Source organism: Thalia democratica, chromosome 1, assembly GCF_965202585.1.
Source record: "Thalia democratica chromosome 1, ktThaDemo2.hap1.1, whole genome shotgun sequence".
Classification (NCBI taxonomy): domain Eukaryota; kingdom Metazoa; phylum Chordata; class Thaliacea; order Salpida; family Salpidae; genus Thalia; species Thalia democratica.
This window is the reverse complement of record NC_139165.1, coordinates 2,423,142-2,554,029: the sequence shown is the minus strand read 5'-3', so window position 1 is coordinate 2,554,029 and position 130,888 is coordinate 2,423,142. Positions and strand designations below refer to the sequence as shown.

Sequence of the window (130,888 nt, the reverse complement as noted above, 5' to 3'; positions counted from 1 at the left end):
TAAACGAAAACCAAAACATTAATTATTAAATATTAACAGTTATTAATTGAACTAAACAAAAGTAGCTACAAAAGAGGTACCAAGTAGTGTTGCAACAACTAATTTGTTGGCATTGCATACAATTGTACACTTAATAAGCAGTAACAACACATAACCACAAAATTACCGCAAAAGATTAAATAGATTTGTTACAAAAGATAAGTCTTACATCTATGTGAGTGTATGTTTCTACTTAGCAACTTGTAAAAATAAATTTGTGTGTTTATACACGAAATAGAAAATAGACAAATTTTGACTGCCTCATTTATTTTACTACCACAGAATATCAAGTAGATTTGTCAGAAGTTTGTAAGAAGATTTATTGCTTGAACGTGATTTGGTGAAAGCTCAAGATAAATTGTTACAAGTAAAATTTTGCATTAAACAATAATCTTCTTTTAATTGCTTTACTGATTATAAATTTACATGTTCAATCCTTAGTGATTTAGCTTTTTAATATAACAGATTAGTGATGTACCAAAGATTAATTGCTAGATCCATGTTCTTGTACTTTGATTTTAACTCTATAATTTTTTGGCACCAAAACTTGTGTATGCTTAAATAGGAACAACACATAACCACAACTACCACAAAAGATTAAATAGATTTGTGATGTAGAAAAGTTTGTATGAAGATTTATTATGTGTACGTGCTTAAATATTTGTTTAAACTTGTTACAAGTTAAAAAGTTTCGTGTCCTTAATAATCTTATTTAAATGCTTGATTGAAGTAACTTAATATGCTTAATATGTTACCATTTAAGATACATAAAGCTTGTATAAATTTCTTACATTATATATTTGTAATGTACTTGGATAATTACATCATTTTATACACTTTGTAATTATTTGCATTTAAATAATTGTTTAAACTCTGTATTTTATGTGAAACAGAAAATAGATAAATTTTTGAAACGTGAACTAGTTTACTACCACAAAAGGTTCAAGAGATTTGTTTAAAAGATTTATATTAAATGTAAACAAAATTAAATATATTTACTGTATAGTTCATGTGCTAGAATGTCTTACTTAATAACAAGTTAAACTGCTAAAATCACTAATTGCTAAGTTGTTTGGAAATGGAAAGTGTTTAAATCTAATTTACAAATATAAATTATATCAAATCGTAGTATGATTTAAAACGTAGTTAATAAACCTACTACATGGATTACTTTGTTTAGAAAAACTAAAAAAATTTACTAGTAAAAAAAGTTGGATTTTATACTAATCTTCCTTTAATTGCTTAATTGATTGAAAATTGTTAGATTTAATCTTTTGCGTTAGATAAAGTTTGTATAAGATTAATTGCTTGTTATCAGTTTTCCTGTTCAGTGTGTTGTGCCAAATTAAAATTTTCTTTATTCGCCTTCCAACTCAAGAAGCAATTATAATTCAATTAAATGTGTTACCAAATTTTTACCACAGTAGTAATTAGTGGTGGATTAATGGTTTTTAAGTGCGTAGTTTAAAACCAAATAATTACCAACCTTATTTTGTTATATATGGAGTTTTATTAACATTAAATTTTGTGTTTTCATGGGCTTAAAATTAATGAGTTTAGATTATTTTATGAGTTTTTTCTAACCTCTAACCTAAATAAAACCTTTATTCCAGTATTAAAGCTGTTATTTCTTTATTTAATGAATTATTAATGTGATAATTTAAAGCAAACGCTTCTAAACTGTACAACTAAATAAAGTTGTATAAAACAATTAAACACGTACAAATGTTTTATATTACATGTAGTGATTGAAAAACTTTTTTTTTCTGAGACTTTAAAAGATTGATTAAGAAAATAATCTACAAAAATACAACTTAATAATTGAAATAAATAGGATTACATCAAAAAGATTATAATAATCGTGAGTAATTGGTGATAACGACCGCGATAAAATGTTTTTAATTGATTATACTCTTATTAGAGGTGCGACCTAATTATTTGCAAAGATTTCAATATTTTGTTTGATATACAAACTTAATTAGGTGTGCGATTGCATAAATATGCTCTGTAGTGAATTATTCTCATTAAAATTTGTCAGATTTTTTGTATTGATAACTTAGTTTTAATTGATGGAGGATTTAAACGTTGATATCTGTTGATATCAAAATAATTCTAATAAAAATATTATTTTGTATGTACACATGTGTGAAATTAGTAATTAGCTAAGTAGTTTTTTTTATTATAAATGATCATGATTTTCGCACTTTTAATTTGGATTTCTTGGTAATCTGTAATTTATTTTTAATTGATTGAGGATTTAACGTGTAAAATTTGTTTGTGTCAAAATAATTCAGTTTATTAATTTTTATTCTGTCTTTGCGAAAATGTGTGAAATCAGTAATTTTTAATCAAATGTTTTTAATTTGATGAAGATAAAATACTTTTTAATGTCACAATTCAAGCCATTAAAAGTTAGTAATTACCTGCTTAAAACTTCATAAAGATTTGCACCGCAGATATAAATCTGTATATAATTTTTATGTTGATGAAAATAATTTTGTTACAATTTATTTTTCATTTGAAAGTTGAGCATGTGTTTATGATAAACTGTAAAGTAAGGTAAGAAACTATTTTTTATTTTATTCTTAAACAAATAATTAGTAATTACTTTATTAAAACCTTATAAAGATTTTTGCCACAAATACAAAGATATTTCTATTGTTCATGATATTTTTATTTATTTGTTATTATTTATTTTTAATTTAAATTATTGTGTTTATGCCAATTTTCAAAGTCAAGTGGTATTTTGTTTCCGCTCTAAAAAATCAACTAATTAAATACAGTGAATTTTATTTTATTTCATAATTAAATACATATCACCTTTCATACTGTGTTGTTTTGAACTGTTCGTTAAAGAGTTAAATAATTTTATATGCGGTGTTTCAATTTTTCTTTACTAGTAATTTCAAAAATACTAACTTATAATTCAGGTTAATCAACAATTTATTACTCTTGTTATTTTACCATGTTAATCTTTGTAAGTAATGTACCAAAAGTTTGTTTAAGTGACAATTAACAAAACATTTAAACTAATTTGTTTGGTTATTAAAAGTTTGCAAACAGCTTTATTAATATTACATGTGATTTTTCAATATTTTCAGTTGCTATTTACTGATATTATAACAAAAACCACAGAACTTATTTACTTACGTTAGTACATCTACTATCGCTATTTACAGTAATCTTCATGTTTACTTTATATATTGGCAAACATCACATATCAAGAGCTTTTACAAAAATCATGTTTCAAATTACTATAATTCTAAATACACATTTAACTTTACATACAAGTTTGTTTTGCAAATGATAAAAATTAAACCAAAAATATTTCATCTTTTAAATTATGGGTAAAACAACAAACTTATTGCTAAAATCAAATCAATAGTTTGAACAGTTTTTTTATTTCATGTATATTTCAATGAAATTTTTCTTATTTATAAACAATATCTAAACTCTTATTTTGTACAAGCAATAAAAATCGCTTCTCAAATCAGATGTATTTAAAAACAACTTAAATACAAAGAAATTAAACAATCCATCAGAAAATAAAATAAAATCACCAAATATCAATTCGTATCACCCATTTAAACAGCCAACAAACCACACAAAAGTCAACATCTTTATAGAAAAATTTTTGTAAGAGCTAAAAAAAATTTTTTTTTTTTGAAATTGATCAGTTAAGTAATTGGCAATGATAAATAAAACATGTTAGGTATCAGTCTGTATAAGCCTTTTATTAATTTTCATAAATAACCCTATTATAAATCTCCTCAACCACATAAAAGAAAAAATGTGAATAAAAAACGATAAGCATTTCTTAGAAGTATAAAATAATATATATCAGATTTAAAGGCATATATAATTGTTTCAACTATTAAGCAAATTAATTTGTACCGCTTTTAAAGCTTAAAAGTTAATCAAAATTCAATCTTAAAACTATCAAATAGCGTTTAGCTAACAAAGTGGTTTCAATAAAAATCAAACATGAGACCACAAAAAACAATATTTTAAATTTACTTAATAAAGTCAACTAAGATGTTTGTACAAAATTGTATGAGGTGATTTAATACGCCTCTTTGAGCAAATACATGTTTGCAAATATGAAATTTGGTATTTGTTTGCTGTTCACCACAATATTTGAACATTTACACTCAATTTCATATTGAATGTATAGTACATGTAGGTTTATATACAACTTTAAAAATTGGAAAAACACTTTTATTTTAAATAAAGGTTTTTAAGTTTTCTGTCACAACTATTTTGTGTTAATACAACTGGTCTAAGCTTTTTTTTTTTAATACTTGTACTACATTTAAGTTTATATATATTTTAACAATTCACGTTTTTTTAAATGATTAAAAGTTTTCTAATATAACTGAATTAAAATCTTTTAGATTTAGACCATTAGAACGTGTTATTTACTATAACTTAAAAAGAATATTTTACAGATATTATTTGGTCAATACTACACGTTTCAAAATTGATTGAAAACATTATAATAAATCTAAATATTAAGAAACAGCTTATGTTCTATTTCAAATTTTTATACAATAATTCTACAGTTGGTAGATAGAATTTATTTTTAATTCTTATTTTCTTGTATTTAGTACAATAGTGGTAAAACACCTAACATGTTAATACAACACGTTTTCATTCATATCATTAAAAAATATATATTTTATACTGTTTTATATATTTGATAATTAAAATCTTTATTTTTATTCGTACAAACGTGTTGTTTAGTATTAAATAAAGAGAACATTTCTCATAATATTTGATTACCACTATACGTTTTTAATTTGATTGAAATTATATCTTATAAACCTTAATACTAACCACTTTTATAATTTTTGAAAATTTTATTTACTACTTAAATAGTTTATGTTTTTTTAAATAACTAAATGATTATTTACACTTGAAAATTTAAATAGCACACTCGTTTTTGTTTTTGTTGAATACTTATTATCTTTTAGAGTTCTACTATAAATTTCAAACTTCTTACTACTAAAATGATTTTTCACATTATTTTGGTCAGATCAAAATATTTGAACAACACTTATATATCATTGACATTTTTTTACAAAAAAATTGTATATTAAACAAGCATGTGGTTTTAACAATACTCTATCAGCTCAAACCGACATTGTTATCATGTAATGTTTACAACATAATTAAAATCAGATAAAAAGATTTTGTATTAGCTGACTGGTTAGTGATAAAAATAAATATATTTTATATTATTACAAAACAAGAGCACATGTGAAAACAGCACGTTTTTAACATGTGCAGATCTTATCTACAACAATATTGTTTTGAATACTGAACTTTTGTGAACGTTTTCATGATAAGCTGATTACAATAAAGTTGATATATTTTTCAGTAATTGCAAAGTGGCACGTATTCTTCGGTTATGTGTGAAAATTATATTTGATTTGTTATCAGTACATTGTTGTCAACGACACTTCATAAGTATTGAAATGAAATCTCGTTAAAGTAATAAATTTATATTGTATTTTTCATAATATCTACTTTTAAAAATGTTTTTAATTCTGAATGATGAAGCTTTACAAAAAATTTAAACTTCTTCATAACTAAAACAGCTGGAAATTAAAAAAAACATAATAACACACAACTTAAATAGCATATTAAACAAAAATAATTATACATTGTTAATATTGTCAATATTTTTATAAGTCGTTTAATTTCTTATTAGAGATTTTTTTGTTAACTAACATATTAAATGATACATTAATATTTGACATTAATATACCTTTCTTGCTCGTTTATTTTCTTGTTAGGGGCTTTTTGTTGGTCGTCTTCAACGTCAACTATTACGTCATTCGCGTCACTGTGGTCACTCACCGACTGTTAAAAATATGCTAAATTATAAAAAAAAAACATTAAATTTAAAAATTGTAAAAATAACTGTCAAAATCTGAAATACATTTTGACATACATGCAGTGTTAACTTGTGGCTTAAAAATACAAATAAATAAATAGATAGGGTAAAACAAAACAATCTTTAATTATGGAACTAATTAGTTTAATGACCAAAAATACGATCATTAAAAACTGATTAAGACTTAATTCAAGGTAATAATTGATGAGATAGTGAATAAAGTTTATTTTTGTAAACAGTAATTAATTGTGTTTTTGTTGTTTTTATCTTTATTAGTCTACAAAGGAAGTTATACAAACTAATTAAGAAGTATTATTTACAGTATTTGGACTTAAAACACGGGTTGGACTTGCTGACCTACTATTTATGTATTACAACAAAAGTTAAACTTATAACCTTATTCCTGAAGCAATTTAAGTAGTATTAGAAATACTCGTTGTACAGTTGCAAATAATTGAACTGATTACTTTTTGATACATTTTATTTATTGCTGTTTGTATTAGTCTGCAGAGGAAGTTGAATTTACTGAATTTAGTTACAGAGATTACATATTGTCAAGATTAAACAAGTTTAAATTTAAAGGTCAAACATTAAAAGTAAATTGTCTTATCATCTTTAAATAAAAACATTGTTTTAGGTTTTCAGGTTTAAAATATCGAACAGATAAATTATAAGAAAAAAATCACTTTTATATAAAACTTTGAACACTTTAAACAACGTAAGCACCTCTATCAATTCTTTTCTTTGTTTAATAAATCAGTTTTTCAAATCAAAAATGCATTTATACTGTTTATAACCATACTAACACTCTACAACTTAAACCAATAACAAGTTGTCAATTAAAACTTTGGTACGGTGGGATTATGAAATTAATCTCGTTATAATGGATTGTTTGTAGTCTGGAGTGACCAACCATTAGTACCACAACATATTATAATATTTATTATTGGAATTCCCATGAGGATTTGTTTGATTGTTGGCAGTTGATATTAACAGCTAGTAAACTTTATTGCACTTTATTATAGTTTTTTTTTTAATTTATTGTAAACTGTAATTTTTTTTTTGATACTTGAACCTTTACAAAAAAGTCACAATTTTCTTTATTTTAGTTTTCATTGAAAACTATTTTTGACAACCCCAAACCGAATGAATCACTTTTAATTGTAAAAATTTAATTCTAGTGTTATTTTTAAACTTAATTAAATAAACTGCAACACTTTTTTAAGTTGGAACTTTAAGTTTTACAAATAAGGCTTTTTATTGTTTATAGTTTTTTTCTGAAAACTGTTTTTTGACAACCTCAAAACAGATGAACCACTTTTAATTGTGATAATTTAATTTAATGCTATTTTTAAACTTTTTCATCCAATTTGATGATTAATACTGCCTGAATTTTCTCAAGCTTTTAAATAGTTCTTACTGTCAAACCGGTTTTACATTACTTAAATAAATACTTTCTTTATGACTAATAAATAAATGTTTTAAACTTGTTATAGTTTAAGGATGGTCTTTTATCTATGATTGAGTTTTCAATTTTTTTATATGACCTTCATTTCCCATATTTAAAAATAAGCAAGTTAAACTGTTGAAAGTTATGAAAACTATAGTTAAAACAAGTTTATAAAGTTTAAAATAAAATTCATGGACAGTTATTGATACTTTTAATACTACTATCACACTTATACAAATCAACATTATAAAAATCACATTAATACAAAAATTATATACTTGTGTCTGCCATAGTTGTAATAAGCTTTCAAAAAATTACTTTTATGTTTGTTTTACATTAATTTCTATCTCTAAAAACTTATGTTTTTTTTAAGATCAATTATTTTTTGAGATATTATCAGCAGCGATTTCAAAATAATAGTAATACTTTTGAAAGTTTTAAATTTTATTTAAAAAATATAAAGAAGGTTGACGCCAAAAAATTATTAATTGTATATACTTTTACACAAGCAAAATTTACAAATATATTTTCACAAAATACTTATGTAAATCTAGTTGTACAGTTATATAATATAAATATAATACTTATAAGAAATAATTTATCATTTAATAACTCACTTTAGCATCGTCAGTTTTCAAACGTTTATTATTTGGTGGATTCAGTGAAGCTTTCTTTTTATCATTTAAACTTGTTGTTGATATGTGTGGAGATGCCGAACTCTAAAAAAAATATGTTTTACTTAATTAAAAATACATTAAGTTGAACTCTATAAAAAAATATTAAGTTTGTTATTGTTTTTATCTAAAATAAAAAAACATCAAGATAAAAATAAGTAAATGATAAAAATAAAGTTGGTTTAATAAAACCAAATATAGAACTTTTTAAAGCTAAACATAAGTTTGTTAAAGGTTTAGTCGACCAAAATAAAATTAAACTAATAAAATTAGTGGCTAAAATAATTTATAAGTTCAGTCATTTAGGTTTAGTTGGATAACACTAGTGTAAGTTACAAAACTTTTTTATTTTCAGACAGTAATACATCAAGTTTACTTTATTTTTAAAACAGGGAATTTATTTCTTAATTTAATACTAAAAATTTGATTGAGACAACTAACATAAAAAATTCTTAAAAACTTTAACAAATTTGTGCAAAATATTTGAAATAAAAAAATTTAATCATGTTATAAAGTTATTAAATAATTCTTAATAAAAGATAAAAGCTAGCAAATGTTTAAGCAACTAAAATTATTACTTGTTTTAAGTATTAAATTGGTAAGTTTAGATTTCGAAAACATGTAACCAAAATAATATTTTTCTATTATTTAGATTTTTTATTATACTAAATCTACAGTGTAAAAATTAAAACTTTCTTCAATCAGAAAAAATAAACGACAATAAAACAGTTTGAAGAGTTAATTGATAAACAGATACAAGCCTTTGATACAATTAGAAACTTTCAATTAAAGTACTCAAATAAAAAATGACAATAGAAACTTATCAAGTACATACTTAAAGTATAAAACAGCCAAGCTTTAAAAAAAACACATTAAATAAATTAATACAGTTATAAAAACAGTGTTCAAACTATATTTTGATATTTTTTTTCTAAATAAAGTTTATATATTGTTAATTTACGACAAAATGCTTTAATAAAATAAATTTCATACATATGAAGTTTAGCTAAGTACATTACACAAATAAATATAGCTTTTTTATATATTAACTTTATATCTTGTACTTTACTTTAACTAAGCTTGCATATTTTTAATTTTATGTATTTTAATTAAATGAATGTTTGATCAAACAAAATTCGTCAACAAATTTCAAGTGTACTTATATTAAGCACTACTAGAATGACTCAACTGTTTAAGTCATTCAATTCAAAAGAATGTTACCCTTTAGTATTTATATAACCATTATAGTATTTTGATTTATAAGTTTTGGTTTTATGCCTTAAAATAGAAATTTATTTTATTAACAAATTAGTTACAATTGATTAAAACTATTATATCTTATAATTATTTATAGTAACAAAAAAAATATCCTAAATTTATGTACTAAATTAATCAAACACTAAAAACGAGCATCAATTAAACTAAAATAAGGGCATTTCTTAATATCATTGTTAATATACTTGAGTGAAAAGTAATAAACATCTACATACACTTTAGTAAAAAGAACTTCACAGTAAACAGAAGTTTAAATCAATTCCACTAGTTTAGTAAACATTTAAAAAGAAATGATTATGTTTATGCAAAAAAAAGTTGTGAAAAATGTAGTTTGAAAAAAAACATTTACAGCAAAATATCCGCCTCAGAAAGTGTCGAAAAACCACACCACAGAGAAAAATTGCAACATATAGCTTCAAAATACAAGAGACCGCAACACTCACAGCGAAATACGCGACTCAGAAACCACCGTGTCAAAATGTTCACCGCAGAGAGAAAATTGAATCGTTTCAGGCGCATATTTGAAAAACAAATTCATATGAGGCACATATGAGACTCTCAGTGGTAATTAGATTAGAGCTCGCATGCGAAGCTTTCTAATATGTGAGCGTTTGTGTGATTCTTATTTTTATTGATCCAATTACATATAGCGTGCTGACGTGCTTATTTATTATGAATGATTTTTGAAAATTTTCAGTTTCTTCAACAATATGTTTAACCTTTTCTTTTTGCATGGTAAATGCTTATCGATCGGTTTTCCTTTTATTTTGAAAATTTTACGGTTTTTTTGCGAGTATTAAAAAACATTCTTCTATTTGTAAGTTGAAATTATTTAATAAAATAAATCCTATCCAACAAATAAAAAAAATCAAAGTTTATACACCTAGCATCTAGAAAGTTATTGATTATAATATTGTTTTTATTGATTTAAACATGTCATGTTAAAGTTTGCGACGATTTTAATTTATTTAAACAACTTCTTTTAAATTCGTCGAAACAGTTCGACTTGTTTTGAAAAGTTGTTTAAAACAACTTCGATGTAAAACAAATATTTGCCAAATGAATGTAATATTTGACTTTTACTAACGTGAACAATATTTATTTTATTCAATGTTCTTTACTCATTTAAAACTGAATAATTTTGATTTAATTTTAATGAATTAGTCGTAATGCATTATAAATGATTAGTTTATGTATCTGATTTTAATTTTTTTTGCAAGATTTCTATTGAAAGCAGTTTTAGATTTATAATAAAAAACAAGTTTTTATAATTTTAAAAATATATAAACATTTGATAAATAAGTTTTCAATATTTAAGCATTTCTAATAAAATATTGATAAAACTTGAACAAAATAATAAACTACTATACTTGAGCGACATATTTTTTAAATTTAATACAAATTAGTAAACATGTATAAACTCATATGTTATGTCAAATGTTTTCTATTCATTTATTTACATACTAACAACTAAGCTGTACTAACAGAAAACACCCCTTTAATAAACAACATTCTATGAAGTAATTTCCTCTATTAATAACCTGATTTACAATCTGTATTGAGAAATCAAACTTTCAATATTAGTCATATATTGACCCAATTACTAATTTGTTCGCTAACATTTGTTTACTTAGAATTGATAAGTTTTGTACGTTTTATAACCTACAGGTAGAAAAAAATTAAAAATAAAAAACAATTTTAAAACATTTCAACTAGCATTGTTTTAAATTAATTTTTTATAACTTTTATAAAAAATAAATTTTAAAGTGTTTTAATAAGTAAGTACAATTTATTTATTTATTACAGTCCGGAATTATATATAAAACTTGAAATAAAATTTCATTAACTGTTTTACTTATACAAGTAAACTCACTTTAAAGATTACAGAATATCACATACGTATTGATTTATATTGATCAAATTCTTCAGTCGTAATTACTTTACAATTATGACGTTAGTTTAAATTATGAATGATTTTCGTCAAATATATGCGTGTTTTTATTAAATACATTATATGTGCTTGGTTATATATACAAGTTTTTATTAAATACATTATATGTGCTTGGTTATATATATACAAGTTTTGTGTTTTTTAAACAACAATTTCCATCACTGTTTTTAATCACCTGTTGTGAACAAAAGGTTCTAAAATCGAATAATTAAAAATTATTCAAGAAATTAATATAAAACAACATTTAATATGATTAAGTTAATATATAAAGTTTTACTTATTTTCAACCTAAGATTTGAAAAAAAACAATAGAGCAAAAAATAATGATAGACCGTGTTTAAAGCCAATAGCAGAATTTTTTGTCTGAACCAAACGATTAGTCAATTGACCGAAATCAAGTTATATTAAATGAGAAACTTTTATAATCATCTTGTGTTAGTGGTTAGCATTACTAAACGTTTTTATACACATCACATAATATACTGGCTAGAATTCAAATATAACTGATGTTAATTTGCATATTAAAATGAGGAAACTATATGATTAATACTCGTGTTTGTGTAGAGGTAAGGAAATACATATCATGTTTAAAAAAATTAATCATAACTAAATTTTGTTTTATCAAGACTATACATGTTTTAATAGAAAAAAATATTTAACAGTTTTTATTAAAAAAAAAAGTATAGATACTGTATTCAAAAAATATTACTGTTTGTTTACATTTGAAAACATACAATGAATTACTATTATCATGAAAATACATAAACAAATAAATGATTTAATTTTAAATAAAAGCATGTGTTAAAGTTAGTGTTTAAAAAATATATATAAAGTCAGTATAAACACTTGAAAAAATTTAATTAAACAACTTTTGTTGTTATAAAGTATAAGAAGCATAAAAGGTTTACTGATAAGGTATCCTGTTGTTTATTTGCATATTATAACAAGGATATAGTTTGATTAATCAACCCTCGTGGGTAGAATATTTAAATACAGTAGTGTTATATTAAACATAACCTAACTTTTTATTTTTACCATGAAGCATCACAATATTTATTTTTGCAGGTTTATGTTACCATATTAAAATGTATTTATAAAACATAAGAAACATGATTTAATGTTATATTTGAAACATTATAATAAAGTTCGAACTTGTTTATGATAACCTCAAGTCTTTCAATCCAAAAAATCATTAGGTTAGTATTAAGCAGTAAAGTAAAGTTTTGATTGTCAGTCTATTTCAAACATACAAATACTATTAACATTGATATATTTATGAAATAAATTTTCAGAATATTTAAAAATAATGATTTTGTTAACATACCCTAAAGTAAAATTATAAATTCAAATTCATTCAATGAAAAAATTTATTTAAACAAAAAAGTATTTCGAACAAATAAACGATGAGTTATTTTATAAACAATAATATTTTTACTAAAGGCTGTTTTCAATAATAAGTCGTGTAAAATTTTGAGTGAAAACAAATTTGGTCGATTTCGCAACAATATTGACGTTAAAAACAACCATCGACACATAACAAACCATAAATACCACCCAAACATATGTCACACACAGCTTTTACTAATAACCTTTTAAATTATCCAGTTTACATCTAGCACACAGGTTTCAGTTCAACCTTGAAAATTCTGTTCGAGATAGCCATCTTTTTTATGAAGAGTATAAACAAACTGTTGAGTTTACAATACAAACAGATAGCAACCACACATATAACAGAGTAGTTTGAATAACACACTTTGTGAAGAGATAGTAGTAATTTAAAATGCACGCCAATATACAATACAAACATTGAAATGTGGCTTTCACTACAGTGGCTCTAAATACTAAAGTTTTACACAAAACATTTTGAAACTATTTTTTTATCATGTTTTTAGTTGAAGAACTTTTTGGATTGAAATTATTATATTGACAGTTAAATTGAGTTTTAAAATAAGTAGTTTTGATTCAACACATTATTGATATGTATGAGTGGTTTTATAAAACATTCGGTTTTAAAACAATATTAATAAATGTTCCAGTCATTAACAAGGTATTTCGATGTTCAAGATGATTTACAAATAGTTCATTAAATGATGACTAAAAGTATTGAAATTTATTAATAAACAATTTTTAATTAATTTCAAAATTAAGTGATTAACATCAGAAAACTCAGGCAAAACTATAATTCAATCATTTCATTTGAAGAAGGAAACTTTTAGATGTGCATCTCAAGAACAAAAACAATTTAAACAGTAATTTCACTTTCGCACTATGAAGCAACACAGGTGGTATAAATAAAATAAATTGATCAAAAACATTAAATTGCTATTGAAACAATACCAACAAATAACTTCAAGTCATTATCAAAGCAGCAAGGTATTTTTAGATATTTATCTCTGGTTGATGTTCACAGTAGAACCCATGCATTATAAATAAATTTATTTTTTAAAGCTGCTTCAGATGTTTATCTTGACAGCAGAGGGAAGATAACAACATGAAACAGTTATCTATTTTACAAGAAATGTGGTTACACTGCAAGGCGGTAGACCAGGAACAAAAGTTAATTTAATGAAAATGTGTTCTGCTCATTAGAGGGTATTATGAGATCAATTATCCAGTTTCAACTATCTAGTTTCAACTATCTTGCTGGTGAAATAGATTATCCCCGATGTCGGTAAATTAAGAAACTTGCTTTTAAGGTTAAAATTTAAACTTAAAAATTAACTTCAAATCTTAATTACTTCAAGGACATCATACAAATAAATGTAGATTGTTGCATCATTCTTTACTGAAAATGAGTACAAAAATAAATTTCAATTATTTTCATCTAGTTTATATATTTGTATAATAAGTATAGTATAAGAAGATTAACATCTTTAACAAAAACGTTGTATTTTTTGTTAGACAGGGTTGCCACTCGTTTTTTCAAAAAGTTTTCCAGGAGTTCCAAATTTCTCAAGGGTTTTTAAAAGTATACATTTTTGGTCTATTTTTAGTTTAAAGTTATGTTTAAGGTAGGAAACTGTGTTAAATAGTATAAAAACATTGAAAAGATAAAGCTACTTTAAATATATTTTAAATAAAAAAAAAATGATGACAAAAGTTTTTTATTTATATGATTGATTTTTTGAGACAAATCAAAATTTTACTACTGAACATGTGAAAATTGTTAAAATTCCAGGTTTTTCCATGTTTTTTTGCCTATATTGTCAAATTCCAGGTTTTTCCAGGTTTGTCCAGGATTACAGGTAAAGTGGCAACCCTGGTTAGAACAAACATAAAATCAACCGCTGAAACCTTACACACATGTTTAGAAGCTCTATTTTACCAATTAGTGTCCAAAAATCATAAATCAACCCTTAATTATGATTATCACTATTATTTTCAAAAACAAATTCGCAAATAATAATAGTATAACAAAGTAACTCAAATTAACATTCAGTCAGTTTTACAGGTTAACTCAGAGAAATAAACAATTTGAAAACACCTATTTGAAAATATAAATTGAAACACTACAGTTCTAGTTTCGAATAGAGCGCAAGAACATGAATAATAAATGAACCAACAATCACTAGCGTACAACCGACAATCAATAATGAAACCAAACTGTAGAAGTTGCATCACACTAGGAAACTGGATAATTTCACAAATGGCAAAGTTTGATAGTCTCAATCAACACTGCAAGTTTTAATATTTTACAGTTTACAACCAATCCAACCAACATTGTAAGTTTCTAACTTTTTGATCTAAGTTGATAATCAACATGTCACAGCCATATATCAATAAAAACTGTAGAAACTTCAGTATGTTGCATTTCAAATAGGAAAATAGCACAAAAGAACTTATAAGTGTACTTTTTGATATTTTATTTTTAATCAATATTGTAAGTTTATATTGTTTTGGTTTAAGTAGACGTTCAACAAATTCTATTGCAACCGTAAAAGTTGACAATCAATAAAAAATATTAAACTGCAACGCAACATTTTGTTATGTTTTACACAGGAAAATTGAGTACTGAAAAAATTATAAGTGAAGTTTTTATTATTTCGAAAACTTATTATCAACAAACTGTAAATCAGTTTATATTATTTGGGTATAAGTTGACACTCAATCAACACTTAAATCAACTTACAAACGAGAATCAATAAAAAATACCTAAAAATCAATAGAGTGTAGAAATTCAGTATGCTGTATTATAAAGTTGAATGCAAGTCTGTTTCTGTTCTGCTTGTTTTCTAGTGACTTTTACTAATTGCTCGTGGCAAATTTACGAAATTTTATGTGTATATTTTGGGCTGCATATTTACCAAATACTATCAGTCTATCATTACCAGAAATCGATAATAATTACATTCTACGAAACTGATGAGATTTTTAATATTTGATAATGTTAATCAATACCAAATATATACTGATTTAATACATATTATTACTACCTACTTCAAACAGCACTTGAGCAAACACAGGTTAAACAGATAATTAATAAAACCAACATTTTATACATTGATGTTCTGTTATCGAGTGATAGAGTGGTTAAAAGTAAAGTTATTAGTGACGATTATTAGCCAGTTCTAACAAATATGTACAAGATTACTACTTAGTTTTTGTGTGAGACAGGAATGTAGTTTCGATTTAATATAATCAATATACGATTACAAGTATTGCAAATTCTTCGTATATTATCAAGCAAAGGGAGTTTGTTGTTGTTTTTAACGTTCAAAAAATTGTGATTTTTGTTATTTTAATTTAAAATAATCAATTGCAAAGCATTGAATGTATTTTTTTACAATCGAAACGCAATAAACATTCAAAGATACTGCAAATAACATATTCTGGCAAGTAAGTAGTCGAGAATGTAGTTTCAGACAAATTAAATCTATCTTCAGTTTTGATCTGCAGCTATGTATATTACAAAAAATTAAAATAATGTTGTGTATTTAGATGTTAAATTTGAACACGTAAGTCAATACAACAACCATAGGTAAGTCTTAATCTTGTAATATTTGAAAAAGACACAATCGTTGAAAATAATAATAAGTTAACTACTAGTAAACATATAAGATTTTCGATATAACATTGAAGTTGTGAAATAAGTTGATAAATTGAAAATTAAATCGTTCTTATTCTGTGCTATAAACAAAACTTCTACCTGTAGGTAAATTGATGTTTTGTTTTTTTAAACTTTAAAAAAGTAATGTTTATTTATGATTTATTTTGATTTATTTTTGTTAGTTTATTTTTTATTTACAAGATAAGAAACTTAAAAAAGCATCTTGAATATGCAATTATTTCAAATTTTAAATGAGTTTATAGCATAACTGTTACTACAGGAATAAAGTGTTTTACAAACCAACACACAGTAATTATGTTGTTTTTACAAGTCAAAAATTTGAAGAGGATTTTGATTAATTGCTGTTTTTTATAAATTGTTTTTAGAAACCAATATACTGTCGTTTGTGAAGTTAACTTTTGATAAACTAAATTCAGTAGCTGGTTAATTTGATCAATTGTTTTGCTCAAAAATTTTTTTTTATTAATATTTTATTAATTTAAGACAATGAAAGTTAAACTTTTTTTTTTAACATGTTGTCCTATAATCAGTAAAATATAAATCATGTAAATAGATAGTTAAACTTTTGTATGTTAAATAAATTACTAATTTAATTATCTACACCACATAGATCTTCAATCACGCATCTTTAAAAATCTCTTCCTAGTAGAGCTATATTAGATTACTTGGCAGACATATACAACCTAAAAATTTAAAAATATTTTTATTTTGATTTATTACTGTTTACCGGTTTCAAATTAACCAAAGCACGTTCATAATTTACTTCACAGACATATTTGCATATACATGTGTATTTATGAAGTGCTATGTTATGTTGATTAATTGCTACTGGTATCGGTATATAGACAATTCATAATTCCTACAGGTAAATTGTTAAAAACAACAATCTTAAAATAATTTAAATGTGAACTGAAATTAAACTTTAAAATATAGTTTTGATTTATGTTGATCGTTTATCACTTTTTTATGGTTCTGGGTTTCATTTGTATATACAGCTTACTTCTTATTAATTGGTATGATTGATAAAATCACTAAACAAATATGGCAACTAGAGATAAATCAAGTCGTTTATAGTTACAAATGCTGTTAATAAAATCTTAAAACATTTACTTCGAGAAAAATATATAAATAAACATAGTGATCCAACAGTAAACGAAAATAAGTTTTTAAAAACAATTATGAAATTGTTTATGTACAAATAACTTTGAACAGCTTTTTAAAACACTTTTAGAAACGCATTAAAGTAACCTTTCTTTACTTATATATATAAATTAATAACTTAATTTATTTTATTGCGTCGTAGTAATTAATTTCAAAACATTTATCAATTTGGAAAATAAAACACAAATGTGAATGAGACATGTTAAAATTTAAAGATGTTTATATTTCCTTGTAATTTAATAATAAATTCAAGCTGCATGTAATAAACATTAATTGGACAATTGGATATTCCAAAATCAATACAAATAATACCAAAACAAACAGCATAATATCTAGTTGTATTATTTTTCACAATTTCTATTTAATATTTTGTTACAAGAGTATATTTTTCTTATAATTTAATACCAGTTCACAATAGTTTAAGACTTTATAGATCAAAAACAATAACTTTACAAAAGTGTTAAGTTTTGAATTTAACTTTATAATTATAATTTGTGTTTATTTCAAAAATTAAAATAAATACATACTAAAAATTTTAACAACTGTTTTTTTTATTAAAAAACCTTTGATTCAGTTCTTTTTTAACAGTTTAAACTGTAAATTATATAAAACAAACCCCACATAGCCGCTTAAGAGATTAACATATTTTGATTGATAATATTTGAAAGGTAAGTATTAATTGATGCTAATTAGTTATGAAGATAAGAAGTCTATGAGGCAATTTAATTAAGTCAACTAAGTTTAATTCGCTTTTCATATTCAAACTATTATACTAGAAAGCTAAATTCGAAAAAAAATAGAGATAAAATAAGCCAACTGTAAAATATAACTTTGAAACAAAATAACTTAGACGTTTTTTTTTTATCATTTTAAATATTTTATAAAGGTTTATACTATATAAAACACTGTGGGCCAGAGGTAAAATTGAAAACAAGTTTTAAATATATTATTTTCTATAACCCTTAAAGTAGATATTTTCAATAAAAAATCAGCAAAATTTCAAGTAAAAACTTAAAGCATTTTTAAGACACATTTAAACCTAATTAAAATCTAGTTTCAAGTAACAAAACACAGTGGTGAAAACTGACAAGTATTATTAATCATTTGTGAAACTTTTCAGAAAAGAAACCCACACACACACATGTGTTATTGAAAAGTGATTAATAATCAATAATATCGATTCCACCAACAACTGTTGCTCTCTGTGGGGAAACTTTTACAATAATTTCATCTTTACTGTGAGTTTATTTGACAAATTTGAAGTTTTTAACTGAATCTTATCTGAGAACAGATAACTTTTAACTGTTAAATAGTATGGTTTTACAACTCTATCTCTACAGTGAGTTTATTTGACAGTCAACTTTGAAATTTTTAAACTGGATCTTATCTGAGAAGTTACTTAAATAGATAAGTGCTTAAGTGTTAAATAGTATGGTTTTACAACTTTTACAACAATTCTATCTCAATATGGTAAGTTTATTTGATAGTCAATTTCGAAAGTTTATAGTGCCAACTTATTCAAGTCTTATGACTTATTTAACAATTAATAACTTAAGACTATGGTTTTACTAGGTAAAAATCAATGATTAAAGATTTTTTCCTTAACAATCTACAATATCTAACTGGAGAAATTCTATAAGAAATGTAATTGTCTGTAGTTAAACTAAAGATTTACCGCCAACTTTTATCCTGATCTCATATAAGAACTGTTTAATAAAACAATTAATTATTTAAAGATTTCAGTTCTGCTGAGTGATTAAGCTCTTACGTTAGTTTAAATTCAATTTAAAATGCTATTTTTTACAAACAAACTCTTGCATTATTACAAGTTTTACTTTTCATATATTTGTGCCAACAACTTAATTAAGTAGAATCTAGTGTATAAGATATTTATGAAATTTATTAAGTAATTTATAGAACTTAGTTACGCTATCTCAGACTAAACTACTTTTCTAAAACTAAAATTTTCTTAAACAACAAGTCTTGAAGCTAATAAGATATAAGTTTAAAAATTAATAAATCAAAATTTTTATTGTGTTTACAGTTATAGGATAATATTTTTCATTTTTTAAACTCTAACAAAAATAAAGATCTCTAACAACTTATAATGTTACAAATTTTTTATTGGCAAACTTTAGTTTCACCAGTCTAGTTTGCCTTGTAGTCGTATTTAATCTTAAATAAAAATCACAGGACTGTGTAACACTGTAGATGGAAAATTACACTCGAGTTTTATAAATTTTTGACAAGCTTTTTAAACTTTGTAGTTGTATGCATAAAGGTACTTAATTGCTAACTAATTCAATCAATGAAAAAAAAACTTTAACCATTGATTATTTTATAGTTTCACATATCATATTAGATTTTATATATCTATTTTATAAAAAAATTGATGTGTTTACCCGTTACACTTTTATATAAAGATTTACTTAGTCAACTTAAACTGGTAAAGACATAATTATTTGACAAATTATAAGATTTTTTTGCGTTTAGATTGCTCTGTAATAATTGATCTTTGAAAGATTAAGCATTAATTGTTATATAGTTTAATACTTTGATTTAATTGAGCTTATTAGTTTGTGCCAACTTTTCAATTTATGGAGATTTAGTGCAATTGGTCTTTTAATCAAACTAAAACTTTTAAACTGTTTTGCCAATTTTTTAATTCAGTAAATCATAAAAGCTAGTTTCAAAAAAATTATAAAGTTTGCTTTTTTTTAATGACAGTAGAATCTTATCAAGATACTAAATATTTCTAAACAGTAATCTATATATATATAAACCTAAACATTTAACACATGGACACTAGAATATAGAAATGTTGCTGCAAACTTATTGAAGCTGGACCTTTTACACATTGTGCCAAATTTTAAATGTTCAATGGAATATATATATATTTGTTTTAGTGGTTTCGCCAACTCAGCAGGCCTTTGTAGTTTTTATATATTTAAAATTCATTTTTAACACATTTTGGCTGAAGTGTTGTAACACAATAATGTACAACTTTAATTGTTTTACGTTAACTTTTTACCTACATTTAGTTTGTGCCAAATTTTGAATTAAAACGCGTCTACAATACACAATCAGTATTCAAATTTGTTTTCGTCCATTTGCCAAAATGAAAACTTTTAATTAATTAGCTTATTAACTTTGTTCATTTAATAATAGCACACTTGTATAACTGTTCATTATTATTTTAAATTATTTAAAACAATCATATTGTCAATAAAAAGTAAAAATTGGAAAACAATGTTTGATTAGAAAAAAGATTCTCGTTCATGAAACCTTTATTTTTTATTTTTTCATCCAAATGTTTCACCTTTAAAATGTTAGTTTAATGCAAAATACAATTAAAAGTTGCATAAAAAATTACAAATAATTTTGCTGGCACAAAATTTTAGTCAATTTTTTATGTGCAACTTAAACAGACTTAAGTTTGTTCAAGTAACAAAACTCTGGATAGAAGCTTTAACTTGAATTTTAAGGAAATACAATTTGGCACAAGTTCTTTACTTTCTACTTTCCAGAAAAAAAGTGATTTACGAGGTAAGAGTGTTTTCTAATCCGCTTAGAAAGTAGCAAAAGTTCACAGTAAATTTACAGATTAGTCTGCACAATTATTTTTAATCTGTTACATTTGTTTGATGATTACTTTTTGTAACTAAAACAATTTTTTATTCTATTTGGAAACTACTTAATTTTCTCAAAATTTTGTTTAGAATTTGTTCTTATAATTGTGTAACTGAGCAAAATAAGATTTAATTTTTGAAAAAAACTTACAAAAACTTTTATTTTTAAAATTAAAAAAAATGCTACTTTATCAAAGCCGTAAAAAGTCAAAGTTTCAATTCTCAGAAGCATTGTAATTTGATACAAGTGAAATATAATCGCATTAAATTTCACAAGCTAGACTTCCGAATTATAAGTTACTTATGGTTTAAGTATGGTAAAATTATCCTCTAAATTATAAAATATTCATTATTTAGTCTCATAAGTACGTTTCAGACTTAACTTTAATTCATCAACTGTGTTGAAAGATTATGCTTTTCTAAAGCCTTTTTAAATTAAATCAAAAATACTAAATTAAGTGACATGCAAACTAATTTATTTAGTCTTCAAAACAACCACCTAATTAGTACTAACAATAACGAACACAACAATATAGTTGAAATATTATCAATGAAATCTGAGTAACAGCCTAATCTAAAAACTTATTAGTAAAATTTAGTAATTTTTTAGCCATTGTTGAAAACAAAAATGTTAGTTTACGTTAGGACAAAAAGTTAATTCGAATTTTTTGCGCCAAATCTTATAAGCCGTCTTTTGTAGTCCGTGGTGTTAGCAGTTATTTAATCTGATTATTATTTCTCAAAACTCTTTCTTGTTAAATCTCATTACAATGTTGATCTTTGAAATGTTTCTAAGCTTTCTGACTGAAAGTATTTTTTTTATGAAGTACTGGGTTTATAAAATTTGTATTTGTTTGTGTAATAGTACTAATAAAAAGTGCATTCGGTTTTTTAACAGATTTTTAAATAACTTGTTTGTTGTTTTTTAAATATTAAGTTCTTATTTTTTCAACAATTTTTAAAACAAATTGTTGACTTTATAATTACAAAACATATAGTATTTATTACCTTCAAATTTCTAAACTAATATTATTCCATAAATAAACTAAATAGAAAATACTAAAAGTCCAATATAAAACCACAAACAAACAAAAAATTGGGAATAAATGTTTCAAAACAATCCCATTATAAACACGACATGCCTCTCATTTTGAAAAGTAGTTTCAAAATGATTTATTGATTAAATAAATAATTCACCCGTTTCACTATAGCACACTGAACAAATTTCAATTATTTATTTTTAAAACAAAGTAAAAGTATAACAATTAATTTGACACCCAGTTTTTGCATGTTTATAACAGTTTTATAAACACAATAATAAAAAGTTATTTGGGTATATGATATGTAAAAGCAATAAAGAAGATCAATACCCAATTAAGTAAAATCTTTTGAGTTTTGTCTAGCAAATTTATAACATTTGTACAATCTTTATTAGTTTAACTAAAACTTTTACTTGTACTTAACATCTAAACAATTTAAGGAATATGTTCAAGACTCATAAATAAAACATACAATATAATATTTAACTATTTAATAACAACTATTATGACTACAATAAAGTGGCTATTTTAGAGATATTAATTAAATTTTTACCTAAACAGTAAAAAATAATCCAAATACAGGATATAATAAACTTACTGAAGTTACAAACAAAAATTCAAATTTACTTTTTTATACAATCAAATACTAACCTGTCTATTAAACGACTGTCTTCTTATGTTTCTGTTGTCTTTCAAAGAGTTGTGCTTATCTCCAGCTGCTAAATACAAGTTTGTTTTCGTAAAAACGTCAAAATATGTCAATACAAGCACTTGTATGAACTAAATATGTCATCTCATTTATACCAGTTAAATATGTCACCGCATTTATATGAACTAAATATGTCATCTCATTTATACCAGTTAAATATGTCACCGTATTTGTAAGAACTAAATATGTCATCTCATTTATACCAGTTAAATATGTCACCGCATTTATATGACTTAAATATGTCACTAAAAAGTTTACATCAAGTTTTGTACCGCAAAAGTCACTAAATGCTTGTAATTTGAACACGTTTTTTTGAAATGAAGATATTTTTAATACATGTCATTTAAATTAATTTAAAGTTTTTTTATGTTTTTGAAAATGTGTTTTAGTGTTTTCAATATTGTAAGTTTAACGTCAAAACGTTTTTATTTAAACTGTATTTTATTTTTATTTAGAACTATATCCAACACATGGAATGAAGTCTGGAATTACAATACATTTTGAAATAATAGTATACATATTGTCTATTATATTTGTCTCCCCAAACTTTAAAATTCAAAATATAATTGTACAGTTTAAAGCAAAAAGTACAAAAAAATTAAGTTTTAATAAAGAAGTCTATATGTCAATAAGTTCTGCTTTCGACAAGTCTTGTTAAGTATGTAAAAAATATTTTGCTTTGTATGAAAACGTGATTTTTTATCAATTTGTTCTATTTCGTGCACTACATAAATACTGAAAAAAAAATAACAAAGCAGTTTTAAATAAGCCATAAATTCTGTTTTAATTTAGCTTAAATTCACATTTACAACTAGTAAAAAACTTAAAACAAAATTTCACATTAAAACATTTCCCATCAAATTTAAAAACTTCAACACGTCAACATGAGAGTTTATAAAAACAATTTGGTCGATTATATAAACATTAAATTTTGTTGAAATAACAACATTTAGTATGAGTTGACATTAATAACCGCAACACATCGGTTGAAATGTTGTAATTTGTTTTAAATTTGCTGTAACTTGTTAATTAAGTGACAACCAACTTTAGTGTGTGAAATTTTTTATTTTTATTTTTTAACTCAGAGTTTTATTTTTGTTAAACTTAAAAATTTTCTAGTTTATTTGAACATTAACAAAAAAAATTAAAAAACTAAAACACTTTTTTTGCTGTAACTTGTTAATAAAGTGACAACCACTTATGTGTGAAAATTTTGAAAGTATTTAGTTTTTAAAGTTTACAGTTATTATTTTTATCAAACCTTTTGTTGCAATTTACAAGAAACTTAGTCATAAAAATTGGGTTACATTTTCAACTAACTAGAAATTTTTAAAGTCTTTTTTTCCTTAATTTTTAAAAAGTTGTAAATTTTCAAAGTTTATTTATTATTATTATTATCAAGTTTATTGTCCAACAAAGGACCTAGGCATTAAAACCTAGGCCACTTAAACTGAAAGACACTAAAAAGAAAAAACAAATTACAGTGATTAAATAAACATAAACATAAATCTTATACAAAGTACAAACTGAATAAATTAAAACTTTCACAATTCAACGATTCCAATTTGAAATTTGAAATTTGAAAAGTCAGTAATAGGTTTACAGTAACTTAAAAGTCTGTATATATTTCTGTGGTTGGTTTTTATTTTGCTTTTTAATTAAGTTTAAGCTACTTTTGGAAACTCTTGAATTGTATTTTTCTATGCTCAATTTTGTAAACATCCTAAATTTTTTCAGGTAATAAGATTGTTTAAATGTAAAAACTTAGATTTAAAATAAACCTCAAATAATGTGTTATAAAAATTAAAACAGTTAAAACTATAAGGTGTTGATGTTTTTACATCAACATTAGAACATAACCATGTAAAAAAGTTGATTGACATTTTTATTGAAAAGCATTGTCAGTTTAAAACATGAAACTTAATTCATTATTTATTATGGTTTAATCTGTTTTAAATTTTGGAAAGTACGTAAATCTTTCATGCGCTAATTTTTTGTTTAGTAAAAAAAATAAAAATTGGGAATTATAAGTTTTATATACCTTTATAACAGTTTTAGAATACAACTATGTAAATGTTTAAAAGGTACAACTTTATATTATTTGTGAGGTTTGAAATTGTGTGGTTACTTGTCAGTTAAGCAATTGCTACTTGTAAAACTTTTCAAGTTTATTTGAAGTGTTCATTAAAAGGGTTGAGTTGCAACTGTTCGCTTGGAACTTTATTTAGATATTTTTGTGGTTATTGCAAGTCTACTGTGGTGAATGATTTATCACAATATTTGAAATAAACTACAAAAGAATTGTGGTGTTTCACAATTTAGTGATGTGATTGTTAAGTACTCTGAGTCTAATTTAGATATTTTTGTGGTTTTTACAATCGCACAGATTTATTGTTAAAACTTTATGGCAACTTTTTAATAAAACGACAATAAGTTAATTTTAAATATTAGTATTCACATGTAGCCTTACTTAATTATAATAGATTTGTAAAAGCTTGTATATATTAAGTAGTTAACAGTCAAGTTAAAAGTCTTTCAACAATTCAAGTGAACATTTGCGGTAAAAAATGTGGTTTCTGTTAATTAAGAGGCAATTCTTGTTGAGTTTCAAGTTTATTTGAACAAATCATTAGCGGCTTTCAAAGAATTGTTTAGTCTTTTTTAATTTAAAATAGAAAAAACACAAACTGTTTTACTTGAAAACCTCATACTTAAATCCTTTTTAACTTTTTCAGAACAAAGTTTTAATTTTAAGGTAAAGTTGTGCTTCGTTCGTCTAAGTTAAGTTTTTAATTAGTTCAGTTTTGTTTTCAACACCATAGAAAGTTTATAAAGAACCATATGCTTCTACAACTAATAAAATTAACCATAAAAAGTTGAGTTGATAATTAAATGATTGCTACTTGTGAAATTTCAACTTGAAACTGTTGTAACTAGTTAAATACTAAAATTGTTTTAAGTTAAGACTTAGACAGATCTAGTTTGCTACAACTTAAACTTTTCATAAACCATAGAAAACTTGTGGTATTTTCTTAATTGAGTGTTAGTTAGTTGTAACATTTCAGGTTTATTGAGATGTATAGTCAGTTTTCAGTAACTTTGAACTTTCTTAGCGGCAAAAAGTTACTGTAACTTGTAATTAAACGATTGCTTCTTGTAAAGTGTTTAAGCATTTACTAGAATAAATACTTGTTTACGTTTTATTTTTATAAATTATGTTACAGCTCATTTTAACCTGATTCGCTATCTTTGTGTGATAATATTACTTAATTGACATCTTAAGTGTATTGGAAGATTATTTTAAATGTTTATATTTTTTTTTGACAGATATCATTATATATATGATTAGTTTACTTAATTGATCAGTTAATTAGTTTGTAAAAAAAATATTATGTTGTATATATACTAGTTGTGTTTTATTTTATTGTTTCAATTGTAGTTTCCCTGAAGAGAATTTGACGAAATATATTGGAATGAAAAAAATTGAGTGTTCTTTTATTCATTAAAAAATTATAAAATAAAGTCTGATGCTTAAATTATTAAAAATTATTTTGAAGGTGATCATTTATGTGCTTCTACAACTTTTGGGTTATGTTATTATAAGTGGTTGCTTGTTTAAATAAATAAAAAATGAAAAATATTATTGATGTAGAAAATAAATACCCCAATAATATGTGATAATTCATTTGTAGTAACTTGTTTTGCTCTTTCCAAAGCTGGCCCGGCCTGTTGTTGTAGTTGTGAAAAAAAATATATATATATATAAAATTTTTTGTTTCTAAGTATGTAAATCAGTTTGTACTTTTATGTACCTTTAGAAACTTACTTTGAAAAAGTTAAAATTAAACAACAATTTTCAACGAAGCTGTGTAGAGCTGTCTTTATACACAGAACAAAATATCAGCGAAAGTCTATAAAGCAAAAGCTTGGACTTTTGTATGCCATGAGACAAGCTCAAGTTAAATTAGGTTTGACCATGTCAATCCGACCATAAGACCACAAGCTTTCGGTAGACTAAGACCATGGTTTCAAACCTTTTTGGTAAAATATGATAAACTGTTTGTAGATTGACGGTTTTTCGGTTTTGACTGACTGATGATAAAAACAAAACTTGGGTCTCAGTCTACCGAAGGCTTGTGGTCTGATTATCGAACTGATATGATCAAACCTTTTATTTATAAATAAAAGTCACACACTTTATTTTTAGTTATGTTGATAAAAAAAAAACTATGAGATCTATGGATACAGATTCAAAAATTCTATAATTAATAAAGTAATACAGTTAAGTAAATTAATATTAATAATGAAAAATAAAAATATTTGTATTAAACTAACTTCAGGTGGTAGAAGTGGAATTATTTCTGAACAAAGTTGACTCAATCTTTTTACTACTTCAAACTGTGAAATAAAATAATTATTAAAACAAGTTTATTATTAATGTGTGTTTGTTTTTGTTTATTTTTATTATTTGTAAACAGAGTTCATTTGATCTTTCCACTACTTCAGACTGTAGTATCAAAAGCTATTATTTAAAATACATTTTGTAATGAGATCAGTTTTATTAGTTGTAAAAAAACTCGAACATTTTACTATTTACGACTTAAATATGTTTTTTTTTACAAAACAAGTTTAAAGAATATTTTACTGTCTACTTATTTTTGTGTTTTGTGAAATAATTAATAGAAGATTATTAAGATAAGTATTATTGTTGTATACAGGATGTTATAAATATTTCTTAATTAACAAAAAATGTAATAATACGAACTAAATGTTCTTAAGATAAAAGGATCTTTTCCATTTTTGAAAAAGAAACAACTAGGATATCCTGCATATTGTATTCACATGAATTCCAAGCGTGTTATAAACACTATGTAATATTTTTTCATCTAATATTTAAAAATTATTTCCCGTATATTTATTACTGTACCATATATTTGAAACATCATCTTTATTTTTAATTTTTTTATAATCAAAAAGTACATCCTGTGTTTTATATATTTTATATAAGAGTTCCTGACATTTAATAAACACAATATTTACTTACATATACATTTACACTTCAAAGGATTAATTTTATGTACATAAAATACTGAATTTGCTGTATTAACTGTAACTAAGGCATTTTTGTTTTTAATACTGTTTGTATATAAGCTTAAATAAATAAATCAAATATCTGAAACTAAATATTTTAATTGTTTTTCACACATAATAACAACTTTCGAAGGTAATACAGGTTTAGTTTATTAAGTTACACTTAAGAAATAAATTTCAATAAAAAAAATACTCATTAATACTTTTATGTATAACACAAAATTTTTAATTTCAAATAATAGACCTCTATATTTAAAACAGAATAAATATGTAATGTTTATAAAATTTTAGTAATTTAATTGTAAATAAAAACATATAAAAAAATCTGTTTGATTTAGCTATCAGGTTTATCTTTTTTTTCAAATATCCTGGAATTTTTTTGAAACCATATGGCAAAGGCAATTTTATTTTTAAATATTACATTAGGAATTTTACTTTCCACCTGATTTATCACAAACGTCGTTGATTTTTACAAAAAATATAATTCAATTTTGACTTAAATAAATTTCGAAGCAAAGTGTAATGTTCAAGCATATTGCAAATTTAATTATAATTTGGAATCACTTCAACTCAAAAGCTGACTCCCCACCAAACATATAACTTTTAAATTGCTGATATAAAGAAAAAATAATGTTACTTTGAATATTGTTATTTACAACGTTAAAGTACATGAACATGCTATTCCGGTTTTGATTTAAACTAAAGAGTTCCCAAAAAGTGCTTCCAAGCTTAAAAGTTTATTATTTACTTGTTTTGAATGATAGGTTTTTTAATACTTTAAAGATTAAAATAAAAATTAAGTTTATAACTTGAAAATCAACAATCTTAAAGCTATTCAAAAATATGCAAATATATTATCTTAATTTTTGATATGAAGAAAACTGTTTAAATTTTTATTTGGGATAGTTTAAGTGAAATTTTTATTACAATTTTAATCTGTTGTCTTAGTTATATTTTTCATTTTATAATATTATAAGCGCACACATATTTATAAACTTTTTCTTTTTTACCTCTGTTTAAATGTTTCTATGTTTAAATACTTGTACTAATCATGTAATAACCTAACCGAGTCTTACAAAATATGATTGTGAAAAAGAATATTGTAGCAGGAAAAATTATGTTGTTGCCAAAGTTTATATGAGATTGTTTTATTTTTATCTAACATTAAACAATTAGTATTATATAAAAGACAACATTTTTAAACAAATTTCTTTCAAACAAATAATGAAGCCAACATATAGAATAAGTACATCAACGAAAAGACATTCATTTGTTCTTTATATAAAAGAAAAAAACATGAGAAAAAAGTATCAATTTCAATTTAAACAGTTGGTTTATTAACGTAATACTTTTAGAAAGTTTAAATACAATTGTTTCAATACAACTTTTAGGTTTAAAATTTATAAATTTTAGTTATGAACAAGAAAAACTTATAAGTTTTTTAAACTTTAAACGTTAAACGGTGCTTTATAAAACAAAACTTTCAAATTGTAAACACAACATAATAAAGTACAATAAAAACATTTGTCAGTCTTGAAATTTAAACATTAAAATGAATGAAACACAACTAGAAGCTCTACTAAAAATATAAGGGACTAAAAAAAGTACCAAAAAAGTTTTAATTTTTGGGCAGCAGATTTAACTAATAATATTTGTTTTATTATAATTAATGTTTATGAAAAGTTTTAAATCGACTTGTTTTATACTTTTATAAATTTTATGTTTATCGACAAAGTTATCAACAATTTAAATGACAATATCTACAAAGTTCGATTTATAACAGGAATATTAGAAGTTTAAAAGTCGTAATCTACAAAAAAAGCATAATAAAAAAGGTGTACACATTTTAAAATAAATAATTAACTTAATACTAAAGGAGTTGTTATTTTATTAAGTTCGAAAATATTAATATTATTTACACACAGTGAAATAAAGTGAAGACTGCAATTAAAAAAAACATCTTATTTATTTAAATTATAAAAAAAATAGTTCAAAGCATAGCTTGCATTTTACAGGTTTTGTTCAAATAAAAAAATAAGAAAAAAATAAAACAGATAATTACGTCTACACATGCATTACAATAATAAACAATTAAAATTCAATATACAAGATTGATAAATTAAACTTAACGTAAATAACATGAAGTGATTATATTAATGTGCAATGTATAATAAATATACAGATTTTAAAACAGATGCTTCAATCAAATGACACAATATTAAAATGACACAAAATAATTTAAAATAAATGACACAATTGAAAAAAACAAGTAAGTAAGAACCGTTAACATAATTCAAACAATTTAAAAAGAAATATAAAACAGCAAACACTTTATTATCACAAAAGGTTTTGATTATTTACAAAATTTCATACAATTTAGTGATTAAAACAAAACACTAAATTTAAAAAATGTTTTAAAAGTTTGTTTATAAATGTTCAATAATTAATGACATTTTTTTCATTGGAAACACAAGTCATTGAGACATACTCAAACATTTAAATAGCAAAAAAAAGGTTTTTTAACGTTTTCCAGCAAAAAATTTAAAGTTTGGAATAACAACCAACTTTTCTTTTGTCGGATCAAAGTTTTTTATAAGAATTTATATGGGAAAATGTTAAAAAAAATACTTTAGAAGTTTTATAAGCAAAGAAAAATGAGTAATGTGAATGATAACCATAAACACATATAGTCAGAATTATTTGAAACCTTTTTATTAATTATTTTAATCAAAAGTAAATTTTCTGACAGAATTAAAGAGGTTTGTACAAAGTATTGTCATTTAATTTCTAAATAAAAAAATTCACATAAATTTGCACCATTAATGAAAGTGTTTTGTAGTTCAAAAACAACTTTCATCTATTCATAAGTTACATGAGAAATCAATTTTATTTAAGTTCTATAAAAATAATGTGTTTTTCTAAATAGTTATGAAACTAAGTAAGTGTATAATTGAACAGTTTTTCTTATAAAGTAGCTTTTTTTCTCATAAATTCTCACAAACAGCACCTTTTTCTTTACAGAAGTTCATATAGAGTTGTTTCTTTACATAATTTCATATAAAGTTATAATATTTCTCAAACTTAATAAACTTTTTTTCACATAATTTCATACAAAGTAGCTTTTTTATCGCCTGAACCAGTTACTACATATTTGTCATCTGGAGAAATGTCACAACTAAGTACTGATGACGTTTCTTTTGTCTGTTTAAATACATAAAAATTATTACTAAATATTAGGTGAAATGTCACAACTAAATACTGATGACGTTTCTTTTGTCTGTTTAAATATATACAAATGAATATAGTTTTATAAACACTCACTATTTAATACACAATGTTGCTTTTATTAAACGTAAAAAATCTCAGTAATGTTAATAATAAGAATACAATTGTGATTATAAAGTAATAAAAGATATTCTAGAACATTTCTGTTACAAGGAAGCAAAAACAATAAAGTTAAAGGTATTTGCTAAGGTTGACTGTTTGTTACAATACAATAGGATGTTTGTTACAAACCATAATATTTGATTCAACTATGCAGGAGTTCTCTGAAACATTTTTAGTCGTTTTATTAATTTCCTTGAAACCCTTTAATATTTTAATTTTATTTCGACATTAAACTAATATTTTTTATAATTTCTCTTACAGTCAAAGTTAATAGCTTCAAATCTTTAATTCTTATATATTTATAAACCTAAACTTTATAAAAACGATATATAACATGTTAATATTGATAATAACAATCAAACCAAATTGAAACAATGAACCACCATATTTTTTACCAACATTTAATATAGTAAATTATTTTAATGTAAATAATAAAACAAACTTGAAAAAGACTTGCACCATAAGGAGTCTTCCAACTTTGTAGCATATTGTCTTTTCCTGTACTACAGAACCATTTACCTGAATAAATAATATTATTATTATTGTTATTCGTCCTTGCCTTGTTTTTTATAAAACAATTTACCTGTTTATATATTTCTTATTACTTAATTAATCTTATTTGGTAAACTCACCACTATTAGCGAATTTTAGTGATAAAACGCAAGATTGGTGCAAATTCATTCGATAATTCTCCACAAGGTGGGGTTGTTGTGTGTCATTCAACACTTCTATTGTGCTGTTCTCCATACTGTTATGATGTAATAATGATTCAAAAACTGCTATGACGTAATAATTATTTTTTTACACACATTAGATTTTGACACCTTAATATTTTATTGCATTAGTTGAACTAACACGCTTTAAGAGATGGTTTTATATTTCAAAGAGGTTTAAATTTATTTGGTTTTGTCTGATAAAAAAATAAAACAGTGGACCAATCAACAAGATATAAATTTAGTAGTTTATAGCAGAAAACAACTTTTCAATATAAATCTTCAAAACAACAACAAACCCAAAAGCATACTATGTATATAAATAAGCAGAAATGTTATTTTGTATTCAATTTTTATTCAAGACAAAATACAAACCCAATAGCAAGCCAGTCTTGTGTGGGGCAGCAACCCAAACTGAATATCTGACTTGTGAAATCGTTTAATATAAATAAAATACAAACCCAATAGCGAGCCAGTCTTGTGTTGGGCAGCAACCCAAACTGAATATCTGACTTGTGAAATCGTTTAATATAAATAAAATACAAACCCAATAGCGAGCCAGTCTTGTGTGGGGCAGCAACCCAAACTGAATATCTGACTTGTGAAATCGTTTAATATAAATAAAATACAAACCCAATAGCGAGCCAGTCTTGTGTGGGGCAGCAAACTGAATATCTGACTTGTGAAATCGTTTAATATAAATAAAATACAAACCCAATAGCGAGCCAGTCTTGTGTGGGGCAGCAACCCAAACTGAATATCTGACTTGTGAAATCGTTTAATATAAATAAAATACAAACCCAATAGCGAGCCAGTCTTGTGTGGGGCAGCAACCCAAACTGAATATCTGACTTGTGAAATCGTTTAATATAAATAAAATACAAACCCAATAGCGAGCCAGTCTTGTGTGGGGCAGCAACCCAAACTGAATATCTGACTTGTGAAATCGTTTAATATAAATAAAATACAAACCCAATAGCGAGCCAGTCTTGTGTGGGGCAGCAAACTGAATATCTGACTTGTGAAATCATTTAATTTAAATAAAATACAAACCCAATAGCGAGCCAGTCCTGTGTGGGGCAGCAACCCAAACTGAATATCTGACTTGTGAAATCGTTTAATATAAATAAAATACAAACCCAATAGCGAGCCAGTCTTGTGTGGGGCAGCAACCCAAACTGAATATCTGACTTGTGCAATCGTTTAATATAAATAAAATACAAACCCAATAGCGAGCCAGTCTTGTGTGGGGAAGCAACCCAAACTGAATATCTGACTTGTGAAATCGTTTAATATAAATAAAATACAAACCCAATAGCGAGCCAGTCTTGTGTGGGGCAGCAACCCAAACTGAATATCTGACTTGTGCAATCGTTTAATATAAATAAAATACAAACCCAATAGCGAGCCAGTCTTGTGTGGGGCAGCAAACTGAATATCTGACTTGTGAAATCGTTTAATATAAATAAAATACAAACCCAATAGCGAGCCAGTCTTGTGTGGGGCAGCAACCCAAACTGAATATCTGACTTGTGAAATCGTTTAATATAAATAAAATACAAACCCAATAGCGAGCCAGTCTTGTGTGGGGCAGCAACCCAAACTGAATATCTGACTTGTGCAATCGTTTAATATAAATAAAATACAAACCCAATAGCGAGCCAGTCTTGTGTGGGGCAGCAACCCAAACTGAATATCTGACTTGTGAAATCGTTTAATATAAATAAAATACAAACCCAATAGCGAGCCAGTCTTGTGTGGGGCAGCAAACTGAATATCTGACTTGTGAAATCGTTTAATATAAATAAAATACAAACCCAATAGCGAGCCAGTCTTGTGTGGGGCAGCAACCCAAACTGAATATCTGACTTGTGAAATCGTTTAATATAAATAAAATACAAACCCAATAGCGAGCCAGTCTTGTGTGGGGCAGCAACCCAAACTGAATATCTGACTTGTGAAATCGTTTAATATAAATAAAATACAAACCCAATAGCGAGCCAGTCTTGTGTGGGGAAGCAACCCAAACTGAATATCTGACTTGTGAAATCGTTTAATATAAATAAAATACAAACCCAATAGCGAGCCAGTCCTGTGTGGGGCAGCAAACTGAATATCTGACTTGTGAAATCGTTTAATATAAATAAAATACAAACCCAATAGCGAGCCAGTCTTGTGTGGGGCAGCAACCCAAACTGAATATCTGACTTGTGAAATCGTGCTGACATATTTGCTTGTCGTCACCTTGAACGTTCCAACACCTGACCGTGTTGTCCAGACCTCCAGTCCACAATTTGCTTCCATCGTTCGATATGTCGATGCATGAAGCTCCGTCTGTATGACCTCTGAATTGTCTGTTGAATAAGTGGTGGTTTTATTTATACTGTTTTATGCTTAGTCATTTGATTTCACATTTGATATTTGTAATAATTAATGTTTTTATTTATAGCATTTATACTTAATCGTTCGATTTAATTATTGTTTTTATTTATACTATTTTATACTTAACTGTTTAATATAGTTAACGCTTTTCTAAAAAAATAAGTTTGGTCGTTTGATATGTCTTTGTATGGTTTTGTGTGACCTATAAATTTTTTGTTTAAAGAATAAATCTTAATTTATTAGAGATTGTACGAGAAATTAGCTGTTAAAACTATCAAGTTTGCATAAACTTTTGAACATACCATTTCGATCATCACACCACAACCTTTCAATAGACCGAGACCCGGGTTTCGTTCTTTATGTAGAATGTTCTTTATGAAAAAACATAAAGAGCGAAACTCAGGTATAACTTTATTGAAAGGTTGTGGTGTGATGATTGAATTATGATCAAACATTTATGTGAACTTTAGCTTGCCACAAGGGATACCAAAATATCGTCGCCAATGTTTTCTTTCAAACTATGAAATACAAATAAACTATGATATCTTACTACACACACTTGTGATAAATTCATAAAACTAATACAGTAATCAGTAAGCTCTCTAAATCACTAAATTATTTTACCAGCAGGATATTGTACATGTTTATTATTAAAATAATACCCTCAAAATCTAGTAAAAATAATGAGTAACAGCTTTATATTTTTTATTAGATTATTACACTGATAGGACCATATATTTTATATATGTCATTTGTAGCAAAACAAATAACAGGACTATATGAAAATAAAACGGGTTTTAGCATTATTAATGGTTTTGTTTTGTTAAATTGTTAAAGTTAAATCTTCTTTATGACAAATAATACTTTACACTAAAAATTTATTCTATTATAGTACTTAAAAGATAAAAAGTTTTACAAGTTTTTGTCAAGCTAATTACAGGGTTCGTGCGCAAAATTTTTTTCATTTAGCCTGACTGAGACCAATTTAGCCTGACATTTTTTCAAAATGAGGAAAATCCTCATTGAAAGTCATTTTAGGTATTGGTGGGTCTTGATTAATACTATTGTAGTCTTCAACTTCAACCAGCTTTATCTCCAAAGTTTTTTAAGCTTTAAAAATCTGCAAAAAGCAACTCAAAGCTTAGAGTTACAACTCATTAAAATAAGACTAAATTGTGAAAAAGGTGATTGACCCCCCTTCTATACCCTTAACATAACAAATTCAGTGATAAGTTTTAAAATAAGTTTTATATCTAATATAGTTCTAGTTTAAAAATTAAAAATGTATTACTAAACACAATTGTTCATTTTAATTACAGTAAGTAAAAACATTATAACCAGAAGATTTGAAAAAAAAGATGAGCATTGTTGTGTTTTATTAAAATGTAAAATGAAACGCTAAAATAACACGCGTATTAAAATAAGTAAACATTGTTTACTATCGTATTTTGACTAGTACTTAAAATTGATACATAATTATAAACTCTAAATAAATACAGTGATTGTTGTTGTTGTATTAGATTAAAAAAGCTGACACTTAAATTTAAAAAACAACCCTTAATATTTTGTTCTTGTAAAGAAAAATGAATTGTACCTAAAATTTATACTCCTACAAAACTTAGTACTTATATCTTAAAGCTAAGTTTTAGTGTTGAGAATATCTTTAATAACTTTAAAGAATCAGTAAAACATATGAATAAGCAGCTAACAGTTTTAATCTAAAAAGTATTTGGTATAAAGCCTTCAAATTAGAAAGTAATACAGTTCAACCATTTAAGCTCTGAAAAACATAGCTGATGTAAACAAATTCAAACAAACATCCAAGTTGTTGAACTAAACTGTAATGTTTAAACTGTATTTTTTTTTATGATTTGTCATAACCATGACGTATATAATCTACTCAAAACATATTAATGAAGATTCTTAAAATTCTTTTAGAGATTCAACAAAAGGTTTTAAGCATTATTATTATTTTTACAAATACTGACTGATTTGTCTTTAATAAGTAAATCTTTATTTAGAAATAAATTGACATCTCAACTTGATCTTAAAAGGATTTCTCAATTTTTTTAAATCAAAAGTATTCAAGCATTTGAATTGATAAAAACTGAGATTATCAAACTTTTAAATAAAAAACTGATTTAGCCTGACGTTTTTCAACTTTTTTCAAAAAACTGATTTAGCCTGACTTAGCCTGATTTAGCCTGACGCGCACGAACCCTGTAATTATATATTTATTGAACTAAGGTAAGTGTTTATTTTTTCCTCATCCAATTGAAAAACACATATCAAACCATTAATAAAATGAAAAACAAACAAATTAAACTACAGACGTTTAATATCCCAAATAAAATTTAGGGAAATTTAAATAATAATAATTAAATCAAATTTGTAAATTGTTGCACCAGACAAATATTAATGTTTAGTATCTACATATGTTAGTGGTATTTAATTTAATTCGTCTGTTAGTCATTAGTGTGTCTAATAAAATAAAAAACTTTCAAATTATGTAAATAAATCGATATCAGTATCTTGTTACATTAAAACTGAGTTTTACTTTAAATACTTAATAAATTTATTAGTCAACAGTTAACAACTTTTAAGTTTTTTATATGGAAAATATTTTTTTTAATGTCTTGCATAAAATTAACTTATAAAACATTATCATTATATGAAACTTGTCTTTAGTAGAAATTTATTGTTTATAAAAAATTAGTTTATTATTCTTTCTGCTTTTTTATTAAATTTTTAACAAACATTAAGAAAAATATAAATAAAAAATATTTTATACATAAGCAACTTAAAAGTTTTTAACTCAATAAAAACTTAACGACAATAAAAAAAAAAAAAAAAATCAATTTAGAAACAAAAGTGTAAACTCGTAATGAATTATTTCGAAAGAAGTTTTGTCACAAGTATATTGATCTATCGACTTAAAATTGACGAGAAATTAGAAAAAACCGCAACCCTCCAAAGAGAGCTTTAGAATAAGATCAATAAACTTCGACGATAAAATAATCGGTGTGCTTTAAAAAGTTTATAAAACTAAAATAGTAATGAATTGTGTAAGAAACTGAAATTATTTGGTTAATTTTATAAATTTCCTGTTGAAATATTCAAAGTGTGGCAAGGTTTATGATTAGTGTTTTATGTTAATAGATTAATATTTAATGATTGTTCTGAAACGAGAATAAATTATTCAAACTCTAGTTTGGTGAATGTATTTTGAAAAAAAAAAGTTTATTTAAATATTTAAATATAACAAATAGGTGAAGTCGTGTTATGTGCGGACCTAAAAAAAGTTTTTACTGGTTTAAAATAGAAAAAAAATCAAATATCAGGTCTATTACAACATTTAAAAATTGTTTGTATTGTGTAACATTTTTAATTACTGTATAATTGACTAGCATAAATATATTTGTAAAGTATACAATATACATTATACAAAACGTTATATCATATATTTATTTAAGTAATAAAATTTTTATGTTAAAAAGTATACCGTTTGTAAAAAACCAATATTATAGAAAATGAATGTAAAGTTATATTGTTAAAACAGCAAACATACAAAACTAATTTAAGGTAGATAACAATAAATTTTACTTGGCTTGTTTAAAACTAATCAATATATCATTATCAGCCATATTAAAACAATCAATATATAAGTTCAAAACCAATAGTTTTATTTTCATTTTAATCATAATTTTTTCATTACTGATTATCATGACTAAAAACATTACTTAACACAATAAAATATTTGATACCAGATAAATTAAATGATTATTAATTTTAATTATCTTACCTTTTACATTTCCTTCTAAGATAGTAGTATAAATGTTATTAATACAAATATATTTATCAGATATTATTAGTACAAATATATTTATCAGATATTATTAATACAAATATATTTATCAGATATTATTAATACAAATATGTTTATATGCATACATTATTTGACATAAATACGAGAAAAATCAATACAAAATCTTCCTACTGATGTTTAGTGGTAAACAAAAACAAGGTAATATATTTTCATTTGTTTATTTACATAAAAAAAATTTCAACGGATACTTATTTTAAGAAACGCATAAAAATATTTGGAGTTTAAATAACTACTTTTTTCGCTCTAATTACTATTTTAGTAAATCTTTTAAATATCTTTAAAATTCCTGACCTGACAAAATATTTTTTCTGTAATTAAACCAAATAATAATAATTTTTTCATTTAAAATGTTTATTTATACATAAACTTTGCCTAAGATAATTAGTTTTTTTAAACTTTTGTATAAAAACAAACACATTTAGTTGAAATTTATTGTGTGAATTTACCTTTTTTTTCTTATGTTACCTCTTTCTAAACTTTACACTATCATATATATTAATTTCAGTAGCTTTTAAAGTTTTTTTATCAATTTAAAGTTTATATATTCTTTTTTTTAAATTTTGGTCTGTGAACTTTTTCTAATTTTACTATTGTATGTATTTATGTATCGAAACTTTAAAATAACTTAATTTAACTTTCTATTCTATTTAGTTATTATAAAACCAAAAGATAAAAACTTAATTTTGTTTGATACTATTAAAAATCTAGTTATGCTAAGTTTATTTTTAGTTAATTTAATAATTTAAAAAACTAACTCACAATTTCTATGCAGAACTTAATATATTTAAAATATTTAAAAACAACAAAAATGTTGTAATGTAAAACTTTAAAAAATTTAGCCTGTCATCTGTTTATTTTTTAACCGAAAACAAAACTTAACAAATATTTAGGTGAATTTTTAGTAATAAATTTTAAACATAAATATTTGTTCAGCTAACAAAAGACCTTTTAACAACAAATTACGCTTTAAATTGTGATTTTAGCTAAAAATTTTTAATAACTTTTTATAGCTTGTACATTTTAATTAATAAATTAAATTGAAATAAATTTTTCCAAAGCTTAAACTACATTTAAAAATCAATACTTTTAACTTTTTTTTTTATTTTAGATAACAATATATACCGTGAAATTTATTCAAGTTAACAAATTATCTGACGTAACTAAAAATAAATAAACAAGTTTACAAACTTTTAAAGCTAAAAAGTTTAAAGAGTATTTTTGGTAATATTGTATGTTTACTATGTGTAAACATAAAAATTTGTTTAAAAGCTAGAAACTTAAAACAATTTTTATATAAAAAAATTGCTGAGATAATTACACAACAATTAAAAGTAAATATAAACAAGTTACTTACAGAAAAGATTTTAAAGCCTTGCAAAATAAACTAAATTTAAAAAGAACTTTAGTGTTAGACTTGATGATTTTCTACAAATTTTTAAATATAAATTGTCAATTTTTTACATAAACTTTAAAAAAATCATACATTTTAATTAGTAAATAATTACCTTTTACGGTCGAGGTTTAGAAAATTATTTGAGATTATAGTTAATCCTGTTTGGTAGTAATTAACTCGATTGTTAATAATAATTAGTGGTTCACCAATAAATATTTATATATACACTTGTGGCAGATTTTCGGTTTAAATTATGGGTACCTCTTAGAACATTTTAGCCACAAAAATAACTAGCAATTAACTGATACATGTCTGTGGTTATAATTAAATTAACTATTTACCTTCGATAAGACAGCAAATTTTGATAATCTTAATTCTTTTTTGTATTTTTAAATGACAAGTTACTGTGACAATTTAAATACTAATCGCTTTCGACACTGGTAACAAATAAGCACCACAAAACCAGTTTAAGAAATATACACATTTATACAATAATAAAATATGATAAGCAATTTAATCTTTGTTTAATGAACTACAATGATAGCTGGATTAAAATATTCAACCAAGTTGGTTAACACCGGTCGATATACAGGGTTTCAAAACTTTATTAGATAAAACAACAAATATAATTACACAACCCTTATAATATAAAGTTGTTTAATCTATTACTGATGAACTATAATGTAATTTAAAATCAAATTTTTTCTGAATATAAAATATTAAACCCAATTGCTTGACACCGATGGAAACTAACCACATAATGACACTTTATAAGTAAAAACAAATAATTAGTGTTAGTTTAGCTATAAAAACACAAACTTTCAATTTTAATATCTATTTTTTCATTTCCATCAGTAAAGACAATTTATGCATAGTTTTATAATATGTAACAAGTTCAAACTCTTACATATAAATAATTTCTAAAATGTGGACAGTAATACGTTTAAATCTTGTGATTGTTTATAACACTAAAAAAAAAGTTATACATCGAATGATATACCTCTCAATCTTATAGCGCTATCTTTAAAGATTATACTCATTCAATATAAATTATCGTTTTTTTGTTACTCACCTTACAATTTTATGATTGTGCAAATCCCATACGGCAATGTTGCCATCTGAACAGCAACTGAAACACAATTTTGAATCTTTTGAAATCGCTAGAGCGTAACAAGCTTGTGCAGTACATGTAAGTTCAGCCTGGAAATAATAAATAATAATTAATAAATGTAAGTTCAGCCTGGAAATAATAAATAATAATTAATAAATGTAAGTTCAGCCTGGAAATAATAAATAATAATTAATAAATGTGAGTTCAGCCTGGAAATAATAAATAATAATTAATAAATGTAAGTTCGGCCTGTAAATAATAAATAATAATTAATAAATGTAAGTTCAGCCTGGAAATAATAAATAATAATTAATAAATGTAAGTTCGGCCTGGAAATAATAAATAATAATTAATAAATGTGAGTTCAGCCTGGAAATAATAAATAATAATTAATAAATGTAAGTTCGGCCTGGAAATAATAAATAATAATTAATAAATGTAAGTTCAGCCTGGAAATAATAAATAATAATTAATAAAAGTGAGTTCAGCCTGGAAATAATAAATAATAATTAATAAATGTAAGTTCAGCCTGGAAATAATAAATAATAATTAATAAATGTTAGTTCAGCCTGGAAATATTAAATAATAATTAATAAATGTGAGTTCAGCCAGGAAATAATAAATAATAATTAATAAATGTGAGTTCAGCCTGGAATTAATAAATAATAATTAATAAATGTAAGTTCAGCCTGGAAATAATAAATAATAATTAATAAATGTAAGTTCAGCCTGGAAATAATAAATAATAATTAACAAATGTAAGTTCAGCCTGGAAATAATAAATAATAATTAATAAATGTAAGTTCGGCCTGGAAATAATAAATAATAATTAATAAATGTAAGTTCAGCCTGGAAATAATAAATAATAATTAATAAAAGTGAGTTCAGCCTGGAAATAATGAATAATAATTAATAAATGTAAGTTCAGCCTGGAAATAATAAATAATAATTAATAAATGTAAGTTCAGCCTGAAAATAATAAATAATAATTAATACATGTAAGTTCAGCCTGGAAATAATAAATAATAATTAATAAATGTAAGTTCAACCTGGAAATAATAAATAACAATTAATAAATAAAAGTTCAGCCTGGAAATAATAAATAATAATTATTAAATGTGAGTTCAGCCTGGAATTAATAAATAATAATTAACAAATGTAAGTTCAGCCTGGAAATAATAAATAATAATTAATAAATGTAAGTTCGGCCTGGAAATAATAAATAATAATTAATAAATGTAAGTTCAGCCTGGAAATAATAAATAATAATTAATAAATGTGAGTTTAGCCTGGAAATATTAAATAATAATTAATAAATGTGAGTTCAGCCTGGAAATAATAAATAATAATTAATAAATGTGAGTTCAGCCTGGAATTAATAAATAATAATTAATAAATGTAAGTTCAGCCTGGAAATAATAAATAATAATTAATAAATGTAAGTTCAGCCTGAAAATAATAATTAATAAGTTTGAGTTCAGCTTGGAAATAATAAATAATAATTAATAAATGTAAGTTCAGCCTGGAGATAATAAATAATAATTAATAAATGTAAGTTCAGCCTGGAAATAATGAATAATAATTAATAAATGTAAGTTCAGCCTGAAAATAATAAATAATAATTAATAAATGTAAGTTCAGCCTGGAAATAATAAATAATAATTAATAAATGTAAGTTCAGCCTGGAAATAATAAATAATAATTAATAAATGTTAGTTCAGCCTGGAAATAATAAATAATAATTAATAAATGTAAGTTCAACCTGGAAATAACAAATAATAATTAATAAATGTAAGTTCAGCCTAGAAATAATAATTAATAAATGTGAGTTCAGCCTGGAAATAATAAATAATAATTAATAAGTTTGAGTTCAGCCTGAAAATAATAAATAATAATTAATAAATGTAAGTTAAGCCAGGAAATAATAAATAATAATTAATAAATAAAAGTTCAGCCTGGAAATAATAAATAATAATTAATAAATGTAAGTTCAGCCTGGAAATAATAAATAATAATTAATAAATGTAAGTTCAGCCAGGAAATAATAAATAATAATTAATAAATAAAAGTTCAGCCTGGAAATAATAAATAATAATTAATAAATGTAAGTTCAGCCTGAAAATAATAAATAATAATTAATAAATGTTAGTTCAGCCTGGAAATATTAAATAATAATTAATAAATGTGAGTTCAGCCTGGAAATAATAATTAATAATTAATAAATGTGAGTTCAGCCTGGAAATAATAAATAATAATTAATAAATAAAAGTTCAGCCTGGAAATAATGAATAATAATTAATAAATGTAAGTTCAGCCTGGATAATAATAAATAATAATTAATACATGTAAGTTCAGCCTGGAAATAATAAATAATAATTAATAAATGTGAGTTTAGCCTGGAAATAATAAATAATAATTAATAAATGTGAGTTCAGCCTGGGAAATAATGAATAATAATTAATAAATGTAAGTTCAGCCTGGATAATAATAAATAATAATTAATACATGTAAGTTCAGCCTGGAAATAATAAATAATAATTAATAAATGTGAGTTTAGCCTGGAAATAATAAATAATAATTAATAAATGTGAGTTCAGCCTGGGAAATAATGAATAATAATTAATAAATGTAAGTTCAGCCTGGATAATAATAAATAATAATTAATAAATGTAAGTTCAGCCTGGATAATAATAAATAATAATTAATACATGTAAGTTCAGCCTGGAAATAATAAATAATAATTAATAAATGTGAGTTTAGCCTGGAAATAATAAATAATAATTAATAAATGTAAGTTCAGCCTGAAAACAATAAATAATAATTAACAAATGTAAGTTCAGCCTGGAAATAATAAATAATAATTATTAAATGTGAGTTCAGCCTGGAAATAATAAATAATAATTAAATAATGTGAGTTCAGCATGGAAATAATAAATAATATTTAATAAATGTGAGTTCAGCCTGGAAATCATAAATAATAATTAATAAATGTGAGTTCAGTCTGGAAATAATAAATAATAATTAATAAATGTAAGTTCAGCCTGGAAATAATAAATAATAATAAATAAATGTGAGTTTAGCCTGGAAATAATAAATAATAATTAACAAATGTAAGTTCAGCCTGGAAATAATAAATAATAATTAAATAATGTGAGTTCAGCATGGAAATAATAAATAATATTTAATAAATGTGAGTTCAGCCTGGAAATAATAAATAATAATTAATAAATGTGAGTTCAGTCTGGAAATAATAAATAATAATTAATAAATGTAAGTTCAGCCTGGAAATAATAAATAATAATTAATAAATGTAAGTTCAGCCTGGAAATAATAAATAATAATTAATAAATGTGAGTTCAGCCTGGAAATAATAAATAATAATTAATAAATGTAAGATCAACCTGGAAATAATTAATAATAATTAATAAATGTAAGTTCAGCCTGGATAATAATAAATAATAATTAATACATGTAAGTTCAGCCTGGAAATAATGAATAATAATTAATAATTGTAAGTTCAGCCTGGAAATAATAAATAATAATTAATAAATGTAAGTTCAGCCTGGAAATAATAATTAATAATTAATAAATGTGAGTTTAGCCTGGAAATAATAAATAATAATTAACAAATGTAAGTTCAGCCTGGAAATAATAAATAATAATTAATAATTGTAAGTTCAGCCTGGAAATAATAAATAATAATTAATAAATGTGAGTTCAGCCTGGAAATAATAAATAATAATTAAATAATGTGAGTTCAGCATGGAAATAATAAATAATATTTAATAAATGTGAGTTCAGCCTGGAAATAATAATTAATAATTAATAAATGTGAGTTCAGCCTGGAAATAATAAATAATAATTAATAAATAAAAGTTCAGCCTGGAAATAATGAATAATAATTAATAAATGTAAGTTCAGCCTGGATAATAATAAATAATAATTAATACATGTAAGTTCAGCCTGGAAATAATGAATAATAATTAATAAATGTAAGTTCAGCCTGGAAATAATAAATAATAATTAATAAATGTGAGTTCAGCCTGGAAATAATAAATAATAACTAATAAATGTAAGTTCAGCCTGGAAATAATAAATAATAATTAATAAAAGTGAGTTCAGCCTGGAAATAATAAATAATAATTAATAAATGTAAGTTCAGCCTGGAAATAATAAATAATAATTAATAAATGTTAGTTCAGCCTGGAAATATTAAATAATAATTAATAAATGTGAGTTCAGCCTGGAAATAATAATTAATAATTAATAAATGTGAGTTCAGCCTGGAAATAATAAATAATAATTAATAAATAAAAGTTCAGCCTGGAAATAATGAATAATAATTAATAAATGTAAGTTCAGCCTGGATAATAATAAATAATAATTAATACATGTAAGTTCAGCCTGGAAATAATAAATAATAATTAATAAATGTGAGTTTAGCCTGGAAATAATAAATAATAATTAATAAATGTGAGTTCAGCCTGGGAAATAATGAATAATAATTAATAAATGTAAGTTCAGCCTGGATAATAATAAATAATAATTAATACATGTAAGTTCAGCCTGGAAATAATAAATAATAATTAATAAATGTAAGTTCAGCCTGGAAATAAAAAATAATAATTAATAAATGTAAGTTCAACCTGGAAATAATGAATGTAATAAAGTTTTTCTGTTAATATAAAAATTAAATTTTAGTTCTTCCTTTTAGAATAAATGACAATAAATAAATGTTATTTCCTCCTTAAATTAATCATGATGTCATAAAATAAACAAAAAAAAAAACAACTAAAAATTGAAATTAGGACAACACTAAAGTTAAATATACATACGACTGTAATTTGATAAATATAAATACAAGTCAGAAATACATTTAACTTACTTTTTTTTTGAATATTGAGGCATATCGTTATAGTGAAAAAGTTTAAGACCGTTTTGTTACTTTTTAAATTTAACTTACCTAATAACTTTATTAATAGTCATAATTAATAAGAACTGTAATGCAAAGGTTGGTAATAGGAAAACATAAAAAATTTAAATATTAAATGTTTATTATTACTTAATTTGATACAGTTGTTTGGTGTATCTTTCAGTGAGAATTTTAGAATCAAAATTTAATTAAATATAAACTGCGACCTCTTCAAGGTTTTACTGGTAGCCTTTAGAAGTTTAAATAGTTTTCTATATAACGTAATAAAAGCTGATTAACCTACAAATGCGCTAGTAGCCGATAATCTGGAACTTTTTACATCACTCATCAACTAATTTAAGTTTAAAAACTTTACTTTTTACCTCAGCGAACCTTATCATTTTAAATTGAGTGAAACAGTTACTCAACTTTCAATATTACAAATTGTACTTTATACAACTAATGGCCAAGCTAAATAATGAACCAAAGAGTTATGCTGAATTTTGTACTTATTCAACATAGAATGTGATTTAAACAAAAATATTGTTTTTAAAAATCAGTAAAAGGTGTGATTCAAAAGCAAGTTTTAAAAAACAAAAACTGTTTAGTTAATTGAACAAACAAATAACCTTCAATTTAGGACCAGCTTGATTAAGATCCCACACACTCAACTTGGAAGCCTCATACATTTAATTATTATATAAAATAAATAAAACAAACAATCAACCTTCAATCTAGGGCCAGCCTGATTCAGATCCCACACACTCAACTTGGAAGCCTCATACATTTAATTATTATATAAAATAAATAAAACAAACAATCAACCTTCAATCTAGGGCCAGCTTGATTAAGATCCCACACACTCAACTTGGAAGCTTCACCGCCGACCAAAAGCGTCTGATTGTCGTGAAGTAGTTTGCAGCTTCTTATGTACGAGTCGTGGTGCAAGCAATCGAGCGTTGTGATTGGCTTGCTGACGACAGATGCCGGCTGCTGATTGGTTGTTGGAATGTTCCACATTTTGACCGAACCTTTACCTCCGGTGTAGATGTGCTTGTCTGTAACTGTTACTGCGCATACAACCTATAAAAAATATTATTAAAATATATATAATAAATAAACAGTTGTCTGTTACTGCGTATACAACCTATAAGAAATAAAAAAATATTATTTAAATAAATAAAATATGTATAAAAAATAAACAGTTGTCTGTTACTGATCATACTACCCATATAAAATAGAAAATATGAATAAAATAAATAAAATTTTATTAAAATAAATAAAATATTATTAAATAAATAAAATTAGTATAATAATAAGCAGTTGTCTTTTACTGCGCATACAACCTGTTACAAGATAGAAAAAAATATTAATATTAAAATTATTTATAGCATAAAAGTAATAACTAGATAGGTGATCGGGAGCCGAGACAGTATGATAAAGTAGTAAAAATTGTGTGAATTGATTCTAAGCCATTAAAATTGCATATCTATTGTAAATTACAATTTTAGTTCGGGCTACTTTTATTCTTGTAACTGTGCTTTTCAGTAATAGAAAATAAAACAACTTATCAGTAAATTAACTGTTGATTTTTTAACCACTAGCTGGATTAATACCAGTTTGAAGAAGGAAAAATAAACATCTTGAGTATTGACAATTGAATTATGTGTATTCACAATTGAATTATAAACTAATTTATGTGTATTTACAATTATTTGTTTGTAATTGTTTTTGAGGTAAGTGAAACTAACTAGCTATACCAACTTTTACAATATTTTTATCAAAACATAGATGTAGTTTATAGTAACCATACAAGATTTGTATAAGCAATCAAACTGGTTTAAATTGAGTTCAAGTACTGGTTAACCCTTTATTTTTCCATTTAATAAGCTACAATTATTACAAAAAGGAAACAATAATATTAATAATGAGGTTAATTGTTAGTTTATTGATTATTACACTAAATAGTAGCTAGTACAATTATTTATTAGGAAGTTTATTTTTTTATTCATGGGTTCAAATACTAATAAAAACCACATTTTTCTTTGAACTTAACAATTTAATTTAAAGTTTACCTAAGCAAACTAGATTTTTAACTTTTGTATCGGATATTTGACCCAATTGGGAAACGATTTAAAAAAAGAAAACTAATTCAATTATTATTTGTATGAAAAACTAACTAGAAATGTACAAACTAATGTTAAATACTAACTTATTTTTATTTCTTTCATATAATTTATTGACTTTATTTTTCCCAGACTACTATTATTGATTCACACGTCACAACGAAATAAAGTAGAAATTAAAAATATTAAATTTAAAAACGGTATAAAAATAATAGACCTTTGAGAAAACATAAGGAAATAAAAGCTATAGTTTCATTTGATGACAGTTCAAAATAACTTAATAATAAATACTTTTACAACTTTTTTATTTTAAAAGTTGTTTACTAGTAAAAACCATTTAAAAACAAAATTTTCACTTTCTTCAATTTAAAAACAATGTTATTTAGAATTTACATTAAAAACTGATATATAATATACGTTAAAATCAATTTAGCACGGCGAATTATGCATAACATATTATTTTCTAATAATGTTTTTAAATAAACATTTACATAATATTTCTTATTAAAGAGGTTTGCAAATTACAAAACGAACTGTTTAAATATACATATTTATCAAGAACTTTGTCTAAAAAATGAGTTGTAGAACATTTTTTGTTACCTAGGTTTATTTTATTAATACTTAGAGAAAAATAATAATAAAATAGGCAAGTGAAATTATAATAAAACTAATATTAAAAGTTTTAATTTACAATTTATATATTTACAACAATTCGAATGTAAATTGCCAAAAAAGCTTTGAACTTTTTATTTTTATTTAAAAACTATTAATTCCTATACATTAAAACAGATTTTTTTTTATTTTTAAAATTTCAAATTTTACAAAAGAATAAAACTTCAATATACGAGAAGGTAATAGTTGTTTATAACTACTCTTGATATAATTTGAAAAAGTTTAATTAAATGAATTGTTTCAACAAGTACCTATTAAGTACCCACCTCAATAACCAACTATTTATTGAAATTGTTGTTGAAACTGGAACAATATTGTTTTTGTGGTACACTATCTAGTTTTGAACAAAACTGTTTTTTGTTTTAAAAAGCTCGTGAAATTAAAATATTAAAAGTTTTTTGATAATAAATTGTTCAATTAAACTAAGCCATCTTAAAATTCTCCTATATATTTCTATTTTTTTATTTTTTTAAACAAAACTGAACATCAATAAAATGCAGAACAAATTTGTGATTTTAAAACTGTTGAATTAGTTAGAAATCTTAGTATAGAATATATATCGCCTTATTTATGCCTAGACTTCCGAAGACAATACTAAACTGCTTTGAAAGAAGTTCAGTAACTTATGAATTTTTAAAACTATAATTTATTCATTAAATATTTAATATAAGCATCTTAGTGATAAAATGACTAAACAAGTGGAAAAGTTTGAATAAAAAACAAAAACTTATACATAATCCTAATCTGATTTTTTTGCCTTTAAAAAAGTAGTGCTATAATTTTATAATGCTATTAAATGCACATTAATTATTGAAATTGTTCTCTAAAGGGCAATTTAATTATAACGTTGTAACTGGAAGCCAATAAGTTATAAGTTTATTACAATACTGTTATCTAAAAAGATTTTTTGTGATAACCTTATTGCTTAAACTTAATGTGCTTTAATTGTTTTCTTTTGTGAGCTAACTTCGTAATAGAAATTTAAATAAACTAGATAGTTACTTAAATTTTTTAATGAAATTTGAAACGCATTTTAGTTTTGAGTAACCAAGAAGTTTAGGATATATGTCTTACAAACTTTAATAATTTTAAGTGAGTAAATTTTTTATCAACTCAATCATGGCATAGTATTTTAAATTTTTAAATGTACTTTTTTTGAAAAAGTGGCTGTAAAACAGAAATTACCAATAACGTTGTATACTACCGTTAGTTGTAGCAAAGTATTCGATTTATTATTATTATATTATGAAATTACAACTTGTATAAACAGTAATTTCATTACAGGTTTACTTGAGTAGAATATCAATACTAATAAATACTTATAAAATAAAATGTTATATGGCAGTTTTTATGTAGCAAGCTGTTTATTCTTCTTTACCAAATACATTTATGACTACAAATTTTGTATAAACTAAATAACTAAATAATAAAACACACACTAACCTCGCCATGCAAAAGTGTCATTACTGGTTTGCAGCCAGTTGGAATGTCACCACCAGACATGTAATCTGGAGGGAATTGAAACGGTTTGAATTCGCCGTTGAAACCGCTCTTGTGAAATGAGTACGGAGTTCTGTTAGAAATAAAGATTGGAATTTGTAGAAATAAAGTAGTTGTTGTTAATCATAATATCATACATTTATATTTGTACGGCGTTCTGTTGGTAGACAAGTGTGCTACAAGTACTAATAAATTTTGTAGTTGTTAAAGCAATTTGCACAGACGTATTAAGGGATTTGTAAAAATAAGCAAAACAAGTAGTTTGTCATGCAAACATGATCCAATAAACAGTATCGTCTTATAAATGGTCTCCCAAAGTGGGTCATATGAGACCCTAGATGCAAATACAGAAATTTAGGGGGTCATAAGCAGCAAAAAGGGCATGAGTAGTAAAGGATCCAAATAAGAGGCCATGATTTGAAACTTACACTAGATATTTTGGAGTTGATAGTGAAGAGCAAAAAAAGGTCTAAGGTTTATTTAAAGTAAGTTTTCTGAGAAGTCTTGACGGAGGGGGCCGTATAACTTTTTATTTGTTCATAGGGGACCTTATGAAAAAAATTTGGGAAAGCCTTGTCTAAGACGTCAAGAAAAATAAGTACTAAAACTTATCAATGTATAACTTTAACAAACAAAAATTTAGTTTGTTTTCCATCATTTAAAAAGCAAATACTATCCAAACAGAAAAAGTCAAGACACTGAATCGTACACAACACTTAATTGATAAACAAACATACATGTAGTTTTATTATTTAAATACTATGCATAGCAAAGTGTTACCAAAATAATTCATTTTTAGGTCCTCTTATGTGTAGATCAAAACTATTATATTCCATAATAAACATAAATAAATAATAAATCATTCAAACTAACTCATTCTGAGGGCTTCTCATATGAAGATGGTGTTGTAAGTCAACATTATTATATTTCATTCCACTATTTTGCTGATGTGGATAATTGTAATGGTTTGTCATGTATGGAGAAATTCGATGTCTCAATTTACTGTTAAGCGCAGTTGGTTGCATTATACCTGAAAATATTTATTTTTTAATAATATAAAAAATGTATGGTGAAATTCGATGTCTCAATTTAGTTTTAAGCGCGGTAGGTTGCATTATTCCTGAAAATATTTATTTTTAATAGTATAAAAAACATAAGGTCAATCCTGTTAATATTTAATTAATAATAATATAAAATAATAAATGGTTAAACGCGATGTCTTAATAAACTGTTAAGTGCAGTTAGCTGAACTAGTACCTGTGCATTTACTAGCGCTAGTAACTTTAGAAATTATTATAACCAAAACATCAGTTTATATGAATAAAATAATAATTTTTTTAAAAAATACATGTTAAAATTTGTAGGTTTTTAAAAAATATAAACATTGAATTTGTAATAGAAAGATTATAAAACAGTTTACAAAAATATTTCAACAAACTAATCTTACCAGAATTATGATCAGGGTTGATTGTTGGATTGTGTACAGAACTGGGTCTTGATACAATTGAGTTATTTGCTCTCGGTTTCGGTGAAATTCCCTAAAACAGAACAATATTTTGTGGTTCAAATGCTTTTTAAATTAAAAATGTGCAGTCTATTTTTGGAAAAAAAGTACTAATAGCAGTTTTTAAAGAAAGTTCTTTCAACTTGATAATCATAAAGTTTTTTATAAATACAATTAATGTATTGATTTTGCTATAAATTTAAAAGCCATAATCCAAGCTTAACTTTAAAATACATTGTATTACCTTTTTTAATATACTAGATAAAACAAAATTATTTTCAAAAACTTTTATAATTTAAAAATAAACTAAAAACAAAAAATATTTAGAACTTTATAATAACTGTCTACCTATTTTACAAAAACAACTATTTTTAGTTACAAATGTACTATTCTACAAACCTCATTAATTTTATTGTTCAATACTTCCTTCTTGGGGCTTACAGGTGAGTTTCTGGTTGTGGTTGGAACATTTTGGGTACTCGAAGTAACTCTGTTGTCACGAGGCGATTGCCTATATAAATTGAACAAAATTTCCAAAATAATAATAATTTATTATATAAATTGAACAAAATTTCCAAAATAATAATAATTTCTTATATAAATTGAACAAAATTTTCAAAATAATAATAATTTATTATATAAATTGAACAAAATTTCCAACATAATAATAATTTCTTATATAAGTTGAACAAAATTTCCAATATAATAATAATTTCTTATATAAATTGAACGAAATTTTCAAAATAATAATAATTTCTTATATAAATTTAACAAAATTTCCAACATAATAATAATTTCTTATATAAATTGAACAAAATTTCCAAAATAATAATAATTTATTATATAAATTGAACGAAATTTTCAAAATAATAATAATTTCTTATATAAATTGAACAAAATTTCCAAAATAATAATATTTTCTTATATAAATTGAACAAAATTTCCAAAATTAAAATTATTTCTTATATAAATTGAACAAAATTTCCAAAATAATAATAATTTCTTATATAAATTGAACAAAATTTCCAAAATAATAACAATTTCTTATATAAATTTAACAAAATTTCCAACCTAATAATAATTTCTTATATAAATTGAACAAAATTTCCAAAATAATAATAATTTATTATATAAATTGAACGAAATTTTCAAAATAATAATAATTTCTTATATAAATTGAACAAAATTTCCAAAATAATAGTATTTTCTTATATAAATTGAACAAAATTTCAAAAATAATTATAATTTCTTAATAAATTGAACAAAATTTCCAACATAATAATAATTTCTTATATAAATTGAACAAAATTTCCAAAATAATAACAATTTCTTATATAAATTGAACATAATTTCCAAAATAATAATAATTTCTTATATAAATTGAACAAAATTTCCAACATAATAATAATTTCTTATAAAAATTGAACAAAACTTCCAAAATAATAATAATTTCTTATAAAAATTGAACAAAACTTCCAAAATAATAATAATTTCTTATATAAATTGAACAAAATTTCCAAAATAATAATAATTTCTTATATAAATTGAAAAAAATTTCCAAAATAATAATAATTTCTTATATAAATTGTACAAAATTTCCAAAATAATAATAATTTCTTATATAAGTTGAACAAAATTTCCAAAATAATAATAATTTCTTATATAAATTGAACAAAATTTCCAAAATAATAATAGTTTTATATTTAAGTTGAACAAAATTTCCAAAATAATAATAATTTCTTTTATAAATTGAACGAAATTTCCAACATAATAATAATTTCTTACATAAATTGAACAAAATTTCCAAAATAATAATAATTTCTTTTATAAATTGAACAAAATTTTCAACATTATAATAATTTCTCATATAAATTGAACAAAATTCCAAAATAATAACAATTTCTTATATAAATTGAACAAACATTTTCAACTTAATAATAATTTCTTATATAGTTTGAGATATAGCCGGTCAAAGTCGGAGGTAACAACAGGTTCCTTATGGGAGGCAAAACGGCAAATAACTAGAAATCACTAAAAATCTAACTCTCCTACGTTTTTTGAGATAACTAACTCAAGTTTTCAGGAAATGTTCCTTGGTATATTTAGAAAATTCTGCTGGAACAAAATGTAAAAATATTTAAAAATAAAATTTTATAATAAATACAATAAAAAAAACAGTTTTTTTTGTTTATTTTTTATATAAAGTTTTAATATTTTTGTTTTTTAAAATTCCATCCGACGGAATTTTCTAATTATATCAAGCAACATTTCCTGAAATTTTGAGGTATTTATCTCAAAAAACGTAGGAGAAGATAGATTTTTGGTTAAATAGTCTATTTTTACTCGCCTCACATAAGGAACCTATTGTTGCCTCCGACTTTGACCGGCTATATCTCAAAAATTATTTTGAATTTTTTGAATCTGTAAAAAGCATTTTGTAGAAAAGTAAAAACTATGTAAAATAAAATTAAAAACTAAAAAAGGGTGTTAAATCCCTATGCCCTTAAAATAAATTAAACGAAATTTCCAAAATAATAACAATTTCTAATATAAATTGAACAAAATTTCCAAAATAACAATAACTTCTTATATAAATTGAACAAAATTTACAATATAAAAGTAACTTCTTATATAAAATTAACAAAATTTCCATTATAAAACAAATTTTGATATAAGTTGAATATATTTTCATACACTTTATCAAGTCAAATCAAATCTTGGTCAGAAAAAAAAATACATAGAAAGCTTTCAATTGTGTTTGTTTTATTTGGGTAAATAGTAACTTAATTTTTATTTAGAAAACATTATTCAAAGCTAACACAGTAAAGTGTTTCTTATTGTTAAAATTATTCACAGAAGTAACAGTTATAATACTATGAAAATATTTTATTAAAATATATTTACAATATAACAGTCATATACAGTATAAACTATGTTAGCAATATTTTACTGTAAAAATATCCACAGAAATACAATAGATTTTTAAATGGCAATATTCAAACAGGAAACATTTTACTACCTACTCAATAAATACAACAAAACCTTTTCAATATATGAAACTATGTTCCACGTTTTATTAAACCATAAAATTAGTTTCATAATTTAAGTTTTTATTTTATTTTTATGTTTTAAAAAACTATGAGTTTGATTAACTTTGTTAATTTTTGTTTTAATTATTTATACATCCAAACATTATTTATTTTCTTAAAATTTAATGTAATCTAGTTTGAAATGTTTATTAAAGTCATTATGTTTTCTTTAAGAAAACTTTTACAAAAACTTTTTTTAACAACTTTTTAGCTTAAGACAACAACATGTAATATGAAAACACAACTCAAAATTTCCATAAACAACTTAAGCAAAAACCAAAACATAAATTATTAATTATTAACATTAATTAATTGAACTAAATAAAAGTAACTACAAAAGAGCAACAAGTAGTGTTGCAACAACTAATTTGTTGGCATTGCATACGATTGTACACTTAATAAGCAGTAACAACACATAACCACAAAATTACCGCAAAAGATTAAATAGATTTGTTACAAAAGATAAGTGCTACATCTACGTGAGTGTATGTTTCAACTTAACAACTTGTAAGAATAAATTTGTGTTTTTATACACGAAATAGAAAATAGACAAATTTTGACTGCCTCATTTATCTTACTACCACAGAATATCAAGCAGATTTGTCAGAAGTTTGTAAGAAGATTTATTACTTGTACGTGATTTGTTGAAAGCTCAACATAAAATGTTACAAGTAAAATGATGCATCAAACAATAATCTCCTTTTAATTGCTTTGTTGATTATAAATTTAAATGTTCAATCACTAGTGATTTAGCTTTTTAATATAACAGATTAGTGATGTACTAAAGATTAATTGCTAGATCCATGTTCTTGTGTTTTGATTTAAACTCGATAATTTTTTGGCACCAAAACTTGTGTATGCTTAAATAGGAACAACGCATAACCACAGTTACCACAAAAGATTAAATAGATTTGTGACGTACAAAAGTTTGTATGAAGATTTATTAGGTGTACGTGCTTAAATATTTGTTAAACTTGTTACAAGTTGAAAGGTTTTGTATCCTTTATAATCTTATTTAATTGCTCGATTAAAGTAACTTAATATGCTTAATGTGTTACCTTTTAAGATGCATAGAGTTTGTATAAGTTATTAACATTATAGATTTGTTAAGTAAAAAAGACAAATGTAATATTTTAATGTAATTTTTGTCAGAAAATACTTGTTTGAAGTCTGTATTTATAAATGAAACAGAAAATAGACAAATTTTAGACACGTGAGTTAGTTTAATACCGCAAAAGACTGAAGAGGTTTGTTTAAAAGATGATGACATATTAGATGTATGTGTCTAAATATTTGATTTCATGTCTTAAAATGTCTTAACTGGTAACAAGTTAAAACTTCAAGATAACTAGTTTTTAACTTGTTTGTAAGGAGAAAGTATTTAAAATTAATTTATAAATACAAATAATATCAAGTTTTAGCTTCACAAGTTGTAACTAGTAAAAATGTTTGATTTTATACTAACCTTACTAAAATTGCTTAATTGATTGAAACTTGTTAGATTTAATCTTTCGTGTTAGATAAAGTTTGTGTATGATTAATTGTTTGTTATTACTTTTCCTGTTTAGTGTGTTGTGCCAAATTAAAATTATCTTTATTCGCCTTCCAACTCAAGAAGCAATTATAATTCAATTAAACGTGTTACCAAATTTTTACCACAGTAGTAATTAGTGGTGGATTAATGGTTTTTAAGTGCGTAGTTTAAAAACCAAATAATTACCAAGCTGTTTTGTTAAATATTGAGTTTTATTAACATTAAATTTTGTGTTTTCATGGGCTTAAAATTAATTGATTTTAGATTATTTTTGAGTTTTTTTAACCTCTAACCTAAATAAAACCTTTATTCCAGTATTAAAGCTGTTATTTCTTTATTTTATGTATTGTTACTGTGATAATTTATAGCAAATGCTCCTAAAATGTACAACTAGATAAAGTTGTATCAAACGATTTTACACGTACAAATATTTTATATTAAATGTAGTGATTAATTAACTAAATTTATTTCCAAAACTTTAATAGATTTGTTAAGAAAATAAATTACAAAAATGCAACTTAATAATTGAAATAAATTGGATTACATCAAAAATGTTACAATTATCGTGAATAATTGGTGATAACGACCTAGATAAAAGTTTTTAATTGATTATACACTTATTAGAGGTGCGACCTAATTATTTATAAAGATTTAAAACTTTGTTTTATATACAAACTTAATTAGGTGTGCGATTGCATAAATATGCTCTGTAGTGGATTATTCTCATCAAATTTGTCGGATTTTTTTTAATTGATAATTTAATTGATGGAGGATTTGAACGTGTAAATTCTGTTGATAACAAAATAATTTTAATAAAAATGTTTTTTTGTATGCACATATATGTGTGAAATAAGTAATTAGCTAAGTAGTGATTTTTTATTATTTTTAAGATCATGATTTTTGCACTTTTGATTTGGATTTCTCGATAATCTGTAATTTATTTTAATTTATATAGGATTTAACGTGTAAAATTTTTTTGTGTCAAAATAATTCAGTTCATTAATTTTTATTCTGTCTTTGCGAAAATGTGTGAAATCAGTAATTTTTAATCAAATGTTTTTTTATTTGATGTTGAAGATAAAATACTTTTTAATGTCACAATTCAAGCCATTAAAAGTTAATAATTACCTGCTTAAAACTTCGTAAAGATTTGCACCGCAGATATTAATCTGTATTTATGTTACATGTTGGTGATAACAATTTTGTTACAATTCATTTTTAATTTCAAAGTTATACCTGTACTGATGACAAACTATAAAGTTATTTATTAATACAATTTTTAATGTAATTATTTTTTAAACAAATAGTTAGTAATTAAAACTCAATAAATATTTTTGCCACAGATACAAATATATTTCTTTTTTATTGTTGGTGAATTATATTTTTATAATTTATTTTTATTTAAAAGTTTTGCTTGTATTTATGCCAATTATCAAAGTCAAGTATTAATATTTATTCTAATTGTTTACGTTCTAAACTATCAATTATTGAATTCAGTGAGTTCAATTTTATTTTATGATTAAATACATTTCACCTTTCAGACTGTGTAACTTTGAACTTTTTGTTAAAAAGTTTAATCATTTTATATGCAATGTTTCAAATGTTTTTTTAGAAGTATTTTCAGAATAATTAACTTATAATTGTAAGTTAATTGATAATTTATTTATCTTGTTATTTTATCATGTTTTTGTTTAAAAGTGATCTGCCAAAAGTTTGTTTAAGTGACAATTAACAAAACATTTAAACTAATTTGCTTGAGTATTAAAAGTTTGTAAACAGTTTTATTAACATTACATGTGATTTTTAAACTTTTTTAGTTGCTATTTACTGATATTATAAGAGAAACCACAAAATTTATTTACTTACGTTAGTACTATCGCTATTTACAGTAATCTTCATGTTTACTTTATATATTGGCAAACATCACATTTCAAGAGCTTTTACAAAAATCATGTTTCAAATTACTATAATTCTAAATACACATTTAACTTTACATACAAGTTTGTTTTGCAAATGATAAAAATGAAACCAAAAACATTTTATATTTTTAACTAAGAAAACAATGAATGACAAAACAATAATTTAGTGATAAAATTAAGTAAGTAGTATGAAGAGTTTTTTATTTAATATAAATTTCATTTAAATTTTTCTTATTTATAAACAATCTCTAAATTCTTATTTTGTACTAACAATATGGTTCGAACTAAATGCATTTAAAAATGATTTAAACAAAAGTTATTGCTTATCAAACAATCTACCAGAAAAATAAAATAATCAAACGTCAATTTGTATCACCCATTTGAATAGCCAACCAACGACATAAAAGTTATAATATTACCAACATTTTTATTAAAGTTTGTTTGTTATGGATTAAAAAAAAGTTATAACTCAGCAAAATTGTATGAAAAACCTAAATAATTGACAATGATAAATAAAAGCTGTAAGATATCAATCTGTATAAGCCTTTTATTTATTTTTATAAATTACCCTTTTAAGCATTCCCCGACCAAAAAAAAAAAAAGTAATAAAAAACAAAAAGCAAATTAATCAAAAACAATTTTTTAAGTAAAAATGTTATAAATTAGATTCAAAGGCATAAAAAGTTGTTTCAATTATAAAACAAATTAAGTTGTAACGCATCTAAAGCCCAAAAATTAATCAAAATTCAATCTTAAAACTATTAAATAACATTTAGCTAACAAAGTGGTTTCAATAAAAATCAAACATGAGACCACAAAAATAATATTTTAAATTTACTTAATAAAGTCAACTAAAATGTTTGTACAAAATTGTGTGAGGTGATTTAATACGCCTCTTTGAGCAAATACATGTTTGCAAATAAAAAATTTTGTGTTTGTTTGCTGTTCACCACAATATTTGAACATTTACACTTAATTTTATGTTGAATGTATACTACAAGTAAGTTTATATACACCTTTACATGTTGAAAAAACTAAAAAAAATTCTACTTCACTTTAAGAGCTTTTCATTTATTACCATAACAAGTTTTTGGCTTTACAGTTAATAAAAATAATCTTAATGTTTTTTAACTTAATATACTCATGTATAGTACATGTATACAAAAGAAGTTTATAAACACATTTAAATGTTAAAACAAACATTTTTACTTTAAATCAAGGTTTTTTATATTTACTATCACAACAGAAGTTTTCGTTTTTACAATTGATATTTCAATACTTACACCATGTAAATTTATATTTCACGATTTTTAATATTTTTACATATATTGTATGGGTACATATACACTTTCAAAACTGATTGAAAATATTATAATAAACCTAAATATTAAGAAAAACCTTTTGTTCTATTTCAAAGTTTTATACAATAATTCTACAGTTGGTAACTGAAAATTTATTTTTAATTCTAACTTTCTTGTATGTACTACAATAGTGGTAAAACACCTAACATGTTAATACAACACGTTTTTTGTTCATATCATTATAAATTAATACATTTAATTGTGCTTTATACTCTTAATAATTAAAAACTTTATATTTTTTTTTGTACAAACGTGTTGTTTAGTATAAAATAAAGAGAACATTTCTCATAATATTTGATTACCACTACACGTTTTTAATTTGATTGAAATTATATAAACCTTGATATCAACATAACCACTTTTATAATGTTTGAAAATTTGTTTTACTACTTAAATAGTTTATGTTTTTTTAAATAACTAAATGATTATTTACACTTGAAAATTTATATAGCACATTTGTTTATGTTTTTGTTGAATACTTATTATCTTTTAGAGTTCTACTATAAAATTCAAACTTCTTATTACTAAAATGATCTTTAACATTATTTTAATCAGATCAAAATATTTGAACACTTATATATCATTGACATTTTTTTACAAAAAAATTAAAATTGTTTATAAAACAAGCATGTGGTTTTAACAATACTCTATGAGCTAAAACCGACATTGTTATCATTTAATGTTTATAACATAATTAAAATCAGATAAAAAGATCTTGTACTAGCTGACTGGTTAGTGATAAAAATAAATATATTTTATATTATTACAAAACAAGAACACATGTGAAAACAGCACGTTTTTAACATGTGCAGATCTTATCTACAACAATATTGTTTTGAATACTGAACTTTTGTGTTCATGATAAGCTGATTACAATAAAGTTGATATATTTTTCAGTAATTGCAAAGTGGCACGTATACTTCAGTTATGTGTGAAAATTATTTTTGATTTGTTATCAGTACATTGTTGTCAACGACACTTCATAATATTGAAATCTCGTTAAAGTAATACTTTTATATGTATTTCTGAATACTATCTACTTTTTGGAAAATGTTTTTAGATCTGAATGATGAAGCTTTACAAAAAAAAAATTCAAACTTCTTTATAATTAAAAAAAAAACTGGAAAGCTAATTATTAAATACACACAATAACACACAATTTAGCAACAACATTAAATAAAAATAATTATACACTATTAATATACATCAATATATGTTTATAAGTTGTTGATTTTCTTATTAGTGATTTTTTTATAACTAACATACTAATACATTAATATTTGACATCAATATACCTTTCTTGCTCGTTTATTTTCTTGTTAGGGGCTTTTTGCTGGTCGTCTTCAACGTCAACTATTACGTCATTCGCGTCACTGTGGTCACTCACCGACTGTGAAAAATATGCTAAATTAATAAAGAAAACATTAAATTGAAAAATTGTAAAATGAAAATAGATATATTTGTCAAAATCTGAAATACATTTTGACATACATGCAGTGTTAACTTGTGGCTTAAAAACGAAAAATTAAAAATAAATAAATAAACATACAATTAAATAAATAAATAGGGTAAAACAAAACAAACTTTAATTACGGAACTAATTAGTTTGATGACCAAGGATAAGACCATTAAAAACTGATTAAGACTTAATTCAAGGTAATAATTGATGAAATAGTGAATAAAGTTTACATTTGTAAACAGTAACTAACTGTTTTTTTGTTGTTTTTATCTTTATTAGTCTACAAAGGAAGTTATACAAACTAATTAAGAAGTATTATTTACAGTATTTGGACTTAAAACACGGGTTGGACTTGATGTCCTACTATTTATATATAAAAAAAAAGGTAAAAGTTAAACCTATAACCTAATTCCTAAAGCAATTTAAGAAGTATTAAAAATACTCGGAATAAAGACGCAAATAATTGAACTGATTTTTTTTTGATTTATTGATGTTTGTATTAGTCTGGAAAGGAAGTTGATTTTACTGAAGTTGGCAACAGAGGTTAAAATAATGCAAAAATTAAACAAGTTTGAACTTTGAAATTCAATTAAATACTTATTATTTTTAATTAATAAAAACATTATTTTAGGTTTGGACATTTAAAATATTAAATGAGTTAATTATGAATATGAATTCATTTTTATATACAACTTAAAACATTTTGAATATCGAAACACCTTTAACAATTTTTTTAATATAAAATCAGTTTTAAAATTAATTATGTTTTTCTAACTTTTGTAATCATACTAACTTTATTCAAATTGAACCAATAACAAGTTGTCAATTAAAACTTAGGTACGGTGGGATTATGAAATTAATCTCGTTATAATGGATTGTTTGTAGTCTAGAGTGACCAACCATTAGTACCGCAACATATTATAATATTTATTATTGGAATTCCCATGAGGATTTGTTTGATTGTTGGCAGTTGGAATTATTAGTTAGTAAATTTTATTGCACTTTATTATAGTTTTTTCAATTTTAAATAAACTGCAATTCCTTTTTTTTTTTAAAGTTGAAGCTTTAAAAAAAATCACATTTTTTTTTTAATTGAAAACTATTTTTGACAACCCGAAGCCAAATGAATCACTTTTAATTAAATTTATTCAATTTAAGGCTATTTTTAAACTTACTTAAGTAAACAGCAGTTGTTTTTATTTTTGAAACTTAAATTTTTACAAATTAGGCCTAACTTTTTAGATTTTTTTTTCTGGAAAATGTTTTTTGACAACCTCAAAACAGATGAATCACTTTTAATTGTGATAATTTAATCTAATGCTATTTTTAAACTTATTCGTCTTATTTGATGATTAATACTGCCTGATTTTTCTCAAGCTTTTAAATAGTTCTTACTGTCAACCGGTTTTACATTACTTAAATAAATACTTTTATTATGACTAATAAATAAATGTTTTAAACTTGTTATACTTTAAGTATAGTCTTTTATCTATGATTGAGTTTTTAATATTTTATATGACCTTCATTTCCCATACTTAAAAATAAGCGAGTTAAACTGTTGAAAGTTATGAAAACTATAGTTAAAACAAGTTTATAAAGTTTAAAATAAAATCCATGGACATTTGTTGATACTTTTAATTCTATTATCACATTAATACAAAAATTATATACTTGTGTCTGCCATAGTTGTAATAAGTTTTCAAAAAAAATTACTTTTATATTTGTTTTACATTAATTTATATCTCTAAGAATTTATGTTTTCTTTTTAAAGTTCAATTATTTTTCAGAATATTATCAGCAGTGGTTTCTTATCTGTAAACTTTCCAACAGAAATTTGTCATTTTAAACTGATTGATTTTATATTTGGAACAACTTGTTATCTTATCTGTTTAATTGACACAATGTAATTCGCCGAAATTTGTCCAAAACAGCTTTTAATAAGTCTCACACAAAAAATCAGTTTTATCAACGTTTTTCGTGTTTTTGTTGTTTCCCATAAAAAAAGTTTAATTTCAGTAAGATAACTGTTTTATGTTTATTAGAAGCATTTAAAAGGTTAAAATAATTTTTTTGCCAGTATATGTAAGCTGTGTTAAAATAAATTATAATATTTGTGAAATCTACAAAATACTTTTGAGATACACAAACTTTCCAAGTCTTTGAAGTTATTTGAAGTGAAAAAAAAAAAGATTATCATCAATAATTTAGCATTTTCTATACGATCTTTGCTTTAACAGCTGTATACGTTTGCAAGAAAAAAAAAATTGTTTTGATAGTTTTGGTTTCAAAAATCTAAGTTTTTAAAGACTTCTTAAAAAACTAAGTGAGATATAATTAAACAATTTTATGCAAAGTGTATCAATTTTTTTTTTGTCCAAAATTAGCTGGTTATAAAAAAAGTAATTAATTATAAATAATTATCATATGTTAAATTTACAAAGATATTTTCACAATATATTCGTGTAAATGTTGTTCTTTAAGTAATTGAAAGTTACTTGTAATCTAATTAAAATAATTCATAAAAAAATAATACTTTCACAAAACAGCTATAAAAATATGCAAATATTGTTGTATAGTTATACAAAGTAATAGAACAAAAAAATTTTTAGGTAAATGTAAAAATAAACTTACTTTAGCATCATCAGTTTTCAAACGTTTATTATTTGGCGGATTTAGTGAAGTTTTCTTTTTGTCATTTAAACTTGTTGTTGATATGTGTGGAGATGCCGAACTCTGTTTAAGAAATAAATATATTAAACTTGATGTTATTGTTTTATAAAATTTAAATTGTAAAAGCTGAACTCAATCTAAAAATATCAGTTTTGTTATATATTCTGCTTTAAAAGATATATATATACTTTGGACTTAAAAACCAAGTAAAGAAATTTTAAAAGCTAAAAATAGCTTGTTGTAAGTTTTAGCCGGAAAAAATAAAATCAAACTTGTATAGTATAAAATTAGTGGCTGAAATAATATAAAAGTTCAGTAATTAAGGTTTAGTATAATACATTAGTGCAAGTTACAAAAGTTTTTCATTTTTTCAAACAGTCAACTTTAGTTTTTTTGAAACTTGAAATTTATTTCTTTACTTAAATTAAAAGTAGGACAAATAATATTTAAAAAAAATATTTTAAAATTTTAATAAACTTGTGTACATTGTTTATAAAAAAAAAATCATGTTATAAAGTTATTAAATAATTCTTAGATATGAAAGATAAAAGTAAGCAAATGTTAAAGCAACTAGATTTTTTAGTTGTTTTAAGTCTAAAACTTTAAAGTTTAAATTCGGAAAACATTAAACCAAAATAATATTTTTCTATATTTAGATTTTTTATTTACTCAATTAACAGTTTTAAAAATACCAATTTTTCAATACGAAAAAATAAATGACAATAAAATAGTTTGAAGAGTTAATTAATAAACAGATACAAGTCTTTGATACAATTAGAAACTTTCAATTAAAGTACTCAAATAAAAAATGACAATAGAAACTTTTCAAGTACATACTTAATATATAAAACAGCCAAGCTTTTAAATAACTACATTACACAAACTAATAAAACTTTTTTCAAATGTTATATTTTGTACTTTACTTCAATTAAGCTTGCATATTTTTAAATTTAATGGAGTTTAATTAAACGAATGTTTGATCAAACAAAATTCGTCAACAAATTTCAAGTGTACTTATATTAAGCACTACTAGAATGACTCAACTGTTTAAGTGATTCAATTCACAAGAATGTTACCTTTAATAAATATATTTTATTACTGGTACATTAATTTATATATTCTAGTTTATAACTTAAAAATTGGAAATTATTTCATCATTAAATTAGTTATAATTGATTAAAACTACTATATTTTATAAAGATTTATAGTTACAAAATTAAATAGTAAACTGATTATACTAAATTAATTAAACACTAAAAACGAGCATCAATCAAATTAAAATAAGGGCATTTCTTAATATCCTCCATAAAAGACTGAAGTGATAATTAAAGTACATCTACACTTTAGTAGAATAAGAAAATCACAGTAAATAAAAGTTTAAACCAAATGCACTACTTTAATAAACGCTTTATACAGAAATGAAAATGTTTATGCAAAAAAAGATTGTGAAAAATATAGTTTGAAAAACAACATTTACAGCAAAATATCCGCCTCAGAAAGTGTCGACAAACCACACTACAGAGAAAAATTGCAACATACAGCTTCAAAATACAAGAGACCGCAACACTCACAGCGAAATACGCGACTCAGAAACCACCGTGTCAAAATGTTCACCGCAGAGAGAAAATTGAATCGTTTCAGGCGCATATTTGAAAAACAAATTCATATAAGGCACATATGAGACTCTCAGTGGTAATTAGATTAGAGCTCGCATGTGAAGCTTTCTAATATGTGAGCGTTTGTGTGATTCTTATTTTTATTGATCCAATTACATATAGCGCGCTGACGTGCTTATTTATTATGAATGATTTTTGAAAATTTTTCAGTTTCTTTCAACAATATGTTTAACCTTTCTTGTTACATGGTAAATGCTTATCGATCGGTTTTCCTTTTATTTTGCAAATTTTACGGTTTTTCGCAAGTTTAAAAATGAAAAAAATTAAAATTTCATTTTGCAAGTTGCAATTATTTGATTAAATAAATCCTTGCCTACACATAAATTAAAGTTTAGAAACCTAACATTTAGAGATTTTTTAATTTTAATATTGATTTTATTGATTTAAACATGTCATGTTAAAGTTTGCGACGATTTAAATTTATTTGAACAACTTGTTTTAAATTCGTCAAAACAGCTTGACTTGTTTTAAAAAGTTGTTTAAAACAACTTCGATGTAAAACAAATATTTGCCAAATGAATGTAATATTTGACTTTTACTAACGTGAACAATATTTACTTTAATTAATGTTCTTTACTCATTTATAACTGAATCATTTGATTTTATTTTTAATAAATTAGTGGTAATGTATTAAAAGTGTTTTTTCATGTACCTATATAAAAGTTTAATTTTGTAAGATTTTAATTGAACGCAATTTCAGATTTAAAATATAGAACAAGTTTTAATCATTTCAAAAATATATAAACATTTGATGAATAAGGTTTCAGTATTTAAACATTTCTGAAAAGAAATTTAATAAAACTAAAACTAAACAATAAATTACTTTATTTTAGTGACACACATTTTAAATTTAATACAAATTTGTAAACATGTATAAACTCATATGTTATGCCAAATGTTTTTTATTCATTTATTTACATACTAACAATTAAGCTGAACTAACAGAAAACAGCGCTTTAATAAACAACATTCTATTAAGTAATTTCCTCTATTAATAACCTTATTTACAATTTGTATTGAGAACTTTAACTTTCAATATTACTCATATATTGACCCAATTACTAATTTGTGCTAACATTTGTTTACTTAAATTTTTTAAATGTTGTACTTTTTATAACCTACAGGTAAAAATAAATTAAATTAAAAAAAAAAACAACTTTAAATCATTACAACTAACATTGGTTTAATTGATTTTTTTATAATTTTCATTAGAAAATATTCGAAATATTGCAATAAGTAAGTACAATTTATCTATCTATTACAGTTCGAAATTGTATATAAAACTTGAAATAAAATCATTTCATAAACTGTTTTACTTATACCAGTGAATTCACTTTAAAAATTAGATAATCTCATATACGTATTGATTTATATTGATCCAATTTTTCAGTCATAATTACTTTACAGTTATGACGTTTGTTTAAATTATGAATGATTTTCGTCAAATATGTGCGTGTTTTTATAAAATATATTATATGTGTTTGGTTATATATATACAAGTTTTGTGTTTTTTAAACAACAACCTACATCATTGTTTTTAATCACCTGTTTGTGAACAAAAGGTTATAAAATCGAATAGATAAAAATTATTTAACATATTAATATAAAACAATATTTAATACGATGAAGTTTACTAATCAAGTTTTAGTTATTTTCAACTTAAGATTTGCAAAAAAAAAAATACAGCAAAAAACAGTTAAAAGCCTTAATTTAAAGTCCTACAATTGCAACATTTTGAATCTGAACCAACCAATTAAATCAATTGACCGAAATCAAGTTATATTAAATTATAAAATTTTATAATCATCTTATGTCAGTGGTTAGTATTAAAAATTACTAAACATTTTTTATACACCGCATAGCATTATACTGGCTAGTATTCAAATACAACTGATGTTAGTTTGCATATTGAAATGAGGAAACTATATGATTAATACTCGTGTGTTTGTAGATGTAAGGAAATACATATCATGTTTTAAAAGATTTAACAAAATTGAATTCTGTTTTATCAAGAGTATACATATTTTAGTACAAAGAAGAAACTTTTTAACAGTTTTATCAAACTAAAAAGTATAGATACTGATTTAAAAGTATTATTGTTTTATTACATCTTAAAACATACAATGACTTACTTTTATCTTGAGCATACATACACAAATAAATGATTTAATTTTAAAAGAAGGCATGTGTTAAAGTTAGTGTTTAAAAAGTTTGTATAAAGTCAGTATAAACACTTGAAAGAACTAAATTAAACAACTTTTGTTATTATAAAATATAGGCATAATATGTTTACTGACAAGGTACACTGTTTTTTAGGATATAGTTTAATGAATCAACCCTTGTGGTTAGAATATTTTAACACATTAATATAATATTTAAGATAACCTAAGTTTATATTTTTGCCATGAAGCATCATAACTGTGATTTTTGCAGGTTTTTATGTTACCATATTAACCTGTATATATCAACATAAAAAAACATTATGTCTAATATATTTAAAAGAAGTTTATACTTGTTTTATGATAACCACAAACCTTTCAATGTAGAAAAAATTTCATTAGCTTAATAAAAGGAGGAAAGTAAAGTTTTGATTTTCAGTCTATTTCAGACATTTGACTTTCAGACTATACTATAAACATTAAAATATTTATGAATTAGACCTTTAGATTTTATATAATAAATAAAACCAAAGATTCTGTCAACAAACTTTAAAGTAAATATATATTCAAACTCATTCAATTAAAAGGTTGAACTAAACAAATAAGTATTTCGAACAAATAAACGATGATTTATTCTATAAATAATAATATTTTCACTAAAAGCTGTAATAATAAATCGTGTAAAATTTTGAGTGAAAACAAATTTGGTCGATTTCGTAACAATATTGACGTTAAAAACAACCGTCGACACATAATAAACCATAAATACCACACAAACATATGTCACACACAGCTTTTACTAATAACCTTTCAAATTATCCAGTTTACATCTAACACACAGGTTTCAGTTCAACCTTGAAATTTTTTTCAAGATAGCCATCTTTTTTATGAAGAGTATAAACAAACTGTTGAGTTTATAATACAAACAGATAGGAACCACACATATAACAGAGTAGTTTGAATAACACACTTTGTGAAGAGATGGTAGTAATTTAAAATGCACGCCAATATACAATACAAACATTGAAATGTGGCTTTCACTACAGAGACTCTAAATCAGGGTTTCCCAAACTCATTTACTAAATCGCCCCCTTTTCAGAAATTTTAAAAAATAATCGCCCCCCTACGATTTTACAAAGTAGTTTTTCTCTTGAGTACAAACTTTTGAGCCAAAAAAGTTGTGTTTGAAATGTAATTTAGTCTGGTATTTCTTATGCACGCACTTTTGGGATGTGTTCAAAGTAGTTTACAGGGCTTGAGAAAATAAATTACAGTTGTTTTTTTATAAGCCCAGATAAGTGTATTAAAATACTTAATCTTGTGTAATCTGTAATCAATCCTGTTTAAATATAAATTGTTTTGAAACTGATATAACTTTTAGGGTAGCGGTAAACAACTTTCGTAATCAGCGAATCATATTTACTAAAAAATCTTTTATAGTTTTAACTCGTTAAAATCATGTAATTGCGGGCTGCATAATTTAATAAAATAACATATAAGAAAATTGAAAAACTCGAGCAAAATTGTAATAAAATGATTTAGTTACGTTGTGATCTACGAAATACTATTGTGAACTGAAAACCAAATTGAAAGTGCATTTTAAAAGATTAAGTGTCAAAAAACTAAATTTTGTTTAACTTGCACAAGTAGTTTTCAATTTTTTTAGCAGGTCGAAATTTGACTGGATCTTAACCGTACGTTATCCATTCGAAATCTTAACTAAACCTGACATTTTAATAATCTCTCATATAATGAATTTGGACATTTAGAAGTTAATACTAAGTAACTTAATTAAGCTATTAGTTATTAGCCTATAATAATTTACCAGAGTAGTGAAAAACTAAAAGCTAGTGTTGAAATATTAAATTAAACAACACATTTTAATTGCTAATATATTAAAAATTAAGTTTTAATTAAAACAATTTATTTAAAAAAAGCAAAAAACAGTTGTATCAATAGTTTAAATTTCTTAATATATAGATTTTTAACAATAAAAAATCAAGTTAGAAAATAAAATTGAGTTTAAGGATCTTTTAAATGAAAAATTTGAAGTCATTTCAAATAGAGGCTTCAAATCTATACTCTTTTAAAACCAAAAAAAAAATTGAAATAAAAAATTAAATGGTTATTAAGATTTTTTCATTTATACTGATTATACAAGCAATAAAAAAAAAATGTCAAATAAACTTCTTTCAAACAAATACTTTAATCACTACGCTATAAAGACTTTGAGTGTAATGTAAAACGACAAATATAAACTACAAAATTTACCAGGTTAAAATAAAACTATTAACAGGTTTAAAACATAAACCATTTAATAAATACAGTAGAATTCCGCTTGAAGTCGCACTTTGAACAAAATCAAAAAGTGCAAACTCAAAAATTATTACAATTTTTTTTACAAAATGATAAATTCAAATATGTTATATGCAATAACGTTATGAATAAACATAAAATCAACTAAAACATAAAACAAACATTCATTTAAAAAAATATATTTATATAAGATATTAAATTATATGTATTTTTTGTTTTATTAACACTAAGTTATTATAAGACTTTATTTAAGTTAAAGTTAAGAAAATATAAATTTGCACTTTTTTTGGGTAAAAAGTGCGAACTCAAGAGGAAGTCTACCGTAATTAATATTTATTAGGCATTATGCAAACCTGTTATAGATTAAATAACTTAATACATTTTTTATTATAAAAAGGCTATTTAAATACAATACCAACCAAGTAAAAAAGAATTATTTTAAAAGATCAAATAAAATGAAAAAACTTTCATAAAATAATGTCTGCTACTGAAGTCTAATATAATGTTAATGATGAGGTTCATGACTGCTGAAAGTTTTTCTTATCTGATTCTTAATCAGTAAAATAAAGCCTCCTTTACAAATATCTAGATTAGATCTTTTTGATGTTGATAATGAACTGAAAGTTTTTTCAACAACATAGCTAGAAGGAAAACTATAAACAACAATCTAATTTCCTCTCAAATGATAGGATACTTTTGCCTTTTTTTTTTTGAGTCAAAAAGCTTTCATATCGTTCTTTGAAAAAATTTACTTTAAGTTCAAGCACAGTTTGTAAGTCTGAGAAAGTTTCCTGTAAGTCGTTTACTTCAAAAAGATCTGCATCGAAGGATCCATATTTTTATCTATATGATAGCTTTTTTGTGTCAAAACAAAATTTTACTATATAATATGTTGAAATAGTTAAAAATTCCAAATTTTTTAGGTTTTTTTTTTACCTAAATTGTCAAATTCCAGGTTTTTCCAGGTTTCTAGGTAAATTGGCAACTCTGTATAGTTTTATTTTTTAGTCTAACTTAGTGACTTTTCAAAAAACAATTGAAAATATCATGAGGTGATAATTAATAATAGATAACATAGATTTTTACATACCATTTATGATCCCAATTAGCATATATTTCAGGTTATAAAATGGTGAGAGGGATTCCGATCGTCTATGATCTATGTATTTGCTAAATAAGAAATCATATAAATGAAAATATGTAATTTACTTGAAAGTAGAAGTCATAAGTATACTTGATTTTTTTCTCTATATTTTACATAAACAAAACAATTTTTTTGTTTAAGTTTTACCTCAGGGTCAAATATATAATAGAAAGCTAAAATTAGTTTTATAGCAAGATAAAAAGTAAAAAATTTATGACAGCCCAAAATTTTAAAATCGCCCCTTTTCGCCCCCTTACTAGTTATCGCCCACCCTTTCGCCCCCTTACTAATTATCGCCCCCCGACTTACTAAAATCGCCCCCAGGGGGGCGATATCGCCCACTTTGGGAAACCCTGCTCTAAATACTAAAGTTTAACACAAAACATTTTGAAATTATTTTTTTACCACGTTTTTAGTTGTTGAACTTTTTGGATTGAAATTATTACATTGACAGTTAAATTGAGTTTCAAAATAAGTAGTTTTAATTCAACACATTATTGATATGTATAAGCATGTGTAAAGCGGTTTTCTAATACATTCGACTTTAAAATAATATCAATAAACGTTCCAGTCATTTACAATTTATTTCGATGTTCAAGATGATTTACAAGAAGTTTATTTAATAAAAAATTAGAATATTAAAATTTACTGAATAAATAATTTTAAATTAACTTCAAAATTAAGTGATTAACATCAAAAAACTAAGGCAAAACTATAGTCTAAACATTTCATTAAAGAAAGCAACTTTTAGATGTGCATCTTAAGAACACAAACATTTTAAACAGTAATTTCACTTTCGGACTATGAAGCAACACAGGTGGTATAAATAAAATAAATTGATCAAAAACATTAGATTGCATATTTAAAACAATACCAACATGTAACTTGAAGTCATTATCAAAGCAGCCAGGTATTTTTAGATATTTATCTCTGGTTGATGTTCACAGTAGAACCCATGCATTATAAATAAATTTACTTTTTAAAGCTGCTTCAGATGTTTATCTTGACAGCAGAGGGAAGATAACAACATGAAACAGTTATCTATTTTACAAGAAATGTGGTTACACTGCAAGGCGGTAGACCAGGTACAAAAGTTAATTTAATGAAAATGTGTTCTGATCATTAGAGGGTATTATGAGATCAATTATCCTGTTTCAATTATCTTGCTGGTTAAAATAGATTATCAGCAATGTCGGTAAATAAATTTTTTTATAGTTGCTTTTAAGTTAAAATTTTGAACTGATGAGATTAAAACAAACCTTGATAACTTCAAGGACATCACACAAATTAATGTAGATTGTTGCATCATTGTTTATACAAAATGAGTACAAAGTAATTTTAAATCATTTACATGTAATATATATATTAATATATATATAGAATTAAGTTATTTGACTTGATAAATCAAAGCTTTCTTTTGTGTGTTTTATTTTAAACTTGTTTTACATCTTGAAATAAACCTTTTAATTAAATATATATATATATATGGTAAGTATTGTATAGTATGAACAACATCTTTAATAAAAATGTTGTGTTTTTCGTTGAAAATAAATATAACATCACTCGCTGAAACCTTACACACAAGTGTAGAAGCTCTATTTTACAATTAGTGTCCAAAAATCATAAATCAACCCATAATTAAGATTATCACTATTATTATTATTAACAACTAAGTCAGGAAAAATAGTATAACAAAGTAGCTCACATAAACATTCAGCCAGTTTTACAGGTAAACTCAGAGAAATTAACAATTTGAAAACACCTATATGAAAAGATAAATTGCAACACTACAGTTCTAGTTTCGAATAGAGCGCAAGAACATGAATAATAAATGAACCAACAATCACTAGCGTACAACCGACAATCAATAATGAAACCAAACTGTAGAAACTTTAGTATGTTGCAGAATGTTGCATTACACTAGGAAACTAAATAATTTCACAAATGGCAAAGTTTGATAGTCTCAATCAACACTGCAAGTTTACAGTTTACAACCAATCCAACCAACATTGTAAGTTTGTTACGTTTTGATCTAAGTTGATAATCGACATTTAAACCAACTCTGTTACAAGTCAACAACAATAAAAACTGTTGAAACTTCAGTATTTTGCATTTTAAATAGGAAAATTGCGTACAAAAAACTTATAAGTGGACCTTTTAATATTTTATTTTTGATCAATACTGTAAATTTATACTGTTATGATATGAGTAGACGTTCAATTAACTCTATTACAGCCGTAAAAGTTGGCAACCAATAAAAAACCAAACTTAAACATTTTGTTATGTTGAGTCTTTCACAAGAAAATTGATTACTGAAAAAATTATAAGTGAAGTTTTTATTATTTCGAAAACTTTTTATCAATAAGTACTGTCAGTTTATATTATTTAGGTATAAGTTGAAGCTTAATCAACACTTAAATCAACTTGATTACAAACGAGAATCAATCAAAAAATACCTAAAGATCAATAGAGTCTAGAAATTCAGTATGCTGTATTTTAAATAAGTTTTAGATAAAAATCTATTTCTGTTCTGCTTGTTTGCAAGTGAATTTTATTAACTGCTGGTGACAAATTTGCGAAATATTGTGTATACTTTAATGGAATGCAGATTTGCTGAAAACTATCAGTCTATCATAACCAGATATCAATAATCATTACATTCCACGAACCTGATAAAATTTTTAATATTTGATAATTTTAATCAATACCAAATATACACTGATTCATTACACAGTATTACTACCTACTTCAATCAGCACTTGAGCAAACACAGGTTAAACTGACAATTAATAAAACCAACATTTTATACATTGATGTTCTGTTATCGAGTGATAGAGTGCTTAAAAGTAAAGTTTTTAGTGACGATTATTAGCCAGTTCTAACAAATATGTACAAGATTACTACTTAGTTTTTGTGTGAGAGAGGAATGTAGTTTCGATTTAATATAATCAATATACAAAAACAATTATTGCAAATACTTCGTATATTATCAAGCAAAGGGAGTTTGTTGTTGTTTTTAACGTTCAAAAAATTGTGATTTTCGTTATTTTAATTTAAAATAATCAATTGCAAAGCATTGAATGTATTTTTATACAATCGAAACGCAATAAACATTCAAAGATACTGCAAATAACATATTCTGGCAAGTAAGTAGTCGAGAATGTAGTTTCAGACAAATTAAATTTACCTTCAGTTTTGATCTGCAGCTATGTATATTACAAAAAATTAAAATAATGTTGTGTATTTAGATGTTAAATTATAAACACGTAAGTCAATACAACAACCATAGGTAAGTCTTAATCTTGTAATATTTGAAAAAGACACAATCGTTGAAAATAATAATAAGTTAACTACTAGTAAACATATAAGATTTTCGATATAACATTGAAGTTGTGAAATAAGTTGATAATTTGAAAATTAAATCGTTCTTATTCTGTGCTATAAACAAAACTTCTACCTGTAGGTAAATTGATGTTTTGTTTTTTTAAACTTTAAAAAAGTAATGTTTATTTATGATTTATTTTGATTTATTTTTGTTAGTTTATTTTTTATTTACAAGATAAGAAACTTAAAAGAGCATCTTGAATATGCAATTATTTCAAATTTTAAATGAGTTTATACCATAACTGTTACTAGAGGAATAAAGTGTTTTACAAACCAACACACAGTAATTATGTTGTTTTTACAAGTCAAAAATTTGAAGAGGATTTTGATTAATTGCTGTTTTTTATAAATTGTTTTTAGAAACCAATATACTGTCGTTTGTGAAGTTAACTTTTGATAAACTAAATTCAGTAGCTGGTTAATTTGATTAATTGTTTTGCTCAAAATTTTTTTTTATTAATATTTTATTAATTAAAGACAATGAAAGTTAAACTTTTTTTTTAACATGTTGTCCTATAATCAGTAAAATATAAATCATGTAAATAGATAGTTAAACTTTTGTATGTTAAATAAATTACTAATTTAATTATCTACACCACATAGATCTTCAATCACGCATCTTTAAAAATCTCTTCCTAGTAGAGCTATATTAGATTACTTGGCAGACATATACAACCTAAAAATTTAAAAATATTTTTATTTTGATTTATTGCTGTTTACCGGTTGCAAATTAACCAAAGCACGTTCATAATTTACTTCACAGACATATTTGCATATACATGTGTATTTATGAAGTGATATGTTATGTTGATTAATTGAAACTGGTTTCGGTATATAGAAACTTCATAATTCCTACAGGTAAGTTGTTACAACAATCTTAAAATAGCTTAAATGTGAACTGAAATTAAACTTAAAATATAGTTTTGATTTATGTTGATCATTTATCACTTTTTTATGGTACTGGGTTTCATTTGTATATACAGCTTACTTCTTATTAATTGGTATAACTGATAAAATCACTAAACAAATATGGCTACTAGAGATGAATCATGACGTTTACAGTTACAAATATTGTTAATAAAATCTTAAAATATTTACTTTGAGACAAATATATAAATAAACATAGAGATTTTTCAATAAGTTTTTAATAACAGTTATGAAATTGTTTGTGTACAAATAACTTTGAACAGCTTTTTAAAACGTTTTTATAAACGCATTAAAGTAACCTTTCTTAACTAAAAATAAAATAAATTAAGTTATATATATATATATATATACATATATAACTTAATTTATTTTATTGCGTCGTAGTAATTAATTACAAAACATCTATAAATTTGGAAATTAATAAACAAATGTGATTGAGACATGTTAAAATTTAAAGGTGGTTATATTTCCTTATAATTTAATAATAAATTCAAGCTGCATGTAATAAACATTAATTGGACAATTGGATATTTCAAAATCAATATAAATAATACCAAAACAAACAGCATAATATCTAGTTGTATTATTTTTCACAATTTCTATTTAATATTTTGTTACAAGAGTATACTTTTCTTATAATTTAATACCAGTTCACAATAGTTTAAGACTTTATAGATCAAAAACAATAATTTTACAAAAGTGTTAAGTTTCGAATTTAACTTTATAATTATAATTTATCTTTATTTAAAAAATTAAAATAAATACATACTAACAATTTAAAAAACTGCTTTTTTATTATAAAACTTTTAATTCTGTTCTTTTTTTAAAGTTTAAACTGAAAATAAAATAAAACAAACCCCACATAGCCGCTTAAAAGATTAACATATTTTGATTGATAATGTTTGAAAGGTAAGTATTAATTGATGCTAATTAGTTATGAAGATAAGAAGTCTATTAGGTAATTAAATTAAGTCGATTAAGTTTAATTCGCTTGTCATGTTTAAATTATTATACTAGAAAGCTAAGTTCGAAAAAAAAGGAGATAAAATAAGCAAATTGTAAAATATAACTTTGAAACAAAATAACTTAGACGTTTTTTTTTAATAATCATTTTAAATATTTTATAAAGGTTTATACTATATAAAACACTGTGGGCCAGAGGTAAAATTGGAAACAAGTTTTAAATATATTAATTTATATAACTCTTAAAGTAGATATTTTCAATAAACAATCAGCAAAATTTTGAGTAAAAATTAATTTCAAGCGAATTTGAAGACACATTGTAAACCTGATTAAAATCTAGTTTCAAGTAACAAGTTACACAGTGGTGAAAATTGACAAGTATTATTAATCATTGGTGAAACTTTTCAGAAAAGAAACCCACACACATGTGTTATTGAAAAGTGATTAATAATCAATAATATCGATTCCACCAACAACTGTTGCTCTCTGTGGGGAAACTTTTACAACTCTATCTCTACAGTGAGTTTATTTGACAACTTTGAAATTTTTAAGCTAAATCTTATCTGAGAAGTTATTTAAACAGATAAGTTTTTAATTGTTTAATAGTATGGTTTAAGGCCATAGGGGCAGGGTATCCAACACATTTTTTTACAAAAAATAACTTTTATTTGAAAGCTTTAAGTACATAAATAAAAATTAAAGCACTGTAAAACACTGTAGCTGGAAAATTACACTCGAGTTTTATAAATTTTTGAGCAACTTTTTTAAATTTTGAAGTTGTATGCATTAAGGTACTTAATTGCTAATTAATTAAATCTATAACACTTATACTATACAATTTATACTATATTATATACAATTTACCTTTGAATATTTTATAGTTTCACATATCATATTACATTTCATATAGCACTTTTATAAAAAAATATATGTGTTTACCAGTTACACTTTTATATAAAGATTTACTTAGTTAACTTAAACTGGTAAAGACATAATTATATGACAAACTATAAGACTTTTCTGCGTTTAGATTGGTTTGTAATAATTGATCTTTGAATGTTAAACATAAATTGTTATATAGTTTAACTATATGATTTAATTGTGTTTAATAGTTTGTGCCAAGCTTTCAATTTGTGGAGATTTAAATATAATTGGTTACTTAATCAAAATAAAACTTTTAAACTGTTTTGCCAATATTTTAATTAAGTAAATTATAAAAGCTAGTTTCAAAAAAATTATAAAGTTTGCTTTTTTTTAATGACAGTAGAATCTTATCAAGATACTAAATATTTCTAAACAGTAATCTATATATATATATATAAACCTAAATATTTAACGCATGGACACCAGAATATATGAATGTTGTTGCAAACTCTTTTAAGCTGGACCTTGTACACATTGTGCCAAATTTTAAATGTTCAAAAGAATATATATATATTTATTTATATATGTTTTAGTGGTTTCGCCTATTTAGCAGGCCTTTGTAGTTTTAATACATTTAAAATTCATTTAAACAAGTTTTGGCTGGAGTATTGTAACACAATAATGTATAACTTTAATTGCTTTACGTTAACTTTTTACCTACATTTAGTTTGTGCCAAATTTTGAATTAAAACGCGTCTACAATACACAATCAGTATTCAAATTTGTTTTTGTCCATTTGCCAAAATGAAAACTTTTAATTAAATAGCTTATTAACTTTGTTCTTTAAATAATAACACACTTGTATAACTGTTCATTATTATTTTGAATTATTTAAAACAATCATGTCGTCAATAAAAAGTTAAAATTAAAAAACAATATTTGATTAGAAAAAAGATTTTTGTTTATGAAACCTTTTTTTAATTTTTTCACCCAAATAGCGCTTTAAAATGTTAGTTTAATGCTAAATACAATTAAAAGTTGCATAAAAAAAAATTACAAATAATTTGCTGGCACATACTTTTTACACTTTTTTAGCTGCAATTTAAACAGACTTTCTTAAAAACTAAAATTTGTTCAAGTGACAAAACTCTGGATAGAAGCTTTAACTTGAATTTAAAGGAAACACAATTTGGCTCAAATTCTTTACTTTCTACTTTCCAGAAAAAGGTGATTCACGAGGTAATAGTGTTTTCTAATCCGCTTAGAAAGTAGCAAAAGTTCACAGTAAATTTACAGATTAGTCTTCACAATTATTTTTAATCTGTTACATTTGTTTGATGATTACTTTTTGTAACCAAACAAATTTTTGTTCTATTTGGAAACTGCTTTATTTTCTTCAACTTTTGTTTAGAATTTGTTCTTATAATTGTGTAATTGAGCAAATTAAGATCTATTTTTTGAAAAAAACTAACAAAAACTCTCTTAATTTTAAAAATAAAAACAAATGCTACTTTATCAAAGTCGTAAAAAGTCAAAGTTTCAATTCTCAGAAGCATTGTAATTTGATACAAGTGAAATATAATCGGATTATATTACACAAGCTAGACTTCCGAATTATAAGTTACTTATGGTTTAAGTATGGTAAAATTATCCTCTAAATTATAAAATATTCATTATTTAGTCTCATAAGTACGTTTCAGACTTAACTTTAATTCATTAACTGTGTTGAGAGACTATGCTTTTCTAAAGCCTTTTTAAATTAAATCAAAAATACTAAATTAAATGACTTGCAAACTAATTTTATTTAGACTTCAACAACCACATAATTAGTACTAACAATAACAAACATAACAATATACTTAAAATATTATCAATGAAAATGAGCAACAGACTAATCTATGATTTTATTAGTAAAGTTCAATATTTTTTAGCCATTGTTGAAAACAAAAATGTTAGTTTACGTTATGACAAAAAGTTAATTCGAATTTTTGCGCCAAATCTTATAAGCCGTCTTTTGTAGTCTGTGGTGTTAGCAGTTATTTAATCTGATTATTATTTCTCAAAACTCTTTCTTGTTAAGTCTCATTACAATGTTGATCTTTGAAATGTTTCTAGGTTTTCTGACTAAAAGTTTTTGAATGAAGTACTGGGTTTATAAAATTTGTTTTTGTTTGTGTAATAGTACTAATATAAAAAGCATTCGGTTTTTTAACACATTTTAAAATAATTTGTATGCTGTTTTTTAAATAATAAGTTCTTATTTTTCGAACAATTTTTACAACAAATTGTTGACTTTATAATTACAAAACAGATAGTATTTATTACCTTTAAATTACTAAACTAATATTATTCCATAAATAAACTAAATAGAAAATACTAAAAGTCCAATATAAAACCACAAACAAACAAAAATAGGAAAAAATTTTTTAAATTAATCCCATTATAAACACGAGATGCCTCTCATTTTGAAAAAGTAGTTTCCAAAATGATTTATTGATTAAATAAATAATTCACCCGTCTCACTATAGCACACTGAACAAATTCCAATATTTATTTATCTTTAAAACAAAGTAAAAGTATAAAACCTAATATGAAGACACCTAGTTTTTACATGCCAATTATGGTTTTATAAACACAATAATAAAAAGTTAGTTGGGAATATGATATGTTAAAGCAATTAAAAAGATCAATAAGCCGACTAAGTAAAAACTTAACAGTTATGTCTAGCATATTTATAACATTTGTTCAAACTTTATTAGTTTGAATACAATTTTTACATGTACTTAACATCTAAACATCCTAAGGAATATGTTCAAGACTCATAAATAAAACATACAATATAATATTTAACTATTTAATAACAACTAATATGACTACAATAAAGTGGCTATTTTACAGATATTAACTAAATTTTTACCTAAACAGTAAAAAATAATCCAAATACAGGATATAATAAACTTACTGAAGTTACAAACAAAAATTCAAATTTAATTTTTAAGGAATCTAATGCTAACCTGTCTATTAAACGACTGTCTTCTTATATTTCTGTTGTCTTTCAAAGAATTGTGTTTATCTCCAGCAGCTAAATACAAGTTTGTTTTGATAAAAATGTCATAATATGTCAATACAAGCACTTGTATGAACTAAATATGTCATCTCATTTATACCAGTTAAATATGTCACCGAATTTACATGACTTAAATATGTCACTAAAAAGTTTACATTAACTTGTGTACCACAAAAGTCACTACATACTTGTAATTTTAACATGTTTCTCTGAAATGAAAATCTTTAATACATGTCATTTAAATTGATTTAAAGTTTTTATTTTGTATCTGAAATGTGTTTTAGTGTTTTCAATAATGTGAGCTTAACGTTAAAACGTTTTTTATTTAAACTGCATTCTATATTTTTATTTAAAATTATAACTGATTAACTCTTTGAGTAAAACCTAGAATTACATTACATTTTGAAAAAATATTATAAATATCATCTATTATATTTGTCTCCCCAAACTTATATTAATAACTATAGTTGTACAATTTTATAGCAAATAGTACAAAAAACTTAATTTTCAATAAAAAAGTTTATATGTCAACAAGTTCTGCTTTCTACAAGTCTTGTTGAGTATGTAAAAAATATTTTTCTTTGTATGAAAACGTGATTTTTTATAAATTTGTTCTATTTCGTGCACTACATAAATACTGAAAAAAATTTAACAAAGCAGTTTTAAACAAGCCATAAATTCTGATTTAATTTAGCTTAAATTCGCATTAACAACTAGTGAAAAACTTAAAACAAAATTTCACATTAAAACATTTCCCATCAAATTTAAAAGCTTCAACGCGTCAACATGAGAGTTTATAAAAACAACTCGGTCGATTATATAAACATTAAATTTTGTTGAAATAACAACATTTAATCTGAGTTGACATTAATAACCGCAACACATCGGTTGAAATGTTGTAATTTGTTTTAAATTTGTTGTAATTTGTTAATTAATTGACAACTAACCTTAGTGTGTGAAAACTTTTTTTTTATTTGTTAACTAAGAGTTTTATTTTTGTTAAACTTAAACATTTTCTAGTTTATTTGAACATTAACAAAAAAAGTAAAAAACTTAAATACTTTTTTTGTTGTAATTTATTAATTAAGTGATGGCACACTTATGTGTGAAAATTTTAAAAGTATTTAATTATTAAAGTTTACAGTTATTATCATTATTAAACCTTTTTTTGCAATTTACAAGAAACTTAGTCATAAAAATTGGGTTTAATTTTCAACTAACTAGAAATTTTTCAAGATTTTTTTTCCTTAATTTTTAAAAAGTATTAAATTTTCAAAGTTTATTTAAAACATCAATAGTAGGCTTACAGTAACTTAAAAGTTTGTATATACTTCTGTGGTTGGTTTTTATTTTGCTTTTTAATTAAGTTTAAGCTACTTTTGGAAACTCTTTAGTTGTATTTTTTCACTGCTCAGTTTTGTAAACATCTTAAATTTTTTCATGTAATAAGATTGTCCAAACGTAAAAACTTAGATTTAAAATAAACCTCAAATATTGTGTTATAAAAATTAAAACAGTTAAAACTATAAGGTGTTGATGTTTTTACAACAACATTAGAACATAACCATGTAAAAAAATTAATTGACATTTTTATTGAAAATCATTGTCAGTTTACAACATGAAACTCTATTCACTATTTATTGTGGTTTAATTTGTTTTAAAAACTTAAAAATCTGTAAGTCATGCGCTTAGATTTAGTTTAGTAAAGAAAAATTAAAAATTGGAAATTATTAGTTTTATATATACCTCTATAACAGTTTTAGAACACAACTATGTAAATGTTTTAAAGGTACAATTTTATATTATTTGTGAGGTTTGAAATTGTGTGGTTACTTGTCAATTAAGCAATTGCTACTTGTAAAACTTCTCAAGTTTATTTGAAGTGATCATTAAAAGGGGTGAGATGTAATTGTTTGCTTGGAACTTTATTTAGATATTTTTGTGGTTATTGCAAGTCTACTGTGGTGATTGATTTATCACATTATTTGAAACAAACTACAAAAGAATTGTGGTATTTCACAATTTAGTGATGTGATTGTTTTGTATTTTGAGTCTGATTTAGATATACTTGTGGTTAATACAAGTCTATTTGATAATTGCTTTATTAAACAAGTTGAAACAAATTACAAATGTTATAGTTAGTTTATAAAAATAATTTGAAATTAACTACAAAGAAATTGTGGTATATTCAAGATTTAGTGATGTGATTGTTTAGTACTTTGAAGCCTATTCACATATCTTTGTGGTTTTACAATCGCACAGATTTATTGTTAAAACTTTGTGGCAATTTTTTAATGAAACGACAATCATTTGATCTTAAATATTAGTATTCACATGTAGCCTTATTTAATTATTATAGATTTGTAAAAGCTTGTATATATTAAGAAGTTAACAGTCAAGTTGTAAGGCTTTCAACATTTCAAGTATACAACTTTGGTTAAAAATGTGGTTTCTCTTAATTAAGAGGCAATTCTTGTTGAGTTTCAAGTTTATTTGAACAAATCATTAGCGGCTTTCAATGAATTATTTAGTCTTTTTTAACTTTAAAATAAAAAAACACAGACTGTTTTACTTGAAAACCTCATACTTAAATCCTTTATAACTTATTCAGAACAAAGTTTAAATTTGTAGATAACATAAAGTTGTGCTTCGTTCGTCTAAGTTAAGTTTTTAGTTAGTTCAGTTTTGTTTTCAACACCATAGAAAGTTTATAAAGAACCATATGCTTCTACAACCAATAAAATTAACCATAAAAAGTTGAGGTGATAATTAAATGATTGCTACTTGTGAAATTTCAAGTTGAAACTTTTGTAACTAGTTAAATACTAAAATGTTTTAAGTTGAAGACTTAGACAGATCTAGTTTGCTAGAACTTTAAACTTTTCATAAACCACAGAAAACTTGTGGTATTTTGTTAATCAAGTGTTAGTTAGTTGTAACATTTCAGGTTTATTGAGATGTTTAGTCACTTAACTAGAACTTTGAACTTTTCTAAGCGGTAAAAAGCTACTGTAACTTGTTAATTAAACGATTGCTTTTTGTAAAGTGTTCAACCATTCCTTATAATAAACACTTTTTTGCGTTTTATTTTTATAAATTATGTTACAGCTCATTTGGAGTTGAACCTATTTATTATCTTTGTGTGATAATATTACTTAATTGACATCTTAAGTGTATTGGAAGAATATTTTGAATATTTATTTTTAAGTTTTTATTTTGACAAATACCATTATATATATGATTTTTTTAAGGTTTTGAAAAGGTCTTATGAACAAAATTGGAAACTTTAAAATAGGTAAATTAACGTGTCTATAAAAACAAGGTGCATTTATAAAACTTGAAAGATTAATGATTTTAAGATGTGGTTCAGTTAAAACTTTTATCTCATAAAGAGCTGACAGCTAATTAAATAATTTGTTAATTATGTGACAGTAATTGTCATACTTGAAAGGTAGTTGTGCAATTTATATGGATAATTCTGGGCTAAAAGTATTTATATTTAATTTGTCATTTTTCCTAAAACCTTCATCAATAGAAAAGTTGTGTCCACTTTTATTTTTATAGCTCACAGCTGTAAGCATTCTTAATTAATGAATCATTTAAAACCTTTAAAAGACTTAAATGTCTGGATAAAATTGTCTAAATCGGATAAACGAGTAATGAGAAAATATTACCTCAGATGAATTAGATATTTAATGTGTTCTATGAAAACCTAACTAAGTAACTTTATCAAAGACAATGTTTTAAAAACTATATAAATGTTATATAAACATAGAAAGCTATCTAGAAACTTTAAAGTATATTTATAATGCGTTAAAGTAATAAGAAATATAAAATAAAATAAGTTTTAAAAGTGTTAATAAAATAACTTATATACAAACTTTAAAAAAATATTCTAATTATTTAATATAATTCTTTTTGATATTAAACAAATAAAATAAACAAACCAGCTTGCTGAGCAGTAGTGTGATCAGCAGTGTTTGGTCTCACTGGTTGCTTGGCAACGTTGTTGTTACCATGGTTACCGACCTGAACCTGCGGTGGGGGCAGCGATGGGGGATGGGGGGGCGGGAACAAGGGTTGGTTGCCGTGGTGATGAAGCGACAGAGGCACGTTGGGTATTCCCCCATTGTGAAGAGCCGCTGCGTGCATGACCGCGTTTATCGCATGCTGCATGTTGATTGGCTGGTTCTGTAGAAGGGGATTTCCCTGATGCGAGGGGGGTTGCTGGGGAGGTTGGGTTGGAGGTTGCTGTGACATCATATTGTGCATGTGCAGTTGTTGCTATGGAGAAATATTACTTACTGTGAATAGTTTGATATATTTTATAAGTAATCCTTTTATAATTTTTGGGTTATGGTGCCATAAGTGGTAGCATATGTTAATAAATAGAAAATGAAAAATATTGTTAATGTAAAAATAAATACCCTAATAACATGAGATAGTTCATTTTTAGTGACTTGTTTTAATAAATAATAAATATATACCTCTAAAATATGACTCAATTCATTTGTAGTGACTTGTTTTATTATAAAATAAACATATACCCCAATTATATGTGATAATTCGTTTGTAATTTTTTTAATAAATAAATAATAAATAAATACCCCAATAATATGACTCAATTCATTTGTAGTAACTTGTTTTGCTCTTTCCAACGCTGGCCCGGCCTGTTGTTGTTGCTGTGAAAAAATATATAAATAAACTATAATCTTATTCAGTTTGCACTTTCATGTACATTTATTTACCTTTAAAAACTTACCTTGAAAGAGTTAAAATTAAATAAAAATTTTCAACAAAGCTGTGCAGAGCTGTATTCATACACAGAACAAAATATCAGCGAAAGTCTATAAGACCAAAGTATATCATATGCCGTAAAGCAAGCGTAAAGTTAAATTGGGTTTGATCATACCAATTCGATCATCAGACCACAAGCCTTCGGTAGACTAAGACCATGGTTTGAAACCTTTTTGGTAAAAAATGACAAAATGTTTGTAGATTGACGGTTTTTCGGTTTTGACTGACTGATGATAAAAACAAAACTCAAGTCTCAGTCTACCGAAGGCTTGTTGTCTGATGATCGAATTGATATGACCAAACCTTTTATTTATAAATAAAAGTCACAAACTTTATATTTAGTTGTGTCGATAAAAAAAAAAGTCTATGAGATCTATGGATACAATTTCAAAAATTCTATAATTAATAAAGTAATACAGTTAAATAAACTAAAACAAAAAATAAAAATAAAAATACTTGTATTAAACTAACTTCAGGTGGTAGAAGTGGAATTATTTGTGAACAGAGTTGACTCAATCTTTTTACAACTTCAGACTGTGAAATAAATTCACATATTAAAAATACATTTTTTTAATTTTAAAAAACCCGAACATTTTACTATTACGACTTAAATATGTTTTTTTTATAAAACAAGTTTAAAAAACATTCTCCTATCTACTTATTTTTTATAATTTGTAAATAGATTATAGAAGATTATTAAAATAAGTATTATTGGTGAATTGAGGATGCAATAAATGCCATACAAATAAAATACTTCTTAATTAACAAAAAATATAATAATACAAACTAAATATTCTTGAGATATAAGGATCTTTTCCATTTTTGAAAAAGTAACAACTAGGATATCCTGCATATTGTATTCACATGAATTTCCAGTGTGTCATAAACGCTATTTAAATATTTTTTTCTAATCATGTTTAACAATTATTTCCTGTATATTTATTACTGTACCATATATTTGAAACATCATCTTTATTTTTAATATATTCATAATCAAAAAGTACATCCTGTGTTTTATATAGCTTATATAAGAGTTCCTGGCATTTAATAAACACAATATTTACTTAAATATACATTAACACTTCAAATGATTAATTTTATATACATAAAATATTGAATTTGCTGTATTAACTGTAACTAAGGCATTTTTGTTTTTAATACTGTTTGTATATAAGCTTAAATAAATCAATCATCTGAAATATAATGTTCCAATTGTTTTTCACACATTGACATAATAACAACTTATGAAGGCAATACAGTTTTGGTTATAGTTTATTAAGTTACACTTAAGGAATAAATTTCAATAAACAAAATATACATTAGTTTCATGTATAAAACAAAATATTTAATTTCAAATAAATAAGCTCTAGATTCAATACAGATTAAATATGTAATGTATATTAGATTTCAGTAGTTTAATTGTAAATATAAACATCTAAAAAATATTAATTTGATTTAGCTATCAGATTTATTTTTCTATTTTCAAATATCCTGGAAATTATTTGAAAGCATTTTCATATTTTCAAACATTACATGAAGGAATATTACTTTCCACCTGATTTATAAAAAACGTCGCTGATTTTTCACAAAAAATATAATTCAATTTCGACTTAAATAAATTCCGAAGCAAAGTGTAATGTTCAAGCATATTGCAAATTTAATTATAATTTGGAAACACTTCAACTCAAAAGCTGACTCCCCACCAAACATATTACTTTTAAATTGCTGATTTAAAGAAAAAAATGTTACTTTGAACATTGTTATTTAATCTTAAGAGACATGAACATGCTATAATTCTAATGAAAGAATTCCAAAAAGTGTAGAACTTGCTAGCTTAAAAATTTATTCTCTAATTGTTTTGAATGATTTGTTATGAAAAACATACTTTAAAGAATAAAATAAAAATCGATACTAAACTTGTATTAATAATTTATAACTTGAAAACTAACATTTTTTGAAGTTATCTAAAACATGCAAATAAATTATCTTAATTTTTGATAAAAAGGTAGTTGATTAAATCTTTACTTGGGATAGTTTAATTAAAGTTTTTAGTATAATTCTAATCTTTTTTCTTAGTTATTCTTTTTTTAACAATATTATTAGCGCATTAATACATATATATACTTTTTTTAAACTTCTGTTTAGTTGTTTAAATGTTTTTTTTTAATATTAATCGTCTAATAACCTATCCAAGTTTTATAAAACAGATATCTTAATAAAAATATTGTAGCTGAACAAAACTTAATTGTTTTTATAGTTATTTTGTTACCAAAATTAGTTTGAAAAAAAAAATTAATTTTACTCTAACATTATATAACTTAAGTTATAAGAAAGACAAAATTTATGAACAAATTTCTTTCAAACAAATAATGAAGCCAACATATAGTATAAGTACATCAACGAATAATAAACACATTCATTTGTTCTCAATATAAAAGAAAAAAACATAAGAAAAAAGTATCAATTTCAATTTAAACAGTTCATTTATTAACAAAATGCTTTTAGAAAGTTTGAATTTAATTGTTTCATAAAATTATAACTTTTCAGTTCAAAATTTATAAATTATAGTTATAAACCAATGAAACTTAAAAGCTTTCAAATATTTAAACGTTAAATGGTGCTTTATAAAACAAAACTTTCAAATTGTAAACACAACATAATAAAGTACAATAAAAACATTTGTCAGTCTTGAAATTTAAACATTAAAATGAATGAAACACAATTAGAAGCTCTACTAAAAAATAAGGGACTAAAAAAAGTACCAAAAAAGTTTTAATTTTTGGGCAGCAGATTTAACTAATAATGTTTATTTAATTATAATTCATGTGTTTTTTTTTAAATCGACTTGCTTTATACTTTTATAAATTTTATGTTTATCGACAAATTTATCAACAATTTAAATGACAATATCTACAAAGTTCAATTTTTATTAGGAATATTAGAAGTTTATAAGTCGTAGTTTACAAAAAAAAGCATAATAATAAAATGTGTACACATTTAAAAATAAATACTTAACTTAATACTAAATGAGTTGTTATTTTATTAAGTTCGAAAATATTAATATTATTTACACACAGTGAAATAAAGTGAAGACTGCAACTAAAAAAAACATCTTATTTATTTAAATTATAAAAAAATAGTTCAAAGCATAGCTTGCATTTTACAGGTTTTGTTCAAATAAAAAAATATAATAAAAACAAACAGATAATTACGTCTATTCATGCATTACAATAAAAAACAATTAAAATTTCAATATTGATAAATTAAACTTTATGTAAATAAGATGAAGTGATTATATTAATGTGCAATGTGTAATAAATATACAAATTTTTAATAGATGCTTCAATGAAATGACACAATATTAAAATGACACAAAATAATTTAAAATGACACAATTAAAAAATACAAGTAATTTAGAACCATAATTCAAACAATTTAAAAAGAAATATAAAACAGCAAACATTATGTTATCTACAAAAAGTTTTGATTATTTACAAAGTTTTATACTTATTAATGATTAAAAAAACACTTAATACAAAAAGAATTTCAAAAGTTTGAATATAGAAGTTCACTAATTAATGAAAGTTTTTTCATTGGAAACACAAGTCATTGAGACATACTCAAACATTAACATAGCAAAAAAAAGTTTTTTAAACGTTTTCCAGCAAAAAATTTAAAGTTTGGAAAAACAACCAACTTTTCTTTTGTCGGATCAAAGTTTTTTATAAACATTTATATGGGAAAATGTTAACAAAAATACTTTAGAAGTTTTATAAGCAAAGAAAAATGAGTAATGTGAATGATAACCATAAACACATATAGTTAGAATTATTTGAAACCTTTTTATTAATTATTTTAATCAAAAGTAAATTTTCTGACAGAATTAAAGAAATTTGTACAAAGTATTGTCATTTAATTTCTAAATAAAAAGTTCACATAAATTTGCACCATTAATGATAGTGTTTTGTAGTTCAAAAACAACTTTCATCTATACATAAGTTACATGAGAAATCAATTTTATTTAAGTTCTATAAAAATAATGTGTTTTTCTAAATAGTTAAGAAACTAAGTAAGTGTATAATTGAACAGTTTTTCTTATAAAGTAGCTTTTTTTCTCATAAATTCTCATAAAAAGCACCTTTTTCTTTACAGAAGTTCATATAAAGTTGTTTCTTTACATAATTTCATACAAAGTTATAATATTTCTCAAACTTAATAAACTTTTTTTCACATAATTTCATACAAAGTAGCTTTCTTATCGCCTGAACCAGTTACTACATATTTGTCATCTGGAGAAATGTCACAACTCAATACTGATGATGTTTCTTTTGTCTACAAAAAATATATAAAGTAAATATAGTTATCTAAATACTCACTATTTAATATACAATATTGCTTCTATTAAAGTAAAAATTATAAGAATAAAAGTGTGATTATTAAGTAATTTAGGATATCAATATTTTAGAACTGTTTCAAGGAAGTAACAATAAAGTTAAAGAAATCACTCCTTGCTAAGCTAGACTGTTTGTCATAAACTATACTATTTGATTTAACTATGCAGGAGTTCTCTGAAACATTTTTTATTAATCTTCTTGAAACCCTTTAATATTTATAATTTGTTTTCGACATGAAACTAATATTTTCATAATTTCTCTTACTGTAAAAGTTAATAGCTTCAAATCTTTAGTTCTTATCTATTTATAAACCTAAACTTTATAAGAACAATATATAACATGTTAATATTAATTTTAACAATCATTATTATTATTATAATTATTATTATAATTAACAAAACAAACTTGAAAAAGACTTGCACCATACGGGGTTTTCCAACTTTGAAGCATATTGTCTTTTCCTGTACTACAGAACCATTTACCTGAATAAATAATAATATCATTATTGTTATTATTCGTCCTTGCCATTAAAACAAAACAAGTTACCTGTATATATATTAAATTTGTCATTATTTATATATATTTATTTTTCACAATATTTAGAACTCACCACTATTGGCGAACTTTAGTGATAACACGCAAGATTGGTGCAAATTCATTCGATAATTCTCCACAAGGTGGGGTTGTTGTGTGTCATTCAAAACTTCTATCGTGCTATTCTCCATACTGTTATGACGTAATAATGGTTTAAAAAACTGTTATGACGTAATAATTATCTTTTAACATCTACATTTTGAGACCTCAGTATTTTATTGCATTAATTGAATTAACACGCTTTAAGAGATGGTTTTATATTTCAAAGAGGTTTAAGTTTGTTTGGTTTTGTCTGATAAAAAAAATCTAAACAGTGCACCTATTAACAAGGTATAAATTTAGTAGTTTATAGCAAAAACAACTTTTTAATATAAATCTTTAAAATATTAACAAACCCAAAAGCACATAATATATACAAATAAGCAGAAATGTTTTTTTTATATTTAATTTTTTTTTCTAATCAACTACAAACCCAATAGCGAGCCAGTCCTGTGTGGGGCAGCAACCCAAACTGAATATCTGACTTGTGAAATCGTTTAATATAAATAAAATACAAACCCAATAGCGAGCCAGTCTTGTGTGGGGCAGCAACCCAAACTGAATATCTGACTTGTGAAATCGTTTAATATAAATAAAATACAAACCCAATAGCGAGCTAGTCCTGTGTGGGGCAGCAACCCAAACTGAATATCTGACTTGTGAAATCGTTTAATATAAATAAAATACAAACCCAATAGCGAGCCAGTCTTGTGTGGGGCAGCAACCCAAACTGAATATCTGACTTGTGAAATCGTTTAATATAAATAAAATACAAACCCAATAGCGAGCCAGTCTTGTGTGGGGCAGCAACCCAAACTGAATATCTGACTTGTGAAATCGTTTAATATAAATAAAATACAAACCCAATAGCGAGCCAGTCCTGTGTGGGGCAGCAACCCAAACTGAATATCTGACTTGTGAAATCGTTTAATATAAATAAAATACAAACCCAATAGCGAGCCAGTCCTGTGTGGCAACCCAAACTGAATATCTGACTTGTGAAATCGTTTAATATAAATAAAATACAAACCCAATAGCGAGCCAGTCTTGTGTTGGGCAGCAACCCAAACTGAATATCTGACTTGTGAAATCGTGCTGACATATTTGCTTGTCGTCACCTTGGACGTTCCAACACCTGACCGTGTTGTCCAAACCTCCGGTCCATAATTTGCTTCCATCGTTCGATATGTCGATACATGAAGCTCCGTCTGTATGACCTCTGAATTGCCTGTTGAATAAGTAGTGGTTTTATTTATATTGTTTTATGTTTAATCATTTAAAATGTCTGTTTGGATAATAAATGTTAATATATTAACGATACGAAAATTAACTGTTAAAATTATTAAGTTTGCATAAACATTTGAACATAATTCGATCACCAGACAACTACAGATTTGTGAAAAAACATAAAGAGCGAAACTCAGGTCTCATTCAATTGAAAGCTTGTGGTCTGATGATTGAATTATGATCAAACCTTTATGTGAACTTCAGCTTGCCACAAGGGATACCAATGTCTTGTCGCCAATGTTTTCTTTAAAACTATGAAATAAAAATAAACTATGATATCTTAATACACGCACTTGTGAGAAATACATTAATATAATTTTTAATTTTTCATCAAACTAATACAGTAACCAGTAAGCTCTAAATTGCATACAATAATTAAATTATTTTACCAGCAGCATATTTACATTTTTACCATTAATTTAATGCCCTCAAAATCTAGTAAAAATAATGAGTAACAGTTTTATATTAGATTATTACACTAATGGGAACATAATTTTTATATAAGTCTATTTGTGGCTAAACAAATAACAGGACTATATGAAAATAAAAACGGGTTTTAGCATTATTAATGTTTGTGTTTGGTTAAATTGTTAAAGTTAAATCTTCTTTACAAATAATACTTTACACTAAAAATTTAACCTATTGTAGTACTTAAAAGATGAAAAATTTACAAGTTTTTGTTAAGCTAATTATATATTATATTATACTAAGGTAAGTACTTACTTTTTTCCTCATCCATTTGCAAAACACATATCAAACCATTAATAAGAATGAAAGACAAACAGTTTAATCTACAGACTTTTAATATCCCACAGGGAGATTTAAATAATAACAATTAAATTTGTAATTTGTTGCACCAGACAAATATTAATGTTTAATATCTACATATGTTTGCGGTATTTAATTTAATTCGTCTGTTAGTGTGTCTAATAAAATAAAAAACTTTCAAATTATATATAAATCGATATCAGTATTATTTTACATTAAAACTGAGCTTTACTAAAGTAAAATGTTTTACTTTAATTATTTATGAAGTTTATAAATTAACAGTTAAACTTCTTTCAAGTTTTATAATAGAAAAGGAAACGAAATAAATATATACAAAGTTCAACTAATTATAACTAGCATTTTTTATAAAAGAATCTAATGTTTTTAAATGTTTTACTCTGTGCACAAAATTTTAATATACCTATAAAAATTTTTAGATAAAAAAATTAGGAGATATATACAAGTCAATAATTGTTAACCCAATAAAAACACAATAAAAAAAAAAACAACAAAATCAATTTAGAAACAAAAGTGTAAATTCGTAATGAATTATTTCGAAAGAAGTTTTGTTGCAAGAATATTGATCTATCGACTTAAAATTGACGAGAAATTAGAAAAACCGCAACCCTCCAAAGAGAGCTTTAGAATGAGATCAATAAACTTCGACGATAAAATAATCGATGTGTTTAACAAGTTTATAAAACTAAAACTAGTAATGAATTGTGTCAGAAACTGAAATTGTTTGGTTAATTTTATAAATTTGCTGTTAAAATATTCAAGTGTGGCAAGGTTTATGATTAGTGTTTGAAGTTAGTAGATCAATATTTAATGAATGTTTTGAAATGAGAACAAATTATTCAAACTCTAGTTTGGTGAATGTATTTTGAAAAAAAAAATATTTAAATATAACACATAAGAGAGTTCTTGTTTATTATGAATTTCAAATTGTTTTTACTGGTTAAAAATAAATATAAAAATTGTATAACAGAGTTTTATAATTACTAAACCTTGATATGCTGTGACTAATTCAACTAGTGTAAGTGTACTTTTACATTTTTTTTTTATTTCAACAAAAAAATTTTTTTTATGATATTATATATTTTGTAAATGTTAAATTTTAATTACTTACTAATTTTATGATAAAATGGATAATATTTATAAAAAAGGTATGGAAAAGATAATTTGTATTGTCAAAACAGCAAAAAGAAAATTAACTTAAAGTAGATAAATACTAATTTTACTTTTTTGTTTGAAACTAATCAGTATGTCATTATCACCCATATCAAAATATTAAATATATAAATTCAAAACTAATGGTTTTACTTTGATTTTAATCATAATTTTTTTCATTACTGATTATCATGACTAAAAACATTACTTAACACAAAAAAACATATGATACAAGATAAATGAAAACATTATCAATTTTAATTATTTTACCTTTTACATTTTCTTCTAAGATAGTAGTTGAATGTTATTGATACAAATATATTTATCAGATATTATTAATACAAATATATTTATCACATATTATTAATACAAATATATTTATATGCATACATTATTTGACATAAATACAAGAAAAATCAATACGAAATTTTCCTTCTGATATTTAGCGGTAAACAAAAACAAGGTAATATATTTTCATTTGTTTATTTACATAAAAAAAGTTCAATGGATATTTATTTTAAGAAACGCATAAAAATATTTGGAGTATAAATAACTACTTTTTTGCTCTAATTACTATTTTAGTAAATTTTTTAGATTAAAATTCATTACCCATAGAAAAATAGTTTTTTCTGTAAATAAACCAAATAATAATGTGTTTTAATTTTAAATGTTTATTTATACATAAACTTTGCCTAAGATAGTTAGTTTTTTTTTTTTGAACATTTGTATAAAAATAAACACATTTAGTTGAAATTTATTGTGTGAATTTACCTTTTTTTTATTATGTTACCTCTATCTTAACTTTACACTATCATATGTATTAATTTTAGTAGCTTTTAAAGTTTTTTTATCAATTTAAAGTTTATATACTCTTATCTTTAAAATTTTGGTCTGTGAACTTTTTCTAATTTTACTATTGTATGTATTTAGTATCGAAACTTTAAAATAACTTCATTTAACTTATATTCTATTTAGTTATTATAAAACCAAAAGATTAAAACTTTATTTTGTTTAATACTATTAAAAATCTAGTTATGCTAAGTTTATTTAAAAATAATTTGATATCTTAAAAAACTAACTCAGAATTTCTATGCAGAACTTGATATATTTAAAATATTTAAAAACAACAAAAATGTTGTAATGTAAAACTTAAAAAAATTTAGCTTGTCATATGTTTATTTTTTAACCGAAAACAAAACTTAACAAATATTTAGGTGAATTTTTAGTAATAAATTTTAAACATAAATATTTGTTCAGCTAACAAAACACCTTTTAACAACAAATTACGCTTTAAATTGTGTTTTTAGCTAAAACTTTTTATTAACTTTTTTCTGCTTGTACATTTTAATTAATAAATTAAATTGAAAAAAAATTTTACAAAGCTTAAACTACATTTAAAAAACATTCCTTTTAAATTCTATTTTTATTTTATATAACAATATACACCGTGAAATTTATTCAAGTTAACAAATTATCTGACGTAACTAAAAATAATTAAACAAGTTTACAAACTTTTAAAGTTAAAAAGTTTAAAGAGTATTTTTAGTAATACTGTACGTTTACTATGTGTAAAAATAAAAATTTGTTTAAAAGCTATAAACATAAAACAATTTTTTATATAAATAAAATTGCTGATATAATTACACAACAATTAAAAGTAAATATAAACAAGTTACTTACAGAAAATATTTTAAAACCTTACAAAATAAACTAAATTTAAAAAGAATTTTAGTGTTAGACTTGATGATTTTCTACAAATTTTTAAATATAAACTCTCAATTTTTTACATAAACTTAAAAAAATCCTACATTTTAATGAGTAAATAATTACCTTTTACGGTCAAGGTTTAGAAAATTATTTGAGGTTATAGTTAATCCTGTTAAGCAGTAATTAACTATGATTGTTAATAATAATTAGTGGTTCACCAATAAATATTTATATATACACTTGTGGCAATATTTCGGTTTAAATTATGGGTACCTCTAAGAACATTTTAGCCACAAAAATAACTAGCAATTAACTGATACATATCAGTGGTTGTAATTAAATTATTTTTTTACCTTTGATAAGACAGCTAATTTTTATAATCTTAATGCTTTTTTGTATTTATAAATGAAAAATTACATGTGACAACTTTAGGAATTTTACATACTACAAAACTAATCGCTCTTTACACTGGTGACAAATAAGCACCACAAAACCAGTTTAGGAAAAAATATACATTTAAACAATAATTGAAGTTTAAAGCAATTTAATCCATGTTAATGAATTACAATGATAGCTGGAGTAAAGTATTCAACCAAGTTGGTTAACACCGGTCGATATACAGGGTTTCAAAACTTTATTAGATAAAACAACAAATATAATTACACAACCCTTAGAATATAATGCTGTTTAATTTATTACAAATGAACTATAATGTAATTCAATTTAAATTCGAATTTTTCTGAATATAAAATATTAAACCAAGTTGCTTGACACCGATGGAAGCTAACCACATAATTACACTTTTTAAGTAAAAACAAATTCTTAGTGTTAGTTTAGCTAAAAAATACAAACTTTCAATTTTAATATCTAATTTGTTATTTCCATCAGTAAAGACAATTTATACATAGTTTTATAATATGGTAACAAGTTCAAATCTTACATACAAATAATTTATAAAATGTGGACAGTAATACGGTTAAGTCTTATGATTGTTTATAACACTAAGAAAATAGTTATATAACAAATTATATATCTCTCAATTTTATAGCGCTATCTTTAAAGAATATACTCATTCAATTATTTTTTTTTTAATTTTTTTACTTACCTTACAATTTTGTGGTTATGCAAATCCCATACGGCAATGTTGCCATCTGAACAGCAACTGAAACACAATTTTGAATCTTTTGAAATCGCTAGAGCGTAGCAGGCCTGTGCTGTACATGTAAGTTCAGCCTGGAAATAATAAATAATAATTAATAAATGTAAGTTCAGCCTGGAAATAATAAATAATAATTAATAAATGTGAGTTCAGCCTGGAAATAATAAATAATAATTAATAAATGTAAGTTCAGCCTGAAAATAATAAATAATAATTAATAAAATTAAGTTCAGCCTGGAAATAATAAATAATAAATGTAAGTTCAGCCTGGAAATAATAAATAATAATTAATAAATGTAAGTTCAGCCTGGAAATAATAAATAATAATTAATAAATGTAAGTTCAGCCTGGAAATAATAAATAATAATTAATAAATGTGATTTCAGCTTGGAAATAATAAATAATAATTAATAAATGTAAGTTCAGCCTGAAAATAATAAATAATAATTAATAAATTTAAGTTCAGCCTGGAAATAATAAATAATAAATGTAAGTTCAGCCTGGAAATAATAAATAATAATTAATAAATGTAAGTTCAGCCTGGAAATAATAAATAATAATTAATAAATGTAAGTTCAGCCTGGAAATAATAAATAATAATTAATAAATGTAAGTTCAGCCTGGAAATAATAAATAATAAATAATAAATGTCAGTTCAGCCTGGAAATAATAAATAATAATAATTAATAAATGTAAGTTCAGCCTGGAAATAATAAATAATAATTAATAAATGTAAGTTCAGCCTGGAAATAATAAATAATAATTAATAAATGTAAGTTCAGCCTGGAAATAATAAATAATAATTAATAAATGTTAGTTCAGTCTGGAAATAATAAATAATAAATAATAAATGTAAGTTCAGCCTGGAATAATAAATAATAATTAATAAATGTGAGTTCGGCCTGGAAATAATAAATAATAATTAATAAATGTAAGTTCAGCCTGGAAATAATAAATAATAATTAATAAATGTAAGTTCACCCTGAAAATAATAAATAATAATCAATAAATGTAAGTTCAGCCTGGAAATAATAAATAATAATTAATAAATGTAAGTTCAGCCTGGAAATAATAAATATTAATTAATAAATGTGAGTTCAGCCTGGAAATAATAAATAATAATTAATAAATGTAAGTTCAGCCTGGAAATATTAAATAATAATTAATAAATGTAAGTTCAGCCTGGAAATAATAAATAATAATTAATAAATGTGAGTTCAGCCTGGAAATAATAAATAATAATTAATAAATATAAGTTCAGCCTGGAAATAATAAATAATAATTAATAAATGTAAGTTCAGCCTGGAAATAATAAATAATAATTAATAAATGTAAGTTCAGCCTGGAAATAATAAATAATAATTAATATATGTAAGTTCAGCCTGGAAATAATAAATAATAATTAATAAATGTGAATTCAGCCTGGAAATATTAAATAATAATTAATAAATGTAAGTTCAGCCTGGAAATAATAATTAATAATTAATAAATGTGAGTTCAGCCTGGAAATAATAAATAATAATTAATAAATGTAAGTTCAGCCTGGAAATAATAAATAATAATTAATAAATGTAAGTTCAGCCTGGAAATAATAAATAATAATTAATAAATGTAAGTTCAGCCTGGAAATAATAAATAATAATTAATAAATGTGAGTTCAGCCTGGAAATAATAAATAATAATTAATAAATGTGAGTTCGGCCTTAAAATAATAAGTAATAATTAATAAATGTAAATTTAGCCTGGAAATAATTAATAATAATTAATAAACGTAAGTTAAGCTTGGAAATATTAAATAATAATTAATAAATATGAGTTCGGCCTGGAAATAATAAATAATAATTAATAAACGTAAGTTCAGCCTGGAAATAATAAATAATAATTAATAAATGTAAGCTCGGCCTGGAAATAATAAATAATAATTAATAAATGTAAGCTCAGCCTGGAAATAATAAATAATAATTAATAAATGTAAGTTCAGCCTGGAAATAATAAATAATAATTAATAAATGTAAGTTCAGCCTGAAAATAATAAATAATAATTAATAAATGTAAGTTCAGCCTGGAAATAATAAATAATAATTAATAAATGTAAGTTGAGCCTGGAAATAATAAATAATAATTTATAAATGTAAGTTGAGCCTGGAAATCATAAATAATAATTAATAAATGTAAGTTCAACCTGGAAATAATAAATACTAATTAATAAATGTAAGTTCAGCCTATATAAATAAAGTGAAGATTTTTCGTTAATACAAATGGTAAATTTTAGTTACTCCTCTTAATATAAATAATTATAAATAATTATTCCTCCTTAAACTGATTGTGATGTCATAAAAGAAACAATAGAAAACAGCTAAAAATTGAAAATAGGACAACATTAAAATTAAGTTATTACATTATTTACAAACGACTGTAACTTAATAAGTATAAATTTAAGTCAGAAATAAATTTTATAGACTTTTTTTTTGAATATTGAGGCATATTTTTATAGTAAAAAAGTTTAAGACTGTTTTATTACTTTTTTAATTTAACTTACATAATAACTTCATTAATCGTGATAATTATTAAGAACTTTAATGCAAAGGTTGGTAATAGGAAAACATAATGAAAATTTTACTATTAAATTTCTATTATTACATAATTTCATAAAGTTATTGGCTGAATCTGTGTCAGTGAGAATTTTAAATTCAAAAATTAATTAAATGTTAAGTGCGACCTCTTCAAGGTATTACTAGTAGCCTTTAGAAGTTTAAACAGTTTTCATTATGACGTAATAAAAGTTGATTAACCTACAAATGCGCTAGTAGCCGATAATCTGGAACTTTTTACATCACTTATCAATTAATTTGAATTTAACAAATTTTACTTTTTACCTCAGCGAACCTTATTATTTCATATTGAGTAAAAGATTTACTCAAATACTATTCTTACAAGTTGCAGCTATTGACCAAGATAGATAGTGATCAAAAGAATTATGTTAATTGTTGTACTTTTTTAACTCAGAATGTGATTTATTTAGGATATTGTTTTAAAATTCATTACAAGGTGTATTCAAAAGTCAATTTAAAAAAGTCATAAAATAAAAACTGTTTAGTAAATCAAACAAGTAACCTTCAATCTGGGACCAGCTTGATTAAGATCCCACACACTCAACTTGGAAGCTTCACCGCCGACCAAAAGCGTCTGATTGTCGTGAAGTAGTTTGCAGCTTCTGATGTACGAGTCGTGGTGCAAGCAATCCAGCGTTGTGATTGGCTTGCTGACGACAGATGCCGGCTGCTGATTGGTTGTTGGAATGTTCCACATTTTGACACTTCCTTTACCTCCGGTGTAGATGTGCTTGTCTGTTACTGTTACCGCGCATACTACCTATATAAAAAATATTATTAAAATAAATAAAATATGTATAATAAATAAACAGTTGTTTGTTACTTTGCATACAACCTATAAGAAATAAAAAAATATTATTATAATAAATAAACAGTTGTCTGTAACTACACATACTACCTATAAGATATAAAAAAACTATTAAAATAAATAAAATATGTGTAAAAATAAACAGTTGTCTGTTACTGCGCATACTACCTATAAGAAATAAAAAATATTATTAAAATAAATAAAATATGTATAAAAAATAAACAGTTGTCTGTTACTGCGCATACTACCTGTTATGATGATATGAAAATGATATAAATAGAAAAAAAATTAAATTTTTATAGCAAAAAAGTAATAACTAGATAGGTCATCGGAAGACAAGACAGTTTGATAAAGTAATAAAAATGGTGTTAATTGATTCTAAGCCGTTAAAATTGTATATTTATTGTAAATTTTAATTTTAATTCGGGCTACTTTTGTTCTTGGAAATGTGCTTTTCAGTAATAAAAAATAAAACAACTTATCAGTATATTAACTGTAGATTTTTTTTAACCACTAGCTGGATTAATACCTGTTTGAAGAGGGAAAAATAAACATCTTGAGTATTGACAGTTGAACTATGTGTATTCACAATTGAATTACAAACTAATTTATGAGTATTCACAATTATTTGTTTGTAATTTTTTTTAGGTAAATGATACTAACTAGCTATACCAACTTTTAAAAGATTTTTATCAAAACATATTATGATTTATAGTAACCATATAGGATTTGTATAAGCAATCGAACTGGTTTAAATTGAGTTCAAATACTGGTTAACCCTTTATTTTTTCATTTAATAAGCTATTATTATTACAATTCGGAAACAATAAAATTAATAATGAGGTTAATTGCTTATTTTATTGATTGTTACACTAAATAGTAGCTAGTCAAATTATTTATTAAAAAGTTTATTTTTTTATTCATGGGTTCAAGTACTAATAAAAACCACCTTTTTCTTTGAACTTAACATTGTAATTTAATTGTTTACCTAAACAACCTAGATTGTAAACTTTTATATCGGGTATTTGACCCAATTGGAAAACTATTAAAAAAAAACTATTTCTATTTTTATTTGTATGAAAAATAACTAAAAATGTACAAACTAAAGTTTAACTACTAATATATTTTTATTATCTTTTAAGTAAGCAATAATTTTTTAACTATTTTTTTCTCAGACAACTATTGTTAATTTACATGTCACAACAAAAAAGTAGGAATAAAAGATATTAATTAAAAAATGTAATATAACGAATAGAGCTTTAAGAAAACATAAGAAAATAAAAGATATAAATTCATTTTATGACATTTCAAAATAACTTTATAATAAATACTTTTACAATTTTTTTATTTTAAAACTTCTTCACTAGTAAAATGCCATTGAAAAAACATAAATTTTTACATACTACAAATAAAAAACAATCTGATTTATATTTTATATTAAAAACTGATATATAATATACGCTAAAATCAATTTGGCACGGCAAATTATACATAACATATTATTTTATAATAATGTTTTTAAATAAACATTTACATAATGTTTCTTATTAAAGAGGTTTGCAAATTACAAAACTAACTGTTTAAATATACATATTTATCAAGAACTTTGTCTGAAAAATGAGTTTTAGAACATTTATTTTACCTAGGTTTATTTTAATCATACTCAGAGAAAAATAATAATATATTATAACCGAGCGACACTATATAAAAACTTTTATTAAAAAGAAGTTACTATATTTACAATAATTCGAATGTAAATTACCCAATAAGTTTTAAACATTTTATTTTAATTCAAAAACTACTAATTCCTAAACATTTATACAATTTTTTATTTCATTATTAGCTTAAAATTTTATAAAATAATGAAACTTGAATACGCGAAAGGTAATAGTTGTTTATAACTGCTCTTGATAAAATTTGAAAAAGTTTAATTAAATGAATTGTTTCAACAAGTACCTATTAAGTACCCACCTCAATAACCAACTATTTATTGAAATTGTTGTTGAAATTGGAACAATACAGTTTTTGTTATACAAAATCTAGTTTTAAATTTTTTGTTTTGAAAAGCTCACAAAATCGAAAATATTAAAAAAAAAATTCAATTTAACTAAGCTAGTTTTAAATTATCCTATACTTTTTTTTTTACAAAACTGAAAATCAACAAAATACAGAATAAATATGTGATTATAAAATTGTAGAATTTGTTGAAAATCTAAGTTTGAAAATATATAGCTATATATACCTAGACTTTCAAATACACAGAACTACATTGCTTTGAAAAAAATTCAGAGTCTTATAAATTATTAAAACAATAATTTATTCACTAAATATTTAATGTAAGCACCTTAGTGGTTAAATAACTAAACAGATGAAAAAGTTTGAATAAAAACAAAAACTTATACATAATCCTAATCCGATTCTTTTGCTTTCAAAAAAGTGGTGCTATAATTTTATAATGCTATTAAATGCACATTAATTATTCAAACAGTTCTCTAAAGGGCAATTTAATTATAACGTTATAAGTGGAAGCCAATAAGTTATAAGTTTATTACAATACAGTTATTTTAAAAATGTTTTTTGTGATTACCTTATTGCTTAAACTTAATGTGCTTTTTATGTTTTCTTTTGTGAGCTTACTTCGTAATAGAAATTTAAAGAAATCAGATAGTTACTTGATTTTTTTAATGAAATTCGAAACGCATTTTAGTTTTGATTACCAAGAAGTTTAGGATATATGTCTTACAGAATCTTAAATAACGTAGACATTAATTGTATTATACTTTATTTAATCAACACTAGCTTTAAACTGCATGTAACTAAAATAACTGTTTCTAATCGTTTGTAAGATCTACTTTTTAGCTATAAAATAAATACAATCCAAATTTAATGAAACTAAAGAACTTTAGCTTAGAATGATATTTTCAACTTTAATAAAGTCAAGTGAGTAAATTTTTTATCAGTTCAATCATGGCATAGTATTTAAAATTTTCTTTTCACTTTTTTTGAAAAAGTGGCTGTAAAACAGAAATTACCAACAACGTTGTATATTACCGTTAGTTGTAGCAAAGTATTCGATTTAATCGTTATTATATGATAAAATTACACTTGTACAAACAATAATGTCATTACTGGTTTACTTAAATAGAATATCAATACTAATAAATACTTAAAAAAAAATGTTATATGGTAGTTTATATGTAGCAAGCTGTTAATTCTTCTTTACCAAATACATTTATGACTAAAAATTCTATATAAACTAAATATTTGAATAATAAAACATAAACATACCTCGCCATGCAAAAGTGTCATTATTGGTTTGCAGCCAGTAGGAATGTCACCACCGGCCATGTAATCTGGAGGAAATTGAAATGGTTTGAATTCACCGTTGAAACCGCTCTTGTGAAATGAGTACGGAGTTCTGTTGTCAAATAAAGATTGTAAACATGTAGTTTCTAAAAATTAAGTAGTTGTTTGTTAATCATAATATCTTACATTCTGTTAGTAGACAAGTGTGAATTATCATGCTAATTAAGTTTTTGTTAAATCAATTTGCACGGGTATTAAAAGGAAACATTAAGGGAACTGTAACGCATAAGTAAAACACAAGAAGTTGCTTCTTATACAAACATGATCCAATGAACTGTATCAATAAACAAACATTATCCAGGTTCTCCCAAACTGGGTCATATGGTCCCCTAGATGCAAATACAGAAACTTAAGGGGCGGTTAAGTAGTTAAGGTGTTACAGGGGGTTTTGAAGTTATAGTTTGAAACTTACACTAGATATGCTGGAGTTGATGACGAACAGCAAAAACGATTTTTGGTTTATTTAAGGGTATAATTGACACTGAATTTAAGACAACACTTAATTGATAAACGAACATACATATATCTTAATAGTTAAATATTATGCAAAGTATTTTAAAACTAACTCATTTTAAGGACTTTTTATATGTAGACCAACATTATTAAACTTCATAATAAATATAAAAGTATAGTTGAAACATTCAAACTAACTCATTCTGAGGGCTCCTCATATGAAGATGGTGTTGTAAATCAACATTATTATATTTAATTCCACTATTTTGCTGATGTGGATAATTGTAATGGTTTGTCATGTATGGAGAAATTCGATGCCTCAATTTACTGTTAAGTGCAGTTGGTTGCATTATACCTGAAAATATTTAGTTAATAATAATGATAAATGTATGTATTAATTTACTGTTAGCTGAAATTTTCATAATTAATTTTTTTTATAAATAAAGAAAAATATAAAGTGAAATTATTCCTTTTTTAAAATTTATTTCCGAATAATGTAAACAACTACAAAATGATATTCGATGTAAATAATCATTTATTAACAATACATACAAATAAATGGTGAAATTCGAATTTACTGTTAAGAGCTATTCGCTGAACTATTTCAGTTTGAAAAGTTTTTAAGACTTACCTGTGTAATTATTAGCGACTATTAGAAATTAATATAATCAAAACATTGTTTATATTCTAAAAAACAATAATTTCTCTATTTAAAAAAACATATTATCATTTAAAGATGTTATTTAAATATAAATATCAAACTTCTAAAATAAAGAATATACAATACAATTTACAAAAATCATTATAACAAACTAATCTTACCAGAATTATGATCTGGGTTGATTGTTGGATTGTGCACAGAACTGGGTCTTGATGCAATCGAGTTATTTGTTCGCGGTTTAGGTGAAATTCCCTAAAACATAATAATATTTTGTGGAGCGAATGCTTTTTATGATTTAAAATGTTCAGTTTAGTTTTTAACTAGAGTACTAATAGTAGTTTTTAAAAGAAAGTACTTTTAACTTAAGAATCATATCACTTTTTTATAAATACAGATACTGTATTGCTTTTGCTATAAATTTAATATCCATAACCCAAAATTAACTTTAAGATATACTGTATTACATTTTTTAACAGACTAGATAAAACAAAATTATTCTCAAAAACTTTTATAATTGAAAAATAAACTAAAATCAAAAAATATTTAGAACTTAATAATAACTGGTTACCTATTTTACAAAAACAACTATTTTTAGTTACAAATGGATTATATCACAACCTCATTAATTTTGTTGTTCAGAACTTCCTTCTTGGGGCTTACAGGTGAGTTTCTGGTTGTGGTTGGAACATTTTGAGTGCTCGAAGTAACTCTGTTGTCACGTGGCGATTGCCTATATAAATTGAACAAAATTTCCAAAATAATAATAATTTCTATATAAATTGAACAAAATTTGCAAAATAATAATAATTTATTATATAAATTGAACAAAATTTCCAAAATAATAATAATTTCTTATATAAATTGAACAAAATTTCCAAAATAATAATAATTTCTTATATAAATTGAACAAAATTTCCAAAATAATAATAATTTCTTATATAAATTGAACAAAATTTCCAAAATAATAATAATTTCTTATATAAATTGAACAAAATTTCCAAAATAATAATAATTTCTTATATAAATTGAACAAAATTTCCAAAATAATAATAATTTCTTATATAAATTGAACAAAATTTCCAAAATAATAATAATTTCTTATATAAATTGAACAAAATTTCCAAAATAATAATAATTTCTTATATAAATTGAACAAAATTTCCAACATAATAATAATTTCTTATATAAATTGAACAAAATTTCCAACATAATAATAATTTCTTATATAAATTGAACAAAATTTCCAACATAATAATAATTTCTTATATAAATTGAACAAAATTTCCAAAATAATAATAATTTCTTATATAAATTGAACAAAATTTCCAACATAATAATTATTTCTTATATAAATTGAACAAAATTTCCAACATAATAATAATTTCTTATATAAATTGAACAAAATTTCCAACATAATAATAATTTCTTATATAAATTGAACAAAATTTCCAACATAATAATAATTTCTTATATAAATTGAACAAAATTTCCAAAATAATAATAATTTCTTATATAAATTGAACAAAATTTCCAACATAATAATTATTTCTTATATAAATTGAACAAAATTTTCAAAATAATAATTATTTCTTATATATATTGAACAAAATTTCCAAAGTAATGATAATTTATTATATAAATTGAACAAAATTTCCAAAATAATAATAATTTCTTATATAAATTGAACAAAGTTTCAAAAATAATAATAATTTCTTATATGAATTGAACGAAATTTCCAAAATAATAATAATTTATTATATAAATTGAACAAAACTTCCAAAATAATAATAATTTCTTATATAAATTGAACAAAATTTCCAAAATAATAATAATTTCTTATATAAATTGAACAAAATTTCCAAAATAATAATAATTTCTTATATAAATTGAACAAAATTTCCAAAATAATAATTTCTTATATAAATTGAACAAAGTTTCAAAAATAATAATAATTTCTTATATGAATTGAACGAAATTTCCAAAATAATAATAATTTATTATATAAATTGAACAAAACTTCCAAAATAATAATAATTTCTTATATAAATTGAACAAAATTTCCAAAATAATAATAATTTCTTATATAAATTAAACAAAATTTCCAACATAATAATAATTTCTTATATAAATTGAACGAAATTTCCAAAATAATAATAATTTCTTATATAAATTGAACAAAATTTCCAAAATAATAACAATTTCTTATATAAATTGAACAAAATTTCCAAAATAATAATAATTTCTTATATAAATTGAACAAAATTTCCAAAATAATAATAATTTCTTATATAAATTGAACAAAATTTCCAAAATAATAATAATTTCTTATATAAATTGAACAAAATTTCCAACATAATCATAATTTCTTATATAAATCGAACAAAATTTCCAAAATAATAATAATTTCTTATATAAATTGAACAAAATTTCCAAAATAATAATAATTTCTTATATAAATTGAACAAAATTTCCAAAAACAATAATAATTTCTTATATAAATTGAACAAAATTTCCAACATAATAATAATTTCTTATATAAATCGAACAAAATTTCCAAAATAATAATAATTTCTTATATAAATTGAACAAAATTTCCAAAATAATAATAATTTCTTATATAAATTGAACAAAATTTCCAAAAACAATAATAATTTCTTATATAAATTGAACAAAATTTCCAAAATAATAATAATTTCTTATATAAATTGAACAAAATTTCCAAAATAATAATAATTTCTTATATATATTGAACAAAATTTCCAAAATAATAATAATTCTTATATAAATTGAACAAAATTTCCAAAATAATAATAATTGCCTATATAAATTGATCAAAATTTCCAACATAATAATAATTTCTTATATAAATTGAACAAAATTTCCAAAATAATAATAATTTCTTATATAAATTGAACAAATTTCCAAAATAATAATAATTTCTTATATAAATTGAACAAAATTTCCAAAATAATAATAATTTCTTATATAAATTGAACAAAATTTCCAAAATAATAATATTTTCTTATATAAATTGAACAAAATTTCCAAAATAATAATAATTTCTTATAAAAATTGAACAAATTTCCAAAATAATAATAATTTCTTATATAAATTGAACAAAATTTCCAAAATAATAATAATTTCTTATATAAATTGCACAAAATTTCCAAGATAATAATAATTTATTATATAAATTGAACAAAATTTTTAAAATAATAATAATTTCTTATATAACTTGAACAAAATTTCCAATATAATAATAATTTCTTATATAAATTGAACAAAATTTCCAACATAATAATTATTTCTTATATAAATCGAACAAAATTTCCAACATAATAATTATTTCTTATATAAATTGAACAAAATTTCCAACATAATAATAATTTCTTATATAGTTTCAACAAAATTTCTAACATAATAATAATTTCTTCTATAAATTGAACAAAATTTCCAAAATAATAATAATTTCTTATATAAGTTGAACAAAATTTCCAACATAATAATTATTTCTTATATAAATTGAACAAAATTTCCTATGTAAAAGTAATTTCTTATATAAAATTAACAAAATTTCCATTATAAAATAGATGTTGATATAATTTGAATATATATTTTCATACACTTTATCAAATTAAACCAATTCTTGGTCAGAATAAAAAAATACATAGAAAATTTTCAATTGTGTTTGTTTTATTTGGGTAAGTTGTAGCTTAGTTATTATTTAGAAAATAATTATTCAAAGCTTACACAATAAAGTGTTTCTTATTATTAAAATTATTCACAAAAGTAAGAGTTATAATACTATGTAAATTATAATAGATATTTGAAAAAAAAAATATTCACAACTAAACAGTTATATACAGTATAAACTATAACAGCAATATTTTACTGTAAAAATATTCACAGAAATACAATAGATTTTTAATGGCAATATTCAAACAGGAAACATTTTACTACCTACTCAATAAATTTAACAAAACCTTTTCGATATATGAAACTATGTTCCACGTTTTATTAAACCATAAAATTAGTTTTATAATTTTAATTATTATTTTATTTTTATGTTTATAAAACTATGAGTTTGATTAACTTTGTTAATTTTTGTTTTAATTTTGTATACATCCATACATAATTTATTCTCTTAAATTTCAATATAATATAATTTTAAATACTTTATAGAGTTATTATGCTTTCTATAAGAAAACTTTTACAAAAACTTTTTTTAACAACCTACTAGCTTAAGACAACAACATGTAATATGAAAACACAACTCAAAATTTCCATAAACCACTTAGGCAAAAACTCAAACTGAAATTATTAATTATTTACATTTATTAATTGAACTAAATAAATTAGTTACAAAAGAGCTAACAAGTAGTGTTGCAACAACTAATTTGTTGGCATTGCATACAATTGTACACTTAATAAGCAGTAACAACACATAACCACAAAATTACCGCAAAAGATTAAATGGATTTGTTACAAAAGTTAAGTCTTACATCTACGTGAGTGTATGTTTCAAATTAGCAACTTGTAAAAATAAATGTGTGTGTTTATACACGAAATAGAAAATAGACATTTTGACTGCCTCATTTATTTCTATTACAGAAGATCAGGTAGATTTGTCAGAAGTTTGTAAGAAGATTTATTACTTGTACGTGATTTGGTGAAAGCTTAACATAAATGTTACAAGTAAAATTTCGCATCGAACAATAATCTCCTTTTAATTGCTTTGTTGATTATAAATTTAAATGTTCAATCCTTAGTGATTTAGGTTTTTAATATAACAGATTAGTGATGTCTTGTGTTTTGATTTAAACTTTATGATTTTTTGGCACCAAAACTTGTGTATGCTTAAATAGGAACAACGCATAACCACAATTACCACAAAAGATTAAATAGATTTGTGATGTAGAAAAGTTTGTATGAAGATTTATTATGTGTACGTGCTTAAATATTTATTAAACATGTTTCAAGTTAATAGGTTTTGTATCCTTTATAATCTTATTTTAATTGCTTGATTGAAGTAACTTAATATGCTTGATAATCTGTTACATTTTAAAATACATAAGGTTTGTATTCTAACATTATAGACTTGTAGTGTACTTAGGTAAATGTATTATTTTATGCATTTGGTAACTATTTGCAAGTAAGTACTTGTTTAAAGTCTGTATTTATATATTAAAAAGAAAATAGACAAATTTTTGACACGTGAGTTAGTTTACTACCACAAAAGATTGAAGGGATTTGTTAAAAGATGATGATATATTAAGTGTATGTGCTTATATATTTGCTGTATATTTCATGTGCTAGGATGTCTTAACTGGTAACAAGTTAAAACTTCAAAATAACTAGTTTTTAATTTGTTTGTAAGGGGAAAGTGTTTAAAATTAATTTATAAATACAATTTATATCAAGTTTTAGCTTCACAAGTTGTAACTAGTAAACATGTTTGATTTTACACTAATCTTATTTTAATTGCTTAATTGATTCAGACTTGTTAGATTTAATCTTTTGAGTTAGATAAAGTTTGTATAAGATTAATTGTTTGTTATCAGTTTTCCTGTTCAGTATGTTGTGCCAAATTAAAATTTTCTTTATTCGCCTTCCAACTCAAGAAGCAATTATAATTCAATTAAATGTGTTACCAAATTTTTACCACAGTTGTAATTAGTGGTGGATTAATGGTTTTTAAGTGCGTAGTTTAAAACCAAATAATTACCAACCTTATTTTGTTAAATACTGAGTTTTATTAACATTAAATTTTGTGTTTTCTTGGGCTTAAAATTAATGAGTTTAGATTATTTTATGAGTTTTTTCTAACCTCTAACCTAAATAAAACCTTTATTCCAGTATTAAAGCTGTTATTCCTTTATTTTATGAATTATTACTGTGATAATTTAAAGCAAATGCTTCTAAACTGTACAACTAAATAAAGTAGTATAAAACAATTAATTACGTACAAATGTTTTATGTTAAACGTAGTGATTAAAAAACTTATTTGTTTCTGAAACGTTAAAAGATTCGTTAAGAGAAAAAACTATGAAAATTCAAACTTAATAGTTGAAATAAATTGGATAACATCAATAAGATTATAATTATCGTGAGTAATTGGTGATAACGACCGAGATAAATGTTTTCAATTGATTATACACTTATTAGAGGTGCGACCTAATTATTTGCAAAGATTTCAAATTTTGTTTGGTATTCAAACTTAATTAGGTGTGCCATTGCTTAAATATGCTCTGTAGTGAATAATTCTCATCAAAATTTGTCGGATTTTTTTAAACTGATAATTTAGTTTTAATTGATGGAGGATTTAAACTTGTAATTTCAGTTGATATCAAAATAATTATATAAATATATTATTTTTTATGTACACATGTGTGAAAATAGTAATTTGCTAAGAAGTGATTTATATTATGAATGATCATGATTTTCGCACTTTTAACTTGGATTTCTCGGTAATCTGTAATTTATTTCAATTAATAGAGGATTTAACGTGTAAAATTTGTTTGTGTCAAAATAATTCATTTTATCAATTATGTTCTGTTTTTGCGAAAATGTGTGAAATCAGTAAATTTTAATTAAATGTTTTTTTTTTATTTGATGTTTAAGATAAAATACTTTTTAATTTCACAATTAAAGCCATTAAAAGTTAGTAATTACCTGCTTAAAACTTCATAAAGATTTGCACCGCAGATATTAATCTGTATATAATTTTTATGTTGATGAAAATAATTTTGTTACAATTAATTTTTAATTTCAAAGTTATACCTGTATTGATGAAAAACTATAAAGTTAAATATTAATACAATTTTAAATGTAATTAATTTTTAAACACATAGTTAGTAATTATCTTACTAAAACTCAATAAATGTTTTTGCTACGGATACAAATATATTTCTTTTTTATGTTGGTGAAGTATATTTTTATAATTTATTTCTTATTTAAAAGTTGTGCTTGTATTTATGCCAATTATCAAAGTCAAGTATTAATATTTGTTGTGATTGTTTCCGTTCTAAACCATCAATTAATTGAATACAGAGTTTAATTTTATTTTATAATTAAATACATTTCACCTTTCAGACAGTGTAATTTTAAACTGATAGCTAAAGAGTTTAATAATTTTATATGCAATGTTTAACTTGTTTTTTTAGTAGTATTTTTAGAATAATTAACTTATAAATGTAAGTTAATTAATAATTTATTTCTCTTGTTATTTTATAATGTTTTTGTTTAAAACTATTCTACCAAAAGTTTGTTTAAGTGACAATTAACAAAACAATTAAACTAATTTGTTTTATGTTATTAAAAGTTTGTAAACAGTTTTATTAACATTACACGTGATTTTTCAACTTATTCAGTTGCTATTTACTGATATTATAACAAAAACCACAAAACTTATTTACTTACGTTAGTATATCTGCTGTCGCTATTTACAGTAATCTTCATGTTTACTTAATATATTGGCAAACATCACATTTCAAGAGCTTTTACAAAAATCATGTTTCAAATTACTATAATTCTAAATACACATTTCAACTTTACATACAAGTTTGTTTTGCAAATGATAAAAATGAAACCAAAAATACTTTCTCTTTTAAATTATAGGTAAAAAAAAAATTTATTGCTAAAATCAAGTCAATAGTATGAAGAAATTTTCATTCATGTAAATTTCATTGAAATTTTCTTATTTATGAACAATCTTTAAATTCTTATTTTGTACAAACAATATAATTCGAACTAAATGTGTTTAAAAATGATTTAAATAAAAGTTATTTCTTATTAAACAATCCACCAGAAAAATAAAATAATCAAACGTCAATTCGTATCACCCATTTGAATAGTCAACAAACCACACAAAAGTTAAAGTATTAACAACATCTTTATTAAAGTATGTTTGTTATAGTTTAAAATAAGTTATAACTGATTAAAATTGTATGAAATGCCTAAATAATTGACAATGATAAATAAAAATTGTTAGATATCAATTTGTACAAGTCTTTTATTTATTTTTATAATAACCCTTTTAAGCTTTCCCCGACCGATAAAAAAAAAAGTGATTAAACAACAAACAAATTAATCACAAATTTATCTAAAAACTATAAAATGTTATAAATTAGGTTCAAAGGCATAAAAAGTTGTTTCAATTATAAAACAAATCAAGTTGTAACGCATCTAAAGCCCAAAAATTAATCAAAATTCAATCTTAAAACTATTAAATAACGTTTAGCTAACAAAGTGGTTTCAATAAAAATCAAACATGAGACCACAAAAAAACAATATTTTAAATTTACTTAATAAAGTCAACTAAAATGTTTGTACAAAATTGTATGAGGTGATTTAATACGCCTCTTTGAGCAAATACATGTTTGCAAATATAAAATTTGGTATTTGTTTGCTGTTCACCACAATATTTGAACATTTACACTCAGTTTTATATTGAATGTATAGTACAAGTATATATGTATACACCTTAGCATGTTGAAAAAAATTTTTATTTTTAACCAAGGTTTTCAAATTTACTGTCACAATAATTTTGTGTTCATACAGTTGGTATTAGCTTTTTTTTTTCAATACTAATAATATAATTAATATAATATATAATAATACTAATAAATATACACCTTTACATGTTGGTAAAAATAAAATATTTTTTACTTTACTTTAAGAGTTTTTCATTTAAAACCATAACAAGTTTTTGGTTTTACATAATACAGGAATAATCTAAATGTTTCTTAATTTAATATACTTATGTATAGTACATGTAAACAAAAGAAGTTTATAAACACATATAAATGTTTAAAAAAACACTTTTACTTTAAATCAAGCTTTTTTTTATATTTACTATCACAACATAAGTTTTCGTTTTTACAATTGATATTTAAATACTTATACCATGTAAGTTTATATTTCACGATTTTTAATATTTTTAAAAATATTGTTTGGGTACATATACACTTTTAAAGTTGATTGAAAATATTATAACAAACATAAACATTGAGATGTATAACCTTTTGTTCTATTTCAAAGTTTTATACAATAGTTCTACAGTTGGTAAATAGAATTTATTTTTAATTCTGATTTACTTGTATGTACTACAATAGTGGTAAAACATCTACATGTTAATACAACACGTTTTTCATTCATATCATTAAAAATTAATACATTTATAGTGTTTTATACACTTAATAATTAAAATATTTATATTTATTCGTACAAACGTGTTGTTTGCTATAAAATAAAGAGAACATTTCTCATAATATTTGATTACCACTACACGTTTTTAATTTGATTGAAATTATATTTTATATACTTTGATATCAACATAACCACTTTTATAATGTTTGAAAATTTTATTAACAACTTAAATAGTTTATGTTTTTTTAAATAACTAAATGATTATATACATTTGAAAATTTAAATAGCACACTCGTTTTTGTTTTTGTTAAATAATTATTATCTTTTAGAGTTCTACTATAAAATTCAAACTTCTTATTACTAAAATGATCTTTAAATATTATTTTAATCAGATCAAAACATTTGAACAACACTTATATATCATTGACATTTTTTTTACAAAAAATTTGTTTATAAAACAAGCATGTGGTTTTAACAATACTCTATGAATTCAAACCGACATTGTTATCATTTTAATGTTTTGTAACATAATTAAAATCAGATAAAAAGATCTTGTACTATCTGACTGGTTAGTGATAAAAATAAATATATTTTATATTATTACAAAACAAGAGCACATGTGAAAACAGCACGTTTTTAACATGTGCAGATCTTATCTACAACATATTGTTTTGAATACTGAACTTTTGTGTTCAAACGTTTTCATGATAAGCTGATTACAATAAAGTTGATATATTTTTCAGTAATTTCAAAGTGGCTCGTATTCTTCAGTTTTGTGTGAAAATTATGTTTGATTTGTTATCAGTACATTGTTGTCACTTCATAAGTATTGAAATCTCGTTAAAGTAATAAACTTATATGTATTTCTGAATACTATCTACTTTTTGAAATTATTTTTAGTTCTGAATGATGAAATTTCACAAAAAATTTCAAACTTCTTAACAATTAAAAAATGATAGCTTATTCAAAAAAACACATAATAACAAACAACTTAAATAAATAAAAATAATTATACATTAACAATATACATCAATATACCTTTATTGATCGTTTATTTTCTTGGTAGGTGTATTTACTATAACTAATATAAGAAATACTATATTATTATGCATTGATATTTAACATCAATTTACCTTTCTTGCTCGTTTATTTTCTTATTAGGGGCTTTTTGCTGGTCGTCTTCAACGTCAACTATTACGTCATTCGCGTCACTGTGGTCACTCACTGACTGTTAAAAAAATTTAAAAAAATAATTTTTAATGTATAGGAAAATAAGACTGTTCAAATCATATTTCGACGTAAACTAAACACCGAGGTCCATTACCGATTGTAAAGAAAATATATAATTTATTTTGTAATTAAAATGAAAGATAAAAAAACAACATTTGAGAAGTATAATAAAACGAAATACAAAGGGTAAAAAATCATTTAATTACAAAACCAATTAGTTTGATGACCAGGATAAGATCATTAAAAACTTATTAAGACTTAATTCAACGTAATAATTTAAGTAATGTGAGCAAAGTTTACTTGTAAACAGTAATTAATTATGTATTTTGTTTATATTAGTCTGCAAAGGAAGTTATATCAAATTATTTAGTAATGTTATTTACTGTTTTTGAACTTAAACATGAGTAAAATTAATAAACCAGATTTTTTTCTAATCGGAACCAATAGTGTACTTTAAACTATTCCCCTACTTAAACAGTTTTAAGTACTTTTTATTAAAGTACTTGCTATAAAGTTAGCTAGTAATTAATTGTATTACTTTTTTCATTTTTATTTGATTTATTGAGGTTTGTATTAGTCTGGAAAGGAAGTTGAAATTTCAGTTTTTGAACTTAAAACATGAGTAAGACTAATAAGGTAGTTTTTTTATCAAAGCGAATAGTATTATTTAAACTGTTCACCTATTTAATATTTTGAATAGTATTAGAAATACTCGGAATAAAGTTGCAAATAATTGTACTGATTACTTTTTTAGATTATATTTGATTTATTGCTGTTTGTATTAGTCTGCAGAGGAAGTTGAATTTACTGAGTTTGGTCACAGAGGTTACATATTGTAAAGATTAAACAAGTTTAAATTTGAAATTCAATTGAATACTTATCATCTTTTGTTAATAGAAACATTGTTTTATATTATGACAATTAAAATATTAAAAAAATTATTTATAAATAAAAACTCACTTTTAAATACAACTTTAAACACTTTAAAAAAATCGTAGTCACCTTTAACAATTTTTTTAATATAAAATTAGTTTTTGAAATAAATTTGTACTTCTTACGTTTTTAACCATACTAACATTCTATAACTAGATTTTAAACCAATAACAAGTTGTCAATTAAAACTTAGGTACGGTGAGATTACGAAATTAATCTCGTTATAATGGATTGTTTGTAGTCTAAAGTGACCAACTATTAGTATGCAACATATTATAATATTTATTATTGGAATTCCCATGAGGATTTGTTTGATTGTTGGCAGTTGATATTAACAGTTAGTAAACTTTATTGCACTTTATATAACTTTAATATAGTTTTTTTTTTAATTTAGTGTAAACTGAAATTCCTCTTTTTTTGAATCTTGAACCTTTACAAAAAAGTTAATTTTTTTTTTAATTGAAACTATTTTTGACAACCCGAAGCCAAATGAATCACTTTTAATTAAATTTATTCAATTTAAGGCTATTTTTAAACCTACTAAAGTAAACTGCAACTCTTTTTTTTTTTGAAACTTAAAGTTTACAAATTAGGCCCAACTTTTTAGAATTTTATTTTTACTGAAAAACGTTTTTTGACAACCTTAAAACGGATGAATCACTTTTTATTGTGATAACTTAATTAAATGCTATTTTTAAACTTATTCGTCCAATTTGATGATTAATACTGCCTAAATTTTCTCAAGCTTTAAAATAGTTCTTACTGTCAAACCGGTTTTACATTACTTAAATAAATATTTTTATCATGACCTTAAAATAAATGTTTTAAACCTTTTTATAATTAAAGGATAGTCTTTTATCTTTGATTGAGTTTTCAATATTTTTATATAACAATTTTTCCCATACTTAAAAATAAGCGATTTAAACTGTTGAAAGTTATTGAAACTTTAGTTAAAACTAGTTCATTAAGTCTAAAACAAAATCCAAGGACAGTCATTGATTATTTTTAATATTATTGCATTTATACAAAAAAAGATCCTTGTGTCTACCATAACTAATAATAATTTTAACAAAAACACTTTCAGTTTTACCTTCTTTTTACAGTAGTTTCTATTTCTAAAAGTTTATGAATGTTTTTATTAAGTTTTTTTTTTAAGTTTTTAAAGCTCAATTATTTTTTGAGAAACTATCAGCAACGGTTTCTTATCTGTTAACTTTAAACAAATACTTGTCTTTTTAAACTGATTGATTTTATAAATTTGGAACTACTTGTTATCTTATCTGTTTAATTGACACAATGTAATTCGCTGAAATCTTTCCAAAACAGCTTTTAATAAGTCTCACACAAAAAAATCAGTTTTATCAACTTTATTGATGTTTTGGTTTTTTTATCATGAGAAAAAATCTTTTTAGACAGATATAATTGTTAAAATTTTGCCAGTTGATATAGACTGTGTACATGATTGAAATAATATTTTGTGAAATCTACAAAATACTTTTGAAATACACAAACTTTCCAAGTCTTTGAAGTTATTTGAAGTGAAAAAAAGATTATCATCAATAATTTAGCATTTGCTATACCATCTTTGCTTTAACAGCTGTATACGTTTGCAAAAATAAGAAATTTTGTTTTGATAGTTTTGGTTTCAAAAGTTTAAGTTTTCAAAGACTTCTTAAAAAACTAAGTGAGATATAATTAAATAATATTATGCAAAGTGTTTCAAATTTTGTTATCAAAAAAAGCTGGTAATAGACAAAGTAATACATAATTATAAGATGTAAAATTTACAAAGATATTTTCACAATATATTAATGTAAATGTTGTTCTTTAGCGGTATTTTAAAGTAATTGACACTTACTTGTATTCTAATTAAAATAATTCATAAATACTAACACTTCCACAAAACAGCTATATAACTATATAAATATCGTTGTATAGTTATACAAAGTAATAGAACAATAAGTGTTTAAAGTAAATGTAAAAATAAACTTACTTTAGCATCATCAGTTTTCAAACGTTTATTATTTGGTGGATTTAGTGAAGTTTTCTTTTTATCATTTAAACTTGTTGTTGATATGTGTGGAGAGGCAGAACTCTAAAAAATATTATTTTTTAATTAATTAAAAATATATTAAGCTGAACTCTATTAAAAAATATTAAGTTTGTTATTGTTTTTTACTAGAATAAAAAAATATCAAGATAAAAATAAGTGAATGATAAAAACAAAGTTGGTTTAATAAAACCAAATATAGAACTTTTTAAGCTAAAAATAAGTTTGTCGGAAGTTTTAGCCGGAAAAATAAAATTAAACATGTGTAATATAAAACTAGTGGCTGAAATAATTAAAAAGTTCAGTCATTAAGGTTTAGTAGAATACATTAGTCTAAGTTACAAAAGTTTTTCTTTTTTTCAGACAGTCAATTTTAATTTTTTTGGAACTTGAAACTTATTTCTTTACTTAAAATTAAAAAATTATTTTAAAATTTTAATAAACTTTTGTACATTGTTTATATTAAAATATTTCATGTTATAAAGTTATTAAATAATTCTGAGATATGATAGATAAAAGTAAGCAAATGTTAAAGCAACTAGATTTTTTTACTTGTTTTAAGTCAAAATATCAAGTTTAAATTTGGAAAACATTAAATCAAATAATGTTTTTCTATTTTTTAGATTTTTTATTTACTCAATTTACAGTTTTAAAAATACTAATTTTTCAATACAAAAAAATAAACGACAATAAAATAGTTTGAAGAGTTAATTAATAAACAGGGACAAGCCTTTGATACAATTAGAAACTTTCAATTAAAGTACTCAAATAAAAAATGACAAAAAAAACTTTTCAAGTACATATTCGATGTATAAAACAGCCAAGCTTTTAAATAAGTACATTACACAAATTAATAAAACTTTTTTCAAATGTTTATGTTATATTTTGTACTTTACTTCAATTAAGCTTGCATAGTTCTTAATTTATGGAGTTTAATTAAATTTATGTTTGATCAAACAAAATTCGTCAACAAATTTCAAGTGTGCTCATTTTAAGCACTACTAGAATGACTCAACTGTATAAGTCATTCAATTCAAAAGAATGTTACCTTTAGTACTTATATAACCATACTGGTATTTTTTTTTAATATTTGGTTTTTATTCCTTATAATGGAAAACTATTTTATTATTAAACTATATACAATTGATTAAAACTACGATATTTTATAAAGAGTTTTAGTAACTAAATTAAATGTTAAATGGAATATACTAAATTAATTAAACACTAAAAACAGCATCAATCAAATTTAAATAAGGGCATTTCTTATTTTCCTTCATAAAAGACTAATGTGAAAATTAAAGTACATCTACATACACTTTAGTAGAATAAAAAAATTAAAATAAATAAAAGTTTAAACTAATTGAACTAGTTTAATAAACGCTTCATACAGTAAAGAAAACGTTTATACAAAAGAAAAATTGTGAAAAATATACATCAAAAAAACAACATTTACAGCAAAATATCCGCCTCAGAAAGTGTCGAAAAACCACACTACAGAGAAAAATTGCAACATACAGCTTCAAAATACAAGAGACCGCAACACTCACAGCGAAATACGCGACTCAGAAACCACCGTGTCAAAATGTTCACCGCAGAGAGAAAATTGAATCGTTTCAGGCGCATATTTGAAAAACAAATTCATATAAGGCACATATGAGACTCTCAGTGGTAATTAGATTAGAGCTCGCATGCGAAGCTTTCTAATATGTGAGCGTTTGTGTGATTCTTATTTTTATTGATCCAATTACATATAGCGTGCTGACGTGCTTATTTATTATGAATGATTTTTGAAAATTTTTCAGTTTTTTTCAACAATATGTTTAACCTTTCTTGTTACATGGTAAATGCTTATCGATCGGTTTTCCTTTTATTTTGAAAATTTTACGGTTTTTCGCAAGTTTAATGAAAATTAAAATTTCATTTTGCAAGTTGCAATTATTTAATAAAATAAATCCTTACCTACACATAAATTAAAGTTTAGAAACCTAACATTTAAACAAATTTTAAAACATGTCATGTTAAAGTTTGCGACAATTTAAATTTATTTAAACAACTTGTTTTAAATTCGTCGAAACAGTTCGACTTATTTTAAAAAGTTGTTTAAAACAACTTCGATGTAAAACAAATATTTGCCAAATGAATGTAATATTTGACTTTTACTAACAATATTTATTTTATTCAATTTTCTTTACTCATTTAAAACTGAATCTTTTTGATTTTATTTTAATAAATAAGTGGTAATGTATTAAAAGTGTTTTTTCATGTTTCTATCTAAAAGTTTTATTTTGTAAGATTTTAATTGAAAGCAATTTAGATTTAAAATATAGAAAATGTTTTTATAATTTTTCAAGTATATATACATTTGATGAATAAGGTTTCGGAGTTTAGACTTTTCTGAAAGAAACATCAAAAAAACTTAAACTAAACAATAAACTTTTATATATTAGTGACACATTTTTTTTAATTTAATACAAATTTGTAAACATGTATAAACTCATATGTTATGCCAAATTTTTTTTATTCATTTATTTACATACTAACAACTAAGCTGTACTAACAAAAAACACCCCTTTAATAAACAACATTCTATTAAGTAATTTCCTCCATTAATAACCTTATTTACAGTCTGTATTGAGAACTTTAACTTTCATATTACTCATATATTGACCCAATTACTAATTTGTGCTAACATTTGTATACTTAAAATTTATAAGTTTTGTACTTTTTATAACCTACAGGTAAAATATAAAAAAAAATTAAAAATAAAAAACAATTTAAATCATTTCAACAAACACTACTTTAAATTAGTTTTTTATAAAAAAAACAATTTGAAATATTTCAATAAGTAAGTACAATTTATCTATATATTACAGTCCAAAGTTGTGTATAAAATTTAAACTAAAAACATTTCATAAACTGTCTTACTAATACCAGTAAATTCATTTTAAAGATTAGAGAATCTCATATACGTATTGATTTATATTGATCCAATTTTTCACTCATAATCATTTTACAGTTATGACGTTAGTTTAAATTATGAATGATTTTCCTCAAATATATGCGTGTTTTTATTAAATACATTATATGTCCTTGGTTATATTTATACAAGTTTTGTGTTTTTTAAACAACAATTTACATCACTGTTTTTAATCACCTGTTTGTGAACAAAAGGTTCTAAAATAGAATAGATAAAAATTATTTAACAAATTAATATAAAACAATATCTAATATGATAAAATTAATAAATAAAGTTTTAGTTGTTTTCAACTTAAGATTTGCAAAAAAACAAAAGAGCAAAAAATAATGATAGACTGTATTTAAAGCCAATAGCAGCATTTTTTATCTGAACCAAACGATTAGTCAATTGACAGAAATCAAGTTATATTAAATGATAAACTTTTATAATCATCTTATTTTATAAACTACTAAACATTTTTTACACCACACATAATATACTGGTTAGTATTCAAATACAACTGATGTTAATTTGCATATTAAAATGAGGAAACTATATGATTAATACTCATGTTTGTGTAGAGGTAAGGAAATAAATATCATGTTTTATAAACTTTAACACAATCAATTTCTGTTTTATCAAGAGTATACATGTTTTAGTAGAAAAAAAAACATTTTAACAGTTTTACTAAACTAAAAAGTATATTTAATGTATTTAAAAGTACTACTGTTTTATTACATCTATTAATATACAATGACTTACTATTATCATGAGAATACATAGAAAATTAAATAATTTAATTTAAAAAGAAAGCGTGTGTTAAAATTAGTGTTTTAACAATATGTTTTAAGTAAATATATATAATTGAAAAATATATATATAAACAGCTTTTGTTATTATATAGTATAAGAAGCATAATAGGTTTACTGATAAGGTATTCTGTTGTTTGTTTGCATATTATAACTAGGATATCGTTTGATAAATCAACCCTCGTCGGTAGAATATTTATATACAGAAGTCTAATAGTAAAGATAACATAAGTTTTTATTTTTGCAATGAAGCATCATAATATTGATTTTTACAGGTTTATGTTACCATATTAAAATGTGTTTATAAAACATAAGAAACATGATTTGATGTTATATTTGAAACATTATAATGAAGTTTGTACTTGTTTATTATAACCACAAGTCTTTCAATTCGAAATAAAATTATTCTAATATTAAGCAGGAAAGTAAAGTTTTGATTGTCAGTCTATTTCAAACATACAAATACTATTAAAATTAATATATTTTTGAAATAAATCTTCAGATTTTATATAAGTAATAAAAACAAATATTTTGTCAACAAACTCTAAAGTAAATATATATTTAAATTCATTCAATAAAAAGGTTAAACTAAACAAATAAGTATTTCGAACAAATAAACGATGATTTATTCTATAAATAATAATATTTTCACTAAAAGCTGCAATAATAAATCGTGTAAAATTTTGAGTGAAAACAAATTTGGTTGATTTCGCAACAATATTGACGTTAAAAACAACCATCGACACATAACAAACCATAAAAACCACACAAACATATGTCACACACAGCTTTTACTAATAACCTTTCAAATTATCCAGTTTACATCTAACACACAGGTTTCAGTTCAACCTTGAAAATTCTGTTCGAGATAGCCATCTTTTTTATGAAGAGTATAAACAAACTGTTGAGTTTATAATACAAACAGATAGGAACCACACATATAACAGAGTAGTTTGAATAACACACGTTGTGAAGAGATGGTAGTAATTTAAAATGCACGCCAATATACAATACAAACATTGAAATGTGGCTTTCACTACAGTGGCTCTAAATATTAAAGTTTAACACAAAACATTTTGAAATTATTTTTTTATCATGTTTTTAGTTGTTGAATTTTTTGGATTGAAATTATTACATTGACAGTCAAATTGAGTTTTAAAATAAGTAGTTTCAATTCAACACATTATTGATATGTATAAGCATGAGTAAAACGGTTTTCTAATACATTCGACTTTAAAATAATATCAATAAACGTTCCAGTCATTTACAGGATATTTCCATGTTCAAGATGATTTACAAGAAGTTCATTATTTAAATAATTAAAATATTAAAATTTACTTAATAAATCATTTTTAATTAACTTCAAAATTAAGTGATTAACATCAGAAAATTCAGGCAAAACTATAATTTAAACATTTCATTTGAAGAAAGCAACTTTTAGATGTGTATCTTCAGAACAAAAAACTATTTAAACAGTAATTTCACTTTTGCTGTATAAAGCAACACAGGTGGTATAAATGAAATAAGTTGATCAAAAACATTAGATTGCTTTTAAAACAATACCAACAAATAACTTCAAGTCATTATCAAAGCAGCCAGGTATTTTTAGATATTTATCTCTGGTTGATGTTCACAGTAGAACCCATGCATTATAAATAAATTTACTTTTTGAAGCTGCTTCAGATGTTTATCTTGACAGCAGAGGGAAGATAACAACATGAAACAGTTATCTATTTTACAAGAAATGTGGTTACACTGCAAGGCGGTAGACCAGGTACAAAAGTTAATTTAATGAAAATGTGTTCTGCTCATTAGAGGGTATTATGAGATCAATTATCCAGTTTCAATTATCTAGTTTCAACTATCTTGCTGGTAAAATAGATTATCCCCGATGTCGGTAAATCAAGAAACTTGCTTTTAAGGTTAAAATTTAAACTTAAAAATTAACTTCAAATCTTAATTACTTCAAGGACATCATACAAATAAATGTAGATTGTTGCATCATTCTTTACTGAAAATGAGTACAAAAATAAATTTCAATTATTTTCATCTAGTTTATATATTTGTATAATAAGTATAGTATAAGAAGATTAACATCTTTAACAAAAACGTTGTATTTTTTGTTAGACAGGGTTGCCACTCGTTTTTTCAAAAAGTTTTCCAGGAGTTCCAAATTTCTCAAGGGTTTTTAAAAGTATACATTTTTGGTCTATTTTTAGTTTAAAGTTATGTTTAAGGTAGGAAACTGTGTTAAATAGTATAAAAACATTGAAAAGATAAAGCTACTTTAAATATATTTTAAATAAAAAAAAAATGATGACAAAAGTTTTTTATTTATATGATTGATTTTTTGAGACAAATCAAAATTTTACTACTGAACATGTGAAAATTGTTAAAATTCCAGGTTTTTCCATGTTTTTTTGCCTATATTGTCAAATTCCAGGTTTTTCCAGGTTTGTCCAGGATTACAGGTAAAGTGGCAACCCTGGTTAGAACTAGTGATGTACCGGACCCACAATTTCGGGTCCGGCCGGACCCGGATCCGGACTTTATTTTCAAGTAAGAATCCGGCCGGAACCGGACCCGGACTTTTTTTTCAAATTAGAATCCGGCCGGAACCGGACTTTTTTTTCAAATTAGAATCCGGCCGGAACCGGATCCGGACTTTTTTTTCAAATTAGAATCCGGCCGGATCCGGATATCAGACAAAAATGGCAATATCCGGCCGTATAGTATAAACTAGCCTGAGTCAGAATGAGGTTTTAAAAAACTGAAAAAAGAAGAACTTTAATCTAATAATAAGTAGAACAGCTACCCACAAGGTTTACAAATTATGTTTTATTTACAATTAAAAATATGAAATCAAGTTCTTGAACAGAATACACTAGAAAATTACCAAATATTGAAAACTGGATCAGCTCAAACTCATTCAAAATTTAAAAGAAAACTAGCCTGCGTTTTTTACAAAATCATAAAACTAGCCTGAGCTTTTATAAAAAACTAAACTAGCCTGAGGCAGTCCAAGATTTTCTAACATTCCCAAAATTTTTCAAACTAGCAGGGTTGCCACTGTTTAAGTCAATAAAACTAGCTAGAGTGAGTATAAACAAGCCTGAGTCAGAATGAGGTTTTTAAAAACTGAAAAAAATACTTTAATCTAACAATCAGTAGAACAGCTAGGAAAGGTTGACAATTTGGTAGTAAAGTTGTGGACTGATTGTGATACACTTAACTTATTAGTACTATCCATCATAGTTAAATCCTACCGTATTTAATTAATATCGAACAAATACTAAATTCTAACTGAGACTACTTTCTATAATCAGACACGACAGTTTTGAGTGATGAATCTTTTATATAAAACACAACAAGAAATACTAGCATATACAAAATTATTAATTACTTTGGTAACAATTTAAAAACTGGAATCTATTTAAATCTATATCAAAAGACTTAAAACAATAAACTGAAAATTAAATAAAACTTTTAGTAAACAAGAAACTGTAAAAATTTTAATAAACTATTAAACTTTAAACCTGGCTTAAATATTAAGACAATTAAACACCAGTTGAAATATTCACTTATCACAAAATTTTACAAAAAAATTCAAGATATTTTGTTGCTTCAAGCTGCACACCAAACTAACTAACTGCTTACATATAAACTGCCTGTCATGTTCTGATGTTTTGTTGCATCAGTATTTAGTTTGAAACATTTTGTCATATGATTCTCATTGGCTCGTACATTCAACTGTATTAACTCTAAATATTCTCTGAGCTCAACTTTAAACAATAAATAATGCAAGTATTCGTTCTAAAGTTTTCAATTTTACAACAAACGTAAAGAGTTGCATTTCTGAGATGTTTATTTCATAGTTTAAATGTAAACAAATGTAAATTAGTCACGTGTACAAAATGAGCCAATCACGGTAGGTGTTTAATTTTAACTGACGAAAATGACTCTTACTAATTTACTTAGGGTTTGTTTTTGAAAAAATACTTTTCAGTATGCTCTTTTCTACTAACTAGATCCGGGTCCGGCCGGATCTCTGTTAGGATCCGGCCGGACCCGGATCCGGACTTTTTTTTCAAATTAGAATCCGGCCGGAACCGGACCCGGACTTTTTTTTCAAATTAGAATCCGGCCGGAACCGGATCCGGACTTTTTTTTCAAATTAGAGTCCGGCCGGATCCGGATATCAGACAAAAATGGAAATATCCGGCCGGACCCGGACCCGGATAGTGAGTCCGGTACATCACTAGTTAGAACAAACATAAAATCAACCGCTGAAACCTTACACACAAGTGTAGAATCTCTATTTTACCAATTAGTGTCCAAAAATCATAAATCAACCCTTAATTATGATTATCACTATTATTTTCAAAAACAAATTCGCAAATAATAATAGTATAACAAAGTAACTCAAATTAACATTCAGTCAGTTTTACAGGTAAACTCAGAGAAACTAACAATTTGAAAACACCTAAATGAGAGGTAAATTAAAACACTACAGTCATCTCTAGTTTTAAATAAAAATATACATTAATTTTTACAAATAAAATACAGAGAAATTAACAATTTGAAAACACCTATATGAAAATATAAATTGAAACACTACAGTTCTAGTTTCGAATAGAGCGCAAAAACATGAATAATAAATGAACCAACAATCACTAGCGTACAACCGACAATCAATAATGAAACCAAACTGTAGAAACTTTAGTATGTTGCGTTTTAAATAGAATACTGGATAATTTCACAAATGGCAAAGTTTGATAGTCTCAATCAACACTGCAAGTTTTCAATATTTTACAGTTTACAACCAATCCAACCAACATTGTAAGTTTGTTACGTTTTGATCTAAGTTGATAATCAACATGTCACAGCCATATATCAATAAAAACTGTAGAAACTTCAGTATGTTGCATTTCAAATAGGAAAATAGCACAAAAGAACTTAAAAGTGTACTTTTTAATATTTTATTTTTAATCAATGTTCTAAGTTTATACTGTTTTGATATGAGTAAACGTTCAACAAATTCTATTGCAACCGTAAAAGTTGACAATCAATAAAAAATATTAAACTGCAACGCAACATTTTGTTATGTTTTACACAGGAAAATTGAGTAATGAAAAAATTATAAGTGAAGTTTTTATTATTTCGAAAACTTATTATCAACAAACTGTAAATCAGTTTATATTATTTGGGTATAAGTTGAAGCTGAATCAACACTTAACTCAACTTAGTTACAACCGAGAATCAATAAAAAATACTTAAAAATCAATAGAGTGTAGAAATTCAGTATGCTGTATTATAAAGTTGTATGCAAGTCTGTTTCTGTTCTGCTTGTTTGCTAGTGACTTTTATTAACTGCTCGTGACAAATTTGCGAAATATTGTGTGTACTTATTGGGATGCAGATTTACCAAATACTATCAGTCTATCATTACCAGAAATCGATAATAATTACATTCTACGAAACTGATAAGATTTTTAATATTTGATAATGTTAATCAATACCAAATGTATACTGATTCAATACACATTAATATAACCTACTTCAATCATCACTTGAGCAAACACAGGTTAAACAGATAATTAATAAAACCAACATTTTATACATTGATGTTCTGTTATCGAGTGATAGAGTGGTTAAAAGTAAAGTTATTAGTGACGATTATTAGCCAGTTTTAACAAGATTACTACTTAGTTTTTGTGTGAGACAGGAATGTAGTTTCGATTTAATATAATCAATATACGATTACAAGTATTGCAAATTCTTCGTATATTATCAAGCAAAGGGAGTTTGTTGTTGTTTTTAACGTTCAAAAATTGTGATTCTTGTTAATTTACTTTTTACTAAAAAATTGCAAAGCAGTAAATACTTTTATATACAATTGAAACGTAATAAACAAATAAAGAAACTGCAAATAACATGCTGTTGGCGAGACAATAGTCAAGAATGCAGTTTCGGACAAATTAAATTGATCTTTAGTTTTGATCGGCAACTATGTATATTACAAAATAGTTAAAATAATGTTGTGTAATTAGATAACAAAACTTTAAAACTTAATCAATACAACAACCATAACTCTTAATTTTGTAATACTTGAAAAAAAGAGTGAGTTTTTGAAAGTGTTAATCAATTAACTATTGGTAGATATATAAGATTTTCAATATAACATAGAAGTTGTGAAATTAGTTGATAATTTCAAAATTAAATAGTTCTCATTCTGTGCTATAAACAGAACTTCTACCTGTAAGTAAAATAATGTTTTGTTTTTGTAAACTTTAAAAAAGTAATTTTTATTTATGATTCATTTTTGTTAGTTTATTTTTTAGTTACAAGATAAGAAACTTAAAAAATCATCTTAAATATGCAAATTATTTCAAACTTTAAATGAGTTTATAGCATAACTGTTAGTACAGGGAATATAGTGTTTTACAAACCAACACACAGTAATTATGTTGTTTTTACAAGTCAAAAATTTGAAGAGGATTTTGATTAATTGCTGTTTTTATAAAATGTTTTTAGAAACCAATATACTGTTGTTTGCGAACTTAACTTTTAATAAACTATTTTTAGTAGCTGGTTAATTTGATTAATTGTTTTGCTCAAACCTTTTTTTTATTAATATTTTATTAATTTAAGACAATGAAAAGTTAAACAATTTTTTAACATTTTTCCCTATAATCAGTAAAATATAATACATGTAAATAGATAGTTAAACTTTTGTATGTTGAATAAATTACTAATTTAATTATCTACACCACATGCATCTTCAATCACGCATCTTTAAAAATCTTTTTCCTAGAAGAGCTATATTAGATTACTTGGCAGATATATACAAACGCTTAAAAATATTTTTATTTTGATTTATTACTGTTTACCGGTTGCAAATTAACCAAAGCACGTTCATAATTTACTTCACAGACATGTATTTGCATATACATGTGTATTTATGAAGTGATATGTTGATTAATTGCTACTGGTTTCAGTATATAGACACACTTCATACTTCCTACAGGTAAATGTTAAAAACAACAATCTTAAAATAGTTTAAATGTGAACTGAAATTAAACTTTAAAATATAGTTTTGATTTATGGTGATCGTTTATCACTTTTTTATGGTTCTGGGTTTCATTCGTATATACAGCTTACTTCTTATTAATTAGTATAATTGATAAACTTACTAAACAAATGTGGCTATTAGAGATATATCAAGACGTTTATAGTTACAAATGTTATTAAGAATATCCTAAACCATTTACTTTGAGACAAATATATAAATAAACATAGAGATCCAACAGTAAACGCAAATAAGTTTTTAATAACAATTATGAAATTGTTCAAGTACAAATAACTTTGAATAAAAAACAATTAAAACATTTTTAGGAACACATTGAAGTTACCTTTCATTAATATTATTAAATAAATATATATATATATATATATATATATATATATATATATATAACTTAATTTATTTTATTGCGTCGTAGTAAATAATTTCAAAACATTTAAAATTTGAAAATTAATACACAAATGTAATTGAGACATATTAGAACTTAAAGGTGTTTATTTTAACCTTTAATTTAATAATAAATTCAAGCTGCATGTAATAAACATTAATCGGACAATTGGATAGTTTAAAATCAATATAACTAATACCAAAACAAACAGCATAATATCTAGTTGTATTATTTTTCACAATTTCTATTTAATATTTTGTTACAAGAGTATACTTTTCTTATAATTTAATACCAGTTCACAATAGTTTAAGACTTTATAGATCAAAAACAATAATTTTACAAAAGTGTTAAGTTTCGAATTTAACTTTATAATTATAATTTATGTTTATTTCAAAAATTAAAATAAATACATACTAACAATTTAAAAAACTGCTTTTTTATTATAAAACTTTAAATTCAGTTCTTTTTTAAAAGTTTAAACTGTAAATAAAATAAAACAAACCCCACATAGCCGCTTAAAAGATTAACATATTTTGATTGATAATGTTTGAAAGGTAAGTATTAATTGATGCTAATTAGTTATGAAGATAAGAAGTCTATGAGGTAATTAAATTAAGTCGATTAAGTTTAATTCGCTTGTCATGTTTAAATTATTATACTAGAAAGCTAAATTCGAAAAAAAAAGGAGATAAAATAAGCAAATTGTAAAATATAACTTTGAAACAAAATAACTTAGACGTTTTTTTTTAATAATCATTTTAAATATTTTATAAAGGTTTATACTATATAAAACACTGTGGGCCAGAGGTAAAATTGAAAACAAGTTTTAAATATATTATTTTATATAACTCTTAAATTAGATATTTTCAATAAACAATCAGCAAAATTTTGAGTAAAAATTAATTTCAAGCGAATTTGAAGACACATTGTAAACCTGATTAAAATTTAGTTTCAAATAACAAGTAACACTGTGGTGAAAATAGACAAGTATTATTAATCATTGGTGAAACTTTTCAGAAAAGAAACCCACACACACACATGTGTTATTGAAAAGTGATTAATAATCAATAATATCGATTCCACCAACAACTGTTGCTCTCTGTGGAGAAACTTTTACAACTCTATCTCTACAGTGAGTTTATTTGACAGTCAACTTTGAAATTTTTAACTGAATCTTATCTGAGAAGTTACTTAAACAGATAATATTTAATTGTTAAATAGTATGGTTTTACAACTTTTACAACAATTCTATCTCAATATGGTGAGTTTATTTGATAGTCAATTTGGAAAGTTTATAGACTTTTCAAGTCTTATGACTTATTTAACAATTAATAACTTAAGACTATGGTTTTACTAGGCAAAAATCAATGATTAAAGATTTTTTTAATTATTTAAAGATTTCGGTTTTATTAAGTAATTAAGCTGTTATGCTTGTGATAAATTTAATTTTAAATGGTAGTTTTACAAACAAACACATGCATTGTTATCGACAAGTTTTGGTTTTTATACATTTTGTGCCAAAAATTTAGCTAAGTAGAATCTAGAGTATAAGTTATTTAACCATATAATTAATAAAGTAATTTATATAACTTAATCCGCTATCTCAGACTTATTTACTCATCTAAAATCTAAACTTTCTTAAACAATAAGCCTGTAATCTAGTAGATATAGTTTTATATTTAATAAATCAAACTTTTAGATTTTATTCTATTTAAAGTATAGGGTAATATATTTCGTTTTTAAACTTAAGATATGTTAATGCATAAAGCTGCTTAAATGCTAACTGATTAAATCTATAACAACAACTTTTTTACAATTGACTATTTTATAGTTTCACATATCATACTACATTTCATATATAAAAATATATGTGTGTTTACCAGTTACACTTTTACATAAAGATTTACTTAGTCAACTGAAACTGGTAAAGACAAAATTATTTGACAATTTATAAGATTTTTCTGCGTTTAGATTGCTGTGTAATAATTGATCTTTGAAATGTTAAACATAAATTGTTATATAGTTTAATACTTTGATTTAATTGAGTTCAATTGTTTGTGCCAACCTTTCAATTTATAAAGTCTTAGTGCAATTGGTCTTTTAATCAAACTAAAACTTTTAAACTGTTTTGCCAATATTTTAATTCAGTAAATTGTAAAAGCTAGTTTCAAAAAAACTATAAAGTTTGCTTTTTTTTAATGACAGTAGAATCTTATCAAGATACTAAATATTTCTAAACAGTAATATATATATATATATATATATATAAACCTAAAAATTTAACACGTGGACACTAGAATATATGAATGTTGTTACAAACTCTTTGAAGCAGGACCTTTTACACATTGTGCCAAATTTTAAAAGTTCAAAGG

At 23.7% G+C, this 130,888-nt stretch overlaps 2 protein-coding genes across 2 annotated transcripts; both read right to left on the bottom strand.

The window, feature by feature from the left end:
* Positions 1-31,082: 31,082 nt before the first annotated feature.
* Positions 31,083-85,721, bottom strand: LOC145844176 (transducin-like enhancer protein 4). Its single transcript, XM_082951583.1, has 17 exons — positions 85,689-85,721; positions 85,373-85,435; positions 84,712-84,786; positions 84,052-84,388; positions 80,052-80,119; positions 63,566-63,667; positions 60,771-60,865; positions 51,972-52,083; positions 51,516-51,606; positions 50,942-51,098; positions 50,012-50,141; positions 46,596-46,853; positions 40,820-40,947; positions 34,243-34,440; positions 32,006-32,121; positions 31,816-31,892; positions 31,083-31,187 (listed from the first exon to the last, which is right to left on the bottom strand). Exons 1-17 carry the CDS (start codon positions 85,719-85,721, stop codon positions 31,083-31,085), a joined length of 2,145 nt encoding a protein of 714 aa, XP_082807709.1.
* Positions 85,722-89,128: 3,407 nt separating this feature from the next.
* On the bottom strand, positions 89,129-121,920 carry LOC145844083 (transducin-like enhancer protein 4). The gene is made up of 13 exons (XM_082951469.1): positions 121,879-121,920; positions 117,223-117,324; positions 114,200-114,294; positions 104,538-104,649; positions 104,081-104,171; positions 103,457-103,613; positions 102,728-102,857; positions 99,134-99,391; positions 95,966-96,093; positions 90,959-91,156; positions 89,906-90,021; positions 89,701-89,777; positions 89,129-89,233 (listed from the first exon to the last, which is right to left on the bottom strand). Exons 1-13 carry the CDS (start codon positions 121,918-121,920, stop codon positions 89,129-89,131), a joined length of 1,611 nt encoding a protein of 536 aa, XP_082807595.1.
* Positions 121,921-130,888: the final 8,968 nt, after the last annotated feature.

Bases quoted from the DNA above. Each gene is read 5' to 3' on its own strand.
- LOC145844176 (XM_082951583.1), bottom strand. From the start codon at position 85,721: ATGGAAAAGATCCTTATATCTCAAGAATATTTA. The intron at 60,866-63,565 runs GTAAGTTTATTT...TATTTTTCACAG, and splicing joins TGAAAACTGATGATGCTAAA to TCGGTGAGTGACCACAGTGA. The intron at 52,084-60,770 runs GTATATTGATGT...CAATTTATATAG, and splicing joins AAAATAAACGAGCAAGAAAG to GCAATCGCCTCGTGACAACA.
- LOC145844083 (XM_082951469.1), bottom strand. From the start codon at position 121,920: ATGGCTATCTCGAACAGAATTTTCAAGGTTGAACTGAAACCT. The intron at 114,295-117,222 runs GTAAGTTTATTT...TTTTTTTAACAG, and splicing joins TGAAAACTGATGATGCTAAA to TCAGTGAGTGACCACAGTGA. The intron at 91,157-95,965 runs GTAAGTAAAAAA...CTTATTCAACAG, and splicing joins CATAACCACAAAATTGTAAG to GCAATTCAGAGGTCATACAG.